A 122691-nucleotide genomic window follows, 5' to 3' on the forward strand; every position below is an offset into this window, starting at 1 on the left:
GCCATTTACCCAAGTTTCCACTTACAGACCCTCAAAGTTTCCCTATTTTCCAGGGACAAACCCAGATTTACAGAAGTCTGCCCAGTTTCCGATTTGATCCCAGAATGTCCCGCTTTTCCTTAGGATGTTTTACATTTTCATTGGGGAAATGTTGGAGGGTACGGAGTGATGCACCCCACCCTCTGAGCCAAAGAGCTAAGTAACTATACAACCTTTAGAAGATATCTGTATAGGGAAGTTTTTTAATGTTTAATACTTTATTGTGTTTTTATTTATGTTGGAAATCGCCCAGAGTGGTTTGCGGCAATTGGGACATGACATAAATAATAAAAGTGTTGTTGTTGTTGTTCTTGTTGTCATCATCATTATGGAATAAGACTCCCTATTTTCATCAGGGAAATGTTGGAGGGTATGCCTTTACCCTAAATAATAATAATAATAAATTAAAAGCCAAACAAATCCATAATTATAAATGCTTGACAATCAAATTGTCCTTTTGAAGGTGGGATTTTCTTGTTGATGAAGTAAAGGAAACCACCAGAGGGAGCTAAGTTTAAAAAAAAGGCCCAGTTTCTGCTTTAGGCCTAACTGAGCCTTGCCACTGCATCAAAACCCAAACTTGGAGAAAAAATGGAGGAGCAGAGCAGCATGATAGACCTACCCGTATCAGTGTGTGTGTTTTTCAAGGTTTTTTTTTTTAATGGAGGGGAAGAACCTGCTTTGCTTCGCCCCATGTGTTGTTATAATTGGTTCTGCTCAATTTATTTTTATTATGTTGTGTTTTGCCTACCGATTTCCTTTTCAAAACTTCCAGAGTAGATAATCATTTTATGGTAACCATGTGCTGGTCAGGAAGCAAATTCTATTCGTTACTGTCATTCTTTGTTAATCGTAAGGATCCCCACAAATAGGAAGTGGAGGGAGGGGGGGATCTCTTTCATAGCTACAGCTGCCATCTTTGATGGAATACACAGAACCTGAACTCATTCATGCACCCTTCTGAAAACTGCAAAGTCATATACTGTACTTTGGTTAGTCCTGGCCAAATTCTGTATGCTAACATGGGCTTCAAGAGTCAAGTGAAATCATCACAAACAAATGTACTTACTGTATATTACAGATACGGGTTTTGTTTTCTCTTTCCTGATTATATTGCTTGGTTGTGACCATTTTTCTTGCATTATACCTATTTAAAGCTGAAATAAAAATATTTACACACACACACACAAAATAAATAAATGGTCAAGTGAAACTTGACAGCTGCTGCAAGACAGGCACTGAACCGAGTTTGGACTGGCAGTTTTTGCATCTGTTTGTAACTGGCTTTGCCATGCAGTTTTTTCTGTGGAAATGTCAGATTCCTAAAACAGAAGGAAGTAAAGCTACGGGAGGAGAAATGAAGCCACGTTTTTCAGGAGCAGCCCTCTGTTCTTATTTATTTTATTTTATTTCATTTATGAATGACTTCCTCGAGCTATTTAACAGTAAATCCATTGATTAAAAAACATATATTAAAACCAATTTCAAACCTGATACAGGTTGCTTTCTTGTTAACAGCAGCATTTGGAAGACATTCAGTACATTCTGCCCACCTTCCATGGCATTTCTAACGGTGGCACCTCTCTAGCAAAAAACAAACCCCCTTTCCATTAAAGGTTTGGAAAGAGAAGGGTACACATTGTTCTCCCTCCCCAGTGAGTCTGTCCAGGATCATACTGCCCTTCTGAGATGCTTCGTTCCCTGTGCATGATTCCCTCCCTTGCTTGCTTGCTCTTGATCAGCAGATCCAGCTCAGCTTTGGATGCTAGTAGATGTGGGAGGATCTTGTTCATTAAGAATAATGAAAAGGAGAAAATGTCATGCAATTGGCAGGATCTGTACAATTCCCACCCCCTCAAATAAAACTCCCATAAAGTCAAACCCCTAAACCGACTCCAACTTTCCTTCTCCTTGTCCAGTTATTCATCTTCAGGCAGCATTTTGTAGCCATCCTTTAAAGGACTGGTTTTAACAGTGATTCCTGTTCTCTGGTTATGGGGTGTAAGTCTTGGAACCTATAGCTGTACTTTGTAGATCTGGTTGGCAGCACAATGAAGACATTTGGAGATGTTAGTAGTGCTGTGCTGCCTACAAAAAGGTGGAGAAATTGACTGGAAATGTGTCCTTTGGGAATGTCCTTTCTCTTAAAATTATTATTCTATTCTACTTTTCTAGAATGCTATTTTTCATATATATATATATATATATATATATATATATATATATATATATATAGTGTTGGAGCTCACCATGAATTTGTCCTTTGTCCTTTTATAATGGCCATGTTGCCCACCTGAGAGGTCTGGAAAGTTCTGGTTGAAAAAATGCCCTAGATGTAAGCCCCATTGATAGGTTCCCCACATCTCCTTCAAGTACAAACATAAAAGTTATAATTTCTTTCTAGGAAGCTCTTCCTTAGGATCTTATAGGATCTTATTGTCTTCCATTGCAAAGCATTCTTCATAAGAGCTTCTTGACTGTTACTCCGAAACCCTTAAAGTGATCCTGAGAGAGGCCTCAAAATTAAATGGGGTTCTAATCGAAATGTAAAAAAAAGGATGGTAATGACTTGTCTATGGACATTTTAACAAACCATAGAAGGACAAGTCATTTTTATACTTGGTGGTTTCTTTCCAATAGAATCAAGGGGAATTCCACTGGTGAATGGAATTTGTTTATTGCAGAACATACTACTGGGAAATGCAATGTGTACGTGTGTGTTTGGTATCCCATGAGAACTATATACAAAAGCAAATGTAGATGTGAGTTTAAAGGGGCAAGCCTCTTATTTTCTTGGCATTTTACTGCCCACACAGCCCAAATCGTGTGTGGTTTGTTGTTGTTTCTTTACTGAATGAGAAGTCTACAAAATTGACTGTCCTGGCATTCAAGGCAGCTGACTATTAAAAATGCTAAAACTAAACATCAAGGTTGGAAAAAGCAATGTTATGAAATGACACACCAGTCACAGGTGATTTGTGGTCTTCAGAAATTGATGGCATGAGCTCTCATGTTCTAGTTTGCTGGTTCATTACCATGGATGGTCAGATCAATTAGGTTCGAATCATTGGTTTGAATCATATGACAATTAATTGTAGCGCTGGAATAATGTCACTCTGCTTCCCCCTTTCCAAGTAATGCAAGTTCTATTGACTAAATGGGATTCAAAAGTGACGACTGAGTTATAAACAGAAGTATTTTGGGGGAAAAAAGAATAATTAGAATAGAAAATATTTTCTGAAGGATACGAGCAAACCTGCACGCAACGTGAAAAAGCTGTGCTTAGCAAAATGTTGTTGTTGAAATTAAAGTATTCCACCCGCCCTCGCTTGCTTTGAGCCAAATTCTCTAGCCATGACAGTCCCTGGATAACGTGGATTCTGAGTATGGGATATCAGTTGTGTGGTGACTTGGAGAGGTGTTCATCAAATGTACATAAACTTTTAGCAGTGGACAGTCATCCTTCATTCGTCTCAATCCAATTTCTTTGAAGTATTTTCTAAATCTCCCTGCTCCTAATCCTGGGTAGGAAATTAAATTGAGTGTTTGCCTGACATCAACATATTGAGATTTAGCTCCTGAAGTAATTAATTTGCTGCCCATATCACTTTGAGGATCAAGTCAGAACTGGCTCAGGAAACCACATGGTTTGGGAGTCACCTGTTTCTCCTCATATCACCTCTAAATCCTAACTACTACTAGACAGTCTATTAAGGCTGCAACCCTATGGAAACCTGAGACACTTACCTATACACACTTACTTCTCAGTAGATGTATATAGGACTGCACTGAAAAATGTTGGGCCAACTAGCCCTGAAGAGTAAAAACTCTGGCCCACCTGTGGGTGAAACCGTGATTCTCAAGATGAATTTTTCGCGAAATGAATTCGTCTTGCGAGTCACCATCAGATCACAAGACGCATTCGTCTTGCGAAAAATTAGTCTTGCAGGGCATTCATCTTGCGAGGTACCACTGTAACTTTAATCCAGGTCTAGGCTGCCCAGCATTTGGAATGATGGTGGAGGCTGCAGACAAATTCATGCAATTCATGCTGAGCAGCTTCTACTGATAAACCAAACAACATGTAGTCTGGTTAATATACACACTGACCTGGGAAAAATTGCAACAAAAGCACTATAAATGTCATTTTGATGAGAATTGGGTGTAGAATAACATATAAAAAAATTAGACAAAATTAGCTGACAGGAACACTGAGAAATCGTGATTTCAAAATGGCCAACCTGCTGTATTTATTTTATTGTATTTTGATTAGTTTTCTAAACTTGATTGTGTATATCCTATGTTTTTCAATTGTTACCAAACGTCAGGGAAAATAATACAAAGTTGTCATTGATCTAGTTATTAGGCTAAATAATTTCTGTATTTAAATGTTTGCTAAAAACTCTCATCTCTACCTGGAGATGCTGGGGATTGAACCTTTTCCGTAGGGCTGCCATGCACCTGGAATTTCCTGGACATAGTCAGGATTCATCCGTCAAGAATGGCCTCCGGTGGAATTTTCGAAAAGTGGCTAAAATGTCCAGGAAAACCTGGTCGTATGGCAGCCCATATCGGAGGTGTTGATTTTGGGGCAATAGGCAATATGGCAACTGTACTTTTGTGTACAAAGCAGATTCTCTGTTGCCAATATTTTTTTTTCTAGTTCAGAAGGTGAGGGACCTGTGGCCCTACAGACATTGTTGGTTTACAACCCCTAGCATTGGTATTGGTCATGCTGGCTGGGGTTGGTGTATAACAGGCATCCCCAAACTGCGGCCCTCCAGATGTTTTGGCCTACAACTCCCATGATCCCTCGCTAACAGGACCAGTGGTCGGGGAAATTGGGAATTGTAGACCAAAACATTTGGAGGGCCGAAGTTTGGGGGTGCCTGGTGTATAACTTCCATTTGGTTTCCCCTTCTTTAGTGCTTCATAGAGAGACACTGAGCTTTCTCTAAAGACGTAATCACTCAGAACCATCGCTTGACATTTAAGAGCTGGTGCCTTGCCATGAAAACTGCAATGCACACAGTAATAATTTCAGAAGAGAGGCCCGCTGGCTTTTGTAATATGTTGCATGGCAATAAGAAGCACCGGACTGTATACAGATCATAAATAAACTGTTGTCCAGCAACCTCATTTAAGGCTCTTTTCATAACTCTGTTGCTTTAGTTTTCAAGATTAATGATAACTCCAACCTATCAACTTATTAACATCTGCTGCACATTTTCAAAGCAACAAATTAGAAGCTTGAGATAAAGTTCTTTCATGTTCTAAGCATTCTATTAAATCTTTAGTGCACATGTCCTGAGGTTTGGGTTCTGAGGCGTATGACATTTCCACCTTCCCCTTTTCAGTTCTAAAATTATAAAGTGGTTCCTCCCAAAGCCCAGAATACCTCCCTATTTTTCTAAAGTTTAAGCCACTCATCATGGAATGGAAACTTTTACAGCATTTGCTGTAACTTCCTGCTCATCTCATCCCTATAAAGGTGCTGTGGATTATCTCAACAATGTCACAAAACGTACACCTATTATGGGTTACGAAAACAGAGACAAAGAAAAAATAGTGCCAAGAATACAGGGAGAAAAGGAAAATTACCTTCTATGTCACATTTCAGAAAACAAAAGAACTTTTACTGCTGTAATAAAAATGATTTAAAGCAAACACAAAGCTGTCCAATTATGGTTATGTAATTACAGTCTAGTGGAATAAGTGTGCCAGGTTAACAAGGGGAATCTTTCCAGCCATTCTTAATTGTGAATTTAAAGACCTGTTGCCTCTTCGTCTTCCTAAAATCAGTTGGGTACGTCCTGATGCGAAGCTTAAGTCGCCACTGATTTCACTTGTGCCTTTGAGAAACAGCCTGCACTCTCCCATTCAGAGAGTGCTTCCAGGTGGGAGTTTCCTGTGGAATCGGTGCATTTGGGGCTGGGTACACAAAACATTCTTGTCATCAAAATGTCAGCGTATACTTTTTAAACATTTTATCTGAATTTCTCCTTCCTGCGGAAAAATCTGATTAGTTAAAAGAACATATCTACACCATCATTGGTGTGGAAGCTTGTTAATGCATTTTCCTGGTATAGTGGTACCTTGGTTGTTGAACTTAATCCATTCAGGGAGTCTCTTCGACTTCCGGAACCGTTGGAAAATCAAGGCGCGGCTTCTGATGGCTGCAGGAGCTTCCTGCACTCAATTGGAAGCTGTGGAAGCCACGTCAGAAGTTTGGCTTCCAAAGAACGTCCGAAAACCACAACACTTATCTCCGGGTTTTAGATGTTCAGAAGCCAAAACGTACGAGTACCAAGGCGTTTGAGAACCAAGGTAAGATTATACACCATTTTCCATGTGGAATTCTCCCCACAGAGTCTGGCACCTTCATTATACAGCTTCTGGTGAATGCTGAAGATGCGCCTCTTTACCTTGGCTTTTGAGATGAGAGCCGCATATTTTTAGGACCCACTTTATTTCTGTGATTTAAACTGTTTTTAATATTGTGTTTTAATGTTATAACCCACCCTGGGTTGGCATCCATCTGTCTCGGGAGACAATGAAGGAGTGCGTCTTTGGGGGCGAGGTCAAGCTGTTGGACAGTTGCAGCACCTGCTGTGGCCGTAGAGACCAATGCAGGAGAGCTATGTTTTGTTGCAGCTGGGGCAGATGAAGGCGTCCAGTTGTGCTGCTGCAAATGCACCATGGCGTTTCTTCTCTCTGCTCTCCTTGCAGCAGTCATTCCTCCTCTGCTCACTGCTGTGGACACACAGCCTGACTGCGTGCTTCAGCCATTGCGTTCATCTGCAAGGGATTCCCACACAGCGGAGTTGATGTTGCCAGGCTTCATGTCATGTTTGCAGACATCTTTGTAACACAGATTTGATCTGCCAATTGGCCTGGTGCCAGTAGGCAACCCACTGTAGAGGACTTCCTTGGGGATCCTGCTGGCTTCCATTATGTGGGCATGACCAAGCCAGCGTAGATGTCACTGAGTCAGGAGTGTGAACATGCTGGACCTTAGAATAAAGGATGGGTAAATATTATGTTTAAGATTATGATTATTGCATGTGGAGATGTTTTGGTGGGTGATTTCTATTGCCACACCCCTACTTCTGTTTCCTCCCCACCTGAGCAGAAACATGCCCATTTGTTTCCAGCACCCCCCCACCCACTAAATTAAAGACTATTTCCACCAATTGTCACTTGCTGAAGGCACATCAAAACTTCAGTAACCAAGTATGAGGCAGCTATTCTCTCAAAATCTCTGCACACTAAATATGGGGGATAATCTCAGAGATTGTAATCACATCAAACTTTTTGAAAAAATAATACAGTACAGAGGTATTGAAGTATACTGCTTTCATAATTTTGGTATTTTGTTGCTGCTGCATTTGGGGTGGAGATTGTGGTCGTGTTGTTAATGGCTATAGGGACCTATTGAACATTAGTAAGTTGCTGGGATATTGCCACCCACTACCACCTAATAATAATAATAATAATAATAATAATAATAATAATAATAATATATTTATACCGTGCGCATCTTGCTGGGTTTCCTCAGCCACTCTGGGCGGTTTCCAACAGAAAAATAAAATACAATGATCTATTAAACATTAAAAGCCTCCCTAAACAAAGCCTCCCTAAATAAAAGAGCCAATTGATACAGCTAAATATGATGCTTTTGCAAGAGCGCATAGTTCATTTCTTAAAAAACCAAATAGAAACTGATATTATTCCCTCCCACATCAAATGTACAAACCTTCATTTTGCCAATTGTGCAGCATAGTAACTGAGATCTGGTCACATTTTGCTCTGGTGACATTTTTCTTAAAAGATGCATGCACACACAGGTACAGAAATATCTGTGCACGCTGCATGTTGGTGTGGACTGCAAATGATGGAATAGCAACAAATATTCTAGCCATATTCACAAATGCACAATCCGTCAAAGTCAAGCACTTTTTAAGTCCCACTGATTTCAATGCAACTTAACTGCACCTGTTTAAATCACAACTTAAAAAGCAGGTACTGCTGAGAGCAACTGGACATATTAATGAGTGTGTGATCACAGCCATTAGTAATGAGGAATAAAAAATACTGATTCATTACATGCAATCCACATGTTGAAATAGGCTTCCATAGCTACGTCTTCTGGAGCAGGTGTGCAAAAGCCTCCTGCATGAGGATGGAGGGCTACATCCAGGAACTGACCTGTGCTTGTCTTCCGTCCGTCATGGGGATTCCCACATGGCAGCCTCTGCACTTGTTTGCACGCCAGGCAGTCTGAACTGTGGGCGTGGCAACATGTGCACAGTTTTTCGCTTTGTTCGCTACTGCTCCCTTGTTTTATCGATTGGCACAGATAGGCTTTCTCACCATCTGATTAAACTGTTGCCAAACGATAGAAAGTTCAAGCTAAGGGACAGATTAGATGCCCTGGCAGTAAACCTGCATGTTCAAACGTGGTACAATTCCAGTCATGTAGAAAGAAGTGCTGGAGTGTCGGTTTGAGCAGCAGAGGGATGTGCAAGCAGCGACAGGTTCTTTTAGACACATGTAGAAAACCACAGATGAAACAGCAATGTGATAAAGTAAGGTATATTGTTATTCAGCCCTGGGTTTTGTCATAACATCTTTGGCTGCAATCCTACGTATACTGTTGTGGGAGAAAACAGTGGGGCTTCTTGAGTGATTATCCTTAGAACTGTGCCGTTAAAGCAGTGAATGTGTGCTTTTATATGTAATATTAGGACTACTTGAAGTTGAAAGATAGTCCCGGGACTATCCCTGCTGAAACTATATATGTCTGGGTTTGAGCAGTCAGTCCTTGGATTGCATGTGAGCCAGGTGTCCTCTGCCTTCAGTTCCATGATGAAAGAAAGGTGGGATTTAAATGCAGGAAAACAAATGGTTTTATTTACAATCATTGGTAGCTCACCCTCCCTAGATAGTTCAGGCAGGGTAGGTAACAGCTATAATACAAGAATGTGATGGGTAGCTCAAAGCGTGCCAAGGAACGTCTGCTTGGCAGTTGTCTGCGCTCCTGCTTGGTTGCTCTGACACACTGCAATAGGGGTGCACAACATCTTAACAAAGGAATGGCTGGTTTGGGTGGAGAATGAATCTGTGTTTGTCTGCATTTTAATGAGAAGCACCCTAATTTGCACTTCTGAACCAGAACACGAAGTGGAACACAACTATCTTTTGAAATTTACTCTTTTCTGAATTTTGCAAAGCAGTTCTTCAGCTAGACAATATGCATAGATAAGGCATTTATTAGTGTGAAATTTGCACTTAGCACACACACACATCTTAGTGAAAACAACACACACAAAATTCCTTGGAATTTGTTTGTTTTTTTAAATGCCAATTGCTGCAGGAATTGGAGAACTGAATGTAAGATTGGAAGAATGAGACTCTAAGAGAAACCGAAATGGTCACATTCTTCCATCCCTAATGGCAGTGACCATTTCTTTCACTGCGGCCTCATATCACTAGGGAAATGTCAGCCATGTCAAGGAGCAATACATTACTGTGGGTTTGAACTTGGAGTCTGTTGTTGGCAATGCAGAGATCAGAGGTGCTGCGTTAATTTAGGCAAGTACCCTTGCCAGCCATGCCAATACCCTTTAAAATAGACAAAGCAGTAATTAAAGTAGAAAAATGCTACATACTTGACCCCAGCCAAGCCTAAACAAGAAGCTCTCAGAGTTATTCTTCAAAACGCTTGAGCGCAGACTTTGTTCCATGGGTGTGGGACGACAGCTTTGGATGTTACAAAAAAGCAGTGACAGAGCAAGTGTGAGTGATTTGCACTTCCTGTTTTCATGTTTCCAGTATAATGTGCTGTCTTTAGGTTATGTACTGTCAAGGGCTCCGCAGATCAGAGGGCACACGAAAAAAGAGAGGAACCAAAAATGGGAACAAAGCAACAGGATGCAATTAAGAAACCTATATGTTTATTTTTATATTTTCAACACAGCCTTCCTCCAATGAGTTTAAAGCATACAAGGTTCCCCCCTGCCTCTGCTCTCTTCACAGCTAATTGCCCTAATGCTTATTCTCCTTGTACCCTCCTTTTCACCCAGTCTCCTACATTACTTCTTCCCTCTATGCAGTACCTACATCTGCGAAACGGAAGCAAAATAAACCTAATTTGCTATAATTTCAGCCATCCATCATGAAGTCACTGACTGCACTGACAACAAGATTAAGAGGAATTGGGAGGATGTTGATTACTTTGAGCTTTGTGTTTCTGTACAACATATTTATTTTTTCATGCTGTCATTTCTAAATTATGGTGGTTTTTTTTAAAAAAAGTGTTGTGATTGTGACTGCTGTGATTCTTGAGTGCTGTCTTTTACTGCTGCAAGCTGTTTCACTGCATTTTATGACCTACTGTAAATGTAAATTACGTTGGAAACTTTGAGTTGAGGGGCATTATTTAAGTGTTTCCGTTAAATTATACTATAAACCACCCTGTGATCCTCAGATAAAGGGTGGTGTAGAAATTCAATAAATAAAAATAAAATCACAATGTACTATGGGATCAGAGCCATTCTGAAATTACTGGTCCCCAAACAGTGGCTTGATATCAGTAGTGTATCGCATTTTAGAAGAAAAAGTCATGCTAGATAGACATATCAACAACAATGAGTCACGTGGCAGTGCATATTTTGCGGCATTAGCTTTCAGAGGCTGCAGCCCTCTTTATCAAATGCATGACCCTGAGACCGCAGGCTGCTTATAGTCTTCCAGATTGTGCTTCTAGATTGGGGACAACAAATGAGTTGATCCTGAATGGAAACAAAATTTCAGCAGAAATTTTACCAAACAACAGCAGAATCTTGTGCATATCCAGTGGGACTTGCTTCCAGGTAAGTGTGTTTAGGATTGCAGACTAAGAAGAGTAATCTCAAGATATTTTGGTATCCAGTGCAGAAAATAGAAATGGAGTCCCCATAATGAATTGTATACATCTAGTTGTCAATCCTGGGTGTAGCCAGGATTATTGGGGAGGGGGCAGGACTTTGTTGGGGAGCAGACTTTTGTTGGGGGGGGGGAGAACTGATGTGATTGGTCGGTTAGTTAAGTATTTCTATTGTTTTACTGGATTGGGGGGGGGGGAGCTGCCTCCATGTCCCCCCCTTGGCTATGCCCATGTTGTCAATAGCATAATTTGATATGCTTCCTATTTGCATCCTTTTTTTAAAAGGATAACATTAAAATGAATAGACAGGAATAATGCAGAAGAGTCAAATGTCTGTAGGGCCACGAGATACAACCAAATAAGTTTGTATTAATAACTAAAGCATGTTGTTTGGCATCCTTCAGCGGTGCGCAAAAGCTGTTGCAAGACAACTTCCATATTCTTATTTATTTATGAAGAGACGGTCATTTTTGTACAAAAATTTAAAAATTACACTGACCTAAGACTTACAATCTAAAAGACACAATACAAAAGGGAAAAGGTATGAGGAGGGAAGAGGAAAACAAGCAAACACAGGTACCAGAACTTAAGAGGACACAGTTCTAGGAGAAGAGGAGCTAAATCAGGTATCCCCAAACTGTGGCCCTCCAGATATTTTGGCCTACAACTCCCATGATTCCTAGCTAAGAGGACCTGTGGTCAGGGATGATGGGAATTATAGTCCAAAAAATCTGGAGGGCCGAAGTTTGGGGATGCCTGAGCTAAATGGTAGCTGGTCTGACTCATATTTCTCCTGTAACAGCAAAGTACTGTAGAGGCATTAATTGAAGGCAGTTGTAGCACCAGAAAAAGTACAGTACATCCTATTGGCTGTGACCAGTACTATTATTTCTAGAAAAAGAGGTGCTGGAACTCACCATGAACGCCTCTCTCATTCTCTTAGAATGGCAATGGCGCCTACCTGAGAGGTGCCGAAACCCACCTGAGTGGTGCTGGAACTGACTTATAGCAAGTTCTGGCTGAAAAAAAGAAGCCTTGGTTGTAACAGAGCTGATTTTTAGGTGTGCTTATGATTGCAGCCTTATTTCAATCTCCCGTTATTAATTCAATGATCATGTGTAGGTGAAAACCTTCTTTTCTTCATGTCCCTGTGGGGGTCCAGCAATGGGCGTCTGGGGTGGTGTGGAGGTTTAAGAAGCAACTTGACTTGATGGGACATTTGCACCCCTACCCCTTTGGACATGTTAAACTAGGGAATTTGCTGCTGCAAGAAGTCGAGAGGGCCACTTACTTGAATGACTCTAAAAGAGGGTTAGACAAATTAATGGAGGATAAGGCTACTCGTGGCAACTATTCAATATGACTATGCTGTACCTACACTTTTGGAGGCAGTATGCTTTTGAATACCAGTGTCTCTGGGAATCGCAGGTGCGGAGAGTGCTGTTGTGCTCAGGTCCTGGTTTTGGGCTGACCATAGGCACCTGGCTGACCACGGTGAGAATAATAATAATAATAATAATAATAATAATATATTATCTATACCCACCATCTGGTTGGGTTTCCCCAGCCACTCTGGGCTGCTCCCAACAGAATATTAAAAACACAATAAAACACCAAACATTTAAAAATTCCCTAAACAGGGCAGCTTTCAGATGTCTTCGAAAAGTCAGAGAGTTGTTTATTTCCTTGACATCTGATGGGAGGGCATTCCACAGGGCGGGTGCCACTACCGAGAAGGCCCTCTGCCTGGTTCCCTGTAACCTCACTTCTCAGTGAGGGAACTGCCAGAAGGCCCTCAGCGCTGGACCTCAGTGTCTGGGCAGAGTGATGGGGGTGGAGACGCTCCTTCAGGTATACAGGACCGAGGCCGTTTAGGGCTTTAAAGGTCAGCACCAACACTCTGAATTGTGTTTGGAAACTTACTGGGAGTCAATGTAGGTCTTTCAGGACCGGTCTTGGCAGCCACTCCCAGTCAGGATGCTGGGACTAGATGGGCCCTTGGCCAGATGCAGCAGGACTCTTCTTATACTTGGTCTGGTCCTGTGTACTGTATAAAAATATACTTCAGGCCTCAAGACTTGGGTTAATCTTGCCAGAGCACATTCCCAAAGGACCGTTTCCCCTTTTCAGTGAGCAAAGTCAAGGCCGCACCTCCCTGCACGAAATTAAGACTGAAAAAGGAAACGGGCTCCAGGGAGGGTTGGGGGGAAAGCAACTGCTCTTCCGGCATGCATGCACTGCACTCTCCTACGTGGGCACACATTGCATTATTATTATTGCCTTGCGGGTGGCTTTGAACGGAGACCCCCGGCTGCAAAGCTGCAGCAGCCCCAGCTTGGGATCTCGTTCTGCCAAAAGGAGTTGAAAAGGTTTTTAAATAGCTGCAGCAAGTTATACATAGTAAGAGCGAGCGAGGGGTGGAAAAACGGATGCTGTATCTTTAACCCACAACGGCTGGAGCAGATTTTGTTCTGAGCTAGTTAACAATGGAAACTTTTTTTTTAAGTGTTTCCCTCCATCGGTCCTGCCAAGCACCAGAGAGAGAGAAAAAAATGAAAAGAAACTTGTTCCGCTGAGTTCAACCCCAGACAGGCTCACAACTTCCTTCCTGTGCTTTCCGACCCCCTCCCCTCCCTACTCTCTCTCTCTCTCTCCCTCTCTCTCCCGCACATTCAACAAACGTTGAAGAAGCAGCCAATGACAAGGGCGGTGTTGCAAAAGTCGAGCGCTGAGCACGGCGGCAGATCGGCCAACAAAACAAAAGTTCTCGATTCTGCCGACCAAACCATTCACTCGCTCTTTTGCAGCTCGGCTGCGGAGAGACAGAGGAGGGGCAGTGAACGGACGCCGGAAAAAGTTGCGATCTGACTGTTGGAAATAATTTCTGGGGTGTTTGGAAGTTTGCGCGCCTTGATGCTAGGAGATGTGAACTAAAGGTGCAACAGCCTCTCTGCGGAACAGGTAAGGCCAACCTCTCCTATTTCGCTCTGTGCATACCGACATTCCCCCCCCCCCCCCAGCTCGGCCGAGGGGGGATCGCTCCTTTCGCAGACCCTGTAGGAGCAGAAGAGATTTTTAGGCTGAGTGCGCGGGCGGGCGGGCAACGGCGCACACATTTATTTCACAATGGCTATTTCTCAAGAGGTTGCCGAACTGCGCTCAACTGGCAATGGGGCTCCGAGTCCTTGCAGGTTCCTTCGGCAGGAGGGGGGCGGGCTCCGACAAGCTGCCTTTTTCGGGCAAGATCAGCTGGAGTACAAAACCCAAAAAGTCCCACGCAGACTTCCAGAGAAGCGAAATGTATCCGTTACGATGAGAGGCGATTTAGCCAACGGAATTAGATCTGCGACGGGGGTGGAGGGCATTTAGATGCTGATCTGCAGTTACTTACCTTTGTTTGTTTGTTTGTATGGGTAGAAATCGCCAACATTTATTTGTCCTGTGTAGCGTGACGGTAAGGCATCCATCACGGGGGTTTAGACTGCGCATAAACACACATGGCCACGTTCAACATGTTTACCCAATATCTAATGCACATCGCCTCCTTTCCTCTCCCTCGACATTTGGACGCACTCAGAGTTTCCATAAAGGGAGCTGTAATTTTAATGAGCCGTTCAGGTAGCACAGAGAACCAGCAAGTACGCCACGGTTGACTCCCGCCCCCGCCCCCGCCCCCAGGTAGACGCAACACTGGAGAAAAGTGTGCCTTGTACTTAACGGAGTCACCAGAGGTATTTGCAGTACTGCTTGTACAAAAACAGTGTATGCAAGAATTCTGCAAACTAAGGTACATGTAAACACACAGATGCATAGGGAGTCCCAACAGCCAGGGGTGCATTCAGCTGTGGGTTTTGTTTTGCTATACAAGCTTAGTTTTACACGGAGGTGCTCAGAAATGTGGAATTGCAAGAAAAGTGCTTAAAAGCAGAATTTCAAATATGCATACATTATGTATAAAAACAGAGCCACAAGACATGTCATTTGTGGTGTTCTGAGAAGCCATAGGCAACAAGGGGAGGGGGAGAGGTAGCATATGTGCATAGGAATGTCAAGGAAAAAACAGGGAACATAAGCATAGCCTTGGTCCAGAGGGTTACGCAATCCTAAGAACAAACTCATGCTAATATGTGTAGCTATGCACAGTGGGTTTTGTATATAGCAATTGATTGTGCTCACAAAAGCAGTGCTGCTAATACTAAACATGGCGCTCAGCTTTAGGAGTCCATGTCTAGTTTAGCTGTGATATTTGGGGGGCTTGAACAAGGCACTTTTAACCTTTGAAATCTTGTAGCAACAACATGGGCTTTGCCTTCCTTGCGAGGGTGGAGTTAGAATGCAAGGAATCACAAGTGGGGGGGGGGAGTGCTCTGGCAGAAAGGTCCAGCTTGTGAGATTTCCTTTGGCATCTGGCTGGCCATGACGAGAACAGGATGCTGGACTAAGTGGGCATTTGACTGATCCTGCGTTCTTCTTATGTCATTATGACTTGCAGTTATGGAGTGTTAAAAAATAGTGTGAATACTTAAAATTCAGCAGCCAGGTTGCTCACTGGGACAAGATGGTTTAAGTTAGCGGTTTTCAACCAGGGTGCTGTGGAACCCAGGGGTGCCTTGAATGATGTTCAGGGACGCCTCGGGCAACACTGGCCTCTGTCCCTCTTTTCCTTCCCTCCCTCCCTGGATGCCTTCTTGCATCTCTGCCTCCCAAAGACTTGCACAGCTGTTGGTTGCAGCAGCCCTGGCTACAAGCTCCGCAGGCAAATTGGTGCCTCTTGGGCTCGTCAGGGAGTGCTGGTTGCCAGGAGCTTAGATAGCCTCAGAGTAAGTAAGCAAGCAGCCCAGCCAGCCAGTCCGCCAGCCCTTGCTGTTGGGAATGGACAAGCAAGTCCTATGCCCCTGTGTGGCAGTGTGAGGAGGCATCTCTCTTTGGGATGAGGGTGGGGCAGCTCAGAGGCCAGGGGTGGCAGCAGCGACTGCCCAGAGGACTCCCAAGGAAAGGGGGCTAAGTGAACGCTCCACAAGGGAGGGTGTTTGAAAAAGGGTGAGAGGCTGCCAGCTCTGCAGGCAAGGGGTGACATAATCTGGCTCCTGAGCCCCACAAGGATGCTGCAGAAAGAACGTACAGTAGTTGTTCATGGGAGCCGTGGACTCAAAAAAGTCGAAAATCTCTGGTTTAAGCATATAACACCAAAAGTGGTCCAGTTGCACTGGCTGACTATTAGTTTCCAGGCCCAATTCAAAGTGCTGGCTTTGACCTACAAATCCCTAAATGGCTCAGGACTGCAATATGGAGTGCTACCTCTTCACATATGAACTGATCCAGACCCTGCTATCATCATATGAGCTTCCTCTGTGTGCTTCCTCTGTGGCAGGTCTGGAGGGTGGCCACACAAGAATAGGCCTTTTCTGTGGTGGCTTACCACTTGTGGTATGCTCTCCTCAATAGGCCTGCCTGGTGCCTGCGTTACATATATTTAAGTGCCAGGCAAAAACATTCCTCTTCTCCTAGGCCTTTGGTTAATTGAACAATCTATGGCCTTTTAAACTGGGGAGGGAGGTATTGTTTTTGTTCATTATTACGGTATGTATTTCTGTGTTTTATATTTTAATCCGCCCTGTGATCCTTGAATGAAGGGCAGTGTAGAAATTCAATTAATAACAATCATAATATTGTCTTCAAATGAACAAATTTATTGTGGGTTTTGGGGAAGAGTCCACTTAATCAGTTACGTAAAGTGTTGCTCTTGGGACTAAACTAGACAAGGCAAAGGAGATCTATGAATAGGAACTCCTACATTTTTTAAAAATGCTATTAATAGCTGTGGGGTGGGGGAGAGGAATTCCGATCTGGACCTCAGTGATGAGGGAGAGGATGTTAGCCCTTTCGCCTATGCTATTTTCCTGATTAAAATTGCTTCTCCAGCTGTTATTAGCACCATTTGGCAAAGCATACAGGTATTACTGAGGAACTGGGAAAACAATGCAGATTAAATACTCTTCTATAACCATAATTCAGATTATATTTGCCCATGGCTGCTTTTTTAAACCATGGTCAATCTAGTTCATAATTTTCTCTAGGTTGTGCCTTCAGAGGGTGGAAATATACAGTGTCCATGAAGGCTAACACTTTCATGCATTTGATGCAGGGGACTTGAACCACTAAAGGTTGTGCCACAATAAATGTGTTGATCTTTAAGGTGATACAAGGCTCACTGTTGATAACATTAACTCTTGACTATTTACAGGTTGGGACACATATGTTCAGGGGCCAGAAGCCTATAGTGTAACACCACACAGGGATAAGATGTTCTTTTTACTGATAACCACTAGCATCATAATAATCTTCAAAGGTTTGCACTGAAAGATGAGAGAAATTCCTTGTAAATTGTTGTTGTTTAGTCGTTTAGTCGTGTCCAACTCTTCGTGACCCCATGGACCAGAGCACGCCAGGCACTCCTGTCTTGCACTGCCTCCCGCAGTTTGGTCAAACTCATGTTCGTAGCTTCGAGAACACTGTCCAACCATCTCATCCTCTGTCATCCCCTTCTCCAAGTGCCCTCAATCTCTCCCAACATCAGGGTCTTTTCCAGGGAGTGTTCTCTTCTCATGAGGTGGCCAAAGTATTAGAGCCTCAGCTTCACGATCTGTCCTTCCAGTGAGCACTCAGGGCTGATTTCCTTAAGAATGGATAGGTTTGATCTTCTTGCAGTCCATGGGACTCTCAAGAGTCTCCTCCAGCACCATAATTCAAAAGCATCAATTCTTCGGCGATCAGCCTTCTTTATGGTCCAGCTCTCACTTCCATACATCACTACTGGGAAAACCATAGCTTTAACTATACAGACCTTTGTCGGCAAGGTGATGTCTCTGCTTTTTAAGATGCTGTCTAGGTTTGTCATTGCTTTTCTCCCAAGAAGCAGGTGTCTTTTAATTTCGTGACTGCTGTCATCGTCTGCAGTGATCAAGGAGCCCAAGAAAGTAAAATCTCTCACTGCCTCCATTTCTTCCCCTTCTATTTGCCAGGAGGTGATGGGACCAGTGGCCATGATCTTGGTTTTTTTCATGTTGAGCTTCAGACCATATTTTGCACTCTCCTCTTTCACCCTCATTAAAAGGTTCTTTAATTCCTCCTCACTTTCTGCCATCAAGGTTGTGTCATCTGCATATCTGAGGTTGTTGATATTTCTTCTGGCAATCTTAATTCCGGCTTGGGATTCATCTAGTCCAGCCTTTCGCATGATGAATTCTGCATATAAGTTAAATAAGCAGGGAGACAATATACAACCTTGTCGTACCCCTTTCCCAATTTTGAACCAATCAGTTGTTCCATATCCAGTTCTAACTGTAGCTTCTTGTCCCACATAGAGATTTCTCAGGAGACAGATGAGGTGATCAGGCACTCCCATTTCTTTAAGAACTTGCCATAGTTTGCTGTGGTCAACACAGTCAAAGGCTTTTGCATAGTCAATGAAGCAGAAGTAGATGTTTTTCTGGAACTCTCTAGCTTTCTCCATAATCCAGTGCATGTTTGCTATTTGGTCTCTGGTTCCTCTGCCCCTTCGAAATCCAGCTTGCACTTCTGGGAGTTCTCGGTCCACATACTGCCTAAGCCTGCCTTGTAGAATTTTAAGCATAACCTTGCTAGCGTGTGAAATGAGCGCAATTGTGCGGTAGTTGGAGCATTCTTTGGCACTGCCCTTCTTCGGGATTGGGATGTAGACTGATCTTCTCCAATCCTCTGGCCATTGCTGAGTTTTCCAAACTTGCTGGCATATTGGGTGTAGCACCTTAACAGCATCATCTTTTAAAATTTTAAATAGTTCAGCTGGAATATCATCACTTCCACTGGCCTTGTTATTAGCAGTGCTTTCTAAGGCCCATTTGACTTCACTCTCCAAGATGTCTGGCTCAAGGTCAGCAACCACACTACCTGGGGTGTACGAGACCTCCATATCTTTCTGGTATAATTCCTCTGTGTATTCTTGCCACCTCTTCTTGATGTCTTCTGCTTCTGTTAGGTCCTTACCACTTTTGTCCTTTATTATGGTAATCTTTGTACGAAATGTTCCTTTCATATCTCCAATTTTCTTTCATATCTCCAATTTTCTTCCTTGTAAGTAGACAGATGCAAAAAAACCAAATGTTTTTTCATGCAGGCAGGTACATAAAATTGCCGAAGTTTTATTTATGGTTAAGCAGCGTACAATTTTTGTTAAATAAATAAATGGGCAGCTGAATTCACAGAGGTAGTCACAATGTGAAAGGCATTAAATGCACACAATAAAGGTCTGCATCACACAACTTCACATTGCTGAATCGGGACTAGAGCAAACCACACAGATGCATATCAGACTTAAAAGCTGTAAGTGTTTCTATGCCCAAAGTTTTAGTGGCATTACAACAGTACACCCATACATAATAATAAATGCATCTGTACCAACTCTGGTACAGGAGGAAGTAACTGCGTATTATGTTATCCAATCCTATGCATATTTAGTCATAAATAAATCCCACTAAATTCAGTTGGTGCTTATTCTCACAAAAGTTCCTAAGACCGCAGCCTTGGATAGCTTGTTAATACATGAAGTAACTCTGCCCAGGTTTCAGCAAGTTGCCCACAAATTCAAATCATATGACAAGGTATATAGCAACTGACAGGGTGCACAGGTACAGTGTAAGGTAGTATGGTATAAAATAAAGGAATGGTGTGAAGCAGGATAGTTCACATCCAAAGAGACATGTCAGTAGCTCTCCTTCCCTCAGTCTTGTCATGCCTTTTGTCTTTACAGCGCAATTTTCCACTTCAAGTAGGCTCTCACACGATTAGCCCCATGACCATGGGCAGATGCCCCCAATCAAGAAATTAATAAAAAAAGTTTAACTAACTGACCAATCATGTCACAGGTAGCTTGGTTCTGCCCCCCTATAAATCCTGCCCTCCTAACATAAATCCTGACTACGTACGCCCATTAGATTTGTGAGTCTCTTGGCATCCCCACCACAGTCTCTCAGGCCTACATCTAGGGCTGCCCATTACACATTCCCATTACACAACTCTTGCCTCCATTTGTTTTAAATAAATGGGTGGGGGAGAGCTCAACTTTTAGTCACACCACCTCACTTCCTCCACCCTTGTGGATACATCTTCACCTATAATTTCCTTCAAAGCAATGGCCAGAGCTATTAACATCCCTTCGCATCCTACCAGCAAGTCTAAGACTTTTATTTGCCCAAACTTTAATGTCAGAGTTAAGATCTGGGGGCTAATAAGGAGATTTGCCCATGGCTCCTTGCTGTGCCCCAACCCTTTTGATCTCTTCCAATAGCATCTCTCCCTGGACCAGCCTGCTCTGTGGAAGGGGGGGCTATTGGGTTGTTGTTTTTATATTTATTATGTGATTTTATATCTTGGTTTTATTCTGTGAACTGCCCTGAGACCCCTGGGTATAGAGCGGTATATAAATTCAATAAATACTAATAATATGCCTGGTCCAGAGGCACTCATGTGTCTGCAGATCTCACTTCTCTCAGTATTCCTGTGACTATGCTTATGGCGCTGTGGGTTAAACCACTGAGCCTAGGGCTTGCTGATCAGAAGGTCGGCGGTTCGAATCCCTGTGACGGGGTGAGCTCCCGTTGCTTGGTCCCAGCTCCTGCCAACCTAGCAGTTCGAAAGCACGTCAAAATGCAAGTAGATAAATAGGAACCGCTACAGCGGGAAGGTAAACGGCGTTTCCATGTGCTGCTCTGGTTTGCCATAAGCGGCTTTGTCATGCTGGCCACATGACCTGGAAGCTATACGCTGGCTCCCTCGGCCAATAATGCGAGATGAGCGTGCAACCCCAGAGTCGGTCATGACTGGACCTAATGGTCAGGGGTCCCTTTACCTATGCTTACTTTAGGGAAAGTTACTCATCCAGATATAAGTGCTTGCTTTTCTTTTCTTTTTCATTATTTATATATCCCCGAGGCCGTGCCTTGGCATTGAAACCAGAGCGGCTATGATTTTGGACTAGTATGGTCTCCGTAGGTTCAGTTTAATTTTGGGTTTAATGGATGAAATGCTGGGTTTGACCAAAGTACGGTATGTTCTTGTGTCCCCCCCTCCGCCTTACATTAAATACAGTGCACTAAACATTGCGGTAGAGGAAATAATGGGTCGGTTCACCCCCCCCCCCATCCGGATTTGAAATAAGGTTCCGTTTGCTAGCAGCGCTGTCTGTGGAAAGACACATTAAATTTAGTCCTGGTTTGCCGTGCGGGCATTTAAACGCTCTCCATAGTTATAAGAGGAGAGCCTGAGCCGCAGCTACTCCCTCACGGCCGCCAACCCAGCCCATGAGCAGCGAGCTTCGCCGCCATTGGCCGAGCCGCGCATGTCGCGGCCAATCAGCGCGCGCGGCTAAAGACGCCTCGGTTTTCCCGCGCTCACTGTCCCTCTTCTCTCTCCCTCTCTCCTCAGTTGTTTATGGAGCGGCGGGCCGGGGCCAGCACACCGCCTCTGCGCTCCTTCGGCTGCTCCCTGGGCGATGCTGCAGCCGCCACTCCTGCCGCCGCCACCGCCGGCCCTGAGAGGACGTGGGCTGCTCGGCAGAGGCTGACCTGGGAGGAGGAGGAGGTGGCGGAGGAGGAGGAAGAAGAAGCGGCGCCTGTTCCCCGGCAGCCGGACCCTTTACTATGGCCGTGTCCTGCTATACGCTCAACAGCCTAGTGATCATGAAGAGCGGCGAGGAAGACGAGGAGAAGGGCGGCTGCGGAGGCGGCAGGAGCAAGACGCCGCCCGTGACGCGCAGGCAGGTGCTGCCTGGTCTGGTCCCGGGAACCGAGAGGCACAGCAGCTACTGCCCGCTGCCCGGGCGCTCCAGCGCTGCTGCCACCCCAGCTTTCCTGTTCCCTCCGGCGGAGCCGCTGCTGCTGCAGGCAGGGAGCGAGGAGGACGCTGCGCCCCGCGGGCCCCGCCGCCGGCTTAGCAGCCCCAGCTGGGCGAGCCCTCCTGGCCGCTCGCCTTCGCCCGGCTTGGAAGAGGCGCGCAGGACGGCACGGCTCCTGCAGCGGCAGAACGTGCAAGTGACTCAGAAAGTGGGGCTCTTCGAGGCGCACATCCAGGCGCAGAGCTCCGGGGGCGCCTTCCTCCTCAAGAGTCCGGGCGCGGGCAGGAGGAGGTCGCCTTCGCCGAGCCCGTCTCGGAGCGCGCAAGTGCTTGGACGCGCACCGGAGGCGGGCTCGAAGCAGCAGCGGCAGCAGGAGAAGGGGGCGACCGTCGAGGGGCCGGAGAACCCTCTGGCCCGACTAGAGAACACGGGGAGGACGCCGGAGCAGGAGGCGGAGAAGAGAAAGACGGGCTCTCCGGTTGCGCAAGGCGCGATGGAGACGGAGAACGGGCCTCTTCTCAGAGCACAGCGCCCAGAGGCGGAGGAGATGGGCGGCAGGAGAACTGGAGCGCAGGAGTCCAAAGAGTTGGAGAGCAAGTCGCCTCCGGCGCGCGGCTCCGAGGAGAGGGAGAAAGGGGACACCTCGCCAAAGGCGCACCCTCGGGGCGCGATGGACAGGACTTCCAGGACGCAGGAGTCGGGGAAGGAGGAGAGGAGGCAGGGGTCCGGTGGGGCGCAGGACTTGGAGAAGAGAAGCGGCTCCTCTGAATGCCAGGACTCCAGAGACGTGGTGGGCGCGAGGAGATGTCAAGGGGCGTCAGGGGTGACGGGCAACGCGAGGCAGCTCCTTGAAGACGATGCGCGGCGTTCCCGGGGGCCGCCCAAGGTGAGCGGGTCCTCCGAGGCTCCAGATTTCTTAGAAGGCGTGCTGGGGAGGAGCGGCTTTCGTGGAGGGCAGGGCTCCGACGCAACGGAGAAGCCCCTTGGAGAGCCGCTCCCGGCAGGAGACCCGCCTTGTGTTGCCAAGACTGACGGCGAGGAGGGTAGCAGCAGCAGCAGCTGCTTGCTGGTTGTGGAGTGCTCTGCGAAGAAGCTGCCGCTGGCACCCAAGCCTTCCCCAGACATCATGGCTGAAGCTAACGGAGCTGGGCTGCAAGAGCAGCAGCATCCTGGACGGCAGCAGCCTCTGCCTGGGACCTCGGGAGCCCTAGAGCAGCAGGAGCAGGGAAAGCCCCTGATGGAAGCTGAGAGTTGCTGTGGAGGAGGAGGAAGCAGCATCCCTGCTGTCATAGTGACTGACCTGGGTGCTCAGGAGGAGGAAGAGGCAGGAGGAAGCCCCCGAAAGAACATGCCTGTCAGGAAGTTGTCTTCCTCCTCAGCCTCTTCCACTGGCTTTTCCTCATCCTGGGAAGAGTCTGAGGAAGACATCTCCAGCGATCCCGAGAGATCCTTGGACCAGAGCCCAGCCTTCCTGCAAACCCTGGATAAACCAAGAGTGGTAAGTTCTGAGCAAAGCAAGTGTCAGACAATAAGAGAGATCACCAGCAAGTTTCTCAATAGCTTGCCTCTGCAGGTGATGGGCGTCTCCTCTGCCCTTTTCGGAAGGGAATCCTCTTAAAGAGGAATAAGTTGTTCACTCACTTTTTGATCTGTTTCTGTGCTGGTGCTTATGATCACTTTACTTTTGCCTTCCCTTAATGTTTCTTGTGTTTGGCTTATTCCATCAAGTTTCATTCTGCTAAGAGTGAAATGAGATAACCCGCATCTTCACGCTAAGGAGTCACACAAGTGACGTTTCCATTAGGTGTGTTCATCATTATGTTGTGCGGGAAATCTGGAAAAGGAAAACAGAGTTTGGTGGGGGAAAGGAACCAGAACAGGGTGGTAACAACTCATTTTGAGGGTAAATCCAGAGGTGCCAGAGGGCAAGGGGCACCAGGGCTTCCTGCGGTGTGACAAAGACCACCATACACTCAGAGTGGTTTGATTTAAACAAAGGTGATTTAAATTGTTTGAATTGTTAAGGAAAAAGAACAAATTTAAATGATTGATTTAAATGCAGTTTCTTATTTTGAAATTCCTGTAAATTTGCACAGGCATGCTTACTAGCTGGTTACTATAATAATTTAAATGTATTAGCTTTTAATTAAATAGAGCCTTTATGCATAGCTGAGACAAGAGACAAATTTCTATCTGGCACTCTCTTTACACATTCAAGAATACCAAACAACATTACTTCTCTTACTTGATCGCTAAGTAAGAGTATATTTATTTGGAAGGAAGCCCCACTGAAGAAAGTGGAACTTCTGAAAAAAGACTGCACAGAATTTCACTTTGAAGTATTGAGACCATAAGGGCTATTATCTATTGAACAAAATAGTGTTTATTAATGTGATTGAGAGAAATGTCCATGGCATTTGGTTAGTAGGCTCATAAATATTCATAATATGAGAACTGAACATATTGCAGAACTCAGGAAGTTGAAGGGTTTAATTAGGAGTACGTGATCATCCATATGGGCTCTTTGGATGATCCTGGCAGTATACAAGATGGCATCTTTTGGATCCTAGTACCAGCGACGGCTTGCTAGACTCTGGGTCCAGGAGGAAATCAGCAATAATAAATTCAATACATGCTTCCCTTGTGTCATTTATAATGCTTAGCATTATAATTGAAATAGTTTCACCCAGTGTTATTTTTTACACAAACCTTTCATTAACTCTGTTTGATAGATGGCCGTAATTAGGTTTTAAGATATTTTAAGATGCTTTAACATGTTTGTTTATATAGGAGAGACAACTATAATTAATTTCTTCTGAAATAAAAAACCCTATTGTTTGAATTTTCAAAAATAGGATTTTCATTTAAAAAGACACACACACCTTCCATTTAAATCTCCCCTGCACACACAGGACACTTACCTCACTATGACCAAATTAGTTTCATATGACTCCCACAACAGTGACTCCAGTTGTTGACTGGAAATACAGATGGGGTGTTGGTGGGGATGCATTTTTTTTGCACCCGTCCCGATGGTTTTCAGATTCTTGTGGGCCTCTGAGTCCAAGTGTCCAGCTGCCCATAATTGAATTCCATATGGATTTCCAACCTAAGATGAGGGCAGAAAGTCATCTCACAGTGGGAAAAATAGTTCAGGCCATTTGTTTTGAGCTGAGAGAGCTTCAGCTGTTAACACTTGTCCCAGATGATTAGAGGGAAAATCATTATTTGTCATCTTCTTAAAAAGCCAAACTTGCTAGCTTGCCAGACTGTTCTATTTCATTGCTAAGACCCCTTCAGCTGTTATTAATCAGGAATGCTTCATGCTTTTATTCTCAAGTAAAAGACAAAGCAGGTGCCATCCTCCCTCTGTCTGACTTAGCTGTTTGCACAGAAGTCATAGTCACTCATAACCTGAAAATTGTTTGACTATAAGAGAAGTTTCATACAGACTTCAAGAAGTACTGTATCTAAAAGGGAGAAAATAATGTTTTTGACACATTTACCTAACTGAACTAATGTCTTCATCTTCAAATGTGTTCAAGGGCAACACCCACAAGGTTAGCAAATATATAGTAGTCTGTTATAATAATAATAATAATAATTTATTATTTATACCCCGCCCATCTGGCCGGGTTCCCCCAGCCACTCTGGGCGGCTTCCAAAAAAAAAAAAACAGAAATTCTAAAATACAGAAATCCATCAAACATTAAAAGCTTCCCTAAACAGGGCTGCCTTGAGATGCCTTCTAAAGGTCTGGTAATTGTTCTCTTTGACCTCTAGTGGGAGGGCATTCCACAGGGTGGGTGCCACTACCGAGAAGGCCCTCTGCCTGGTTCCCTGTAACTTGGCTTCTCGTAATGAGGGAACCGCCAGAAGGCCCTCGGAGCTGGACCTCAGTGTCCGGGTAGAACGATGGGGGTGGAGACGCTCCTTCAGGTATACCGGACCGAGGCCGTTTAGGGCTTTAAAGGTCAACACCAACACTTTGAATTGTGCTCGGAAACGTACTGGGAGCCAATGTAGGTCTTTTAGGACCGGTGTTATGTGATCTTGGCGGCCGCTCCCAGTCACCAGTCTAGCTGCCGCATTCTGGATTAGTTGTAGTTTCCGGGTCACCTTCAAAGGTAGCCCCACGTAGAGCGCATTGCAGTAGTCCAAGCGAGAGATAACTAGAGCATGCACCACTCTGGAGAGACAGTCAGTGGGCAGGTAGGGACTCAGCCTGCGTACCAGATGGAGCTGATAAACAGCTGCCTTGGACACGGAGTTGACCTGTGCCTCCATGGACAGCTGTGAGTCTAAAATGACTCCCAGGCTGCGCACCTGGTCTTTCAGGGGCACAGTTACCCCATTCAGGACCAGGGAGTCCTCCACACCCGCCCGCCTCCTGTCCCCCACAAACAGTACTTCTGTCTTGTCAGGATTCAATCTCAATCTGTTAGCCGCCATCCATCCTCCAACCGCCTCCAAGCACTCACACAGGACCTTCACCGCCTTCACTGGTTCTGATTTAAAAGAGAGGTAGAGCTGGGTATCATCAGCATACTGATGGACACCCAGCCCAAACCCCCTGATGATCTCTCCCAGTGGCTGCATATAGATGTTAAAAAGCATGGGGGAGAGGACAGAACCCTGAGGCACCCCACAAGTGAGCGCCCAGGGGTCTGAACACTCATCCCCCACCATCACTTTCTGAACACGGCCCAGGAGGAAGGAGCGGAACCACTGCATGACAGTGCCCCCAGCTCCCAAGCCCTCTAGACGGTCCAGAAGGATGTTATGGTCGATGGTGTCAAAAGCCGCTGAGAGATCCAGCAGAACAAGGAAACAGCTCTTACCTTTGTCCCTAGCCCGCCGGAGATCATCGACCAGTGCGACCAAGGCAGTTTCAGTCCCATGATGAGGCCTGAATCCTGACTGGAAGGGATCCAAACGGTCCGCTTCTTCCAGGCGTGCCTGGAGTTGTTCCGCAACCACTCGCTCAATCACCTTGCCCAAGAATGGAAGATTTGAGACTGGGCGATAGTTGGCCATATTGGCCGGATCTAAAGATGGTTTTTTAAGAAGCGGTTTAATAACCGCCTCTTTCAGCGGGTCTGGGAAGGCTCCCTCATGGAGAGAAGCATTTACCAACCCGCGAAGCCCATCGCCCAGCCCTTCCTGGCTAGCTTTTATAAGCCAGGATGGGCAAGGATCAAGGAGACAGGTGGTTGGTTTCATTCGTCTAAGCAGCCTGTCCACATCCTCGGAGGTAACAGATTGAAATTGATCCCACAAAACTTGACTAGACAGGACTCTAGCACTCCCCCGCCCCGGCCCTGCTCCCACGGTGGAGTCTACCTCTTCCCGAATCTGAGCGACTTTATCTGCAAAAAACTTTGCAAAATCATTGCAGGAGATCATGTGGCCCGTACTGGGCCCGGATGGAGCAGGTGGTTCCGCTAAATTGCGAACCACCTGGAAGAGTCTCCTGCTGCTGTTTTCTGCAGATGCGATGGAGACGGTGAAGAAGGTCCTCTTCGCCGTCGCCATTGCCACTTGGTAGGCTCGAAGTTGAGCTCTAGCCTGTGTCCGGTCTGATTCAAAATGAGTTTTCCGCCACCGGCGCTCTAGCCGTCTCAATGACTGTTTCATTGCCCTCAGCGCCGGGGAAAACCACGGGGCTGTCCGGGCTCCATGCAATCTGAGAGGGCGCTTCGGAGCCAGACAGTCAATAGCGCTGGTTAACTCCGCATTCCAGCGGGCCACCAGGGAATCAGCTGAAAGGCCATCGACATGGGATAAAACATCCCCTACCACTCTTTGGAAGCCAATTGGATCCATTAAGTAGCGGGGGCGGACCATCCGAATCGGTCCCACCTCCCTGCAGAGGGAAAGGGTTGCGGAGAAGTCCAGTTGCACCAGAAAGTGATCTGACCATGGCACTTCTTTTGTTTCGCTTTTACTTAATGTCAGATCACCAACATCCATAGAGGTAAACACCAAGTCCAAGGCATGTCCGCGGCTATGAGTTGGGCCAGACTTATTCAGGGACAGCCCCATGGTGGCCATGCTTTCCACGAAGTCCCGAGCGGCTCCTTGTAAGGTCGTGTCGGCATGGATGTTAAAATCCCCTAAGACAACCAAGCTAGGTGTCTCCAGGAGCACATCCGACACGACCTGAAGCAGCTCGGGCAGGGAATCCTTGGTGCAGCGGGGAGGTCGGTACACCAAAAGGAATCCTGTACTGCCTCTATTGCCCAACTTCCAGAACATGCACTCAGAGAACTGGGTCTTCCCAATAGGACGCCTGGTGCAAACTAATGACTTCCTAAAAATCACTGCAACCCCCCCTCCCCGCCCAGATGGCCTGGGTTGCTGTGCATAAGAGAAACCTGGTGGGCAAGCAGCGCCAAGAACGGGCCCATCGGCTTCCTCCAACCAGGTCTCTGTCACACATGCCAGGTCAAATCCTCCATCCACAATCAGGTCGTGAATGGCGGTGGTCTTATTAATCATCGACCTGGCATTGCACAGCAGCACCTTCAGGTCATGTGGGTATCCCTTGCTGATTCCAATATCCGTCCGGTCAGGACCAGACCTGGAGGCAGGGATAGTCCTCAGACAACGACTAAGTCTGCCTCCTCGGTAATGACATGGTCTGGTCTTAGCGTAACTCCTCCTCCTACCCGTGACCACTGAGATCGGTTGTTCCAGTGCACACACCCCTGTGGAATCTGCCCCAGCCATTTTGCTTGCTGGGACCCCCTCCCGGGCAGCCCTGACCCCTCCCCTTAAAAACAAAATAAAACCTCTGTAAAAAACAGCAAAGAACTCAACAAAAGAAGAACACAAAAAAGACAATAAAACAATAAAACCAAAAACAATAAAAATTACAAATACACTAAAATTTAACAGATTCCCACCCCCAACTAAAAATCCCTCCCACCTACCACCCCAAACACAATAAAACAATAAAACCAAAAACAATAAAAATTACAAATACACTAAAATTTAACAGATTCCCACACCCAACTAAAAATCCCTCCCACCTACCACCCCAAAGAAGATAAAAACATTAAATTATAAGGATTATAAGGATTCTGTTACAACATTTTAGCAAACCTATCATTTAACTATATTAAATCATACTTCTGTCCATCTTTATAGACATGCATAAGATGAGCAGGTTGTTCATAAATCATCATCATCATCATCATCATTATTATTTAAACTTAGTAATTGCTTGTCACCCAAACAGTCCCCAAGTGAATTACATTTTTAAAAAATACATAAATACATTATATCATAGAAAAGGTGGAATCATATAACACATTCATATTCCATACGGCATTTTGGAAAAAGGAAAAAACTAAAGCCACCCCACTTCCCATAACAGTGATAGAAAACATTGGCAACACCTTAGCAATAAACCAAAAAATACTAATGCATTCCTATGGGATTCGACTTACAATTTTTTTCGACTTACAAATGTGTGTTCAGAACGCATTAAATTCGTAAGTAGAGGTACCACTGTACGTAGAATCATAGAATCATAGAATCATAGAGTTGGAAGAGACCACAAGGGTCATCCAGTCCAACCCCCTGCCAAGCAGGAAACACCATCAAAGCATTCTTGACATATGCCTGTCAAGCCTCTGCTTAAAGACCTCCAAAGAAGGAGACTCCACCACACTTCTTGGTAGCAAATTCCACTGCCGAACAGCTCTTACTGTCAGGAAGTTCTTCCTAATGTTTAGGTGGAATCTTCTTTCTTGTAGTTTGAATCCATTGCTCCGTGTCCGCTTCTCTGGAGCAGCAGAAAACAATCTTTCTCCCTCCTCCATATGACATCCTTTCATATATTTGAACATGGCTATCATATCACCCCTTAACCTTCTCTTCTCCAGGCTAAACATACCCAGCTCCCTAAGCCGTTCCTCATAAGGCATCGTTTCCAGGCCTTCACACCCCAAGTCAATCATTGAGATCATTGGGGAGAGCAGTGTTAGTGGTTTCCTATGGGTCAGCAGCACAAATCATATAAATGAGCAACTGGGCCTTCAGTGTTGTGGAACTCCCTCTTACCAGAAGTTAGACAGGGACCGTCTCTGCTGAGTTTCAGATACCTGGCCAAGATTTTTTATTTCAAGAGGCCATTGCACCCTGAATGCTTCTTAGATTTTTATTTTTTTAAAGATTTTAGATTTTTAACTTCCGGTGGTTTAAGACAAGTTATGCTTTAAATTTTGTATGTTGTATATTTTATTGTTGTAAGCCACTTTGGGACCTAGATGGTGGAAAAGTGGGATATAGCTTCTTAAATAAAATAGATATAAACAAAATACCAGTGGAAAATAGACAGCTTAGTGTTGGTGTGATGCAAAGGAGAAAATGGCAATAGTTGTTAGGCTTATGACCTCCTAGGTTAAAGACCAACAACTGTATTGTGGTGCAAGATTTCATGGGCTGAAGCCCACTTTGTTAGAGCAGACTCCAGTATGTGACAGCTCATAACAAAATACATTTGTTAATTATTAAGGTGCCACAATACTTGTTTTTGTTGCAACTAATTTTACTGTAATTTACCTCTTAGCTTAGCTGCAGTTGTTGGGTAGTAAATTGCCTAATACCATATGTGCTTATTGTAAAATATGAATACATGCTGTGTGAGATTTCTCCAAATATTGAGGAGAGATTCCCCTGAACCCCCTTGATCTTGTCAACTGTTGGGATAATTTCAGAAATGCTGAATAACTTTTGTGTGTGGGAATTTGTGGTTATAGCAGCATTAAGGTTTTCATCTCGCTTCCTCCTTTTTTCCTGCTTTAATTATTGTCTCAGCCACATTGTACAAGATTGGCTGATTATCTAATATTTTTCTGATAAACAACGAAGACTAACTGCCAGTACTGTACTTGAACAACAGCAAGAGGAAGGCTATCAGTGTCAGAAGGTAGGATTTCTCACCCTTATATTCTGGGCAAGGCAAGGACATAAGGAAGATTAGTCTAGTAAAAAGGTAAAGGACCCCTGACAGTTAAGTCCAGTTGCAGACGGCACTGGGGTTGTGGTGCTCATCTTGCTTTACAGGCCAAGGGAGCTGGCGTTTGTCCACAGACAGTTTTTCCAGGTCACTTCTGGCGCAACGGAACACCGAAACCAGAGCAGCACATGGAAACGCCGTTTACCTTCCCGCTGGAGCGGTACCTATTTATCTACTTGCACTTTTTGGCGTGCTTTCAAACTGCTAGGTTGTCAGGAGCTGGAACAGAGCAACGGGAGCTCACCCCGTCGCAGGGATTCAAACTGCCAACTTTCTGATCGGCAAGCCCAAGAGGCTCAGTGGTTTAGACCACAGCGCCACCTGCATCCCTATTAGCGGTAGTCCCTTGACTATTTTGTCCTTAGAGAGTGGGACCCCCCCCTTATGATGCATGGGATGGGCAGAGAGATTGTTGGTAAGGAGACACTGGGCAGGGGCAAGTTAACACTAGGAAGTAAGCTGGTTTGCAGGGTTCCTTCGCTCAAGAATAAGGTTTCACTAGATTAATCCACCTCATCTAGCATCCTCTTCAGCTTCCTGATTAGTCAAAAGAACAGCAGGACTCATTCATGAAATAAAGAATTCATGGGCATCTTGACCTTGCTCCTGCCCATTGAAAATGTATAAGGGAGTGAGTACGGTATCTGAATACAGGTAACTTGCAACTTAAGCACGTTTAACATGTGTGATTTCAATTGTACATGGTTCACGGCTAGCCAGTTGAAATCATAGAAATTAAATGTATGGAAGGTGAAGAGCTTAAAAGTTCTCTTTGTGTAGGGTTTCCCCAGGGTGGAAAGAGCTTTTAATAAGCTCTCTGCCTTGCTTGCGCTGCTGCTGATAAGACCCATTCAACGTGCCAGCGCCGAAAGGTAGGACTGCTCATGTGGAGACAGTTTTGTGTCCTCCAGGGGGTGGTTTGAGTATACACATTTTTTGCGTATATGCACCACCCTGAGAGCATAACCCCCGCATATGAGGCAAGTTACCTCATATGTGCAAAAGCAATCCTGTGGGCCTCTCCCGTGACAGTCAGAATGCAAGTGTGGGCACATATTTATTGGTATATGCATGTACACACACACACACACTTTATGAGCTCTCTTAATATTAGATTTTGTTGAAGTGAGTACAACAGGAGAGCAATCATAAAATCTGACTGCAAGCCAAACTGACAATATATGACAAAATGGATCTTGAGCATACACCTCTATACAATTGACAGCAAACGATGTTTCAATAGTTCAAACCTGGCAGCCCAAATGCAGCCTATTAATTCCATGTAATCCTGCTACCTTGAATGACCAAACTGACCCCAACCTTACAATATGTTTTGCCCCCTCCAGGGATCTTGTGCATTCCCAATAGTTTTGAAGTTGCAAACATGTCTTATTTGGGTTTGTGTTATTTCCAAAGGGAAGATACATATATTCAATACAGCACTTCTGTCCTGGGAGGGCCTTTATGTAACTTGAAACCTTACCATCACTGTCTGCTTGTAGTCTAATTAAGTATCTGCTCCAGCTAACTTTGTGTATCTTGATCCTGAAAGGTTGAAGACATGGCAGCATGAACAACATTCGCAAAGCAGCAACTTACTTTTTTATCGGTTTCTGGCTTGTGGCTCGGAAGTTTGTTGCCAGCCTTTTAACAACTCTTTTGTCAAAATGTGTTTTTATTTTATTTTATTCTGTGAGATCTTTTAGTCTACTAAAACTTTGGAAATCACAGTGCTCTCCATTCTAACCCAGGAGGAAGATTTGTTTGTTATCTACTTTGGGCCAGGCTGCTACCTACACAGGAGAGGTGGTGATATGCATTAGGAAAATGCCTTTCTGGGATGTACACTTAAGTGCTCAGTCAACAGAAGGCTCGCTCTGACCTTTTTCTGAGGCCACACACTGCCTGATTAAGGAACCTTTCAGGAACATCCGGTTGTCTATTCTAACTCCTGGATGTTCTCTGTGGGGAAGACCTTGTGTTGACATTTCAACACAGTTTCACCTAAAGCTATTTTGTTTTCCACAGCACCAAGTGTCTTTGCTAGGCAAGTATATAAAAGGCGATGTATGGTTGATCTCCCTGCCCCCAACATTAACTTGATATCCTCAAGCCATGAAGATGCCATTTTTGCTTCTGTACTGTGAGAGACAATACATGATTAAATCAGTCTAGTTTTTTGTAGCCACCTCTGAAGTTGTTCAGCCTAACCCTACTTGTGTACAAACTGGTATTCAGCTCCTATGTTACTGTCTGCATAACAATCCTGTGTCTGTAGTTATTCTCATTTTGTTATAATGGAGAAGGAACACAGGAGGCTGTCTTTTGCTGAATCAGTCCATTGGCCCTTCAAGTATAGCATTGTCTACACTGGCTGGCAGTGGCTTTCCACAGGGTTTCAGACGGGATATTCCTGGCCCCTGCTTGGAGATGCCAGGGATTTAACTGGGGCTATTTGCATGAAAGGGAAACCCGTTGAGCTCAAATGTTTGTGTTGCACACCGCTTTGTTTCAATAGGGAAGCAGTTTAGAGATCCAAAAGTGGGTGGAAGGATACACAAAGGGCAATCCAGCATTGTGGAAAGTCACACTGTCATCTTGTTGTGGAAACTTGAAATATGCTCCAAAGCACATAAGCATAGGAAAGGGCATGTTGTAACAGTTATTCCAAAGGAAGAGGAGGCGAATCAGAGTGATGAGCTTGACATCTCTGACAGGCTTGGCTGCTTATACTGTCAGGCCAGAGTGTGGGGCTTTACTAAATCTGTGTTTTGCAAGTTGGAGAGGAATATATTCAGCTCCAAAAGGATGGAGGACAGAGTGATCCATGAATGTAATACATCAGTGGTGTTGCTTAGTGATTGTCTGGAGGAAGCCCTTGAGGCTGACGACATGGTGTACCTGTCATGCATGAGTCATCATAAATGTGTTCTAATATTATAATGTTGTATGCCCAGGCATGGAGAACCCTTTTAGAGCCAAAGGCCCCATTACTGCTCTGGAAAACTGTCAGGGTCTACATTCCAGAACCAAAAAGAATCAACAGAGAGAGACAGAATCACACATGTTAACCCTTTACTCCACCCAGCCTTTCCACCCTGCTCAGCTGTCTCTGGATCAGGCACTTCCAAATTCCTCGAACTATCAATTGTACCACATTAGTTGCCAACACTGGAAGTTAATTCCTATTATATGGTAGTAGTAGTAGTAGTAGTAATAATAATAATAATACATAGTACATAATAATAATAATTTATTATTTATACCCCGCCCATCTGGCTGGGTTTACCCAGCCATTCTGGGCGGCTTCCAACAGAAATATTAAAATACACTAATTTCTTAAAGATTAAAAGGGAAGTTTTTAATGTTTAATGCTGTACTGTTTTAATATTCAGTTGGAAGCCTCCCAGAGTGGCTGGGGAAACCCAGCCAGATGGGCGGGGTATAAATAAATAAATTATTATTATTATTATTATTATTATTATTATTATTATGGCTTCTCGCAGCGAGGGAACCGCTAGAAGGCCCTCAGCACTGGACCTCAGTGTCCAGGCAGAGTGATGGAGGTGGAGACGCTCCTTCAGGTATACTGAACCGAGGCCGTTTAGGGCTTTAAAGGTCAGCACCAACACTTTGAATTGTGCTTGGAAACGTACTGGGAGCCAATGTAGGTCTTTCAAAACCAGTGTTATGTGGTCTCGGCGGCTGCTCCCAGTCACCAGTCTAGCTGCCGCATTCTGGATTAATTGTAGTTTCCGAGTCACCTTCAAAGGTAGCCCCACATAGAGCGCATTGCAGTAGTCCAAGCAAGAGATAACTAGAGCATGCACTGCGCTGGTGAGACAGTCTGCAGGCAGGTAGGGTTTCAGCCTGCGTACCATATGGAGCTGATAAACAGCTGCCCTGGATACAGAATTAACCTGTGCCTCCATGGACAGCTGTGAGTCCAAAATGACTCCCAGGCTGCGCACCTGGTCCTTCAGGGGCACAGTTACCCCATTCAGGACCAGGGAGTCCCCCACACCTGGCTGCCCCCTGTCCCCCCCACACAGTCCTTCTGTCTTGTCAGGATTCAACCTTAATCTGTTAGCCGCCATCCAACCTCCAACCGCCTCCAGGCACTCACACAGGACCTTCACTGGTTCTGATTTGAAAGAGAGGTAGAGCTGGGTATCATCCGCTTTATGAATATCTGTTCCATCTTTTCCACGTATTGTAGGAAAGCTCACTTTCATTTCATTGCTGTAAGACCTGATTGCTATTGTTTCTTTAGCTTTTTGCATTTCTGCTGCTTTTCGTCTTGTAGCCTTGAATCCAACTCTCACCCCTTACTGATTAGATGTTTTATGTTTTATGTGGCACAGCAAGCGTTATATGGAGTAGGGCTCGGACAACAATGCAGATTTGTGGTGATGAAGGTAATAGTTTTTTTTAATTTAGTTAGAATGTATTTTTTTTTACCTTGCTTGTCAGCTGAAAAGCTTGCAGGTCAATAAAAAGAAAACAAGATCATCCCTGGCCTTGGAGTTATGATTTAAAAGGCATGACACAAAAAGAACAAGGGGTTTGGAGGGAGGAAAAAGCAAACTGAGTCACTAGTTCTGAAGTTCTAAGGAGGATGACTAATTTAGATGGAAACAGTTCAGGTAGTCTGATGGAACGACTATTGCTAGGTGATAGATGAGGGAGAAAACGAACCAAAGGCAGCTGGTGACTCAGCAGAGCCGATGAAATAGCTCTGCTTCTCACCCCTCCCTCTTCTGCAGCCTGATGGAATGGCTGTTAGGATGCAGGCATTGCACCCACAAGGTACTAAGTTGTATTTGGTGTATTGTAAGCATTCCTGTGCACTAGAAATTGGGGTTCGCCCTATAAAGTCGATGGCCTGTAGGTTAAGGACTGAGAAGTACTTTTTCTGCATAGCACATGGTTAGACAAATGATGGAACTCCCTGGCACAAGATATGTTGATGTAGTGTAGCTTAGATCATATTTAACATGGAGCAAGCAGTAGGCAAGGAGAATAGGCCTATCTATCTATCTATCTATCTATCTATCTATCTATCTATCTATCTATCTATCCATAGCTGTTGCCTATTACAGCTAAGGGCAAAGTCTCTCATGTTCAGAGGCCATGCATATCTGAGCACATGGTGTCCAGGACAAGCAGAAAATGACCATCCCCTTAATGCCCTGCTTACAACCCTGCAGAAGTATCTTCCTAGGCTATGTTGGAGTCAAAATGCTGGACTATATGAACCCTTGGTCTTACCCAGCAAGGCCGTTCTTGTGTTCCTATCCCACGCAAAATGGAATTTGTAGAATGTAGTGTCCCTCTGAGAATATCAGCTTTCATTTTTGAAGAAAAGAAAGAGAGAGCAATTTTTTCACTTCACACAGCTGTAGCATTTGATAAGGTATGGACACTGTCTGCTGAAGGCTTATTATGGCATGTCTAAAGCTACTAATGTAGCCGTAAACAGTGCACAAGGAATACTTATGAAAACAGTGAAAGAGGTAGTGTGCTTCAGGGAAAGTTTTTCATTGTATAGAACAATTATAGATATCATGGCTCTTCTGTGAAGCGAAAAATTTGCTATCTTTTTTCTTTCCTTCCAAAAATGATAACTTATTTATTTTTGAAGACCAGGGCTCCCCCCCCCCCCCAGGACTGGCTGGAACTCAGTTCCAGCACCTTCTCAGGTGGGCACAATTGCCATTCTTAAGAGAACGTGGGAGGCGTTCATGGTGAGTTCCTGCACCTCTTTTTTTCCAGAAAAATAGCACTGATTATGACGATAATTTATATCCTACCTTTCCCTTCCCCCTAACAATATAACATTCTAATGGTAGCTTTGTCAAATCAATTTGAAAAATGCAACGAAACAGCAATGACAAGATTATCAAAACAAAAACGGACAGTGCATCATATAAATTATGACACTGGAGTTGGTATAATACCATGAAGCTAATTAAAAGCCCATCTGAGTGGGGCCATCTTAAGATTCAGTTATTATATTTTTACAGATCAACTGTCCAGTAATGAGGAACATTTCAGTTGGGATTAAAATTCTCACACCTGGGACTTTTACACCCAAGACTTCTGCTTATAGTTGTTCTCTGGAGTCTATCCATGTCAACCAGGCATATCCTCAAGTCATTAATAAGCTGCATTCCAAGTAGCGTATGAGTACAAAGTACAAAATGCCCTTTATTTCCCCCCCTGTGGTGCTACTTGGTTTCATTGGTGTTGGCATGGCAATATTATCTCTTCACCCATATACAGGTCCTATCCTTCTTAGAGGTTAGGAACTCATTTGGTACATAGAAGTTTAAAGCAGACATTGGATTAAAAATCTATGATCCAAGATTTGGTATCTTGAACTACCTTCAGCTTTCATGCGAGAGCAATAAATACAAATTCTGTATTTGGGAAAGAGTTTTGAATGCTTAGGTTGCTTGCTTTTTGAGGAGCAGAATAGCACTGGCCTTTGCTAATTTTTGCAATTTGTTTGCCTGACACTTTCCAGCCAGAGGAAAGTGCCACCAAAGTCATTTGGAGTTGCTCTTGCCCTGAAATAGGTCAGTCCTTGATGGTTAAGCAATTACTTTATTGTGGCCCAAAATGTAAGATAATAGCTGCAGCACTATAATCCTCCATTGTCACTCATTGCTAGCAGATTCCTGCTATGAAAGCTTTACTTGGGGCTCCGTATCTGTGGCTTCCAGAGCATCCCAGCAGCTGGGGAATGTGGAACTATTTGCTAGGCATTCAAAACATTTCATGAAAGTGAAGGCCTTCTTGCTGGAAATGTCATGTGATATGCAAGCTGCTGTAAAAATTTACTGTTCCAGCATCTCCTTTGCTAAGTGCAGATAACTGTGAAAGGCTTTTAGCACTCATGTGCAACAATCAATAATGGCAACCTGAAAAGGGACCGCAATTCTGCACACACCACCTGCAGTGTCTCTGGGAGTGCTGGTCATTCCCCACTTCATTCCTGATCTTCCTGGGCTGAGTGGCAAAGTCTTAAGGGGGATTCAAAGTATATTCAGCTAAACACATTTAGAAGGCTCCTCATGATCAGGACCCCTGATAACTCAGTGAGGGATCCTGCATGGAGCACACAGGAATATTGGGGTGGGGGTTGGATGCTCACCCCCCAAACTTCTTCAAGTTGCCTTTTGGTTTCAGACATCTGCGTCTCCACATACAATGCAAGGGATCCTAAGATCACTGCCTGCTTTTAAGTGCAAGCCTCTATTAACATTGGCAAAACAGCATGACTGTTTGGGAAGCCAGTGTACAGTATAAGAGTGTGTAATGTTTGCTAGCTATTGAAAGCGAAAGCTTATTCATTCCTTTGACTGGCAGTGACTGTGAAATAACGTTGAAGTGAGCTTTGTTTATACATGACATGTTGTAGCCAAGTGCAGGCCAGACCCTTTGCTTCTGTTTTTCCAGTTCTACGCAGCCAAAAAACCAACACACACACCCGCCACACTTCTGATTAATTTGCCATATTTTTTTTTTTAAATCATTTCGTCTCTGGGTGCAATTCTATTTGGGTAGTGAGAAGTGAGAGAAACTCAGTTTGTGGGAGATAAGTCTTGTGAAAGAGCAATGCTAGAACTGAGACTATCCCAGGCACTCTTGGTTGACTGGGATTGTGTGTTCTTGGTCCAGTTCAGCAGGATCTTTCAGGATCAGGAAACAGAGTTAGTGATTGTGGCACAGATGGGGTAGTTTCATATTATTCACCATAAGTTGGTTTCAGACCAGGATTCTTGAAATTAATGAACTTCAATCTTAAAAAAAGCTCAACAACTTTGGTCGGCCCCCATGGCCCTTCATTTCATCAAATCTGACCTTCTTTGAAAAAAGTTTGGACACCACTGATCTAGGGTATCCTAAACAATTTGGAGCTTAGTATATGTTGCCTTCTGGGCTTAGGGAAGCTGAGCTTGGGATCAGGGACCTGGCTTCCAGATAAGGATTTGCAAGCCTTTTTCATGCAAGTTTGGGAGAATGGTGGGGCAGGCTGTCATAGCAGTCTAGATCAGGCATCCCCAAACTTCGTCCCTCCAGATGTTTTGGACTACAATTCCCATCTTCCCCAACCACTGGTCCTGTTAGCTAGGGATCATGGGAGTTGTAGGCCAAAACACCTGGAGGGCCGCAGTTTGGGGATGCCTGGTCTAGATCATATGGGGGGAGATACCAGAATAAAAATAGGAGAAAAAATGGATGTGCCCACCAGAATTGGGTTAGAGGGTATATCCAGAATATCTGCTTAAAGATTTTGGAGGGAAGCTTCAGAAAAGGGATAGGCAGGAGGCTGGGTAGAAGCAAGAGTGAAACATGTATCGTATCTGCATGTCTGTATGCTTGTCCGTTGTACTGATGCAGTTTTCCAGCCTGAGCATTCAAATCAATGCACACAGAAATATTTTAAAATAACATAAAATCCCATTATAACAGCAGACTGCTAGAACCACTCAACAGCAAATTAAAATAACGGTTGTCAAAAAAAAAAGTTTCATAAATTCCCAAAGCGTAAATCAACAGTTACCATTAAAGGTTTTAGAGAATAAAAGTGATCTGAGCTGCTGATGAAAGCTGTGTGAAAGGAATTCTAGTTGCAAAAGGTTCCAGAGGGAGGGAACCACAGCCAAAAAAGCTGTTCGTGAGTCAGGTGCTGCCCATTTAACTCTGAAATCATAAGAAAATGCTGAGGATAAGCAACCAACAGCATCTTTTTCTCTTGGCTGTTCAGTTTGAAGACAGCCAATGCTAGACAGGAGGTTGCCAACCTTTTTAAGCCTGTATAGTGCATTTGGATTGTTGTGTGAGCATCTCCTCTGGTCACTTATTTTTAACATATATTTATATAGTGCCATCAGTGTACATTGCTCTGTACACAATTCAGATAAGGAATTCTACCCTGAAGAGCGTACAATCTAAAACAAAGAAAATAGTTTAACTTCCCTGGATCAAACGCTCTATCCCTGAATCACACACACACACGCACACACACACACACACACAGAGAGAGAGAGAGAGAGAGAGAGTGGATGCAGTTTGCTTTTCCAAGAGATCTGCTTCCAGTAGAAAGAGAGAGTTATTCAGTATACCCCCCCCCTTTCCCAACAAAATAAGGACTACAACTGTCTCGTCCTCAAAAGCTCTGCTGTGTCAAGGCAAGACTTTTGTGGTCTGCAAAAAAGTGACAGCAGATTGATTGGGGCAGGCAGACTGCTGTCCAGCTCAGTAAAAGTAGCTGGAGGAACAGGGCCCACATTTTCCTCCCATCGAAAAGTCTTGAACCTGCTCACTTTAATGGCCTGGCAGAATTTTAGGACCTGATAGCTGACAGCCGAGGCAGCTAACAAAAAAAAGGGCAGAAAGGAGATCGAAAACCCAATACCTTGGGTTAAGCACGCTTCAGGTTGAGTACTTTCAATTTAAGTACTCCGTGGACCTGTGTGGAACAGATTAATCCACTTTCCATTACTCTCAATGGGAAAGTTCGCTTCAGGTTAAGTACGCTTCAGGTTAAGTACGGACTTCCAGAACCAATTAAGGACTTAACCTGAGGTACCACTGTAGTGAGCTACAAATGTACCTACAGTACAGTACAGAGGCATATGAGAGAAGATGTCATAAGGATGTCAGCCAATGGGGGCCATTTTTCGATTTCCACTGTTGCTAGGCTAACTTTAAAGTATTTGCAGCGTTCCTTAATCCGGCACTCTCCAGATGTTTTGGATTCCCAGCTCCCATCAGCTCCAGCCAGCAGGGCTCCAGTGACCAAGGATATTGAAAGGTGCAGTTCGAAACCTCTGGAGGGCACCAGATTGGGGACGTTTTGGCTACTGCCGATCTCTGCTTCCTGCCTCTCTACTCCAGATAAAAATAGCAATGTTTTGAAATAAGGTTGTGATAATATATCCCAGAAGGAGCCCAGTGCAACTTTGAGAATTGGGGCCTTTCTCTGATTTGTAACCTTTGTCTTTTTTAAAATGGTCATCAGTGTGTACCCTGGGGGAAATGGAGTTGGACTGACTGACTGAGAGAAGGCTTCCTAACTTTGCATTTTGAAAACACATCTAGGGTGGTGGCTCAGTATAAAGGGTGGAACTCATTTGGATCAGGATGTTGATCTTTGGCAGCCAGAGTTTCCATTCATAATGTGCATTGTTGTTATGCCCCTGGAAAAGAGTTATCTCTTTCAGATTTAGCGTTTTAATCGCCCCCCCCAAAAAAAACATTTTAAAGTAAGTAACACAAGATGCTAGGAATTCATTAAAGGAATCGCCATAAAGAAAACATTTCTTTAAATTAGAGACCAGCTGTTATTAGCTGGCAACCTAGAAACTTCAGAGCTACACAGTAGCTGAAATTACAATCTCAATCTTTCTTTACCCTTCCCTAGAACAAGTGAAGACATAAAACACCACTGAGCACTGGTGCCATAATTTCCATGCCTGCCAGTTTGCTATCTTGTTTTAGAACAGGTTTATGTTCTAAATGTTTAGTGAAAACATTAGCTCAGTACTAATGTTTAGTCATTGTGTGGCAGTGAAGTCACACTCTTGATTATCTTGGCACCTGGACGTGCTATAAAATGCCACAGTGGCCTAACTCAGTCTTGCATAATTCTCAAAGTTCATGTTTATGTTCTGGTGGCTGAATACATCTAGTTATTCTCACTAGTTTTAGATGGATGGAGCCCAAACAAAATTCCACACGCACGTGTTGGAATTCAGCAGTCACTGTGGGGAAATTAACTGTTTTCTGGAAATTGCTTTGTAAGCCTTTGCCCTCCCATAGGAGAGCCAACACGTTGAGGGTGAGATGTTAAAAGGAAGGCCCAAAAATTACCAAAACCACATCATGAAAAATATAGTTAACTATGACATCACAACAGGGCTGGCCCAAGACATTTTTGCTGCCTGAGGTAAATGTTAGGATGCCCCCCCTCCCATTCAATGTAGAATAGAGACTGGCAACTGAGTCTTACTTCAACACTAGTGAGGGGATGGTGGCTTCCACTGCATCTGAGGGCAGTAGGCTGACTTAGGGAGTGGTGGACAGACCACATGGCTGGAAATCTGTTGACCAGCCTCTTGCTTTTGCTCCCTGCCACCTCAGCATCTGCCGCCTGAGTCGGCCACCTCACTCTGCCTAACAGTAGGGCCGGCTCTGCATGATTGCCATGAACACAAGTGCAGTAGCACCCTGCCTGTCAGTCACCATCTCATTAAAGCCAATTACTACTGCATATATCAGGTGCAGTAATGAATGTGTAGGCCACTGGCTGTGGTTGCTTCATGTTGGCAGAAATGCCCATAAACGTCGGCTATAAAGCTGAGCCTTCGGAGTGGATGCAAGCTAACAGGGCCTTGTGGGAGCAGCGCATAAAACGGTTCACAGCTAACGTGAAAATCTGGCCGTGTAGAGGTTTCTGCATTTCTTCAAAGAATACCAGGAAAAATCCAAAACAATTACAGATGTGTGCATTTTAGTGGGATTGGCACAGGGTCCTTTGGGACAGTGCCCATAACAAGTGGTGTGTTTATGCTTCCTTGCCACAGCAATAGTTTTTGTAACTTTAAAAAGGCACATAAAATGTAGATGAATACATATGTAGCCAGCCCTGTTAAGAACCCACCCCGCCCCCCAAAGCATGTGCGATGAGACCACTCCATCTCAGCAAGATCTTACCCAGGAAGAAATTTCTATCAGTGCAGCAGACTTGCCTTGAACACTCTTCCTTTTTTAAAGCTCTTCGAATTTGTTGCACTCTAGAAACAGGAACCAGCCTTATACCGATCATGAGATTGGTCTACCTTGCTCAGTGTTGTGGCTCTCCCTCCAGCGTTTCATACAGGCGTTTTCCCTGATTCTACCTGGAGATGCAAAGAATTTAATAGGAACTGCATGCTCCACCACTGAGAATGTGCACAAGTCCTCTAACTTAAAAAAGAAGAGGCTACCTCCATCATGCCTACAGAGAAGCTGCTTTCCCATTTATTATGGCCTATAATGCTTCAAAATTGGGAAAGGAGTACGACAAGGTTGTATATTGTCTCCCTGCTTATTTAACTTATATGCAGAATTCATCATGCGAAAGGCTGGACTAGATGAATCCCAAGCCGGAATTAAGATTGCTGGAAGAAATATCAACAACCTCAGATATGCAGATGACACAACCTTGATGGCAGAAAGCGAGGAGGAATTAAAGAACCTTTTAATGAGGGTGAAAGAGGAGAGCGCAAAATATGGTCTGAAGCTCAACATCAAAAAAACCAAGATCATGGCCACTGGTCCCATCACCTCCTGGCAAATAGAAGGGGAAGAAATGGAGGCAGTGAGAGATTTTACTTTCTTGGGCTCCTTGATCACTGCAGATGGTGACAGCAGTCACGAAATTAAAAGACGCCTGCTTCTTGGGAGAAAAGCAATGACAAACCTAGACAGCATCTTAAAAAGCAGAGACATCACCTTGCCGACAAAGGTCCGTATAGTTAAAGCTATGGTTTTCCCAGTAGTGATGTATGGAAGTGAGAGTTGGACCATAAAGAAGGCTGATCGCCGAAGAATTGATGCTTTTGAATTATGGTGCTGGAGGAGACTCTTGAGAGTCCCATGGACTGCAAGAAGATCAAACCTATCCATTCTTAAGGAAATCAGCCCTGAGTGCTCCCTGGAAGGACGGATCGTGAAGCTGAGGCTCCAATACTTTGGCCACCTCATGAGAAGAGAAGAATCCTTGGAAAAGACCCTGATGTTGGGAAAGATTGAGGGCACTAGGAGAAGGGGACGACAGAGGACAAGATGGTTGGACAGTGTTCTCGAAGCTACGAACATGAGTTTGACCAAACTGCGGGAGGCAGTGCAAGACAGGAGTGCCTGGCGTGCTATGGTCCATGGGGTCACGAAGAGTCGGACACGACTAAACGACTAAACAACAACAAAATAATGCTTCTGATGATAACAAGGAGAATAAAACACTGTTTGTTAGTTGGAAAGGCAGCAACAAATGGCCCTCTGATCAACATTTGCAAAATAGGAACTAAAGTAAAGTTTGGTCATGTTGTGGTGTTTACTAAGTGTTGTGCTTGGAATCAAATGCTTACATTTTAAATGGGCTAATTTCAGTGGCAGCTGGTTCCTATAAAAGCTAATGGGGTAAAGAAAGAGACCCTGTTCTCAGCTCAGTAACTCCTTGCCTAGACAAAGGATGTGTGCAAATGAGTTCATAACTGCTCATTATGGAATCAGTGCAGTTCACTCAGGCAGGGTTTGTTTGTTTGTTGTTGGGTTTCTTTGCAGTGCCCATCAATATGCCGCCACCCCCATTTGGCTTGGATTTACCTTTCCCATTTAACATTTGATAAGTTAAAAAGACCCCTGTCTGCAACCACCAAACCTGTCCTTTCCAAAGCTATGCACAATCGCCATGCCACCACACTAAACAAAATGGTTGGTTGTGGTTGCCAGAAACTCTTGAAACTCTTGTGTGCCCCAATATAAGTACAGTATTGCTTGCCTTGAACACGGCCAATGTAGCAGCCATCCCCACAATCACAAGGGGAGACTCCTCCTACAGCAACGCATTACTCTGCTGACACGGTGCTGAGTCTTCCAGTCAGTTTGATAAGTGCCAGCAGCCTTGAGGAAAGGGACACATTCCTTCTGTAGTTCTCTGTTTACCCTCTTGCAAGCGCTCTGTGATGCTGTCGGGCAGTTTCTTTCTCCTTCAGTTCTCCTCGCCCCCACATTCAGAGTTGGTGACTTTTGCCAAATTAAGAAATTGCCCTGTGAATTGGGTGTCTTGTTTTCTGGAAACGAAGCACCACTGAAATAGCGCTAGAAGCAATTTTATTGCATGGTTGTATTGCTCCAAAATGGTTATGTACATCATAAGGAAATGTCTTCCTGTTCTAGCAAGTGCAGCTTGTTTGACAAGTTGCAAATGGAAATCCATGATCTATCATTGTGATTCAGACTCGCTCCTACCTTCTATGCAAATATATAACTACCACTTACTAATAGTTACAGGTTACCACTTACTAATAGTTACAGCCGTGTTGGTCTGCCGTAGTCAAAACAAAATTAAAAAAAATTCCTTCCAGTGTGGTGGGAATGCAGAGAAGTTAAAAAAAAAAAGGGAAATGATATACAATGAACTGAAAAAAATGTTGAAAAGAACATTTGTTAAAAAATAAAAGTAGCGCCTTAGAGACCAATTAGGTTTGTCATTGGTATGAGCTTTTGTGTGCATGCACACTTCTTCAGGTACACTGAAACAGAAGTCACCAGACTCTTATATATAGTGAGAGGGTGGGGAGGGGTATTATAGTAACAGCTGGTTAAGTTTCACTTGTACTTTCTATAGTTTATCATTGCTGCTTCCTTCTTCCATGAAGCCGTAATAGCACAATTTATACAATAGTTTCTATAGGGCACTTTGGCAGAAGTGCTTGACCCTATAGAACTGGGAAGGCAAATCTCAGAGGAGGAAAGAAAGAAGAGAAGCTATGCTTTCCTGGAGATCCAGAAACTTAAAAGCTAAGTCTGCAATCCTTTTGGTATGCTTTGTGCGGCGGGATTTTCTTAAGTTACAGTGTGGTGTTATTGTACCCGTAGGCTACTCATATTAAATGTTTTTCCAATTTTAGCAGCATTCTTTCCAGGCTCAACTACATTTGTTTTTATCTTCTCTATGGCAATTGATGACCTCAGTCTGAAAATGCCTAATTCCGTAGGATTTCTTGTTATGTATTTCTTCCACATCTGGAGCTGAATCAGGGCTGCTTAATCCAATGACATGTTGTAGCATTTTATGCTTTCTGTAATAAATCTCAGATTCAAAGAGTCAGCAGCGTTTACAGATTGCAAGTAATAATTTTAAACAGTCTTTAATGATAACACAGAAAAGAGCTTGAATAACGATTCTCCTTCCCGTCCCATCAGAGCCTACCAGTAGGAAACCAAACAGGGAGAGATAAATGATAAGATAAACAATCTGATCCTTTAATAATTTCACATGGAAAATCAAACAGCAATTTGGCATGGAAATGGATCGAGAAACAATAACCATGACTTTAGAAGGGATTACAAGAGAAGTCTGCAAATAACAAGTAAGATATATAAATGAAGAGGAGTCTCGTGTTGCTTCAACAATGCTGAAGCATTGCTTTTCCTCAGTTGGAAGCAGATTATCTATCTATATATCTATATATATATGAGAGAAAATTAGTAAAACTAATTTTAGTAATTAATTAGTAAAGCTAACATTAAGGCTGTAATTTTAAACCTACTTTCTTGGGAGTGAGCCAAATTGAATTTAGTAGGACTTACCTCTGAGAGGACATACTTAGGGTTGCTTTGTAAGAGGAACTGTTCAAGGGGCAATTAGCAGGCTATTCAACAGTAATCCTACTCCTGATCTTAACAGGAAGCAATAAAAGGACAGAAATTGCAAGAAGGAAGTTTTAACTTAAAGATACAGGAGCCCTTTGCCTTTTTTACGCTATGTAGGTTTGTGCTCCCATTTTTAAAATGTCAAAAGAAGGTCTGGAAAATACATGAGGAAAACTCACAAAACCCTGGATTGCAATGGGCAATAATAAAATCATATTGGATAACCTGAAGTCAGTCCTGTTGGATTCTATGAGTTTTATTCCCAACTAAGTAGTGTTATGATTGCAGCCCAAGCTGCTTCTGAAAGCAACTTTTTTTTTTTTACAGAAATGTATGCAGAACCATATGAAATGTTGCCTCAATCTGTAACTGTATGGTGTCTATGAGCAAGCCCCAGTTTAGACTGTGGGACTTACTCTGGAGTGAATATCCGTGAGTTTGGGCTTCTTTTGATTTTTTTCAGCCCAGGTGGTCCTTTTCTTTGCCATTCCAAAGCCCTGTGCACTCAACATCAATTGTGGATAATGATTTCAAAGCAAGTTTAAAAGATTCTAAAATGAAACCACTTTTTAAAAAGCCAAATGAAAATGTACAGTAATTTAAACGACTCCGATGCTTTCACTCTTTGTCCAGAATGTTGCAGCTAGTATTAGATTTGGCGATCTGATGCTACACCATTACATGTCAGATTTTGTAAGCATGTCATATGTTTGCCTGTGTACATGCTGAAATCTTATCATGTGTGTGCCAGTGCAAAAGGGAAAAAGTTTGGCATTCTTCTTAAGCTTTCATGTCAACACCCCAATATAGGAACCAAAGTGAATCCTTTCGTCAACATCTGAAAAAGATGTTCGTGGTTAAAAACAACAACAGACTTGTCTGTGCTTGCTCTAAATATTTGACATAGCAGCCTTTCTGTGCAGTATGCTGGAACCATGCATAGTACAGCTTCCCCTTTGCATGTATACTATCCCGTTGTGTAATTGGAGAAATAGTCATAGGCACAAAGACAAGTTGTACTTCGCCAGATGATTGACATATTGGATATACGTTGATTTTTCAATCAGAAATGATCCCTTTTTCTTACAAATTGCTGGACAGAAGCAGTGGAAACGGACTCCCCTGGGAGGTTGTGGACTCTCCTTCATTGGAGGTTTTGAAGCAGAGGTTGTATGGTCATCTGCAATTTATGCTTCAATTTGGGATTCCAGCATCGCAGCGGGTTGGACTAGATGACCCTCAGAATCCTTTCCAACTCTACGGTTCTATAATTCTTTGATTCTATTGGAGGCAGAAAGTGGTAGGTTGGCAGTTCAGGTTCAGTACTTTCGGGTCGGAATGGATTTACCATGTGCCTGTTATAGCCCTGAGCTTATTTTTATAATCTAAAAGCTCCTGCTGTTTGAGATGGTATATGTGCACACATAAGGTCCTTTTAGCATCTCTCTCTCTGTGTTTGTATAAGCATAGGCATAAGAAAGGCTACTGGAAAAGGCAGTAAATTTCTGGCCTACTGGCAGGGTTTGTCTGGCACCTGTCCTCTCTTCCCTCCCTGTTGAAATTGGTCTTGAAAGATGTGTGTGTGTGTGTGTGTGTGTGTGTGTGTGTGTTGTGTCCCAAGCAGTTTTTCCAGTTTGCAAAGGTGCCCACAGGACCAATAAGGTTGTCGACCCTTGAGATGCAACATAAAAGGCTGCTCAGTGCATACCTCTGATCTAATGCCATCCTGTTATTATTTAGAAGACATCTGAAGGCAGCCCTGTTTAGGGAAGTTTTAAATGTTTGATGTTTTATTGTGTTTTTAATATTCTGTTGGAAGCTGCCCAGAGTGGCTGGGGAGGCCCGGCCAGATGGGTGTGGTATAAGTAATAAATTATTATTACTGAAGGGCTACAGCTTAACCTGAGGACAACAAAGCTTGACTACCATTGAAACTGAATCACATTGTGGCATGAAGTAATAAATAGTTGTGGATGTGGGGTGCAGGATGACTCGAACAGCTCCTTAAGAAGTGGAACTACATTTAGAGAAAATAATTGCCCTAACTCACAGCAGCCAGACATCAGTTTTGGAAATCTGCAGGAAGGTCTGAATTTTGCATGTGGCCAGGAGGCAAGCCATTCATTCCTTCAGACACTAACAGTAGGGCTATTGAACTGATTTGCTAGATGGACATTCAATACCAGGCAGTGAGCTAGTGCTTTGTCATAACTTGAGCAAACAACATACTTTCCAGTTACAGAGAGGGAGGAAGAGAGGGAGAGGAAATTGAAAGTATTTGCTGTTCTGTTCAGCTTCGCTGAGGACCTGTTCCAACATACAGATTTGTATCCATGGGTGGTTTTTTGGATTGACTCCTATGGAAAGACTTGTGGAAAATGTTACAGAATGTAGCTGGTCCAAAAAGCGTTCCCCTGAGATGCATCTAACTAAACATAAGAATCAGACTCAACTGGCTTATCCTTGAACTAATTAGAATTGGCCTGAAAGTGTTTCTTAACACCTATTTGTCCTCCTTGTGCTTTGGATCAGTACAATTAAAATTATATGCTAAATGGCCTTTTATGGAAATTATGAATTTTGTTGACTGAGGAGGAGAGACAGGACATACACATATTGAGCAGATTTTGCTTTGCTCTTTCAGGGCCCAGGGAGGAAACAGGTGACAAAAAAAGTAGAGCCCAACGATGAACAAAACAAACTTTGCCTTCCTGTTTGCTCACTTGAAGGGGAGGGTTGGCAATATCATCTAGGCTCCGGTGATAACTATAAGGAAAATAAATTTTTACAGAGCATTTTCTGAATGAAACATGGCAATAGGTGTACATCTAAGGAAAACATAGGAGGGCTGGGACAGACTGGCTATCCTTTATGTGTTTGTTTCCCCTCACCAAAAGAATCCTGCTGTGAGGGGGGGGGGCAAAATTCAAAAATTACTATTTTAAAATGAAAAGTGAGTGGGAGACCAGCTCTGTTTATATTACCTCTGATTAAGGTTATAAAACAGGAAAACACTGGCTTGCGTCTACTACCCAGTGCCTCTTTCTGGGGGTAGAGGATAAGATACTTGCAGAAGTCCTGATCTTGAGACTAAACAGCTAGCATGATGACCTATGAAGACCAAGTGGCAATTAATTTTTAAAAGGCAATATTAAACTTGGAAAGCTCTAGAAAAGCACTACAGTGGAACCTCGGTTTATGAACACCTCGGTTTATGAATTTTCGGTTTATGAACGCCGCGGACCCATCTGGAACGGATTAATTCATTTTACATTACTTTCAATGGGAAAGTTTGCTTCAGTTTATGAACGCTTCAGTTTATGAACAGACTTCCGGAACCAATTACACCCATGCTTCAGTTTATGAACGCTTCAGTTTAAGTACTCCGCGGACCCGTCTGGAACGGATTAATCCACTTTCCATTACTTTCAATGGGAAAGTTTGCTTCAGTTTATGAACGCTTACTCCGCGGACCGTCTGGAACGGATTAATCCACTTTCCATTACTTTCAATGGGAAAGTTCGCTTCAGTTTATGAACACTTCAGTTTATGAACAGACTTCCGGAACCAATTGTGTTCATAAACCGAGGTACCACTGTATAGGGTAGGTTTATGAACAGTTGGTAGAGCATGAGACTCTTAACCTCTGGGTCATGGGTTTGAGCCCCACATTGGGCAAGAGATTCCTGCATTGCAGGCGGTAGATGACCCATGTGGTCCCTTCCAACTCTGCCATTCTATGGATTTCAGGCAGGGGTCTTCCCCAGCCCTACCCATGACCTCCTGCATAAAAACCATGCGCTCTGCCTACGAAGCTGCAGCCCTTCTAGTCATCTGACTCTTTCATCCCAAGGTAGCTGCTGTTCTGCATCCTTCACTTCTGCTTTCAGTAGCACTGCCACAGGCTAAACTTGTCATGTGAACTTAATGAACTCAGCACCAATTGACCTTTGGAAATTGCTTGGTCTGTGCTGAGTTCAGCACACATTGTCTGCAGCTGCCCAACAAAACAAAACACCCGTCACACCAAGACACTAAGAGGTCCTAGAGTTCATTAGTTTTGAAGATATTGGGCATGGAGCAAGGTATGTACGTCTTCTTTTCAACCAGCCTATGACAAAGAGTGGAAGCCCTGTGCAAGTGTCTCCATTACAGCCTACCGTGTCATTCTGCATCCTGGTAGCGTTCAGTGCAGGCAGTAGGATCCTGTAATACTCCTTCCAATGTGATCCTGAATATGTTTTCCCAGAAATAAATCCTGTTTTGCTCAATGACATTACTCCCAAGTTGGCATGTATAGAACGGAATTTAAGGTTGCCACTCATTGGATACTTTCCCGGGAGTCACTTACGCTGTTGTAGCAGCTTCATAAAATGCAAAACACTTAATTAAATAGCTCATATATGATTCTGAATTATAATGAATGATGCTGCTGATCCGGAATAGCTAATGTTTTCCCAGGAGCCAGAGAGAGATGCACACACATATAGCACTGCATACAGCAAATCTAATTAGCACATTTAGAACATTTGCTTGCTATAATTAAGTGGATAAAAATATTACGCGATAATATCAATAATATTTTCCATGCTAGATTTTCCATGCTAGATTTCCATGCTAGTAGTAGTCACATATTTTAATCTGGAAAGTGTCTGGATTGGGGCCAGGGTCCCCGCCCCTAGACTTCCTGCTGTAGTCTCAAACCAAAGGGGAAAGGCGACCAGCCATCCTTTTGCTCCTCGTGAATCGCCTTCAATAGTCTTTGGAGCCTCTTGCCCTTGCACTCATGCAGTTGTCTGTCATGAGCATGCCACACATGCGGGTTCCGGTTTCCGCCTGCAGGAATGGCGGACCTGTTTTCCATCTCTCTGACCTTCGTAAGGAATTTGGCGGTTGCTAGGGGAGTAAATGGCAACCCCCTACCCTCTCCGGGGGTTACGGAGAGGGGCCGCTGGCCCGCGATGCCCCCAGACCCACTCCGACTGTTTTTGGAGTGGGGGGAGCTTGGGCTGAGCACTTACGAGGGCCAGGACTCCCGGACGCTAATCTGCATGGCGGGGATTTCCATGGTTAAAGAAGATAATTAGGCTTAAATCTATGGACATACTTCAGAAGGAGGGGAAGAAGCGCTGTTTACTGCTGAGAAATTTACTGCTGAGAAATTTATGAGGAGTCAAAGACTGTACTGCATCTGGAAGAAGGATTGATGGGGACGGAGCGATAAGGGAAGTGAGTTTTTATTTTTTCTTCATATATGTTGCCTCGTACCTTCCCGGACGCGATGTCCTGGCTTGTTTGGAGTGAAAGAGAAGCAAAAGACTGTGTGAGTTGAACTTTATAACTGTTGTTACTGAGCATATTTTTTAAAGATGTGGAGTTGCCGATGAGAAAAGCCCCCCCCTAGTCGGACGGAAGGAGTTCTGGACGCGTTCGGAGGATTTATGAGCTGTGACGCACTTTAAATTGGAGCAGCGACCTGAAGCTAAGTTCAGCTATAGGGCAAGGAGATCCATTAATTTACCAAGAGTTTATGGTTTGATGTTTGGGTCTCCTGCCTGAAAAAGCTGTAAATTCTATAAAGATCGTAAATCTTCATGGCTATGAGAGAAAACGAAAGTGATTTGAGTTTTTTAAGATGGCGCTACTTCGAGCTGCTTCGACGCAACAGGGAGCTCCATTAAGAAGATTTATGGGGAGGCTGGACTGATTAACTCACACAGGAGAAAGAACATCTGTGAAACTTTGTTTGATATTTATCTCAGCAGCTGGGAAACAATCGGATGAAAGTGGAAAACATCTATGTGACTGTAAGGGGAAGATCTGGATTATTATGAACTTGGAGGACGATTTGAACTTTAGAAAAAAGACGGCAGTGGACGGTTGCGAGGAATTCCCAATTTCTTGAAGCATGGGAACCCAAATAAAAAATTCTTTAGATGATTTGGCATAACATTCGGTTTGATTGATATATATATGTGTATAATTTGAAATATTGAATGTGATATAATTGGTTTTAATTGGAAAATTAATAAAAATATTTAAAAAAAAAAAGAGCATGCCACACATGCTCATGACAGACAGCTGCATGAAGAGAAAAGGCAGGCTGTGCAAACATGTGTAATGATGGGATATATATGTTTGCACAGTGGAGATGAACCACAACAATGCATGTATTGAGTAGCATTTTGGGAGTCTGGATCTGGCAATCCCTTTGCCTCACTGCAATTCAGGTTGTGGGTATGTTTCTGGTGTGCCTCCCAAATTCATGTGCAGGCATAATTTTAAGGACATAAATAAAAACAGTCTCTCTAAGATATATTTAGAGAGCATCTTAAAAAGCAGAGACATCACCTTGCCTACAAAGGTCTGTATAGTTAAAGCTATGGTTTCCCCAGTAGTGATGTATGGAAGTGAGAGCTGGACCATAAAGAAGGCTGATCGACGAAGAATTGATGCTTTTGAATTATGGTGCTGGAGGAGACTCTTGAGAGTCCCATGGACTGCAAGAAGATCAAACCTATCCATTCTGAAGGAAATCAGCGCTGAGTGCTCACTGGAAGGACAGATCGTGAAGCTGAGGCTCCAATACTTTGGCCACCTCATGAGAAGAGAAGACTTCCTGGAAAAGACCCTGATGTTGGGAAAGATTGAGGGCACAAGGAGAAGGGGACGACAGAGGACGAGATGGTTGGACAGTGTTCTCGAAGCTACCAACATGAGTCTGACCAAACTGCGGGAGGCAGTGCAAGACAGGAGTGCCTGGCGTGCTCTGGTCCATGGGGTCACGAAGAATCGGACATGACTAAACGACAAGATATTTTTGTCTTTCTAAAAAAAAGCTTTGAATTCCGATTTTGTAATTGCTCCTCTTGTTTCTGGAACAGGAAGTAGTTTAAGAAACCATGTAGCATGACACTTAGTGGGGAAAAAATGGTTTCAGGGCATTTCAAAACAACATAGCCGTAGTATGATATTTCTATGTAGAGCACCCTTTGTAGTGATTAACTCAGCAACTGCAGAAGACAGCCCCTGCTTTTACACTTCTGGTGCTCAGAAACAATAGAGCTACAGGATGGAGAAAAGACTTATTCTTAATGGGAGACAAAGGATCCCAGTGGAGTGATTGGAGTGGGGAGAGGTGAGGATGAGTGAGCAGCAGCCCTTCTGCATGTCAAATTGAGGGCAGAGTGTAACTTAAAATATTGAAGGGGAAGAGGCTGAGACTTGAGCATCCTAATGGTTTCTGGGACTAAGAGTTCTGGTGAAGAGTTCTGAATAAAGGAAACCACTTGGAACTTGGCTAGCTATTGTATCCCAGGGGCAGAGATCCATGATCCCGTGGTGGCAGGACGGTGGAATGCTCTCTCTTTTTGCAATGAGAATGGAACAAAATTTCTGTTGCTGGGATCCTCCTTAAGCGTACAGGAAAATGGTTTGAGGCACTTACCTCTCCCCACGATTTACAGGCTTGCTTTTAGTTCCATTCCAGAGAGGTTACTTTGCTCCAGAGGAAAGGACCGCGCCTTACTGTCAAAACAGCACACAATACAAATAGAAAGCAGCCAGGTGAAAACTCAGATAATAATCACCACCAGCCTCCAGACTTTTAACAAGCCGCAGTGAATAAAGCTGCTTTTCCAAGGCTCTGAAGCGTTGGCCATGACAGTTACTTCCGCAAGCTCAGGACCTTGCATACCCAGTAGCTCACTATGTTGTGTGCCAGAGATTTTCTTTGAAGTTAGCTAAAACAATCAGAAGCGCACACTCCTCGCCAATGCAGAGCAGGGTTTTCAGTGTGACTGCCCCTGTTCTGTGGCACAGCATCCCTGCTGTTGACAGGCACCTAATATTTGTACTTTGCAAAAACAATTGAAGACATTTTCAGTCCGGTGAGCTTTTTCAGCAGGATGAAAAGGTCTCTCTATAGGAGATGTTTATTTTGGACTGTTAAAAAACCTACCTTTAGTTGTTTTGCTGTTTTGTACAGGTGCTGTTGTTGTATGTTCATAAATTGCCTTGAAACTCGTATGAAAGGTGATTTATAAATGAATAAATTAAATAAGAAGAGTGCTAAGAGAAGAAAGGGCGGTGTAGCATCTGCTTTTGGGGGCTGCACAACACAGCTCAAAAGACAAGAGGCTCATAGCAGGGCTTCCTCTGTTAATAACTGTGGAGGTTCTAGAGGCCAAGGCATTCCTTACGGGAAAAACTGCAACCCTTTATTGCAGCCCTGTCACTTCCTCGGGTATGCTTTCCTGCCATTTTGAGAACTGGGATGCTATGGAATACAGTAACAAAGTTCCCTTGTGGATCAAGAGTCTTATTGAGTTCAGAAAGTTTATTTGCCAGAGGGGAAGGAGTCTGAAAGGTGTACTTCACAGTCCCTCCGAACAAGTATAGGATGGCTTGATGTGAGAATAGCTGGCCTGATATGACTTGACCATTTCCGTGTCTCTGCCAAATGCAGTCTGGTCTGAGCAGAAGCAGCCCGCTGTGCTTGTGCTTCAATTGAGCAACGGCATTTTTCTTACAATCACTTCTTTTTCCTGCTTAGTCATTTGTCCTTACGAGCTCCCTTGCTGCGTTGCAATGTGAGAAAGCATCACACCCAGACCCGTACTCCAACTTGGATGTCTCTGTCTACATTTATAATGGTTTAAAAACAGGGTTGTGTTGGTTTTTTTAAAAAAAAATTAACGCTACCTTAAGGAATGAGTGGTATTGTGAAATGAAGGAGTGGCAACACATTATCAGTGTTTGATCGAAGAGGGATTTCTGGCATTTTCTGATTCCGCAATAGCACTTCTTGTGGTTGGGAATAGTCTAAAAGAACACCATGTTAGCAAACTACCAGCCTTTAAATTTCCATGCATCACATGGTACATGTGCATACCGGGTGGGGGGGGGGCGGGAGAGGAAGATGGAGCGTGCGGCATGTGGGTAGGTGCACAAGATTATAGCTGAAGGAAGGGAAGTGTGTGGGTGTGTTTGGTTTGGAGCAAGTGTGCATGCTTGGTTGGCCCCTTTGAATGTGTGGGTGTACATTTAAGTCAGTGTGCTAGTAAAAGGTTTGGATAGCAAAGAATGAGAAGAAAACAAAGTGGGAGGTGAGGACTGTCCAGGAATTTAGCATTTATTACAATGATTTGTATTGTGTTCATTTAAGTAGAAAGTCAAAAGTTTAGAACTTCTGATTAAACCTCTTTGGAGAAGAGAAGACTCCCTGGAAAAGATCGTGATACTGGGAAAGATTGAGGGCACAAGGAGAAGGGGACGACAGAGGACTAGATGGTTGGACAGTGTTCTCGAAGCTACCAACATGAGTCTGACCAAACTGGTCCATGGGGTCACGAAGAGTCGGACACGACTGAACGACTAAACAACAACAAAACTAGTCTTCTAGTACATCTCTTTGCTGGGCATCATCTACTAGGCATTCATTGGATCTTATTTTTAGAAAGTTGACATACACAAATATTTTCATAATATTTCCCTGATTTCCATATGAAAATATCTGAGAAGGGAAGACCAATCTGGTGGGTGTTTACATATGGCACCTGCCTTGACCCACCTTGACCTCATTGTGTGATTATAAAAGATGAAGTCACTTGCAATTTTGTAAAGTTATCCCTTAGGTCCAGTGGTATTTATTGCATGGCAACTTGGGCTTCCAGAGAGTACCAAGGTTCTTTTTCTGAAAGGTTGCACAGGGTCTGCAGAAGAAGTATTTTCAAGTGGCTGAAAAACAGCTGTTGAGGAAGCTCCTGAGCTGGCAAGGCATGTGTGCATTGAGCCACCCTCCCAGCTGAGGGTCGCCATATATCAGTTTATATCTCAGGATTTGCCTGCACACCCTCACAGCTTTTCAAAATATATGTTAAGAGTGTTCAGGGCATAACATTGTCAGTTGCCTTCTGTTAATGAAAACACCCCTGAAACAGAAGTTGCAGCTTCTCGTTGAGATCTCTCATTGGCCATGGACCTTTCCTTAAGCATTTGCAATGGAACCTAAGCATGCTTGGAACTATGGGAAATGTAGCTCTCGTGGTTCCCAACCATAGCTGTCAAGTTTTCCCTTTTCTCGCGAGGAAGCCTATTTGGCATAAGGGAATTTCCCTTTAAAAAAAAGGGAGAACTTGACAGCTATGTTCCCAACATTTCTGAATGATGATATGTGCACATTTGGGGACACTGAGATTCATGGGAACTATGATTCTGATTCTACAGGGATCCGAGAACCCCATGTTTGAACCCTCCATCGTCAGACTGCACCGGTCATTAATGACCATCAAGCTGTACCAAGTAATTTCCCCCAGTCTGCTTCCCCTGGCCTCACTCCTAGCCCTGACCCCTTCTGTTCCATTCATCTTGCATTCATCCAGCTTCAGTAAATGTAACACTACTAATATATACACTATTAAAATCTCTGTTGATTTTCTCTGGGAACAGCCTGCTTTTCATTTAAAGTTCATGGTACGGTAAAGTGGTACCATGGTTCTTTTATATGGAATTTTAATTAAATGCCAACCATTAAATGGAGACATAGCTGCCAAGTTATCCCTTTTTTAAAGGGATTTTCCCTTATGCTGAATAGGCTTCCTCGCGAGAAAAGGGAAAACTTGGCAGCTATGAATGGAGAAAATGCATTTGCAAACACTTTCAATCTTGCATTACCGTGGGCATAGATCATGAAGCTTTTCACTCTTCAGTGTGCCTCGCTTATTATATAAGTGGGAAATGATTCGTTTCAGATGTAGGAGCTGTGATCTTGCCAATTCCATATAATGTGCTGGTTCAGCTATGTGCAAAATATTATTCTCAAGTTATTCCCCCCCCAAGTTACCTCATTCTCTCACTCTTCATTTCCTCTACTTTTAAGAGCTTTCACACTGGGAAGTCAATAGCATTAAATAATTTCTTCTGTGCATTGACTACATTTAGTGACTCCATTTGAGGGAGGATCAAGGAGAGACTTCTTCTTTCTTACAGTGTTTGCAAATTCCTCCTCATTAATAAAGACATTCCAAGCAGATTTTACTATAATGCATTGGCTTACTTACACTATCCTATGCATGTTTACTTGGGAGTAATCTGCTGTGTATAATGGGGCTAACTTCCAAGTAAGTGTGCATTGAGTTTATCTGGTTATTATTGGGCCCTGCCCAAAACCTCTGCCAAACGGGGAGGGTCCACAATGAATACTGTACTTGTGCAGGCGAAATGTAGAGATGCTACAGAGGTCTATCCAGATTGGTGGGTGGGAACAATGCATGTTTGAGGGCAGGATGGTGGTGTGTACACCACGATCTTTTTCCCTAGGCTGACACCACATTAGATGTATAGTGTGAAACTGCCCCACCTTAGTTAAACCACAGAAAACCTGACTTGTTTGAAGGGGGGGGAAATGGAACGCCAGTGCACTCTCAACTTATACGCATGATCCTTAGTGCTATTTTTGTGTCTTTTCAGGAGATGTGGTTTTCATGTGTGAAACTGGCCACTTGGAACCCCTTTTGGGTGGACACCATTCTATCAGCCTCTTTGGTTTTTAAAAAATTACCACTAAATATTAGCACTCCAGCTATATCTTCTTTAAAAATATTAAAATAATAGTGCTTAAACTGAAGAGTGTTATCATGCTAATTAAATAAATGATTAGAAAACTGGGGTTTTCCTCCCTATTTAAAAAATAGCTATTTTTTTCCAATCTAAAAACTTGTTGATTGATTTCAGTGAGTCTACCCTCAGTATGATTTATTCGGGTCTAAACCAACACTTTGTTTTGCAGCTAATAATAATAATAGCACCTCATCATGTTAGTTATTGGACAGTTGTGGCTGCAACAAGTAAGCACTATAGCAAAAAAACCAAAAACAATAGGAACATGGGAAGCTGTCTTATACCAAGTCAAACTGTCGGTCCATCTACCTCAGTATTGTCTACACGGGCTGGCAGCATTCCCCCAGGATTTCACGTAGGAGCCTCTCCCAACCTGACCTGGAGATGCCTGGGATTGAACTTGCAACCTGCTTGCAAGGCACACACTCTGCCACTGAGGTAGGGCTCTTCCAAAAAAAGAAAAGGGGGAAAAAAAAGATTCCCTGACTGGGCAGTGAGCGCAGCAAATCCTAACCATTAGAGCACCAAAGAGAAGAATTAAAATAGATTATTAAAGAATGGCTGCTCAGATTACTTATACCTTCTCTGTCTACACAGCTATGTCAACCCCCCCTAGAGTGGACAGAACGCTGAAAATACAATGCCCTCAATAGTGCAAGAAGTTAATTTCATTTCTTCTTGCAATTTACAGGCAGAAGAGATTAGCCATGATTTGGAAGCACCTCTAGTGAGTTTGTGCTGAGGTGACATTTGGACTTTCCTTGGGACTTTCCTTCCTTTACACCTCACCTTCTTGGCTGCTGCACACTTGACTTATTAGCCTGGAAGGAATTGTGGTTGTGATTACTTTTCTTCCTTTATTTTTTTTTTTAAATCCCAAACTGTCAGAATGACTCAAACTTGAAATCTCTAGTCAACTATTTTAATTGCAGTTTATATCTCAGGAGCAGCTCAACAGGAAATGTTGACCAAGCACTGGTCACACTCACATGGGCCATTGCTAGTGCTGCGTGTTAGTTGTTTTTGCCTGCTGATTTTGACTAATCATCACCCTGACATTCTAACACAGCTGAATTGAGTGGCAGCAGTAATAAACGATGGGGCTTTTAAAAACCAGTAGATTGGTTTCACGTAACTGAGTAACTTGATGTTAAAAACAAAGAAAGAAAGAGCTTGGCTGGTAGGAATGGCTGCATAGGATTCCTTTTAAAGATCAGAGAGAATGAAAGTTGTAGTCAAAGGTCATGTGAGTACAAACACGGGTCAATGGCAACAATTTGTAATTTCAATTCTGTATATAGCTTTTGCATGCCAAGATAACCTGTTTCAAAAGCTTTGCTGCGTTATTCCTCCTGAACAGCTTGTTCCTGTTGAAGGTCAAATGTTGTTATCTCTTAAATGCAAAGGAACGTTGAGAGCTGACTTGTACCATGCCCGAGTAGCTGTCCACCTAGCCTAGCATTGTCTACTCTGACTAGCAGCAGCTCTCTAGTGTGGGAACTGGGAGCCTTTGGCCCTCCAAATGTTGCTGGACTCCAGCTCCAGCCAGCAGGGCCAATGGTCAGGGATGATGAGAGTTGTAGTTCCAACATCTGAAGAATCGCTGGTTCTTGAAAACTGCTGCAGGGTCTCAGGTAGAGATGCTTCACATCTGCCACTCTGTTTTAAAACAAACACCTGGAGAAGTCGGGGATTATTGAACCTCGGAGTTCCTGCATGCAAAGCACTGCACTAAGCTGTGGATCCTGTAATCAAATGTGAACTTTCCATACTTTTTTTTACCTTTCCATTTGTCCTGCCACTTCCTCGAGTGTCATACATGAATCTCCTACTCTCTCCTCACAGTAACTCGGTGAAATAGGTTAGGTTGAGAGCTAGTGAGTGGCCTACGATCACCCAGAAGCCCTGTGGCTGAGCAAGGATTTGAACTGGGGTTCCCCCTGTGTATGACCCATGCAATAGCTAGCGCATCATAGGAGCTCTGATAGAAACCGAGCTCCTTAACTGTTATAATTCACAGTAGAATGTGGATTCTTATCCTATGTAACAAAAGCAAATGTGTGAGGCAGATAGTAAAGTAAAGGCCTTAGTTTTATATCAGAACCATCCAGCATTGCAGTTGGCAGATAGGAGAGCATAAGGACAGAAGCAATAGATGGGTTAGACCTGACTTAGAGGCTTTAGAAGGCATGATAAGAAGTGTGTTTATCTGGAGGAAGATAGTTTGCTTTTCTGTTATAAATTTTCCATTGGAGCAGGCCCAGGATTTCAGTTTCTCAATTAGGGGCTGTTCAGCTGCTATTGTGCTGTTCCTTCTTGGCCTCCACATTTCTGGTTTCCGTTTTCATGGAATGTACCACCGCCATTCATCACTGTGGAGTTTGGGGGGCCGTCTTCCATCCTAACATCCTTAACACGTAGCCCAGACTTGTCGGGTTTCGTAAAATGTGTCCTGATAGCTGTAGAAAGTAAACTGAGTCGGCTGTTTACTACGGAAAGTGCAGGATCTTTATCCTGTTTAATATGGAAGAAAACTGTTCTTCCCAGCCAGAAATCTGAAGGCATGAAAGCAATGCTGAACTGGCTTATCCTCTGCACATGAGCATGGTCTCGCTATTCTAGCAGGTGTAATTACATCCAGTGGCAGAGCTTCATGCTCTGGCACCAGGGGCGGGGGTGGGGCTGGCGCCCGTTCTGGGGCCATGGGGCGCCTCCCAGAGGGGCGTGGCACGCGTTCTGGGGGCGTGGTGCGCCTCCCGGAGGGGCGTGACACACGTTCCGGGGGCGGGGTGTGCGTCCGCGATGGTGCCCCTTGGAGCCTGCTGCTTGGGGCGGCCCGCCCCTACCGCCCCTATCTTCCTACGCCCCTGATTACATCTCTCAAAATCCAGAGGTAGAAAAGAAAAGGAGAGTGAGAAAAGTTTAACTTGCCATTTCCATCAAAACAGCTGTGTGGTTTTGATACTTAAAATTACAGATCCTGGCCTTACATCACCCATGTGGTGTCTAGTTTGGCCCTAAGGGAAGCAAGTGTTGTGCTACCATATAATGCCTGCAAGGGAGCATTTCCACCGCTTTGCATACATGGGAGGTGATTTCCTCTAACGAAAGAAAAGCCAGGGATGCACTGTGTGTTTCCTTTTTCTGGTGGCAGCAAGCCAAGCCAAACACGTCAACACAGATAAAGCCATTTTTATGCAATCCCCCTAGCAGTGGCATACGTTACGGGTTTCCTTTTCAGATTTGCATTAGTCTCGAAGCCCTTTGAACTGACCCGAATTGCAGGCAAGGAAGCCTCGAACCCACACAGTTTAACTGTAAGCAGCATGAGGAGGAAGGGAAGGGCATTAGAAAACCAAAAGTGGATGTTGTTTTTCTGCGGCTGCACATGCTTTTGCTGAGTAGTTTCTCTTTTAATAGAGAACAACATAAGGATCTGTAACAGATAGTAGCTGGAGAATTAGAAATCTGCGCGTGGATAAATGACACACTTCTTCAGTCTTGCATGCATTGAATGCCTATGGACAGTAAATTAAGATGCAACCTCTGTTTTTGTCAGGGAGCATATGTGCATTATCCATTGTGTGAAAATGGCATTTATGTGCTCAGTTTTCATTTGACCTTTATGGAAATGCATCAGGTCAGGCTTTGTTGGTTTGAAAAAATTATGCTCCCTTTCACTCGCAGATAAACGTAGCAATTGAATGGTGGTATATTCAGGACCTCCTGCCCACCTAGCAGTTTGAAAGCACGAAGTGCAAGTAGATAAATAGGTACCGTTCTGGCGGGAAGGTAAACGGCGTTTCCCTGTGCTGCTCTGGTTCGCCAGAAGCGGCTTAGTCATGCTGGCCACATGACCCGGAAGCTGTACGCCGGCTCCCTCGGCCAATAATGCGAGATGAGAGCCGCAACCCCAGAGTTGGTCACGACTGGACTTAACTGTCAGGGGTCCCTTTACCTTTACCCTGTACCTCATGTTGCGAACGGGATCCGTTCCGGCGGCCCATTCGCAACATGAAAAGGCCACAACATGAAGCGTGTGATGCAATGTGGCACTTCTGTGCATGCGCAAAACGCGATTTAGTGCTTCTGTGCATGCACACAGGTTACGGACGTGCCAAACCCGGAAGTAAGCCATTACAGGACTTCCAGGTTCGGCGCTTCTGTAACCTGAAAAGATACAACATGAAGCGGACGTATCATGAGATATGATTGTACCTATATTCAGGACAGACAGAGGGAATTGTTTCTTTAAAAAGCACATAATTGAACTATGACACTACGACAAGATGTGGTGATGTCCTTCATCTTAAGGTAAAGGGGCCCCTGACCATCAGGTCCAGTCGTGTCCGACTCTGGGGTTCTGGCGCTCATCTCGCTCTATAGGCCAAGGGAGCCGGCGTTTGTCCACAGACAGCTTCCAGGTCATGTGGCCAGCATGACAAAGCTGCTTCTGGCGAACCAGAGCAGCGCACGGAAACGCCGTTTACCTTCCCGCCGGAGCAGTCCCTATTTATCTACTTGCACTTTGATGTGCTTTCAAACTGCTAGGTGGGCAGGAGCTGTGACCGAGCAACAGGAGCTCACTCCATTGCAGGGATTTGAAGCGCCGACCTTCTGATCAGCAAGCCCTAGACTCTGTGGTTTAACCCACAGCGCCACCTGGGTCCCTGTCCTTCATCTTAGATGGCTTTAAAATGCAGATAACAGAGTAATGGAGGATAAAATGATAATTGGTCAAATAATGATTGTTATATGTTCCTGCCATGATCAGAAGCAGAGGAAGTGCAACAGGGAGAGAGGGCTGTTGCCCCAGCCACCCACCCCCACCTTGGGCCTGCTTCTGGGCTTCCCATAAGCATCTGGTTGGTTACAGTGGGAAATAGGAGTCTGGACCTGATAAGGCTAATCCAGTAGGGCTCTTCTGACCTTCTTAACTGAATGCATGGAGTGTGGACTAAGCCGCTTCCTTTGACTTGCATGTGTTCAAGATTCCTGCATGCACAGAGTCTCTGTGTGTTCACTCATCCATGATGGTATGTGCACATAGTTTCTGTTCACACAGATTCCTTGTATTCGTAGGAGCATGACCCCAATTGCCTTTCCATGTGCTCATTTAGACAGTCATTCTGTTTCATAGAACAATGCAAACCCAGGATTCAAATCACCCCACTTTGGGGGGGGGGGGAGAACTGATTTCATAATCACTCACAACATCTGACTCATGGATGCCTTGTGGAATGTACCAAAGTCTTGAATATAAATTTTGCAACTGGGTAGTTGTACTGTATTTATTCTAAGGATGCGCCCCCAGGTGAACTCACATGGAAATTAGTTGCAAAATCAAGGGGTGCATATATTTATTTAGAATTGTTGAGCCACTGTGGATCCAATCTTATAAGTTACCGTTTTTTCCCATCTATAAGACGCCCCCATGTATAACACGCCACCTATTTTTGGGATCTCAGATGTAAGAAAACGGGGGAGGTGTATCCGTGTATAAGACGCCCCCTAATTTTTGACGTCATTTTTAGGGGGGGGCCCTAGTCTTATACATGGAAAAATACGGTATTTTATTTTCTGCAACTGCATAATAGATGGAAACATGAAGGAAATGGTTTGTGCTTTACTGAAAAACACTGTTTCATTGTGCTCTTCTCACAATGGCGAAATTCAAAGAAGACAATACTGAAAAAAACATGGGATTGTGCTGTGATAGTTTATCTGTACCAAGGTAGACCAATGCCAAACATCTGCTAGCTGTTTTTAGTCTTTGAAAGTTTTTCTTACCATTAAAAGCCTATTTGTAGTTTTCACAGATTTAAATTGTTTTCCTTTGTTCTTTGAAGTTCCGTTATAAGAAGACAAAGCATAACCATTAGAGAAGTGCTCCTCCATGCATTTTATCTTTTTCATGTGTGGTAGCCCAAATATTTATAATGGGCAACCCACATCCCTTGGTGCAACTCCACCAGTTTGCTGCTGCCTTATTAGGAACATACGAAGGTGCCTTACACTAAACTGCTGATGACTGAAGATGAACCCATTGCTCCTTTTTCATGGTTTTATGTTGAACAACTCAGTTGTAATCACTTGTGCCAATGTGCCTCTGACTGGTATGTAGTTGATAAAGTTCCAGTATAATGTCATGCTTTGTGATGTAGCGCCCTCCAAAGCTGGTTGCAAGGTCAGGCTAAAAGGAGGAAGAGTGGGCATGTTCTTCTTGAACCAGCTATTGATTTTGGCTTCTCGGGAAAATTTCTCTTGTATCAAAAGGCATCCAGTAATCTGAAGACATCAAATAATCAAAACAAAAGCAGTTTTCTAACAAAATGTCACTTTGCACTATGATAACACGCTCTTTTGAGTTATTTTATTGTCCAGAGCATGTTCAGAAAGATAATTACACTAGCGCCTGTTGGATAAATGTCTCTATTTAGTTTGGGACTTTCTCCAGATGTCTGCAAGGTTTCATCATCCCCTTGCTGCTGTCAGCAGTCTTGGGCATTTCACCATATCATGTGTACAACTTTAAGCTTGTTCCTTTCGTGCAGAAAGAGAGGGAAGCATTCGACTTGAAATGGAGCAACTAGTTTACAGGAACTGACTGGTAACTGGGACAGCATGTGCTGTGAAGTAAAGTAATAGTTCCAGCTTGGCACAGGTTAGAGTGACAGAGGTGACTAAGCAGCAGAACTGATGAGTCACAGTAACCAATCGCCTTCCAGCAGATGTGGGAAACCTTCATGAAAGCCTGGGTAGATTGCTACTCAGGAAGCATAAACCTTGCACCGCATTTTCTGCACTGCTTCTTGAAGTGTTAATAGCAAGAGAGGGGGCAATGTGGAGCTGGCAGTGTTTTCCCCAGGGTGCACATTAGAGAAAAAGACTGTCCACGAAGGCTGCATGGCAGTGCCAGGGGCTCCAAGGTGGAACAGCAGCAATGGACAGAAGCAGTCCCCAAGAGGCGCTTTATCCAAGGTAAGGGAGTTATCCTCAATTACTGGGCATTGTAGGTCCTGACCAGCACCCGAGATGGATATATGAATGGGGTACATGGCAACATGTGACAGAAAGGGGTTTGAATAGAAAAGGACAACACTCAAAAAAGAGGATGCTGTCTGTTGTTTGAAAAGTGTCTGAGCACCCACTTCCATTAATAAGTTTTTCCACTATGTGGTGTCCATTCCTCAGTGCAAGCTTGTTTTCTCTGGTAAACCATGTGTGCAATATAATCTGTAATGTGAAAGACTTGCCAACTGGTTATAAGTTTTAGTATAGCATGCAAAGTTGTTTGTAATAAGGACGTATTGTGTTGTGTGAATGAACCATGTGCTTTCAAGCTGATGCTGAAAGTAAAGTTCTTATCAGTGTTAAGAGTGGATTCAAGTTCGCTTAGACACTATTCTGTGCTATAATTAGTGAAGATATTTCCGAAGCGATGACTCTCACAATCACCTTAAAAATATAATTTAACTGTGAGCCTCTGCGGTACTGTGTGAAGAACAGCCCTGCAGCTACTTTTTCTGTGACTGCTAATTTTTTAGCATTTGCACTATTGTCAGATTTAGGTATTGGGCAGACATCATCGGCTGCTGAAAGGTTTGACTTTAAGCTTCTGGCATCGAAAGTATAGAATCATAGAGTTGGAAGAGACCACAAAGGCCATCCAGTCCAACCCCCTGTTTAAGATTAGCAACACAGTCCTATGAACTGCCTTGTCAGTGAATACATGCTATAGATGGAGCATAAATTATTTCATTATTTACTCATTAAATTTGTGTACCACCCTTCACCCGAAGATCTCGGGGCAGTTCACAGCATCAAAATACAAAATAAAAAGGCAAAACACACCATAAGGTCACAAACAGCACTGTTGTGCTTGTGTTGCGAACATAACTATTGCAGCAAGGTGGGCTGCAACTGCTACAAAGCCCCACTGCCAGAACTGGGCAGCTAGGCATGATCACATTGAGCTTGGGTTCTGGAGACATCACTCATAACTCTCTGTTCTTCCAGTTAACTTTGGTATAGCAAGCTATATTGGCACAAACACCTGCATTTGAGGACCTTTCTGCAGATTGGGTCATCCTAAAAATGACAACCTTGGAGTCACTTGATCAAAAGTTGAAGAGATGTCAATTCAGTGACCTCTTTAACATTCTCTTTTTCACTCTGGGAGAAATAACCATGTAGATAATAACAGGCTGAGGTGAGTTAGGCCAAGAGACTTGGTTGGCCCATTGACCTGCGGTGGTGGAGTTCACAGTTCCATAGAGAAATGCATCGGGTGAGAAAAAATGGGTGCAGGTGTACCTTCTTCCATTCCTCTGGTTGGTTAACCGGCTCACCCTCCACCTCCAGCATGTGGTGTAAAAAGCAGAACTCCAGCCCTGCCCCACACCAGATAGGGGAGGAAATCAAGAATATAGGAAGCTGGCCTAATTGGCAATCATTCTGCAGCCTTAAAGGAGATCAGTTACACCAGGGTAATGGCTAAAAGTAAACTGGCAAAGCTGCAGTTTATGTTATTGGATTACAGCTAATTTATTTTAGTGTCAGGTAGGTAGCCGTGTTGGTCTGAGTCGAAGCAAAATAAAAAAATTCCTTCAGTAGCACCTTAAAGACCAACTAAGTTTTTATTTTGGTATGAGCTTTCGTGTGCATGCTCCGGAGCTTTCGTGTGCATGCTCTGCGTAATTCCGGAGTTGGGGGGATGGGTCTCCCCCCCTTATTCGCCCCTTCCTGTCCCACCTGGGACCCTGGCTCCTCTACCTTGCCTGAGCCTCGGACACGACTTCCTGCTTCCCCACTGGAATCGGAACTCTCTCTGCTTTCCCCTGTGCTCGGGGATTGGCTTGAACTCAGGAGGGGAGGGACTTCGCGATATCCCCTGTCCCTCACATCCACCCCCCTCCCAAGCTCTCCTTCACCCATCCCCAGGTCCCCCCCAGGTGTCGGTGACGACTGGAAGCCTAAGAACTCAGTGCTTTCCGAGCCCGTTGGTGTGAACACCTCCCCCCAGTCCTGCGAGCCCCCCCCCTTCCGCCTGGGAGGACGGGAATCCCAAAAAGTCCGTGGCGTCAGAGCTGGTGGGGGTAAAAATGTTCTGCCAATCTGCTCCTTCCTCTGACTGGGTGGATCTCGGTGACACCCATACCTCATCCTCTGGTTCCTCAAACTCCGCTTCCCAGCGCCATGGTGAACTGCTCTCCCGTGCTTCCTCCCCCTCCCCCTCCCTTTCCATGTGCCAGGGCTTGGGTCTATGGGGAAAGAGGGCGTGAAATTCTTCTACCAGGAATTCCTCCTGTATCTGAGTGGCTGGGACCCATTCATTCTGGGACGGCGGAGCATCCTCCCATGCCATGAGGTACTCCAGTCCCCCCACCCCCCTCCTTGAATCCAGGATGGCCGTGGCCTCATTGAGTTGCTCCCTGCCTTCCCTCTCCCCCCCTCCCTCAGGGGGTTGTTCGCTGCCTCGGAGCCTGCTGCTTTCCCTGTACGGCGACAGCAGCGATCTATGAAACACTGGGTGCACCCTCATGTCCTCTGGCAGTGCCAGCCTGTATGCCACCGGGTTGACCTGTTGCGTGACCGTGAAGGGGCCCAACCTTCTGGGCGCCAGCTTTTTGCACCTCCCTCTGATGGGAAGGCCCTCCGAGGACAACCAAACTTTGTCCCCCACCCTAATGACCTCCCCCGGTCGCCTGTGGCGATCTGCCCCCTTCTTGTACGCTTCCTTGGCTCTCTCCAAGTGTTCTCTGAGCTGCTGGTGCACCGTCTCCAGTTCCTCTGCCCAATCCTCAGCCTGTGGGCCCTCCTCCTCCTCCTCCCCCTCCCTCTCTGGGAAAGATCTGAGGTCGCGCCCGTAATTGGCCTTAAAGGGTGACACCCCTGTGGAGACGTGCACCGCATTGTTGTAGGCAAATTCTGCCAGTGGCAGGCGATCCACCCAGTCCGTTTGCCGCTGGCTGACGTAGCATCTCAGGTACTGCTGCAGAATGGCGTTGACCCTCTCCGCCTGTCCATTGGTCTGCGGGTGTCTAGCCGTCGACAAGCTGACCTCCACCTGCAGGAGGTTCATGAGCCGCCGCCAGAACCTGGAAACAAATTGGCGGCCACGATCCGAAATAACCCTTAAAGGTAATCCATGCAGTCTGAATACGTGATCCACAAACAGTTTGGCTGTCTCTTCTGCAGAGACCGCCCTGGCACACGGTATAAAGTGGCACATTTTGGACATGAGGTCCACCACCACCAACACTGCGGTCTTGCCCCTGGAAGAAGGCAGATCTGTGATGAAGTCCATGGACACCACTTCCCACGGCCTGTGTGGCGTGGCTAAGGGCTCCAGCAATCCCGGTGGCGCTGCTCTGACCACCTTTGCCCGCTGGCAGGTGTCACAGCCCCGTACATAGTCTCGAACATCTTCCCGCACCCCTGGCCACCAGAAGTGTCTCATGACTAGGTGAGTGGTTTTGTCCCTCCCAAAATGACCCGCCGTTGGGTTGTCGTGCATCTGCTTGAGGACCGTACGTCGAAGCTGGGTGGTGGGCAGGTACAGTGCACCCTTGTAGAAAAGCAGCCCCCTGCGTTCTGCAAAGTCTTTTGCCTGCTCCCCCCCCTCTCAGTTCTCTGAAGATGCGGTTGGCAAATTCATCCGCTGCCGTCAGTGCTGTGAGTTCTGCCTCGCTCACCACTGCTGCTCCGCAGGACCATGCTGACGGGGGGAAAATGTGCCTGGGTGCCGGTGGCGCCTCCTCCTCCATGTACTCTGGCTTGCGGGAGAGGGCATCCGCCCTGACATTCTGCTCTCCCGGGATGTAGTGTATGGAGAAGTTGAAGTTCGAGAAGAACTCTGCCCACCGTATCTGCCGCTGGTTGAGCACCCTGGCAGTCCTCCAGAACTCCAGGTTCTTGTGGTCTGTGCACACCTGGATGGGGTGCTTGGCGCCCACCAGGAAGTGTCTCCAGTGCTGGAACGCAGCGTGGATCGCAAGAAGTTCCCGATCAAACACCGTGTAGTTTCGCTCTGGCTGGGTCAACTTCCTGGAGAAGAAGGCACAGGGTCTCCACTCTCTGTTGGCGTCCAGTTGCAACAAAATGGCGCCCACAGCTTTATCAGAAGCATCTGTCTCCACGCGTAGGGGCGCGTCCTGAATCACGTGGAACAGGTTCTGGTCTGAGGCGAACACCCTCTTGAGGCTTTCAAACGCTGCTTGCGCCTCTGGTGTCCACCTGAACTTCTGCTTGCCTCTCAGGCAGTCAGTGATGGGAGCCGTAACGCGAGAGAAGTTCTTGATGAACTTCCTGTAGAAGTTGGCGAAGCCTAGTAGGCGTTGGGCATCTTTGTGCGTCCTGGGGCTGTGCCAGTCCAGGATGGCCTGCACCTTGTCCTTGTCCATCGCCAGCCCCTTGTCTGACAGCTTGTAGCCCAGGAAGTCCACCTCCTTGGTGTGAAACTTGCACTTCTCCAGCTTCACATACAGGTGGTTCTCCTTCAGGCGCTGCAACACCTCCCTGACATCTTTCACATGCTGCACTGGGTCATCGGAATAGATAAGGATGTCATCCAGGAAAACCAAGCATTTCCTGCAGAGGAGGGACCCTAGGACGTGGTGCATGAAGGCCTGGAAGCATGCTGAGCCCCCTTGCAACCCGAAGGGCATCACCAGATATTCAAAAGAGCCCAGAGGCGTGAACATCGTGGTTTTCCATTCATCGCCTTCCCGGATCCTGATCAAGTTGTACGCCCCCCTCAGGTCTAGCTTGGTGAAAATCTTGCCCCTGCGTGCCGCTGTCAGGAGATCCTCCACTCTGGGCATGGGGAAAGCCACTGGTTCTGTCACTGAATTCAGCCGCCTAAAATCCACCACAAGACGGCGCTGTTGCGTGTCTTTCTTGTCCACCCAGAAGACCGGGCTGCCCCCTGCTGCCTTGCTTTCTCTGATGAACCCCCGCTTGAGGTTCTTGTCGATGAAAGCGCGCAGATCCTCCAGTTCCTGGTCTGACATGGCGTACAGCTTGGCTGGGGGTATAGTTGCCCCCGGCACCAGGTTGATCTGGCAGTCAAAAGGCCTGTGTGGGGGTAGGTGGTCGGACTCCGCTTCGCTGAAGACCTCCTGCAAGTCCCAGTACGGCTTGGGTATCGCCTCACCCCCTTTGACGTGCATGGTGGCCACCGTGGCTATCGGAGGCCCCTCCCCTGGTTGGTGCTGCATGCAATGTTCCAGGCAAAAGTCCGATCCAAAAGTGATGCATCTCTGGTGCCAACTGATGGAGGGGTCGTGGCGCGCCAGCCAGCTCATGCCCAAGACGATGGGGGGGTCTGAGATGGTGGTGACGTTGAATGCCAGTGTCTCTGAGTGCCTTCCCACCGTCATTCTCATGGGGGGGGTTTGATGAGTGATGGCCCCTCCCAGCAGCTCTCTGCCGTCAATGGTTGCCACGTGCAGAGGAAAATCCAGCTGCAGAAGCTGGATCTGGTGCTCTTCTGCAAAGTTTCTCGAGAAGAAGTTCGCTGACGCCCCACTGTCAATTAGGGCGAGGACCGTCAGGGGATAGCCATTTGGGAGCGTGAGCGTCACTTCTAGAACCACTCCTGCTCTGGGAGGGGTGGGCTGGCTCTGCTCCTCTCTGTGCGGGTGGGTGGGCTGGGGCTGTTGTCTGCTGACTGTGCCTGGCTGCTGCCCCTTGTCTCCTGCAGCCAGGCTTTCCCGTTTCCCTGCTGTGGTGCTGCGTCAGTGGGGGAGGGCACAACCGTTCCCGCCTTTCCTTGCCACTCCCTGCGATGTGGGCAGTCTCTGACGAGATGCTGGGGGGAGTTGCAGAGAAAGCAATTCCCACCCCTTCCCTCCTTGCGTCTTGGCGCCGCTGGGGTTTGAAAAGCCCGCGCGCGCGCGCTATCAATCTGCATGGGTTCCTGGTCCTGACTGGCCCCAGGCGTGGCTTGAAAGGGTTGTTTGGGGAGTGGCTTCTCCTGCGACCGTGGGAACCAAGCCCGCTTTGCGCGCGTTGCTTGCTTGTCGCTCCACCGGGATTCCTGTCTCACCCCCACCGCCAGAGCCGCTTTGCTCAGCTGATCCATATTACTGGGCTTTGGACCTCTCGAGAGCTCATCCTTCACCTCCTCATGCAACCCCAAGTAGAACGCCGCTTGCATTGGGGGTGACTCTAGTTCCCACCCCAATCTGTGCACCAGCATGGTGAATTTCGCCCAATACGCGCGAACTGTCATATTTCCTTGGCGTAAATTATGAAGTTCCTCCTTAGTCTGGTCCATATGACTATCGGACGAATACATCGTTTTCAAACCTTCTAGAAATAGTTTGACATTCTTCATGCAAGGATTCTTTGTTGCGATTAACGGTCTTAGCCACTCCCTGGCTGCCCCGGTAAGGTGCTCCACAATAAACGCTACCCTGTGCTCATCATCAGGGAACTCATCGTGGTGCAGCTCAAGAGCATACACAATCTCAGTCTCAAAGCCCTGATATTCCCTCGGGTCTCCATTGAACTTGCTTACTAGGGTCCCGGCTCTCCTTCCTGGCAGCACTTGGACTTGGGGTGCCCCTCCCGCCTTGTTTTTCTCTGCATCCAGCTTGTTTTGGAGGTCTACCGCCACCGCCCTTAATTCCTGCTCTCTTTCCTGTAGCGCTCTCACCTGTTCCGCAAGTTGTAGCCGGTCGTCCTGGACCTTCTTAGTCTCTTCTTTAGCTGCCTTCAATTCCCCCTGCGCCTGCAGCGACAGCTGCTGCAGTTCTTGCTGGGCTTGCTCCGCGATCTGCCGCCATCTCTCCGCCTCTGACACGCTCATCCCGGCAACTCCAAAGTAGCCCAAAAAAGGATTCGGAGGTTGCTGTCACAGTGGCCGGAGTGGGCTACTTCAGAGTAACGACGCTACGCAGCTCTGCATTTTATTCTTTTATTGGTGCTGCGTATTTACAGTGCTGAAGTCATTGCTATTTACACGGAGTGATGTGGTCAGTCGGTTTCAGAACCTCCGAATGGCTTTTGGCGCGTCTTTCTCCAACACAAAAGCTTTGGCAGACCCATCCTCTTTCCCCTCCTCTTTCTGCGTAATTCCGGAGTTGGGGGGATGGGTCTCCCCCCCTTATTCGCCCCTTCCTGTCCCACCTGGGACCCTGGCTCCTCTACCTTGCCTGAGCCTCGGACACGACTTCCTGCTTCCCCACTGGAATCGGAACTCTCTCTGCTTTCCCCTGTGCTCGGGGATTGGCTTGAACTCAGGAGGGGAGGGACTTCGCGATATCCCCTGTCCCTCACAAGTTTATTATATGAAATAGAGGATCGACAGAATATATATAAATGCTGCTTCAGACAGCAAAGTTGCAATAGAAGCAGGTAGCAAATTAAAATATTCTCCATATTAGAAAGCCTACAGAAACATGGGCATGACAATTTGGGGGGGGGGGGAGGAAAGAATACCTGTACTTAAAGCAAAGCAGAATTGTGCTGAGTCCTGTGGATTGCTAGGTTAAGTCATAGCTGCCAGGTTATCCCTTTTTTAAAGGGATTTCCCCTTATGCTGAATAGGCTTCCTCACGAGAAAAGGGAAAACTTGGCAGCTATGTTAAGTGCTGTCCTGGTGGAGCTAGAAGAGCTAGCTAACTACTGGAAAATCTGAGGTTTTATTAATACTGTACTGTATTCTTAACTAATGCCTCCTAGTAGGAAAGGGAGGGACTTTGAGATCAACAGTTTCTGGCTTTCCTAAGTATTCCTGCTCATTTCTCACCTTGCCCATCCTAGAGAGAAAAGCCTGAAAACAAAGGGGTGAAAAACTTTGTGATAGTGAGTGGATTAACTGATCCTGGCCATCTCTTTGTCTGCGATCTGCTTTCAAATCACCTTACCATTGTGTGGGTGGATCCCATTGGAGTTGAGCATCCTACGGTATAATTGGCAACTGAATTTCCATGTGTTAATCTTTAGGTGAGATGCCTGAGTGCCTTTCAGGAGGCTGGAAGTTCCAGGGTCACCAAAGTTCATCATGGGGAGTTTCATGTCATATTAGCGTTACAACAATCTTCCACTCACGCCATGATCCACAGAGATAAACCATAACATAAGTTCTGATTTTCACATATCCAATGGCCCTTATTTCTGTGTAGACATGGTTAGGATCCTGCTGTTAGTCTGTCTTGCCTTCAGAACTTCCTACTTTCACAATACACAAGTTGTTGTTGTTGTTGTTTTTTACAGTGGTACCTCGGTTTATGAACACAATTGGTTCTGAAGCGTTCATAAACTGAAGTGAACTTTCCCATTGAAAGTAATGGAAAATGAATTAATCCGTTCCAGATGGGTGCGCGGCGTTCATAAACCGAAAATTCATAAACCGAGGTGTTCATAAACCGAGGTTCCACTGTAGTCGTGTCCGACTCTTCGTGACCCCATGGACCAGAGCATGCCAGGCACTCCTGTCTGCCACTGCCTCCCGCAGTTTGGTCAAACGCATGTTAGTAGCTTCAAGAACACTGTCCAACCATCTCATCCTCTGTCGTCCCCTTCTCCTTGTGCCCTCAATCTTTCCCAACACCAGGATCATTTCCAGGGCCACAAGGTGGCCAAAGTATTGGAGCCTCAGCTTCAGGACCTGTCCTTCCAGTGAGCACTCAGGGCTGATCTTCTTGCAGTCCATGGGACTCTCACAATACACATACTGGTGGTAAATAATAAATTATTGTGTGTGTGTGTGTGTATTGTATGTTTGATTATTACTTTTTGTATTGGGGAAAGAGAGTCCTAACACTGGCTGGTAGCAATTGTGTGAGAATGATGATAACACTTTTTTTACTTCATTCACGGTAGCATCAATCTGAAACTCCCGTTAATGTGAGACAGATTGTAGTATGATGATTGGGGGGGGCACGCGGTAATGTAAGGAAGATGTCCACATTATGTGTACAGTGGTACCTCGGTTTACAAACACAATTGGTTCCGGAAGTCTGTACTTAACCTGAAGCGAACTTTCCCATTGAAAGTAATGGAAAGTGGATTAATCCGTTCCAGACAGTCTGTGGAGTACTTAAACTGAAGCGTACTTAACCTGAAGCGAACTTTCCCTTTGAAAGTAATGGAAAGTGGATTAATCTGCTCCAGACGGGTCCGTGGAGTACTCAACCTGAAGCGTACTTAACCTGAGGTATGAGTGTAATTGGTTTCGGAAGTCCGTACTTAACCTGAAGCGTACTTAACCTGAAGCGAACTTTCCCATTTAAAGTAATGGAAAGTGGATTAATCCATTCCAGACAGGTCCGTGGAGTACTTAAACTGAAAATACTCAACCGAGGCGTACTTAAACCGAGATATGACTGTACCTCTAATGTACATTGTACTGTTGGCTTGTATGGCTACAAACTGATCTGAATTGTTCTTAAGGTGAATACGCAGCATTTTTCATAGTATTGGTTCCCATTCTTTTAATGCTATCCCAGAACCACATGAGCAAAGAAGGCACAATGCAACTCAGTACAGAGCAGAACATGGTGTACAGTTTATTTCCTATCCAGTTTTGCCTTTCCCCTGTGTGAACTGTTCTACCTCACCTTCTGCAATGGTCCTTTGCTACAGACTGATTTTTGCCGTGCAAGCAGTTAGGCTATAAGTGCTCGCTGAGCACTGGACACTGTGTGTGGTTTGCAGAGACCAAATACTTTAAAAGAACGTAACTAATTATAGAAAAATATCCTGTGCATGCCTATTCTAAAGCCGCTTGGGGGGGGGGGTGAGATTGCAGCTATAGACAATTCAAAAATAAAATAAAAAATCCTTCCAGTAGCACCTTAGAGACCAACTTAAGTTTGTCATCGGTATGAGCTTGCATGTGCATGTACACTTCTTCAGATAAGTATCTGAATAAGTATCTGAAGAAGTGTGCATGCACATGAAAGCTCATACCAATGGCAAACTTAGTTGGTCTCTAAGGTGCTACTGGAAGGAATTTTTTTATTTTTTGTGTTGACTACGGCAGACCAAACACAGCTACCTACCTGTAACTATAGGCAATTGCTTTACTTGGCACCATGAAACTCATCTTGACATTTTTCTTCAAATGGTGCTCTGTAGATGAGGGAGTTGTTCTGCGCATCAAAGTCGTGAATCTACGGCTTCACTAGTCATGCTTCTGGAACTTTTCAGTGCAGAAGGAGAGGTGTAGAGGTTCCCACCCAATACAACAGCAAAGCAAACAAGAGTTATGATTAGGGCTGGGCGATAACTCTTTTCCAACATAGTCATATACTGCTGCTAGGCACCACTACATGGTGGTATATCACAATGTTGGAAAGTGCTGCCTTGGCACGGGCGGGGTGGGGTGAGTGGCCTGCTTCTCCCGCTCGCACCTCCCACTACCTGTCCCAAGACGGTGGCAGCTGAGGCAGTATCCGCTGTTGCCTTGAGATGGGCAAGGGGGACTGGCAAGTCTCAGCTGGCGAGTGGGCAGGCGGGCTTCTTTGAGCCTTCTTGCCCCCCGGCTGAGCAAGCCCTGCATCCCACTGGTGCGTTTGTGTGCCAGAGGGACAGGGGGCTTGTTGAAGCAGAGGGAGGAATAAGCTGTATCACACCTCACCAAAGCAGCTTGTTTCTCTCTCTGCAGCAATATGAAGGCAGATCGCTGGTGAAATTGCCAACACTCCCAAGTCCCTCTGGAGATTTTTGGGCAATGATCAGACATGGTAGATAAAACTCCCCCGCCCCCCTCCATACCCCGTGAGTGTTTATGGATACCCAGGAGTTTCTTCCATAGAAAAGACAGTGAATAACTTGCTGACATGTCCAGAAGGAGGTCATAACACTTCTACTAATGAAGTCCCCAGGAATCACTGCTGTATGAAACTGCCTTCTTAAGCTCCTTTTTACCCAGGAGTCTGGAAAATCTGTTTCCAGTACTGCAGTCTCACGCTGACCTGGTTACAATGTGGAATGCAGCTCTCCCTATAAAAGGGTAAACAACTGGAACACTGGCAAGGGTCGTGATAATGTTGAAAGCAAGCCATGCTGTAACAATTGGCTCCCATGCTTCTGGCAGAGCCAACGAGGGAAGGCTTCTTAGAATACAAATAAAGGCACTCTGCTTGGATCCAAGGGCAGGAGACCTTAGGCATGGCTGACAAACATGGCGCAAATTAATCTTGGCTAGGGATGCAGCAGCAGATGGTTCGCTGCTTAAGTGAATTGAACTTGCTTTAGTTTAGGATTCTTGACCGCAGCTTCGCAACATAACATCACCACTGTTGGAAATACTTTGTGACATTTGCGTATAGCCAGATGTTCTAGAAATACGGAGTACAAGCCTCATTTACTCGTTGAAGGCCTGAGGGCTAGAATATGTCTTTTGTGTCTGGAAGATGCAACCTGTAAGAGCTTGAACTGATACAACATTTGCCTTTCAGTGCGTTAACTTTAACTATTGCTTAACCCCCACCACCACTACCACCACAGGTCAGTACATTTTCAACATAAACATTCCCGGTACAAATTAGTATGAAATATGATAATGATCTAATTATTTTAGCTTTATTGTGCTTTGTCTGGAAGGAGACTGGCTATTGATGGCAATGAGCTGAAACCTAACACTTTGGGCTCCCCCACCCCCATTTGTGGGATGTGGCCACCTCTCTTTGAAAGTCAGTGTAAGATGTTCTGAACTACTTTTCTGGTGTTTCTAACAGTTTGGGAAATGTGATATTTTGTGCCTTGTGGCTCCTGTCTTCCTAATCACAAATTAACACATTGGATGTACCGTTCTAAAATGAAGATTTTCAGTTAGTACCTTCAGCAAAATGTCTCAGCTTTATTTCCCTGCTCTCCCAATGAGGAATGAATTACTGTATATTCCTGCATATAAGACCACTTTTTAACCCAGGAAAATCTTCTCAAAAGTCAGGGGTCGTCTTATATGCCAGGGCGTATTTCTTATACGGCGAGTATATCCTAAACTCTTATATTTTAACTGGAAAAGTTGGGGGTCGTCTTATACGCCGGAATATATGGTAACTGGGGTATGCAAGGTGAAAACGGACCACTTTTGCCTTGCGTGCTTCAGACATTGCTGGGAGATAGAGCTGGGTCTAATAATGGTTCACTTTTGTTCACAATACTGCAGACTGGTAAAAGACCAAAGAATCAAGTTCAGGACCTTGCAAATTTCCACCCTCTGAGTACTTCTGCAACCTTATCCTCATTTCCCCCTCTGTGCACAGTCTTGAATAATAGTCATGCTGAGGAGCACTTTCCTCATACTGTGTTCCAGGGCTTATATTTACCTGAAAGGCTTGAATTCTTATTTAGAAAGTTTATTCCCAGATGCCGGTGGGCTGGTATGGTTACTCAAGAGAGAGGAGAAGGCATACTGCACATAATCAGAGGCATTTTTCATTATGTTGCATTTCTTGGAGCTGAGCTATGTGTTTCCAAAACAGATGAGGCAAAGCGCTGAGCCTGAACTAAAATTAAACATTGCTTTCAGCATGAACTTAATTGTGCTTGCAATCTTTTATCTACCAATAACCGTATCTAATTGCCTGCAACAGAAGTGGCCCTGGGCTGCTATTGTGAAATAAACCCCACATAAATTGTGCATTCCCATAAAGATGCAAAGAACTGCTCATCAAGTGTTCTGCTTGATACCGTTTTTTAAAACATCAAATTCTTACATTTTCTTTCTAATACTGTAGTTACATCTTGGCGTTGCTGTAAAAATATCTATGTTTAATGTCCCCAATGTGTCAGGTGCTAGGGGAGGGGGTAGAACCTCTCTTGGGAGACATGACTTACTCCTTCTGGGGTAGTTTGTCCACTTTTGGTCCCCACCCTGCACTCAGCTCTCACCTGTGGCTCCTAGTAGCTGTCAGCATACAACAGCAGCCACATCCTGAGAAACGGGCTTTGATTGACCAGCTAAACCAGGTGAGGCTAGCCAATGGATCTCAAACCCTTGGTGAGTTAGGGACTTCTTCTGCATGCGAAGATAGGCTCTGATGGATTGAATGGATGAGACCAATAGTGGGTTCGACGGTCAAGAAGGCTGGTACCACATGTGCTGTAGAGGGAAATATGGGGCAGGTGAGGCTTGTCAACCTGGGAAGGTAACCCATCTAAGGTAACCTGTAAACTTACATCAGTTTCAGTAGCAAATGTATGCTGCCGGTTCATTTGTGTATATTGATTTATTCATCTGTAGAAGACAAGTGCCTTAGTGGATTAGCAGTGGCCCCCTTGTGCAGTGACTAAGGCTGCTTCAACTACCAAAAAATAATATATACTGTTCCATGACAAGCTGACTCTTTTTCTACTGGACTAGGAACTCTTAGATGTGAAAATATATTGGTGGATGTGTTGACATTGCAGCATGAGAAATCTAGGAAGTCTAAAGCAAATGAAAAGTATATTTTATTGAAACAGGTAGCTGTGGAAATACAGGTACGGTAACTCACAACTTGAATGCATTTAACTTGTGCACATTCAGTTTTACGCACTTGGCAATGAAAAAATAATTTTTCATTGGTGGCGGGGCATATCTACATTGTGCCATGCTTGGGAGCTTCCCACGGATAGTGGGGTGGGGCCGGTGAGGGGAGAACGGACCCTTTGTCTGAGTCAGCAAGACAATCCTCATAACATTGTGGCTGTAGCTAAAGGATTTAATTTGGCGAGAGGCACTGTTGCCTACTTTACCATTCCTAAGCAATATTGCCTACTCTTTAATAGGAATATTTGTAATTCATATTGCTCCAGTAGTAGTTCTAATTCAAATACCTCTTGCAATAACCTCTCTCCATTCAGAATATACACATACATCTTATATTAGCAGCCAGACAGGGGAAGGCTTTCTGGCCTTGGTGTTTACACAGCTGGACAAACACCATATTCAAATCTGTGTTTTGGGGGGAAAGCTATGCAAATGTAGCTTTTAATTTCTAGCTTTTAAAAATGTACTGCTTTACATATGAGAGGCAGAACATATTTTTCTCTGCAGATCTTCACTCAAATTTTCAAGTATGTCTGGGCATTCAGAACCATGTATTTGTTTTAATACACAAGTTGCGTGGATGCCGTGCATTTTGATGTAGACACCATTTGCCCCTCATCCCAGATGTGAACAGCTGTTGAAGGAAGTGTATTGTGCATGAATTCAAAGGGACTTGCTGCTTCCCTTCCTCCTCTCCCACCTGTCCGATGGGCAGTTCTTAAGTTTTACTGAGCTCTGGTCAGCTATACTGGACCAGTCCTTATAAAATGGAAGAACTTGTTTCATCCAAACCCAGATTGTAACATCCCTTGTTTTATCTATACAGTACACAGTGCAGGCCAAAGATGCTTCAGAATCTACTGGTAAATATGTCCTCAGAAGGTTCCCCCCCCCCACTGATCACATTTTTCTACTGTAGGGACCGGTGGTTTTCCTACCCTCATCCCTTGTTGCGAGCTCCACGCTAGGAGAAGTTGTACTTCTCTTGCATGTGCTTTAAATAAATATTTATTTATATTGATTGAATCCTTGCTCTCTGAAAGTGGAAGGCATCTTTCTAGTTTTATTTACTGTATTTATGTAACAGTCTGATAAAAGAAATCCCAACAATATGTTTTCCTTCTGCTTCTGTTAACACACTGGAGCCACAGTACGGCTCCCGTCATTCCACTTACCACACATTCGGAAACAGAAGTTGGGTACAACGCAGAAATTGCATTGTCTGTCACACTGTGCCCACAAGTCATACTCCTAAGCTTAAATTCATGTGATCAGGCAGCTAAAGCCCTGCAGGGCTTTTGTAATCTCTTGCTGATCTCTATAACTTGTTTGAGGGACTCCTCCTGTTCAGGCTAGCTAGTTTGACTGAGGACAATGTAATGGAAAAATGTAGAAACGGGGCCTGCCTGGACGTCATGCGGTAGCTTAGCAACCGGTCACTGCACAGAACTTCTTAATAGGCAAGTTTCCCTGTCAGTTTTGATGGTGCGATTTTGATTTCGTGTTCCCCTCGAAAGATGCCAGAGAACAGGGAAATACCGGGGCTTCCTGATGTCGCTGTGGCTAGCTCTGTGCCAGCAGAGGATCACTTTACAAGCTATGCCAAGAATTTAACTGGCTTTTCAAACAAAGCAGAAAAACGTTCAACAACCGATTGTTGGTGCAGGGGTTAATTCTCTTCAAAAAACCAACAACGGCAGTAGCATTTCCTGTTGCTAGCTTAACAATGCAGATGAAGAGCTGTTAAAATTGTTTTGTAGTAAATCTCCAGTAACAGGAAGCTGGAAACAATTGGGGAGTTCAGTAGTTTGTGACTTTCTATTTTTGTAAAAACAGACATCTCCACATACAATGCTTTGACCGTAACTGCAGAGTTGCTTGGATTTGGCATCCATCTCTAGCCCCCCTTTTGAAAGAAAGAGTGTAAAATTCAGATTCCTTTCATTCTGATTTTCTAGTGGATAAAGTGCTTTGATTACCCTTAGCCTCACAAAATTGAGAAGCTACGATGAGACAGTGACTGGTGAGCAGAGCTTCATGGCCAAATAGGCATTTCAGCATGTTTTTTTCAGATCCAAACTCGATGCTGTGCCCATTACACCATGCAACCCATCCCATTCTTATCCTGCTACCATAATCCATAGACAATATAGTGTCTAGTGAAGTATAGTGTCCAGATCAAGGAACGTAATAGTCCTGTTCTATTCTGCCTTGGTCAGACCACACCTGGAGTACTGTGTGGCCAGTTGTGGACACCACAATTTAAGAAGGATATTGAGACGCTAGAACATGTGCAAAGAAGGCTGACCAAGATGACCAAAGTTCTGGAAACCAAGCCTTATGAGCAACAGTTGAGGGAGTTATGTTAAGCCTGGATAAGAGGAGACTGAGAGGAGATATGATAGCCATCTTCAAATATCGAAAGGTCTGCCACATGGAAGAAGGAGCAAGCTTGTTTTCTCCTGCTCCAGTGGGTAGGACTTGAGTCAATGGATTCATGTTACAACAAAAGAGATTCCAACTCAACATCAGGAAGAACTTTCTGTTGGTAAGAGCTGTTTGATGGTGGAACAGTCCCTCTCAGATAGTGGTGGACTCTCCTTCCTTGGAGGTTTTTAAGCTGAGGTTGGATGGCCACCTGTTTTAGTTGAGATTGCAGAAGTTGGGCTAGATGGCCCTTGGGGTCCCTTCCAACTCTACGGTTTTAGGATTCAATAATAATTGAGCAGTCATATGCTGGAGTTTCCAAAAATACTGTCCCAATCAAGCTATGAGGGCATAATGCAGACAGGATGTTTTCTGTAAGAAGCTAAGCCCTAAGGCTGCATCCTTTTGATAATCATCTTCCTCCATATGTCTTCAGAAATGTACAGCCTTAGTATGATAGAAAGGAATTGCTCCCCTACTTGAAAAGTGCCATGTCACTATATGCAGACACTTCGATCTCTTTCCATTTGCCCAAGTTACGCTGCATCAGGTTGGCAGATTACATATGGAAGCATTAAAAAGTTTTAAGAACTCCCCACAACTATAATACAGCAGGAAAGAGGCTCAGATGGGCCTTTCCTCCTGGTGAGCTGTCTTTCAGCTTTTAATCAGGTGAATTTATTATCATTATTAATAGTGATTAGATGGGGGAACATTAAGAAATTTATCTGGCTACCTGCTGCATGTTTAAATTGACAAAAAAATGGAAGTGAGGCTCGGATGTTCTCTTGTGCTTTTCCTGTATTAGTCTATTGGGAGAACTGTGTTCACATTTTTGTTCAGCCATAAAGCTCTCTTGGTAGGTTTGGGCAAGTCGTTGTTTCTCAGCAATAACCTACCTCACAGGGTTGCTGAGACGATAAAATGGGAAAATTCCATGTTACTTTCCTTAAGCTCTGTAGCGGAAGGCTCAGATACTAATGGATAAATAAATAACAATGGGCACACCCTACGCAGAATAATAGGTTGTACAAGAATGGTTCCTGGACTGTTATCTCAGCATTGTTTTGCGACTCTGCAGGCATCTGCATGTCTTTTGAATGCTTTTCTATTATTAATGCTAAAACATTCCACTTTCCTGTTTCCAGTGACTGTTTCCTCCTTAGGTTAGAGAATAATTTCTTTACCACATCTAATGGGCCAGCATAAGATCTACTAAAGCTGAAAAATGTACTCTTATCCCCCTTGTAAATGCCTTGGGGGAGATCCTGAATATACAAAAGTGTAAATGATTTCCTTGTTTCAGGTTTTCAACATGAACAGCTTCATATTTTTAAAACTACAATTTCCTCTTGTATGCAAGAACATTTATTTTTCCCCAATATTTTGGGTAGATATTTTACATATGATGACTTCCCAGAAGTCTTGATTAAGACTCCAGAAATCAAATCAAATTGCTTTGTGCTGAGAATCTCTGAACATGATTTGTTTACTTTCAAGACATGCATGACTCAAAGGGGCAAAGTAAAGGCAGCTTTCCTTGTTATGGATTTACCATACAACCATACTGCATGCCTGCACCTAGGTGTTTCATAATCAGCTGTGGTTTCTCAGCTTACCATCCATGTAGATATACATGGGAGCTACTGCTGATATGACTTGAGTATAATTTGTTGGTGGTGGTGATGTGGTCCTAGACCTAGCATTCCATCTGGATGCTCAAATGGCATCTGTTGCCAGGACTCTCTTTAGCTAGCTTTGGTTTGCCAGCTCTGTCTTCTCCTGCAGAACAGATGGGAAAACATAGGGCCTTTCATGTTGTTGTACTACGACTCCCATCGTCCCTGACCATTGGCCATGTTGGCTGGGAATGATGGGGGTTATGGTCTGACAACATCTGGAGAGCACCATGTTGACTACCCTTGTCCTAAGATGGTCTGACCACAATTATACATCAACTGGACAACTGGCTATAAATGTGGCATCCTGGCTGTTGGCCAGGACTAACTTCTACATTCACTTTGTTCCAGTTCCAAAGGAATTTTATTGGGTGCCACTTAGCTTTTCAGCCACAGTGTAAGGTACAGTGGTACCTCGGGTTAAGAACTTAATTCGTTCTGGAGGTCCGTTCTTAACCGGAAACTGTTATTAATCTGAGGTACCACTTTAGTTAATGGGCCTCCCGCTGCCACCGCGCGATTTCTGTTCTCATCGTGAAGCAAAGTTCTTAACCTGAGGTACTATTTCTGGGTTCATGGAGTCTGTAACCTGAAGCGTCTGTAACCCGAGGTACCACTGTACTGGTTCTGATACATTAAGCTCTAAAAATATAGGATGAGGTTAACCCAAGGAGTGCGCACAAATGAGAGCACCATACCTGAGGCCCACTTGTAAACAAGCTTGTGGTTTTGAACCAGGCCAAAAGATGGGATATAAACTGATGAAGAATAATAGCTTCTTTGGTTTTTACCAGAGTTCTGCTGTATGTAAGGTTAACTAGAAATACTCCATGCAAGTCATAGTTTTGTCAGTTCTCCTAAGACAACTTGCACCACTTCTGAAACAGAAATGTTTTAACTTCTCCTGTGCTATTGTGATCAACTGAGTAGGAACTTTCTATTACAATACTGGTTCTATTTGCACCACATTATGGGTAGGGTTGCAATATTTTTGTTCCTCTTTTCTGTGCACTAGTGTAAAGCTTGCTTAGTTTCATACTTGATGGACTGTTCCTAAAGCAGGGAGTCTGGGAAAGCTTGTTAGTGCACAGCCAGTGACAGTTCAGTGCCAAAAGGGACTGATGTAATAGGGTGGAATTCAACTTTGCGTTTTTCCAGTAGTTCTGTGTGCAAGCATTGCAGCTTGCCAGATGGAATGAGTCCTTCTCTCCTCCCCTGCTGTTCTGGGGTTTCTCCTGGCACCCCTTTGAGCCAATTTGGGGCACACAGGAGAGGAGAGAGAGGAAAGCTTTTTTTAAAAAAAAATGCTCATTAGAGGTTGACGCTGTGCAACATGACATAGACTCATAGAACTGTAGAGTTGGAACGGACCCTGAGTGTCATCTAATTCAACTTCTTGCAATGCAGGAATCTCAGCTAGATCATACATGGGGGGGGGGGGAAGAGAGATTGCTCTACCTTCCATGTGACAGCCCTTTAGATATTTGAAGATGCCTATCATGTCTAGATGCAGCCTAGATATGAAGCAGCCTAGAATAGCATTAGTTATTTTTGCTGCTGCATCACAGAACCCTGCAGCACCCCTCTTGTCACTTTTTCCCAGGGTGACACAGAACCATTATGAGCACTCTGGGGTTGGTCAGTCAACCAGCTACAAATCCACCTAACAGTTATCTTGTCCAGTCCACATTTTACCAGCTTCTCCCCAAGAATATCATAGAGGACTGAAACCAAGATACACTATGTCCACAGCATCCCCCTGATCCACCAAGCTTGTAAGTCTATCAAAAAAGGAAATATTGTATCATCTGGAACATATGATAAGGGCAGGGTTGAAGGTTTGGCACTGGACTGATTTTGTGTTGATTTTTTTTTAAAAGCAAGCACATAAGGTGATCAGCAGAGAGACTTGCTCTGTCTCATGGCCGATGTAGCAGGTGGGACAGAATCTAATTTTGTCACCTATGCTTTTTAATGTCTATAAGAAGCTGCAATAAGAGATTGTCCGGACATTTGAGATTTGATATAATTAATAAAATCCACCTTCCTGTTTCTTTTAGCAAAGCAGCTGGCAGCAGCTGTATCTTTTGTGAATTAGTAACTGGAGCTTGTGGTTGGATAGATGTGCCTTAACAAGTTGAACTTTAATCCAGGCAAGATGGAAATGATTATAGTTGTGGCTAGAGATTCTGGAACCATGCAATCTGCTTGCAATAGAAGGTGTGTGTTTGTATTAGTACTCTTATCATAGCAGGTATGTAGCTTAAGTCCCCTCTTGAATCAACTGCAGTATTTGGAGAAGTGTGTGACAGCAGTGGCCAGGAATTATTTTTCATTATATGTTATATCTAATGCACCAGCTGTGTCCCTTTGCGGAGAACCCTGACCTCCACAGCACCTTTGCAACCTCATGGACTACGGTATATGAGGACTTCCTTTGAATGTTGGTTTGTGTCCAGTAAAGAATGCTGGCTGGTTTGTTCTGAGAGTATTTGAAAGCAAGAATATATTGGTTTTGTGCTGATACCAGGGTCCTCTTGAGGGGCTTCTCCTTACCTTTTCAAAGGTTGTTAGATCAGTAGGAGGTCACCATCTTTAAAGACCATTTCTTCCCCTTAGGAGTCTAGTTGCCTGTAAGACCTTGAGAGCCTTCTTCAGAGTATTCTTATTTAGGAGGATGAACTGCCAATGATAAGGAGCAGTGGTGCAACAGCTGCCTTTATTTGCATCCTCCAGCCAGCCCCCAGACCAGGGGTCAGCAAACTTTTTCAGCAGGGGGCCGGTCCACTGTCCCTCAGACCTTGGGGGGGGGCGGACTATATTTTGAAAAAAAAAAAATGAACGAATTCCTATGCCCCACAAATAACCCAGAGATGCATTTTAATTAAAAGGACACATTCTACTCATGTAAAAACATGCTGATTCCCGGACCATCCATGGGCCGGATTTAGAAGGCGATTGGGCCTTAGTTTGGGGAACCCTGCTCCAGACCTTCAGTTCTAGTTGTAGGTATTTTTGGATACAGTATTTTTTATATGCATTGGAGAAAGAGTGGCAGAGAGGTTGCTTAATGGGGGTTTAGAGGGTGCTCTTTACTTAACGTGATATTTGCTTATGCACGTAGGGGCCCAGAACACAACCGCTGCATAAATGGGGAGTCGCTTGTATTTACACATGGTACCTGCAGCAAAACTCTGAGATGTATGCTAAGAGAGAGATGTTTGTTCACCCCTCCACTGTGTTTATATAAAAAAATGTTGTATAAGTCTTTCAACTGATGATCTGGATGGAATTGAAGAAAATAAATGGGGTTCTCTTGCCTTGTCCATATACAGCAGGGATGGGCAACCTGTGGTCCTCTAGAGGCTGATGGGAAGTCCAAGAGGGATGGCAGGAGCTTTAGACCAGCAATATCTAGAGCTAGAGCCCTGTTAGAAGCTCAGCAGACAATCTGTTTGACTTAACAGAAGCTCCAGTGGCCATGACGAGCTCTTTAGCACACTTACCAGCATTTGCAGTTTCCATTCCTGAAGTCTGCAAAACAATAAAACTTCAAATAGCACTTTAAATCATTAAAGTGCTGTCCAAACACTAACGTAGCTAATGTCAAATATAAACCACAGGGAATTAAAAGGCCTTGAAAGGAATTAAAAGGTCAAGGTTGCTCAGCAGTACTTGGTTTTAAGACTCTCTTTTATTTGTAAAAAAATTAATACAGACATATTTCTAAAACCGGTTGTTATAATCTGTGTGGGTACGTACCGAGAAGTGTTTTGGAACTGTTCTTTCTGGGGAATGTGAGAGAGCAAACACTGATACTCCTTGAATTATTTAAAATATAAACTCTTAAATACTAATTGACTTTTACAGCGGAGATAGTATCAGTTTCACAAGTCTGTAGCTTAGTTCAAGATATAAGTCAGTAAAGTAGAATGCCTCAGTTTTAAGACTGGATAGGCTATTAGCTGCACAAAAGTTATTGCTCGCACTAAAATGTAGAATCTCCTTTCTTACTAATGTAGTACCTAGTATAAATCTGAAAACTTAACTATTTGAAATAAAGACCCACAAAATTAGAAAGGCAATTGTGGCGTTTCCCCATTCTTTGGGGATACAGTGGAACCTCGGTTTCCGAATTTTCGGTTTATGAATGCCACAGACCCATCTGGAACGGATTAATTCACTTTCCATTACTTTCAATGGGAAAGTGCACTTCAGTTTGTGAACGCTTCAGTTTATGAACAGACTTCCGGAACCAATTACACCCATGTTTCAGTTTATGAACGCTTCGGTTTAAGTACTTCGCGGACCCGTCTGGAACGGATTAATCCACTTTCCATTACTTTCAATGGGAAAGTTCGCTTCAGTTTATGAACGCTTCAGTTTATGAACAGACTTCCGGAACCAATTGTGTTCATAATCCGAGGTACCACTGTATGTTTGTATTGGGGGAGAGAAAGGGTTAATAGGCTGACCAACAAGAAAGCCCAGAGGCGGAGCCTACCTGATTTTGAGGCTCAGCCAGGAGGTTTCAACAGTTTGGTTGGTTCTTTTGGGTGGGGGGAGATAGAGGCGTCAGAGTGAGTTAGAGACAGGGACAAAACAGAGAGGGAATAGAGTGACAGCGTTTCAAATATATTTTAAAACTTGTTTGTGTTTGAAATAAACTTTAATCTTCATTGTTAACTCTACCTGACTGAGACTCAATACTTCACCGGGGAACCCTGGGTCTTTTCCACAAAATTGGTGGCAGCGGAAGAATAAAGTAGTGGTGTACAGGTCAATAGTCCGTGAAACGACCGGGGGGCTCTGTACGAATGCCACAGTAATCCTTTTGAATTATGGTGCTGGAGGAGACCCTTGAGAGTTCCATGGACTGCAAGAAGATCAAACCTATCAATTCTGAAGGAAATCAGCCCTGAGTGCTCACTGGAAGGACAGATCCTGAAGCTGAGGCTCCAATACTTTGGCCACCTCACGAGAAGAGAAGACTCCTTGGAAAAGACCCTGATGTTGGGAAAGATGGAGGGCACAAGGAGAAGGGGAGGATGAGATGGTTGGAAAGTGTTCTCGAAGCTACGAACATGAGTTTGACCAAACTGCGGGAGGCAGTGGAAGACAGGAGTGCCTGGCGTGCTCTGGTCCATGGGGTAACGAAGAGTCGGACACGACTAAACGACTAAACAACAACATCCCAATTGTCACGAATCATCTCAAATTAACCCAAGAATGTGACTCAGTACTTTGGACGTAGTAGAATGTGCAAACTTCTGACTTTTCAAATAGGCTAGAGTTAGGTGTTGGAAGAATACAAATCCCATTATCCTAACTATGGGCAGGCTGGCTGGGGCTGATGGGGTTTGGGAGTCCCAACAACACCTGAAAGGCACTGGAGAAATTCAAGATCCTTGTTAGCCCCTTTTCACTGGGGAAGTGGGGTGGCGCATATATGACAGAAGTGGTACAACCCCGCACACTTCTCATGTACTTGTAGATCAGCTTTTATTTTATGCTAGGAAAAGCTGAGCGGATTCCATATATTAAATAAGATGTACAAGAGCTCCCTGTTTACACACACACACACTGCTAAGTATGCTGTCTGTGTTTAAATATTTGGCAGAAAGTGTAGTGGTACACTTGCACTCTTTCCTTGCATCCCATGTACACATAAATCTTGTGTGAACCTGAAGGATAGCTCAGTTGGTAGAGCACGAGGCTCTCAATCTCAAATCTGGGTTGTGGGTTTGAGCCCTGTGTTGGGTGAAAGATTCCCGCACTGCAGTGGGTTGGACCAGATGATCTTCGTGGTCCCTTCCAATTCTATGAAATTTTTGGGTGCATCATTTGTCACTTTCTGCTACTCCCCTTTACACACCCACTACTTCCTCAGTTCTTTCGTTTATTTTCTGTCAGTCCTTTTAACTATTTCTGGTGCCTTCCTGAATGGGGGAGCATAGTTATAAATATCTACACACACACACACACACACACACACACACACACACACACACACACACGTATATAACTTTCTTTTGATCACCCCAGAAAACTCCACAAGCAAACCACATTAAAAATTTCTACAGCACCTGTTGCAGCAATCCAAAAAAGTGTATACTGAGAATTTACAATTGCTTTCTTTTCTCTTCCGGCCAGGCTCCTAACCAGAAAACTGCACAAGCAAATTTATAATTGCCTGCGTGTTTTTGAGCATTTCCTGGGTTGGATTATATATATATATATATACACAAAGCGTGCCTACAACTGCCTCCGCACATGCTCTGTCTGTACTTAATTGGCATAGCAGAATCAGCAGTTAGAGATTTTTGCACATGGAGATAGTCCTTATCACCTACTAATGCCTGCAGATCCAGTAGCTCGTAGGTGGCTTTAAAAGAGAATTGGACAAATTCATGGAGGAGAAGATTGTCAGCGGTTGCTAGCCATGTAGTGGCTATGCTTTGCCTCCACAGCTGGAGGCAGTAATGCTTCCATATAGCAGTTGCCGGAGACCACAGGTGGGGAGAGTTTTTTTGTGTTCAGATCCTGCCTGCGGGTTTCCCCACAAGCATCTGGTTGGCTACTATGAGAACAGGATGCTGAACTAAATGGTCCAGCAGTCCAGCAGGCTCTTCTTATGTTCTTCAATCATCTTCTCTTGCAGGAGCAAGGCCAGGTGAAAGAACCAGCAAGTTCTCTTATGAGCTTGTAAAGCATCCTTATCTGTGTGGATTTAACTTCAGTCCAGGCTTTATGGCTTGACTGCTTGTTTTCACCAGCTGGAAGTAGCTTTGGAGGGTGGGGGAGGAATGGCAACATAGGGCGTAATTATGCGTGCTTTTCCTGTCCCTCAAAGGCGTATATGAGATCCAAGTGAGGTGCTAAAATTCCGCCTCCCTTCCCTCTTGGACCTTGTTTCTCTCTCTCTCTCTCTCTCTCTCTCTCTCTCTCTCTCTCTCTCTCTCTCTCTCTCTCTCTCTCTTTTTTACAAAGAAATGTGTGCCAGGAGGTGAACTTTTGAAGCCTTGGCATCTTGTTCAGTCCTGGCAGTTCAGACAGCTGTGTTGAAGGAAAGATTGTGGGTTGCTCCACAGCACGGTCAAATTCATCCTGACGCTTGAAGTCCATATGGTGGTGATTCTTCCTCTCTTTGGTATATTTGGTACTCCCAGATGTTGGGTAACTGTGTGTGCATACTGGCACACATGGATTGATTGTTAGGGCTGCCCCCAAGACATTTTGCTGCTTGGGGCAGGGCAGCAAATCCCCAACAATGTGCCGTTTCATGTCCCACAATCAGCCGATTGAAGTGCTCACTCAGATGTAAAATAGGCCTGGACTTGCTGGTTGTCTTATCATTTACCAAAATCTTCTAAGTTTCATTTTGGAAAGCTAGAGCAGGGCTTTCTTTCCTGATTGATGGAGGAACGATGGCCAGTCTGGGGCCCAATATTGGGACAATGGAGAAACAAAACTTTGCTGTAAGAGAGCAATTGTCAACTGGAGCTGACACCCTTGGGGTCATGTACCACTTGGGTTGAAGCCTCTGTAAGGGCTATTCTGTATGTGCCAGAGCATTCCTAAGGACTGGAGCCAGGCTTGAAGTTGTGCTTCCAGCAATGAGCTGTTCAGCCAGATGTTTCTACCTGCCAAGGCTTGTTAATGGGCAGAGTAGTCTGCTGTTCCATGTCCTTAGCCAATAAACAAAACTTATTGCTTGGCGGGGAAGGGAAGATGTTTTGCTTTTTAAATTTTTTTTTTGGGGGGGGAGAGGATGCTATCATTGCAGAAACCTCAAATCATTCCTAAAAAGCCCCCACCTTCATTAGTAAGCATGGAATGGTCTTGCTCCTCACCCCCCCAGTCGCCATGACTGCTGGCACCGGGTCATCTCACAAAAATAGGTCAACTCATTTCTAGGCAAACATTCTGTCTCCTCCTTTAGGACTCTCTTGGATGCTCTTAGATCTCTTCGCTTTACACAATAGGGCAAAGTGTTTGCACAGCAAATTGCTACCTCTAACCTTAGAGGTTGGTTCATATATCCTGAACTTTTTGATAGCTTTCAAAGTTACTGGCTCTCTGTAAATTCTTCTGGAAAGACAAGGAGAAACGAGGTGCTACCTCTATCACGCAGGCACGATATTTCTTTCGTAGGACTTTTGAATGAAAGGTTATTGTTGTATAAGTTGTGAAACCAAACAAAAAAAACCCATTCAAAGTTTGGCTAAGTTTTGCCCTCTCAAAAGACACCAGTTGTTTATTGAGCAAGTGACGAGACCTTGTTTTAATCTAACGCAGGCAACCCCAAACTGCGGCCCTCCAGATGTTTTGGCCTACAACTCCCATGATCCCTAGCCAGCAGGACCAGTGGTCGGGGAAAATGGGAATTGTAGTCCAAAACATCTGGAGGGCTGAAGTTTGGGGATGCCTGATCTAACGAATGAAGCTGTTGAGGACAATGGGCTGGTGTAGGGCTTTTTTCTCTGAGAACTAATGGCCCCCTAAAGCTTCCATAGCCATGATTGACTTTAAATGCCCATGGTGAATTCCCAAGCACACTGCTCCCTTATGTATGAACTTAACCTCTCTGTAATAGAGAATTACACAGCGGGTGGCGCTGTGGGTTAAACCACAGAGCCTAGGGCTTGCCGATCAGAAGGTCGGCGGTTCGAATCCCCGCCACGGGGTGAGCTCCCATTGCTTGGTCCCAGCTCCTGCCAACCTAGCAGTTCGAAAGCACATCAAAGTGCAATTAGAGAAATAGGTACCGCTCCGGCGGGAAGGTAAACGGTGTTTCCATGAGCAGCTCTGGTTTGCCAGAAGCGGCTTAGTCATGCTGGCCACATGACCCGGAAGCTGTCTGCATACAAACGCCGGCTCCCTCGGCCTATAGAGTGAGATGAGTGTTGCAACCCCAGACTCGTCCGCAACTGGACCTAACGGTCAGGGGTACATTTACCTTTACGTATCCACATACTATTCTGCTTTATTACTGCAACACTTTCCCAATGTTACTGCATTATTGCTGAAGGGGTGCTCTTGTATTGTAGTTCAACAAAAGCAGGACAGATGACCCCTCCCTCCATGGAATGTCTGTGGCATAAAAAACATGCAGGATTTCAGCAGGAAGGCATGGCCACATGTCCACCACAAAAATTGCAGGAGCAAAACACTGTTGAATACGGGGCCATGTGTAACTACCCCCATTACCATCATGAGTGCAAATGATCATAATTGCACATTAAAAAAGATGCCTGGAGGGAGCCTCTAGGTCAGTCTTTCATACAGCCCTTCATTACGAAGCTGTTGGGCTACTGCGGCTTCATGCAGAATTCATCTATCGCGTCCCTATAAAAGGGAACTGTGCATTTCAACCAAATCAGTGCAGCAAGATCATGAACTAAGACACACGTTTGCTATCCCTGCGTGTTCCTCATTCATAAACAAGGAAGCTTATGAACTTTCTCTCTTCTGAATTTTTGCTTGGATTTGGGGATCCCAAATTAGCTAGTTTTGTTCCTGGAACAGCTCCAAGGAGTTTATGACTTGCTTCCCTTGTAATGCTGTAATCTCCTTATGTTGTGGCTGAGCTTCTCATGTTATCTTCAGCTATGCTGGAAAGCCACAAGGAAGCAATTCTCTATTAAAGGTAAAGGGACCCCTGACCATTAGGTCCAGTCGTGACCGACTCTGGGGTTGCGGCACACATATCGCATTACTGGCCGGCGTACAGCCTCCAGGTCATGTGGTCAGCATGACAAAGCCACTTCTGGCGAACCAGAGCAGCACACGGAAATGCCATTTACCTTCCCGCTGTAGCGGTACCTATTTATCTATTTGCACTTTGACATGCTTTCGAACGTGTCAATTTCGTGTCAATTTCCATGTAAGTCTGAGCCTTGAGGAAGCAAAAGTTTCATCCTATCATTGTTCATAATATCCCCCGATCGAAAGCCCCCAAGTTCAAAGTCCATTAAGATCTGATCTTTTCTTTTAAGGAAACTTGATAGCCACTCATTTAATTTCTCCCTATTTGATAATATGGGTGGAGCCTTTTGCCTCATTGCAGCCATTATGTAAAAGTCGACCTTTCTTGTGTGCAGGCCACTGCCTTAAAAATCCTTCAATGTGGCAGCAGCATATGCTGAAATGTTAACATTTAAGGACTCCTTATCTGTGCATTGCCCAATTGTGTGCGCACAATGCCGCCGTTCCCAGGGAACGAGCTCTGGTGTGCATATTTCACACACAATTGGGCGAAGCACAGATAAGAAATCCTTAAATGTTACTCTTCCACACGCAGTTCTGCCATGGGAAAGAGTTTTTTTAGTGTCCTGCACACAAAGATCCCATTCATCCCACACCCCCATCTTTTAACACATGGTTTGTAGAGTTTCCCAACATAGGTACCACTAGGACTCTTAACTCATCATTGGGGCATTACTAACTTTGAATGGGACGGGCTGGTTTTGCAAGGAGTCTGCTTACAGTATTGTTTAGGAAACATACCGTGATGGTTTGTGTACTATCCTTGACGTAGCTTTGCTTCATTTCAGTCTGGCTTTGAAGTGCTTTCAAGGTTTTCTCTTGCTATATGATTGCTAACCACCGAGGAAACAAAACCTTGGCTCCAGAACAGTTACTGCTCTGGCAGTCACTTTTATCCTGGGACTGAGTGACTTATGTTTGTGTTTTCGTAGGAGGATTCCTCTGCTGGGCAAGTTAAGTCTTATTGATGTGAAGCCCAAATTCCCTTGGAGACTCTCCTTTGAGAATTTTTTTCCCCATCAGTCAAAGCAAAGGGCTGCTTAAATAACAAAACAAAACAAAAAAGGAAAAGGGGAATCCAACTGTGCTCTCTGCCAGCATAGAACAAAAGAGCCAAAGTACAGTGCTCCTGGCAGTCTTCTTGGAAACACACATGTTGGTCTAGGCAGATGCCTTCAGAAACATTTGACAGCAATTTGGCAAGGCTGCAACTTTTGACTAAACGTGGACTTGGTAGAGGGAAAGGAGAGGCTGCTGACAAATCGCCAGTTTGGTTCTGTAAAAGAACCCCATTGCTAGGCTGATCTCCCCTGGTCCTGCCATCGCTACTCCTAAATGTTTACGTGGACATTTCAGGTGGTCCCATGTACACAAGAACCGGGAGACTGCAAGGGCCTGTGGAAGGTTGTGGAACATGCATAGATAATGCCCTTTGATTCAAGATTATTTGCTCCCTGAGTCTAAATGGCTTGGGTTCTGAAATAAGTTCACTTAAGAAAGCTCACAGAAGGAAAAAAATAGCCTGCCCTCTTCTCCCTCCTTTGCTGCAAACAGCCCCTCCTGAATAATGTGGGCTGATGGAGAAGGATAGAGTTGCCCAGAATTGGGCAGATTTTGGGTGATTCGCCTCTTCTTTGCCAAGAGCACTCCAAATTGTTGTGCGGAGTCTCATGACTCCAGGGAGAAGCTTTTCTAGGGGAACAGGTGGTTGTGGCAGGAGGAGAGGGGATGGAAAACTTTCCTTCTGTAAACTTTGCTAACTTGGTACCTGATCCTATGTAGTTAGTTGTTTGTAACTTTGAATAACTGTGGGACTGACTTCCAAGTAAGTATTAATAGGATTGAACTATGCATGTCGCTCCAGAGATTAAATTAAAACCAGGGAAACCTGTGGAGAGTTCTTCTTCTCTGTCCTCTGCAATGTGGTAAAAAAAAAAAGAGGTAAAATTGAGTTTCTTCCCTTCTCTTTCTCACTCACACTACAACAAGCTAGGGAGCAAAAGAACTATGCAGATGCCGAAAGAGCAACATCCATAGGAAGAATGCATGGTTTTGATTGGCTTAGGCTGGGTTGTCATTGACCTGCAAATGTATAAATATGGTTGTGAGGGACAGGAGAAAGACTGAACTGTGGTTCTGGACAGTTTGTGGGGGGACAGAATCATGGCAGGGCTATGTTCCACTTTGCCCATAAGAGGAGACTCCCCTTTAGCGAGCTTTACAGCCAGATATGTCTGTATAGGATTGCAGTCTTAATTTCCAGTTATTACCATCCCATGATTTCATACTTGTAACCTTTAGCTCAACATCTCTGTTTAAAAGAGGTGCTTTTTTTGGGGGGGGGAATCTGCCTTACTCTTCATCTTGCTAAGATTAGGACAGAAAAAGCTAATCAGTTAAAAATACCTTGGGTATGCACCTTTTATGGTTGCAAGGAACCGTTACACACCACCTAAAATTAATTGCAACTTTTGTTAATATTAAGTCTGGTTTCTTTTTAAATATATGTTTTGTTGCAAATATAACAGAAAGAAAAAAGAAAGAAACAACGTCAGCTCACACTAACAGTAAGAATAATCCATCAATCCTAATTCAAACATGCAGAGTCCATATGTCCAAATAGATATCCAGAAGAGATTGATTGATGGTTACAAGATATAGCCTATGTTCAAATGTAGCAAGGGCAGTAAGATGTTCAGCCTCTTGAGAAATGAATGGTGGGTATTTTTTATCCTTCCAAGTTTGAACTATATGTCTCTTTCATTTTCTATCTGATAGTCGTCATCCCCAATCACAGGAATATCATTTGAAACTTTATTTTTTTTTATTCATGTTTTCTGTTACCAAGGAAATGCTTTTTCTCCCTGTCCAATAACACTTGAACTTGTGGACATCCAATGAAGGTGATATTGAAAGACTCGAGACAGATAAAAGAAAGTACTTCTTCATGCAGCGCATAGCCCTATTCTGCCTTCCCCCATCCTGCCGTACCCCTAAATTGGGCTCCCAGCATGTGCACACATAAGAGACACACTTAATCAAAGGTGAAATTGCTATCATTGTGGGTAGTACTTCCTCTGGTCAAAGTGACATTCATGTACTCAAAACTAATGGCGAAAGCAGATGTCTTTCTCAGGAGAACAAAAATAGGTTTCTGGATTCAGGGACACGGCAAAAACAAATGTCAATTACAAAAGGGCAGATAATTTCTCAAGGGTGTGTGCACAGTAATTCAGTTCTCGCCTGAAGAGGAAGAGGTGAACACTCCTCAGTGTGTTTCCCCCCTCTTTTATTAATAGGACGGTGTCCTTTTCTTTTTGAAGCCTCTCTCTCTCTCTCTCTCATCTCTGTACATTCACACAGGAACAGGAACATTCGAGTGTGTACGTATATAATGAATTTGTGAAAGGCTGTCCGTCTGTACATAGCTTCAAAGGTGGGGCATACAATAGATGATTGGTCAATCCTTGGATTACAGTGGTACTTCTGGTTACGAACTTAATTCGTTCCGGAGATCCATTCTTAACCTGAAACTGTTCTTAACTAGAGGCGTGCTTTCACTAATGGGGCCTCTTGCTGCCACTGCACCGCCAGCACACGATTTCCATTCTCATCCTGGGGCAAAGCTCGAGGTAACTCTTCCAGGTTAGCTGAGTTTGTAACCTGAAGTGTTTGTAAGCTGAGGCGTTTGTAACTCGAGGTACCACTGTATTTAGCTGCTTGTTGTAACATAGACTCAGCTTGTTCTTCACCAGTATTTCCCCTTTCACATTTAACCACTGTCTCTAGGTCAGATATTACTGGGATTACAATTTGCGTGAACTACTTAATTATTTTTTCCCCTTTCTAGAGCAAGTCATGGCGGAAGATCAAGAACATGGTGCACTGGTCTCCTTTCGTCATGTCCTTCAAGAAGAAATATCCTTGGATCCAGCTGGCAGGGCATGCAGGTACAGAAGATTTAGGTTGTGCTGTGTAATCTCAAAGGGAAACTCCCGCCTAATAAAGAGAAAGTGTTTCGGAAGTCTCTTGGTAGATTTAAGATAATTAGCTACCTTAACGCAAATTGTTTCTGGAAATTGAAACATAAGTGCTTGCAGTAGGTAGTCTCTACGGGGGTGGCTTGAGCCAAATGCTAGGGTGTGTACAAACCTCAGGAAATCTATGGCACCTGTAATAGATGGCCCAAGGATGAATGCTAATGTCTGAGCCACAGAAAAAGGGCACATAACTTCTGATGTCTACACCAGAGCAAGTCTTTGCTCCGAAACGAACAGTGTTTGAAATCTGTTGGGATCCAGTCCAGGCCAACACTCTTCTCTTATTCAGAATAGCCTGACTATATATCCCTGGCAGATGGTTGTCAACCTTGCCTTGAAAACCCTCAAGGAGGCTTATTCCATTGTTGAGTTGGCCTTAGAATGGAGAAATTCTCCTAGAGTTCTAACCTAGGAACCAGACTTCCCTGCTGTTTCCCAGACTTCCCAGTTGCCGCCCTAGCCTTTCAGCCTGACGTTTAAGGGTACACTAAAGATAACCGGAAAGTGTGCCATTATGCATTGGCACTCCCTTGCGCATCTGAGCATCTTCTAGCACCACACCCTTTTGAACATGTGCACTCGCATGTGCCCCTGAATGATCTGGAGTTGCTAACTAGGATCTTTTTTGAAGTAAACATGCCTGCGTTGTGCCTGGAAATACTATTTGATGCCACTGCACTTAACCATTTTGTTAGAGGCAGGCAACAAGCAATTCCATTGCTGTGTGAAACCTTTTCTGTACCCAGTGAAAAACTCAATGTTGTTATCCTTTGCTTTTTGTTCTGTCTCTCAGGTAGCTTCAAAGCTGCAGCTAACGGGAGGATACTGAAGAAGCACTGCGAGTCTGAACAGCGCTGCTTGGACCGCTTGATGAATGATGTCCTTAAGCCGTATGTTCCTGCCTACCATGGGGACATAGTGAAGGATGGGGAGCGTTACAATCAGATGGAAGATCTCCTAGCTGACTTTGACTCTCCCTGTGTCATGGATTGCAAGATGGGAGTCAGGTCAGTTTTCCTTGGTAGCTAAGTTGCACAACCTGCCTCTTCCCCAGCTTCGTCCAGTAACAACAGAAGCATGATTTCATCTTGCAGTGCCTAATGCCTTTCTGCTCCCCCACGGGAGGCAGGAAAATGCTGAGCATGAGGTCATCATGCCACACATTTCTTTTACTGCATTTATTTGGAAGATGGCGGCAGCCACACATCTCCATGATACCTAGCTAGGCTCTAAGGGTGAAGCCTTTCCCCAGCCGTTTGGATGGATGGATTTAAGGTAGCAAGAAAGGCTGGTTTTAAATCGCTGTATCAATTTGAAATCAAACCCCCGTACTTCATATGTTTCCTAAAAAATGGTGCAGATCTGACCACTAAGCCAAGCTTAGCACCGATATAGGCAGGACTGTTCCAATGCATTTTGCCGCCTGAGGCGGATCAGCTTAGGGCACCTTGACTCCGCACCATGTCAAAATGCACGATACCGCAATATTGTTTTGGCATTTGAGGCGGAAAATCCCGCAAGTACCTCTCCCGCTAGTTGTCAGTAAAAATACAAAAGTAATAAATGAAATAATTTCCCCTAATGGCAGGGCTTGCTCTGTCTTACAGGCCTTTTGTCTCAGAAGCGAGTCTAGTAATAAAGATGTCCTTAGAAGACCGTACTTTTCAGTTGAATAGTGTTATGTGGGTAAGCTGTAAATTGGGAGCAGAGGGATCGGGGTGAATACTGTGCAGTCCTCGCCCAAGGTTATTTAAACCAGGTTGGCTGTGGGAATTCCTGATAAGCTGGGCTATAGCATGTCTGTGACCTGTCAGGTTATTTTCATAAGCTAAAATGTATAATTCTGCCATTCAGTCTCAAATTCCTCCTGAACATTACCATGACAAGGGGTCTCCTGATTATTATTATTATTTAAAAATAAATAAAAATAATAATAATTTAAGTGTGGGAGATTAAAATGAAAGTCTTGTGAAGAAAATGTCTTCAATGAGCCGCATATCTGGAGAAACTTTAGCTGAAGTGGCAATTTAGATACTGAGCCACGCTCTTCCCAGCCCCTTTCCAGGATAAAGAAATTCACTGTCTGATGTCATCGTGAGTTTACTCGTTGTGAGGAAAAATGCTGTTTGCTCTGTTTGGCTTGGAATCTGTTTGCGCTGAGGGAAAGCAAAGTTCAAATTAACTGCATGAACAAATGGAAAAACATCCTAAGCTAGGTTAACCAGTACTCCCCCCCCCCAAAGCACATCCTTGTTCAAGGAGATAGCAGAAGATTTTTGCCTCACAGTTTGTTTGACCTAGAATCAACCTGTAGGTCTGCTATACAAGAGTGTATTAGCACAGTACTTCGAAACTGGTGGCAACTGTACAGAAACTTGAATTCTTTCTGAGAACCCTTGGCCAACTAATTCAAACCAGAGCCGAAATGCTTCATTTAATGGTACAAAAGAATGCCTTTTCAATATACAAACAGCAGCAAAGAGTCGGACAAGATGATTATGGCAGGAAATGGGTGATGTCAGAGGCAATAATAATAATAATAATAATAATAATAATAATAATAATAATAATACAACCACCGCCTATCTGTCTGGGTTGCCCCAGCCACTTTGGACGGCTTCAAACAAATATAAAATCATAATAAAACATCAAACATTAAAAACTTCCCTATACAGGGCTGCCTGCACATGCACACAATTCTCCATTCAAATAGACAAATAGGAGGCAGTATTACTGGTCAAGGACGGAGTCTAGTAGCAGTCGAGAGCATGGAATCAATGAGGGGTGTGACCTGGGGACGGGGAGGGCCTAGGAGAGTTCCCAGGATTAGATTGAGAGGCTCCCTATCCAATCCATGACATATAATTTCACAGACTAAGGTCTTCTTCAGTTTATGCCAAATTTCAGTGACTTGGTACATTGTGGAGGGAAGAGGGGAGGATCTGGAACTGGAGATTACACCTGTTGGTGATAACTGTGGCTAGTATTCAGAGGAATATAGCCTCTTGTTATATATACTGGATAAGCCCTGTTGTGTGGCATGTGGAATGCTGAGAAGAACCGAGTCAGCTTTGGAATTTTATTTCAAATATCGGTTGCTGGGTTTTTAACATTAATGGTCACAAATTGCTCGGCTGAGTGTTCATTTTCTCAGTTTTCTCAGATACTAAAAATCCCAGCAAAACAACTGGTATGCAACAAGGCAGGCTTGGATGCCTTATCTCTATACTAAGTATAGAAACAGATGTGTTACGTAAGATTAGTTTGGGGAAACTGATCAAAGACTTTGCAATTAGAAAAAGCCGGAGAGTTTTTTTTTCAAATATAAGCTGGAAGTATACAAAAAACAGCAACATTATTTTCTATCTTATTGCAGGTTTCGTTTCGTTTCAAAAAATGCAATTTTATTTTATGGTTTATTGTTGTTTATATTTTAAATTAGATATATACATGGAGGCACCAAAAAACTTGAGTGCTTAGGGTCTTAATCCAGCCCTGCCCACCACACTCCCCTCTCCAGCTTGTATGAAACATTTGGGATATGGTTTTATATCTGAATTTCCTTTGGTTCGGAAGGCCTACAGGCAGCGGTTCAGCCTTCCCCTTCTCCCAATTCACAAAATCTGCTGCAAAGTGCTTAGTAACTTTCATGCCTGGGAGCAGATTTGCATTAAAGTCTGGATATGCATTTGGCTCCCAAATTTACTGGGTTAGACACAAATCTGTAGTAGTCAGCCTTATCTCTACTAAGTCAGCAGACGTTATTGGAGCCAGGAACTTAACATTTTGGCTCGTTTGGGGCAGCAAAAAAGTAACTTGAGGAAGCTCTGCAGGGTGACCGGCATAAATAAATTTTGCTGATCCAGGAGTGCCCCGGCCAGTGCCATTTCAAGCAGCTGCAGCTGTTACCAATAGAAAGCAGAGACCTCTAGTGGGCAGATGGCGAAGACATGCTTAGGAAAAGTGTCTTTTCTGAATCCTTGTCCCCCATCACAAATGGAATTAAAAATCAGTAGGATCCCTGCATTTGACGAAGGCAATGGATGCACAGAGTGGCTCACTCATTACATTCATCATCATAATGGGTGATGGTGGTCAATAAAAATAGTGCCAAATTAATGCCCTCTGAGTGGTTCACGAATCCAGGTGTCCCTTATATCTGGAAAGGATGCTGAATTGCAAACTGCTCACGAGAACTATCCACCTGTATAATTTATGGCAGGCATAGGCAAACTCGGCCCTCCAGATGTTTTGGGACTACAACTCCCCATCATCCCTGATCACTGGTCCTGTTAGCTAGGGATGATGGGAGTTGTAGTCCCAAAACATCTGGAGGGCTGAGTTTGCCTATGCCTGATTTATGGCCTTCTTGTGCAATTATTTTATCCTTTCATGGTTGCCTTATCACATGTTGTTTGAAAGAGAGGGCCGTGATCTTTATTCATGGGCACCTTCCATAAATGTTAAATACACGTGTTTGGTTTCCAGAATATAAAGTGTTTGAGCAGTGCACTAGATCAGTCCTGATCCAGGACAGAGACTGTTCTTAAGTTCTTAGTTCAAATCGACACAATATCCATTCCAGATATTGCTCTTTTTAAGGTGTTTTGCCCTAGTTAGTTGCAAGTTTCTACCACTGTGTCTTGGATTGAGATTAACTAACAGTACGTGGAAGGTTTCTAACCTTGCTTTCAGGTTTCTGGAAATCCCAGAGGATCAAAATATGAGGGAGGCCGAAAACCTGCCCCCCACAGTTGCCTGTGATAGATAAGTTTCCAAAGCTGGTGAGAGTAACACATAGTTTTCTCTCTGCAGAACCTACTTGGAGGAAGAACTAACAAAGGCCAGGAAGAAGCCAAGCCTACGGAAGGACATGTATCAAAAGATGATTGAAGTAGATCCGGAGGCTCCGACTGAGGAGGAGAACGCCCAGCGTGCCGTAACCAAGCCCCGATACATGCAGTGGAGGGAAACAATAAGTTCTACAGCGACTCTCGGATTCAGGATTGAAGGAATCAAGGTGAGGGTTTCGAATCTATCCGGTGCATAACAGAGATAATAGGTGGGATATTTCCTGAGAAAGGTGCTTGTCGGGAGTTCTGCCTTTGTCAATAGAATTCCCGATATACTGCAACTGAATCCGCAGCTAAACTAGATGTTTAAGCAGTTTTGCAGAGTGCATCGTAATGAGGTTTCCAGTTCCACCAAGGTCAAACAAGATCTTTCACTTTCAAGCTGAAATGGCAGTCTTTGAATGTGCATTGTAGAGAATTCATGGGAGGTCTCTTGTAGAAGAAAGAGCTGTGAGTCAGGTTTTTGTGCCCCGAATAGAGATATACTTTAAATATATAAAGTGGTGTATAAATTAAATTTTAAAAAATAAAAATCCTGTAATTGAGGCATAACTTTCTCCTCCCTCTGTATAAACAACACAAGTAGATACAGATAGGTGGACAAAGATAGAAGGCGTCTGCCATAGTTCCTGTTGCCTGCCACCCCATGGATTTTAATTGCTATCAGCCAATATATAAACATTATGCAAGCATGGAGCTTTGCCACGCTGGTTTATGTAAGGTGGCAAAGTTATTCTTTAGGCAGGTTGCTTTGCTGATGCAAGTGAGTAAACTTGTGAACAGAAGAAGCAGAAGGTTGTGTGACAGCCTTAAAAAATATTTAAAAGCCTTAAAAAGTTATGTTTGGATGCAAGTGGCCAGTTCTGTTACGAGGCTGGATTTTCCTATAGCCGCTAGCCCTACAGCGTTCCCCGGATATCCGAGCAGTTATGGGAGCTTGGTGATGCATGGCTCACCACATGGCTGGAGGCCGCAGGCATTACCACACTCTTACAGCTGCTTGGATATCTGGGGAAGCAGGAGAAATGAATTGGAATGAAAACATAGCACCCTTTTGCGACTTTCAGCTGAGTCCGCGGCTGGAGGCTTCAGATACCAGCTCTCAACACAGCTAGGCTGCCAGTCAGGAAGTCTTAAAGCAGCCACAAAGCAGTAAATAGCTGTCTGATTCCACACTGCACAAGTTGGTTTTGTTTTTATAAAAAAGATATTGTTAAATTGTCCCTTGGCACTACAGTGTGCATTCATGGAAGTCAGGTTCTGAATATGTGCTGAAATGAGAACCATGGGTGCAAAAAGGTGCTGTGTCTTCATTCTACCTGAATCTAAACAAACCACACAGACTTGCTCAAATTGGTACTTGAATTGTGCAGGCTTCTCCTGGCTTATAGGATTGTAGGGTTAGGAAGGGTCCCCAAGGGACATTAGTAGTCCAAACCTCTGCAATGCAGGAATCACAGCTAAAGATTCCAACCTCTGCTTAGAAACCTTCCAAGGTAGTCCATTCTGCTTTGAATTACCATAGTCTCCTCATTGTAGAATACTAAAAGATGTGAGCTAATTTATATGATTAGAGGTGTTTGCAAACCCTGTGGATTTCAAGGAGTTTGCTTAATAGTGCTGGGAAAGGTTCATGCCTGAGACGAATTGATCATCTGCCTCCTTATAGCACAGGGCTTTATACTTGCAAACCGTTTCACATGTTGGCATGTGGGGCAAAGGGCTGGACCTGGCAATGCAGATCCCTTCCTGTAATTTCCACGGCTGAAGAAAGAATAATGTCTTGTGTTCAAAAGCTGCAAATACCCCCAACCCCCCGAAATAAAACCATTCTCAAGTCTTCTCTGGACAGTCTGCAAGTCATTCAGCCCCCACCCCATGGCTGTTATTTAAACGATGGCCAGCTTGTTGTAGGTTATTCCACATCCTGTTTAATGAACGGCAAAGCTGTATATTGATGCAAATGCATTCTTCTGAGTAATAGCCTTGGGTTTCGTCATTGTTTTTTTCAGAAGGAAGATGGCACCGTGAACAGGGATTTCAAGAAGACCAGGACAAAAGAACAAGTCATGGAGGCCTTCAGAGAATTTACGAAAGGAAATCGTAACGTTCTGGTCAGTCGCTGCCCCAGGTTTCCTTATTAGTTTAGTACCCAGGTTTCTTTAATATCCACAGCTACATGCTAATGTGATACCTGCTCTCTTTCCTCGGCAGCTTATGTTATGCATCCACAAGATGTGCGATAGCTTAACTAGTTCAGGTTCTTGGCTAAGCTGGTCCAAATCCTGTCTGTAATGGAACACTGAAAATCGGTTTCCTTGAATGCTAGGGAAGTTGTTGTTGTTGTTGTTTAGTCGTTTAGTCGTGTCCGACTCTTCGTGACCCCATGGACCATAGCACGCCAGGCACTCCTGTCTTGCACTGCCTCCCGCAGTTTGGTCAAACTCATGTTCGTAGCTTCGAGAACACTGTCCTACCATCTTGTCCTCTGTCGTCCCCTTCTCCTAGTGCCCTCAATCTTTCCCAACATCAGGGTCTTTTCCAAGGATTCTTCTCTTCTCATGAGGTGGCCAAAGTATTGGAGCCTCAGCTTCACGATCTGTCCTTCCAGGGAGCACTCAGGGCTGATTTCCTTAAGAATGGATAGTAGAAAGTGTTATTTTTTAAATGAGGCCCACCTATCAGGCCTACACCCTTGACAGCTTCATCTTCTTTGCTAAGCACTTTGGGGAAGGAAAGAGAGTCCTGGAGTGGCTCTTTCTTGTGGGCTCTGGGTCATGTCAGGGGAAACAAGCAAGAACTGTTGCCCTTCCCTTCCGTTCCCCCCCCCCTCTCTCACACCCACACAAGTTTAAACGGAAAGTTGGAAGATTGTGGTGCCTGGTTGGCAGCACAAGTGGAGAGAGCTCCAATGTTCAAACATGGTTACAAAACCTCTTCTATTTCACTACGAGGGACAAGGAAACTACAATCCTGCTGCTCTCCCTTGATCTGCCTACTGCTTTTTTGGTCCAGAGGTGGGCACCTGCTGTAACATTTGACAAATCTTCCTCCATGGAGGAAGCTGGAGCTTGAATGGGCAAACTGTTTAGAGAAGCCTGTCAGGGGACAAGGAAAGATTGAGAGGTGTATCCATCTCACATAATTTTAGGCCACATGGGATTGTTCATAAATTTCTAGTTACAAATGAAATGCAAGGACCCTCTGCAAACTGGAAAGATCACAAATACATGCCGGAGAAGGCCTTTTACCTTGCAGCGAGCAACCCTGCACCATTACTGAATCCTGGAACAATGGCGATGCTGAGGGAGGAGGAAAGGTGGGGCTATCTTGTGATTTGAGGAAAATGGCAACCCTTCCAAGTAGACTGTAGGATTTTGTATACCTGGAAACTGCGCTGAAGCTCCCCACCTTTTTATTTCCTGGAAGCCAAGGGCTGGGAATCCCATCAACTTTCCTAAAGAGTTGATCCTGCACACACATCCAACCCTGTTGCTTGGTGAAGGTAAATATTTTGCACCAAGGTGGGTGACCTGACGCCAGGAAGTGGCAGGAGGGACTGCAACCCTCTTGTCTTCCCTTGACCTCATCAGTAGATTTCAGTATTGTTGACTATTGTGTCCGTCTGGGTTGTCATCCCAGGAACGGACCTGGAAAGTCCAGGATAACGGTGGTACCAGTCCTTTCTGAAGGGAGAGGCCCAGAAAATGGAGCTAGAGGACTTTTGATTAGCCTTTGGAGTGTCTCATCTTGTCCTGATTTTAACAGCTACATGAAACCAATGGGAAAAGTTGTAGGAAGGTTTGAACTAAGTGCCTTCAATAACGTACAGCTCCACCTCTCTCTCCCAACCTCCTATTGGATGAGAATGAATGCATTTTTTGCATTTCCTCTGCAAACCACCCAATTGGGCAAGTGAGCTTTATTTTAGATCCCACCGTATACAGTTTCAGAATAGCATCTCCGAACCTGGTTCTTTATACCCTTTGCAGGTTTGCAGCGATAGTTTACAATGGGTGGTAGTTAATGGGGGCTTCTAATGGAGCCAGTGAACAAAGCCGCTATGTCGCTCACTGCCGAGCCATTCTGCTATGTAAATAATTTTGCTTGCAGTCCGGAAAGGTGTGAAAAAAAAATTAAAAGTGGAATGGTTCTCGTAACCGTGACTCCTTACGTCGTGGTTGGGGGAACCTGTGACACACCACCTAGTGACTCCCACCAGCCCCAGCCAGCATGGCCAGTGGTTGGAGAAAAGTGACACCTTGAGAGCCCCCTGGTCTTCAGTCATGGGTGACCAACCTGTAACGCAGGCAGGAGAGATTGCCATATTTGTGGGAAGGTGCAGGGTAGTGTCTGGGTCTGCCTGCCCTCCTGCTTGCCTCTTTAACCCTGCCCTGTAGACTCAGCCACTTCCAGGAGAGGGTGCATGTGCATATGCTGAAGCACAGTAGTATTCCACTGTTTGCAGACCCAGGACCCACCTTCAATGCAAAACAAGCGTTTGGAGACGCTCTTAATATTTAAGCACATGTTGGTAAGGTGGCAGTGCTGCTGTTGTAGCCCATCTCAGATCAGGCCAGGACCCAATAGCTGAACACCAGTGCTGTAGTGCATGATCACGTGGCATTTCGTTGGCTCTGGACCCTGCTTGTTTTTTACTTTAGTTTTTTTCCCTTTTTTACTGCTACTGCCTTGAATACTTCTCACCTCCCCACCCAGCTTCTCTTATTCAGCCAGTTGCTGAGAGGGGCAAAGGAACAGGGTTCTCTCGATAGCTGGTAGCCATAAAAAGCGCTGGGAAGTCTCTGCTGGCTGCTGGCTGCTGCTGCTGCTTGGAAGTCCAGCTCACCCAGCTTGCAGTCCTGATACAGGAGCGGTTATTTGGCTTACAGGCAGAGGGTGTGTGTTTGTGTGTGTGTGTGTGTGTGTAAACCAAATTGCAACTCCTTCCGTTCAAACTATGTGAGGAATGTGCAGCCTCTTGCTAAGCAAGGTCAATGCTCAGAGAGTGGGTGCTTCAGAAGTACTTTCAAAGCTCTTAAAAATGTTCTGTTCTTGCCACTACAGAATGGCTACCGTAACCGGTTGAAAGGAATCCGTGATACTTTGGAAATGTCACCATTCTTCAGGGGCCACGAGGTAAAAAATTAAACCGCCTTTCTATGATCTCTTTTTTTAAAAGGTTAGAAGAACTCTTTCGGTTTACCTAAACCAGTTAGCGGACTAGAATCTTTCCACAAGCTTTGGAGTTGCATCACTATTTGATGTTCAATAAATAGCTGGCATTGGGGGGAGGGCAAAGTGCAGGGGGACCATAGTGCAGCTCTGATCAGAACCTCTCCTACTCAACCCCCTGGTATTCACACTAAGTAGAATGCTTTAAAAAAGGGACGCAGATGGCGCTGTGGGTTAAACCACAGAGCCTAGGGCTTGCCGATCAGAAGGTCGGCGGTTCAAATCCCCGCAACGGGGTGAGCTCCTGTTGCTCAGTCCCTGCTCCTGCCAACCTAGCAGTTCGAAAGCACGTTAAAATGCAAGTAGATAAATAGGAACCGCTACAGCGGGAAAGTAAACGGCGTTTCCGTGTGCTGCTCTGGTTCGCCAGAAGCGGCTTTGTCATGCTAGCCACATGACCTGGAAGCTGTACGCCGGCTCCCTCGGCCAATAACGCGAGATGAGTGCCGCAACCCCAGAGTCATCTGCGACTGGACCTTTACCTAGAATGCCCCCAGTGTGAATAGCAAGTGCAGGGCCCCCGATTTAGATCAGGGCTGGGGTTGAAGGGAGGAAATCCCCTCTCATCCCCTACACATTATATTCCCAATCTGCCCCCCCCCCAATATTTATGTGATGAAAAGTCCTGTATTTTAACTCTCCTAAAACTGCTGCTTGAAATTGAATTTTTAACTGGGTTTGCAACTTGGGAGAGCAGGTATTCAACAACTGCTTTTTTTCTTTTAATTGGCAAAGAGTGTTTCTACTCCTCTCGTGTTGCATGTTTTAACTTCCCCGTGACCTTGAGAGCTAGCAGGCTTGTTTTCAAAAAACCCCAAGAGTGCTATGGACACAGCAGGCCCTACACCACAGAATGCCAAGTTCTGCCTTTAGACCAGGCATCCCCAAACTTCGGCCCTCCAGATGTTTTGGACTACAATTCCCATCTTCCCCGACCACTTGTCCTGTTAGCTAGGGATCATGGGAGTTGTAGGCCAAAACATCTGGAGGGCCGCAGTTTGGGGATGCCTGCTTTAGACCAAAGCCGGCCCAGCCATGAAGCAGGGGGAGGCAGCTGCCTCTGGTGGCAGAAACAGAAGAGGTGGCGATGCCTCAAGCAAACCACATAAGGACCGGAGAGGGACCAGCACCAAAGCTCTGTGTAACACCTCCCCTCTCAGCAAGTTGACAAAGAAGGGAGGTCTTTCACCAACCAGTTTTGCTGCCAGACAGGCAGGGAGTTCAGAAAGTGGTTAAGGAAGGGAGCCGTTAGTTTTCTGATCTGCCCCACCAGCCTGGCAAGCTGGTGAGGCGAGGTGAGGGCTCCTTTTGCCAAGCCTGGGTGGGGAGCTTTGGAAACTGCTTCTCCCTTGTGGGGGGGTGGCAGGCGGCGTTTTGCCTCAGGTGCCAAAATATATTGGGCGAATGCTGACCACATGCCTTCGAATCCTGTGTGATAATCCCCTTTTTATTTTTTCCTGTCGCAGGTAATCGGGAGTTCCCTCCTCTTCATCCACGACAAGAAAGAACAGGCCAAAGTCTGGATGATTGACTTTGGGAAAACCACCCCACTGCCAGAGGGAGAGGTCCTCCAGCACAATGTGCCCTGGATAGAAGGGAATCGGGAGGACGGCTACCTTTGGGGGCTGGAGAACCTCCTCGAGATCCTGACCGAGTTGTCTCAGAGTGAAGACCTGCATTGAAGTCCAGCTCTGCCACTACTCAGAAGCCAGCCCCTCAAACTGACTCTCTGAACTGCACTACAAGACACTTTCTGCCCACCCTCTCCTTCCCAGTTCTAAAAGTTAGAAGCTCCTTTTATTTAAGGTGTAAATATGCAGTTATATATGTGCCAGAACAAATGCTGGACGTGAAGCCAAGCTTGGGACGATGGAAGTGCATACCAATATTGACTTTTTAGTCTTTAGCAGTTAAGGATACCATAAATTCCTCCTTCAGTAGTTCTTATGCAATCTGTGTTTAACCAGTAATGGTTTGTACAGTTCTCATACACCTCCGTTGAATTAAGACAGTGCCCTAGTCTTGCTTAAATTCTGTCTACCGGTAGCTAAAAGCTGCAGAGCGAAGGAGAGACTGAGTTCTAATTATCTGCTGCCCTCTTGTGCCCAAAGTTAGTACATTACTTGGGCCGCTGATTTTAAAGGCAGTTTGCTGAGATTATAGGTGCTCTTTCCTCCTGAGAAGCTTCGGAGTCTTTGGAATCAAGAACTTAATGACAACATCCTTGGAGAAATATAACTGGTATTCTTGAACAGCGACCTTTTAACATGTACTAACCTCAGTGTAGTTAATCTGCATACAGGAGCTTGTAGGAATAACTTAATATCAAGTCTACTTTTCAATATATTCGAGCAATTTCTTGCTGGCATACGGCAGCTGCGCAATCGCCGAGTACTTAGTTGAATGAATAGCAAAGCTCTGTCTGCTCCTGAGGGTTACATTTGATAGTGCATCCATTTGTCTACTGGGGTTGGGGTTGGATTGCTGGTGAGAAAAAGTTCTGATCCCTTGCTCTAAGCCAGGGGCTCTAACCCCCGCCAGGGGTTCCTGAACCGCAACCCCCATCATCCCCAAGCATTGGTTGTGCTGCCTGGGGGCTGATGGGAGTCCACAGCTTTTTGCCAAGGCTTTAGTTTTCTTGGAGCGACCTCGTAGCCCTTCAGATGGGAAGGGCTATACCTGCCGTTCAGGTTTCTCTTTGTTAACACTGAAGACCCTTTTAAAGTGGCAAGCAACCTCTCAGGTGCGCTCTTGCAAAACATTCCAGTACTCACATCTCAAAGGGCGGCATTTACTGATGTCAGGAAGGGAGGACAGTACATTTGCTTCCCCCCGACCCCTAGGAATGCACGAGTGCTGCAGAAACCTTGAGAAGGGGGACTGTTCAATTGAGGTCACAGACTTTCCAGAGTTGTCTTTTTTCCTGGATGGTGTCAATACCGACAAATCCTTAAACCTTCCCATGTTCAGGATGCATCCCAGATGCTTCCAGAACCCGTTGCTTCCACTCTTCCCAGTAGTCATGTGGCAACCCTGTTTGCTCTTACAATGCGCTGGCTGCAGTTTCTTATCTCGAGTTGGTTCTAACCCTGCAACAAGTGTGTGTGTTTAGCAGGATAGGATTATGCCCCTTGGCTCCTTTTTCAAGGATGCAAACTCCTCGGGGGATTCCTTCATTTGTATCTCACTAGGCCCATATCTGTCAACCTTCAGTGCTGTTGTAAATAGTTGCTTTGTTTGGCAGCTTTTCCCCTTCAGGTTTCCTTTGCTGTTTAATAATAGCCTTTGTGGAAGTGCCTTATGGACTACTTTCTGTTCCATTGGTGTCATGGAAAAGTGTTTTTGTTTTTTTTAAAGTTCTATTTATTGCCATTCCTTTTTTTAGTTGCCTAGAACACTAAGTCTTAATGCATGGAATCTTTTAAATAATAATGTTAAGTTTTTTAAACATATTTTTTCCATGTCTGTGGAGGGCAGGGGGCGAGTCCTTGAAGCAGTGTAAGTTTATACCATTTTTAAACTTGTATTTAGCTTTTAAATGGCTTCTATTATATATACATTTTTATTTTTTTAAGCCTGTTTGTAAAACAAGATTCCTTGCTTTGTGGCTTTCAAAGAAGTGAATTGTTTCTCCAGGTGTCTCTTAAGGCCCCCCTGGAGACTGGAACTCTTGCTGTGAGGTAGTTCTCCCAACACATATTTCTCCCGGATTAGCGATGTCACGAAGAACATGCCGAGTTATAAAACTCCACCTATGCACAGTGCCTGTAAGTCAAATAACTCAAAATAAAGGCATACAAAATGGCTGCTTTTGTGATTCTCTGTCATTGTCCGTTCTCGTTCCTTTAGCCTGAGGTTACCAAGAGCCAGAGAGACTGATTTAAATGGAACCGGTTGGCATGACGATATTGATCCTGAAAAATGTGGCAAGTGGAAGCTTCACAAAGAAACCAGGACTAGTGTTTTGGCTGCGCAAGACGAGTTAAAGCCATAACCTCTCGAGACAAGGGGGAGAACCTTTGTTTTTACCCCAAGGGCCACATTCTCTTGTGGACAACCTTCCACAATGTAGGGGACACATTCCAGATTCAAAAGTGGCCATCGCAATGGCACATTATTGTCGCTTGAGGACACATTCCAGACAGGCAAGGAGGCGGAGGAGCCGCTCCAGTGAATGGCATGACCCGGGGAGGTCCTTGGCCTGTGGGGAGTTCCAAGGGCCAATGACAGAGCCTCGTAGGGCCACACTGGACCCCCAGGCCTGAGGTTCCCCACCCCTGCTCTCAGATATTGTCAGTCTAGTTGCTGACAGCTAAGATCTTAACAAAACAAGTTGTCTTGTTAACCTGCCTTTCAACCGAAGGAATTATCCGGTGCAATACCTAACATTTTCAGGGATGTTTAAATAATACATTTTCTTTATTTGGAGCAGTTTCAGATGCAGCACTACGTTGGGGAGGCTGTTAAAGAGCAATTGATCTCCCCCTTGTATTCCCTGTATTTTCCTGTTGCAGCTCACCAAGTAGAGAAACACGTGGACTGTTCCTTCCTCAGAAGCTAAGAGGGAACATGACATGTTGTTTCTGTTGAACGTAATTGAGTCAATTTCATGCTCTTTCTCTGCCTTACCCTGTCTAGGATATATCTGAAATGACTTTTACCAGTGCAATCCTTTATTCAGAAGTAATTCGAACTGTGTTGCATGCTGCACGCAACATTTCATCAAGGTTTCTCTGCCTCAGCTGAAATACAGTCGTACGTTGGTTTTTGAACAGCTTAGTTCTTGAACATTTCGGCTCCTGAACGCCGCAAACCTGGAAGTGAGTGTTCCGGTTTGTGAACTATTTTTTGAAGCTGAATGTCCAATGGAGCTTCCTGCAGGCATCCAGAAGCCGCGCTTTGGTTTCCGAACATTTTGGAAGTCAAACAGACTTCCGGAACGGATTCCGTTCAACTTCGAAGGTACGACTGTTTATTCATTAAATTTGTATACCGTCCTCCGTCCGCAGGTCTCAGGGTGGTTCACAAAATAAAAATACAATATATAAACACTAAATACATGATAAAAACAAGAATAAACCAATCAATAATCCCCCCCAAAAAAAAGTTTAAAGGGGGTATGAGATGCTAATCAGCCAAAGGCTGAAAAGGAACGTTTTTTTCCTGGTGCCAAAAGGTGTACAATGAAGGCACCAGGCAAACCTCCCTGGAGAGAGCATTCCACAAATGGGGAGCCACTGCAGAAAAGGCCTGTTCTTGTGTTGCCACCCTCCGGAAGCTCACGTTGAAGAAGCACACAAAGAAGGGCCTCAGGATGATCTCAGGGTCTGGGTTCTTCTGACTCTCTAAGCTGATAGCTCAGAAATTGCTAAGACTGCCTAAGAAATTGTTAACAAGACAGGTGAGCAGCCTTGTCTACACATGCAGCAGAAGGAGGAGGTGGTAGTAATAGTGTTGCCACTGCTCAGAAGATTGGAAAGGGAAGTTTAACAGAGCAACAATGAGAAAGAGGATAAGGACCAGCGGGTCCTAGGGTCAACAATAGGCCCCTTGCAAGTGGTGGGCCTTGACAAGGGCCTGAGGGTACCAATTCCTGACCCCCCACCCAAGATTTGAGAACTATCTCAATGTTTTAATTGTGACAGGGAGGGGCCAGGCAATAATAATAATAATAATAATAATAATAATAATAATAATAATAATTTATACCCCGCCCATCTGGCTGGGTTTCCCTAGCCACTCTGGGTGGCTTCCAACAGATATTAAAATACAATAATCTATTAAACATTAAAAGCTTCCCTAAACAGGGCTGCCTTCAGATGTCTTCTAAAAGTCTGGTAGTTGTTTTTCTCTTTGACATCTGATGAAAGGGTATTCCACAGGGCGGGTGCCACTACCGAGAAGGCCCTCTGCCTGGTTCCCTGTAACTTGGCTTCTCACAGCGAGGGAACCGCCAGAAAGCCATTGGTACTGGACCTCAGCGTCTGGGCAGAACGATGGGGGTGGAGACGCTCCTTCAGGTATACTGGACCGAGGCCATTTAGGGCTGTAAAGGTCAGCAGTAAATATCACACATTTAGAAGTCTGTCTCTAGCTCTGTGGTGCTAGCTGACGCCCTGTGGTTTTCACAGCAGCCAAGAGGTGGCAGCAGTTGGCTAGTTGCTTGCTTGCTGTTGCTGTTAATTCCTCTTGCTCGCCAATGTGAAGTTTGCTTGGGATGGCAGATGCAACTCCTATACCGAATCAATTGCACTCTTCTGATGGGACTCAGGCATTCCCGCAAACAAGAGCCCGAAGACTAGGAACACGGTAGCCATTTTTGCCATTCTTGCGAAATGATTTCTGACTATTTCTTGATCATACGCACCATTTCCCCTTTCATTGCCAAATGCAGATTTCTTTTGTATTCCGTCCTTGCAGGCTGAGAAAGGGGTGCTTTGTGCAGAATTTGGTTCAAAAATTATCTTGGGAGGGGAAGGCTAAGAAGGCAGGACCTCCAAAATAGCCCAGTGAGGATGCTCTGGGGTCACAGAATGCTGGCTGATGAGTGAGCCATGAATGCATGTCAATGGGCCTGTGGCTGTATCCCACCTCCCCCCCCCAGGCGGAAACCCAGATTTCCCTAGCCCTACACCAACATAACCGCTAATCCACTGATGCATTACACTGTTTAGTTTTTTGGAAAGGTTCTTCCAAGCCTCCTTTGAGCCATCCCGCTTCTGCAATCAAACATCTGTCTCCTTGCAGGACTTGGTGTGGGAACCCATAAGGCTTTGGGTTGTTTGTTGCTATAATGTTTCTATTTTAAGAGTTTCCTTGGTGTGACGTACACAGGGGTTAAGTCAACTTGACTTGAAATGCTAGAAGCACAGCAGCACTAAAAGCAGACCCTAGAAAGCTGAAGTGCAGAAAATAGAACAGAGTTAAGCTTTATGCTGGGTGACAGCCTGGACAAGTTTTTTTGACCTAGGCTATTGCAGCTCCGGATTACAGGTGGAAGCACCTTTGACTCTGCGCTCTTGCAGACCTGGGCCACACCATGCACTGAAAACACAACTGCACCACTTAACAGTCATGGCTTCCCCCCTAAGAATTCTGGGAACTGTAGTTTGTTAGGTTTGCTGAAAGTTTTACTGGAAACCATAGCTGCCAAGTTTTCCCTTTTCTCACGAGGAAGCCTATTCAGCATAAGGGAATTTCCCTTAAAAAAAGGGAGAACTTGGCAGCTATGCTGGAAACTTGACCAATATTTTGATTGTATTGTGTACTGATTAATCTCCCTGGGTCAGAGAGCTTTTTGTTGTTGTTCCACAGCTGTGCCTTGCAAAAATCGATTTTACCAGCTGAATTGGATCTTATCAGTTGCACAGAAAAATCTGGAGCGGTTTTGCTTAACCAAGCTTCAATTCAGCGAGTAAGATCAGATTTTCTCTAGGCACAACAGCAGTTAAGCGAAAAACAGAACAACTTGACTGGCCAGTGCTGAATAACTGAATTCTGTTCACCATCCCTTAGTTAGAGATCCTAACATCATGAGCAAGGGAGATGGTTATGGTAGCCCGACCACCCTCTGAATACCTCTTATAATGTAATTCATTTGCATTAATTTATATTCAGTATATATAAACACAAAGAAAGGTAGCAGATCCAAAGTCTAATGTAAGTCTCCAGCAATGTTTCAAGCCCGGCAACATGTTTGTTTGTTTTCTCAGTTGAAGCTCTGGTGCCACTGGGTCTATTTTTAAACTTCAGTTCTGGCGAGACCTTTTGGGGGAGAAACAAAGGAGCTTCGCAGAAGAGAGAGGAGAGAACAAAAGTGGTGGCTCAAATGTAGTCATTAGGTTATGAAACTGTTTTCCCTACATCTAAGCACCGAGGAAGGTGGTAGCACAATACATGCCAAGATGGCTCTGTCAGGTTGGTAAAACACAAAATTGTGGTAAATAAGGCTTTTCTCTTAGTAATTTAAGGTTGTAAAGAGTGATACTTAAACTCAGTGAATTGCCACCCTTTCCCCTTTAATCTGACTGTGACCCACACACTTTCTGATCTTGAAGCCTGCATCATCATGCCCCCCCCCCTGCTCCATTCTATGCTTTGCTTAGTTTACGGGCAGGATAAATGGCTTAAACCCAGAAATTTCATCTCCACACATCATTTGAGGAATTCCCTGCCAATTACACCTCTGCTCAACATCATTTAACAGCCCAATTGTTTAAATTTGTTCCTTGGTCTCTACAGCCACAGCAGGTGCTATAACTCTCCAATGGTTTACCATCACCCCGAAAGGCACATTCCTCCATTGTCTGCCGAGACAGAAGGCTGCCAATCAGAGTGTCCTGAACCCCTGGCCTACCTGGCAGCAACTCAGTATGTCAAGCCCCCAGTCCAGGGTCAATCCACTCATCCTAAATCCAGTCCAAAGCACAGTCCCACAGAGATGCTTCAGCATTCAAGCTGATGTTGCTCAACATGGGCAGCTGGGCAGACACAGCCCATCACTTCTGCTGCCCTTTTATACTCTGCATGCTGATTGCAGCATCTGAGCTTGATGAGGCAGGTGACCCTCACCTGTTCCAAGCCTACTCCAGCTGAGGAATCACATGCCTCCTCCCAGAGCTAGAGAGCCCCACCTGGCCAGCTAGAGAGCTGGGCTGAGAGCCCTTGCCCCTCTATGCCTCAGAGCTCACTGAGTTCATGGAGGTGGGTGCCCCTCTGGCTCTGGTGATGGGTCCAGATCTTCTGTTCCTGTGCACTGACTCCCATCCCCCCACCATCCTCTGTCACCCTGTGAGTGACTTTCTATGCCCCCAACCTCTCCTTCTCCTTCCCCATCCCCAGCTACACTCCTTGCCGGGATCCTCTTCTTCCTCTCTATTGTCCTGCTAGTTCATGCCATTGGACATGCAGCTTTTAAGTGTAGACCATGCCTGGAAAGACCGGAGGATAGGTAAATCTGGATGAGCCTTTGTGTTGGTGGTGGTGGTAAATATCTACTCTGCTGAGCTTAAGGAAGAGAGAGAAGCATAGATTGCTGCCAAGTGTCAAGCGATGCTTGTAGCCTCCTGAATGCTCCACTTCAGGGAATTATGGTGTTAAGAGTTTCAGGGAGGTTGGGTAACTGGCCAGGCAAGTTGTTTTGAAGATGGAGATCAGATGGACACTCTAGTGCCCCTGGTGAGCATTTCAAAGGGATGAGCTGGGTTGCAATAGCTGCATCTGAGCGAGAAACAACAAAAAGGGCATGAAGCGGGGCTGGAGAGTTGCTTTTGATGAGTGATCTAGAAGCTGGGTGCTGCTGCTGCTACTGCTGCTGCTGCTGCAAGAGCTGAGGACAGAGCCATGACTTGCTCTGTGCTAGATCCAAACCTGTGACAAATGAAGAAGCACAACCTTTGAGGGTGTTAATGCTGTGAGCCTCTCCAGCCTATGCCCACGTTGCAGATACGTACATGTAAATAAACCCAATGTATCCTAAAGACACCACAGTCTCTGCTGACCTTCCTTCCAAGCCTTGGGGAAGCATGCCGAACCCTAGGAGACTTTCATTGCTCAAAGATTGGACTCATAGATGTAACAAAAGACTTGGTTGCTTGCATATATTTTTATTTGCCTAATTCCAACTCTTTGTGAATATGGCACAAGGACAGATGAGAAAGTGCGGTGATGGGGCAGCATTATGAAGCCTGTGACTGAGGAAGCCGAGCAGGCTTTAATGTGTGTGTGTGTGTGTGTGTGTGTGTGTGTGTTGCTTAAAGGGCACAGTTACTAAGTGGCTAATTCTGCTTCCACTCAGTAAGCCCCTGCCATGCAATATGCTCTCACTCCCCAGAGATGAATCACGGCTGTACAATGTACCACAGACAAAGAACACTTCCTGAATAGGGAACGGCATTATGCGCTGCTAATAAATTGAATTAGGCCCAAAAAGTGACACAAGGCGAGCAGTAATCCCTCCCTCTTCCCCCCCCCCCCGCCTCCTGTCTTTCCACAGGCAGCCCTCATCTTGCTCACAGAGGGAATGTGGCTGCGATTTCATTCAGGCTCAGCGCGTCTTCACCAGCTTGTCTTAGCTCTGTCAGGTCAGATTACACCAGAAGCGAACGATGCCTCCATTTGTTTCTTGGTGTGGATGCTTCACATGCGTGGCAGTGATTGATGGGAGAGGGTGCCTGTTGGAAGAAACGGGTCCACAAAGGGCACACAAGGGGGCGGGAGCATTCGGTGCACTGAAATGCGGAGTGGCAGCTTCGAGGCTGCTTTGCGTCACTTTTCCCTACATGGTGATCAATCTCCATTCAGAAACAAAACCTGAGATCGGGGCTTAATAAGAGTCTCTTTCCTGACAAGCCTCCTGTCACAGCTTCGTGGCAGGGAGAAAGGCAACAGGCATTGCTTTGTGGCAGTTCTGAAACCACAGGGGCTTTCGCCAGAATAACAGGCCCCTCCAGATTGGTGCGGGTTATTTTTGCAGGTATATTCAGGAGTATGTCATTGACACAACAACAGTGTCCTGGTGGTGGACTTGTTCTGCCGTATTAGTTGTTCTGCCAAGGCTCCCTGATGTTGCTATGTTATTGCTATCAGGGTGGGAGGAAGTGCTCTCTCACTAGAGCAAAACGAAAGTGGGCAAAAAATAAAACACAAACTGGAAATTTTGTGGTACCAAATGTTACATTTGTGAATTCTGCCAAGGGGTAGCCAATGTGGTGCTTGTTTAGAAGTGAACATTTTCTGTTGAAATGGGCCCAAGAAATGTTTAAAAAGCCATTTTTAAATTTGATGGCTGGCAGGTCAAGACTCTCTCGGCTTCAGTTTGCCAGCCGTAAAACAAATGGAAACATTAGATGGGCTACTTTTCACACAAAGGTTTTAAAAGGAGGGTGGTAACAAACTGCACCAGGTTAAGAAAACAAGGGATGCTGTTGCAGGCAACCCTGTTAGCAACTCGGCATGCATCATTAGTAAATGCAAAAGAAAAGAAAAGTTAAATTCCAGCTTATTAATTTTAGAGCTGATAAAAAACACACTCCTTTGTAAAATGGCAGCCAAATCTAATTTGCTAAGCCTCCAATGTTCTTTTGCAAAAACATTTCCCCATGACATTCTTTTTAATAAACCCTCCGTGTTTGGTTTCAAAGAGGGGAAGAGGCATAAAGCCAATATCTTTGTAGATGTTACAGGGCACAACCAGTGGGAGACTTTGCAAGGAAGCTGGAAGCCGGGAGAATTGTACTTGCTTTCTAAAATTAGTGTCTGTTGAGGTTCATAGCTCAATTTTTTTTTAGGGTATAAAAGGAGGCATAAAAGCACCTAGAGAGTATCAACCATGAATACAAAACTTTTAATTTCACTTCCTTGTATTGTTGTTGTTGTTTAGTCGTTTAGTCGTGTCCGACTCTTCGTGACCCCACGGACCGTAGCACGCCAGGCACTCCTGTCTTCCACTGCCTCCCGCAGTTTGGTCAAACTCATGTTCGTAGCTTCGAGAACACTGTCCAACCATCTTGTCCTCTGTCGTCCCCTTCTCCTAGTGCCCTCAATCTTTCCCAACATCAGGGTCTTTTCCAAGGATTCTTCTCTTCTCATGAGGTGGCCAAAGTATTGGAGCCTCAGCTTCACGATCTGTCCTTCCAGGGAGCACTCAGGGAGCACTTCCTTGTATTAAGTTTGAGCAATCAAAGTCCTCTCAGTTCTGCCTTTTTCTACAGTCAGGCCCTCCTGCTAATGTCTTTCTTTTCCTGCTGATCCTTTTCTGTTTGAGCGCCACAAATTTCTTAATTCATACTTGAGCTTTTCTAAATGATGCCAATTACTGCTAAAGACACACACACACAAAACCACACACCAGGGTGGTGGTGGGGAATGGAATCAACATTATTATTCTACTTCTTGATTCAGTAGAGCCCTAAAATATGGGTTAATTGCATTATGATTTAACCTGATTACCAAAAAGATCTGTAAATCAGAGCATACTCCATAATGGGTGATGCAAAAGCCCCGCGCTCACCTTTGTGTACCATGAATGCTAGCATTGGAGAAGCAGCACTGTATCTGCTGGACATACCCCTCTTCACATGTTCAGCAGAACATCGCCAGAAAGCCTATACTGTACAGTGGTACCTTGGTTTACGAACTTAATCCGTTCCAAAAGTCCATTCTTAAACCAAAACTGTTCTTAAACCAAGGCACGCTTTTCCTAATGAGGCTTCCTGCCGCCAGTGCCCTTCCACCGTTCGGATTCCATTCTTAGACAGAGGTAAAGTTCTCAAACCGGGACACTATTTCCGGTTTTGCGGAGTTTGTAAACCAAATCTTTCTTAAACCGAACTGTTCTTAAACCAAGGTACCACTGTACTATAGATGTGCATTAAAAGATATTGCTTTGAACAGCTATAGGCTCTGTGCTGAAATTTTGCTGAATGCATATGGGCAGCCCCAGTAGTGTGACCCCACCCTTCCAATATTTGTGCACGCGAGAGAGTGTCCATGTGTTTTTAATGTTCACATCCAAGACCAAGACCCACAAGTGATTAAGGTATTTCTAGCCCAACCAGAACACTGAATCTGGGGCACAAAATGCCAGACAGTGACACAATTATTAGTAGTATAGTCCGAGCATGGAACATTTGCCAGTGGTGGACTTGGGTATTAAGGTGCCTTGTGCAAGCCCAAAATTTGGCGTCCTCGTCACGCTGCCTTCTCAAAAGTGGGTAAGGAGGGCTGGCCGGGTTTGGGAAGGAGGCACACGCACACAAAGATACACATGCACACTCTTTTTATCCTTTTTGCAAATTACTGCATTCATTAACCTTTGCCCATGCAGCAAAAGATGTCTCATGTCACATCTGATTTTACAAATCAAAACAGTTCTACACCGTCATAAAAAATGGTACATTAGCTGCCAAGCACATAAAAAAGATGATATAATGCCATATGGCAGTTAAAAGAGGCAGGCTGTGGCATTTGTGTGTGAGTGCAGGACTGCAGCAGGGAGACATTAACAACATAATATAACTAGGCAGAGCTCAATAAATGTCACTCCTGCTGCTAATAACTGTTCCATTTTAACAAACATGGCACATAGCTGGAGATAAAAACCCCTCCATTGCGATGCCTGGCAGAGTTCAATTGCCACCAGCACCGGGTCTATATATTCAGCTCATCACAGCCTGAAATGCAGAGTTCCATTCTAATGCTGATCCATACTCTGTCAACCAATCTCGGTGAATTTTCCTGACTCCGTGAGAAGTGAGTTTTCAGCAAAAGCATCTATATTTCTAGTCAGCTTTGCACAGATTAATACTATAAACACCGAGATGGTTTTGTGGTACTAGATATTCATGCAAAAGGAACAAATTCCATTGCTTAAAGAAGAAAAGAGTGATGTGACAGTTTGACTTGCACCGGGGAAATTAAGTATAAACAGGTAAAATGATGATCTTAAAACATACAGCTCTGTTCCAGCTAGGAGGCATGTTTGCATGCAAAAGGATTCAGCATGTGCCTCTCTGGCAGAAGCTGTGTTCACACTCCTGTTTACTCTGCATTCAGTTCCCCCCCCCCCACTGGTTTGGGAATTGGTGTATGTATGTTAGCCCCAATCCACATCTATCCTGTATCTATCCTGCTCTTTCTTATGAAATACTGTGCATTTATACCTTTCCCTTCAAACCAGTTTGGATCTGAACTGAGGAAAAGAATGACCTAGCTGCATCTTAAGCCACTTAGGGGTACACAGCCTAAATGAGGGTGGGTGGTGCCAATTGCATCAAGCATTGCATGATGAAAGTCCCAGGTTCGATCCCTGACATCTCCAGTTAGACATGACTCTTGGGTACCAGGTGCTGAGAAAGAGACCCTGCAGACCCACTGCAAGTCAGAGAGGGAATATTGAGCGGGGTTAATCACTGGAGCTGCTGTAAGGTATGTTCTAAATCAGGCATCCCCAAACTGCGGCCCTCCAGATGTTTTCGCCTACAACTCCCATGATCCCTAGCTAACAGGACCAGTGGTTGGGGAAGTTGGGAATTGTAGTCCAAAACATCTGGAGGGCCAAAGTTTGGGGATGCCTGTTCTAAATCCAGGATGGGGGCCTGTGGTTCTCCAGCTGCTGTTTAACAGCCATCGTTCCCGATCATTGGCTATGATGGCTGGGTCTAATGGAAACTGGAGTACAACAGAATCTGGTGGTTCCCCATCCTTGTTCTAAATAGATGCTGCATGTGCAGGCCTCCCCCGTCTCTAGTTGCTGGCGTGCTGTGGTAAACCAGGTCGGAAGGTCGGCAGTTCAAATCCCCACAACCGGGTGAGCTCCCATCGCTCTGTCCCAGCTCCTGCCAACTTCAAAAGCACTTCAAAAGCATGCCAGTGCAAGTAGATAAATTGTGGCGGGAAGGTAAACAGCGTTTCCGTGCACTCTGGTTTCCGTCACGGTGTTCCGTGTGCCAGAAGCAGTTTAGTCATGCTGGCCACATGACTCAGAAACTGTCTGCGGACAAACGCTGGCTCCCTCGGCCTGAAAGCAAGATGAGCGCTGCAACCCCAGAGTCACCTTTGACGGCCCAGGGGTCCCTTAACTTTACCTTTACCTATGTGTATGCATTACTGTCAGAAAATTAGTGATAGGGGCTGACCAGCTGTGGCAGAATTTGGGCTCTATGCAATGCTAAAATTTGGCGTCCCCCGCCTCTCGCACTCTGTTCTGCAGAATTGTTTTGGCACCCCCTGCAGGGTGGTGCCCAGTGCAACTGCACAGTTTGCACCAGTCTAAAGCCACCTCTGCTGACCAGTTATTTGGTAGGGATTGGATCTGGTTCCTAGTCCCATTATGCTGTATTTGCCACTAGGAAAGAGACAACTTCATTTCATACCGAGCTGAGGAATCCACTTGATGACAAGTTCAAGACCAAATACTCCTAGACTTTTTTTTTTAATTGGCATGATCCCACCTATTGAAAAGAACTTTTTTTAAAAAAAGAAGTGCAACAGCTTTAAGATTTAAAAAATAAAACAAGAGACTGAAACCATTTGAAAGAAACCCACATCACAACCCCCCAAAGACCATCAGAAAGGTCACAGCTAAATTTATTATTCATAAAGGGAACAAATGTAAAAATAAAATAAGAATCGGCATGAATTTCCAATTCCCATTTAAGCATATGGTATATTTCTGGAATTGTAATAAAATCCAAGATGGATTGGGTGGTTCCTGCTTAGGGAAAATAATTCAAATAATTTAAAGGAAATAAAGCTAATTTGTAATAAGATTGGAGTAATTTCTTGGGTAGGGTGAGGGTGGGATAGGATTGCAGACCCTAAATGGACATAAATAATTAGTGCATTATGGCTACTGTACAGATGCATTTTTCTTGTTTTCTGTAAATCACTTCGGCCACATATGTAGTAGTGAAAAATGTGATATACTGTATAAATAAATTGGACTCAGCATTATTCCTTCTGCTCTTCTGGTTTTGAATGAGGACTTTTCCATTGATGACGGTATAGAACCTGTTGGCATCCGTCTGTCTTAGAAGACAATGGAGGAGTGTGTCTTTGGGGGTGGAAGTCAATCTGTTGGAAGGTTGGAGCACCTGCTGTGGCTGCAGACATGTTTTGTTGCAGCTGGGGCAGATGAAGGCGTCCGGTTGCGCTGCTGCAGATGCACCACGGCTTTTCTTCTCTCTGCATTCCTTCCCAAACTCCACTTACATGTCTTAATTGTGGGAGCTTTAAGGGGAAAAATCTAATTCTGTTATTTTCCTTTGGCAACTCTGGAGCCTTATTCAAATGGCTAACAGTGTGATGAAAGATTCAGCCATCATTAATTTAACTTGATTGGACACTCAAATTCAGGTTGATAATTCCCCCCACCCCCACCGAAGAACTACAGGCAAAATGTAGAATTTTGGTTCATTCTGTGTTTCAGTCAAGCTGTCAAGACACTGAATTAATACTGTTGGGCTTTGCTCTTAAAAAACAAAACCCACAACAACCCCAAAACAATAGTGTTTGCATACAAATTATACATCCCCACACCAGTTTGTACTAGGCATCACACTCTTTGCCAACATTGTTAAAAGCAATAAAAGCAGCCAACACATAAGCATAATTAAAAGGACGCATTCTTGGAAGATGCAAGGCAGCCCTTAAGAGTTCGCGATTTCCATAGCAACTGTCCCCTGATTAATCCTGCTTGCTAGAACATACAGAATCACACGACACACACACACACACACAAAAAGCAACCAATTCTTCTGAAGGCAGGCAAACTCTGTACT

At 44.7% G+C, this 122691-nt stretch overlaps 1 protein-coding gene across 1 annotated transcript; it reads left to right on the plus strand.

Annotated features, from left to right (window-relative positions):
- Positions 1 to 13460: 13460 nt before the first annotated feature.
- ITPKB (inositol-trisphosphate 3-kinase B) lies at positions 13461 to 110217 on the plus strand. The gene is made up of 8 exons (XM_035111457.2): positions 13461 to 13927; positions 21428 to 23334; positions 96134 to 96233; positions 97117 to 97330; positions 101139 to 101343; positions 103189 to 103290; positions 106244 to 106315; positions 107878 to 110217. Exons 2-8 carry the CDS (start codon positions 21643 to 21645, stop codon positions 108091 to 108093), a joined length of 2601 nt encoding a protein of 866 aa, XP_034967348.1. The 5' UTR covers positions 13461 to 13927; positions 21428 to 21642; the 3' UTR covers positions 108094 to 110217.
- The last annotated feature ends 12474 nt before the right edge of the window (positions 110218 to 122691 follow it).

This window comes from Zootoca vivipara, chromosome 3, assembly GCF_963506605.1.
Source record: "Zootoca vivipara chromosome 3, rZooViv1.1, whole genome shotgun sequence".
NCBI lineage: Eukaryota > Metazoa > Chordata > Lepidosauria > Squamata > Lacertidae > Zootoca > Zootoca vivipara.

Coding starts and splice junctions, on each gene's coding strand:
- ITPKB (XM_035111457.2), top strand. CDS start 21,643: ATGGCCGTGTCCTGCTATACGCTCAACAGCCTAGTGATCATGAAGAGC. Junction 97,331..101,138: donor GATTGCAAGATGGGAGTCAG/GTCAGTTTTCCT, acceptor TTCTCTCTGCAG/AACCTACTTGGAGGAAGAAC. Junction 101,344..103,188: donor TCAGGATTGAAGGAATCAAG/GTGAGGGTTTCG, acceptor TGTTTTTTTCAG/AAGGAAGATGGCACCGTGAA.